General features: G+C 39.2%; 2 protein-coding genes across 6 annotated transcripts; both read right to left on the reverse strand.

Moving 5' to 3' along the window:
* Positions 1–6,106: 6,106 nt before the first annotated feature.
* Positions 6,107–15,151, reverse strand: Gcg (glucagon). 3 transcript variants are annotated; one of them, NM_012707.3, is made up of 6 exons: positions 15,072–15,151; positions 12,018–12,122; positions 10,105–10,266; positions 8,399–8,536; positions 7,285–7,428; positions 6,107–6,558 (listed from the first exon to the last, which is right to left on the reverse strand). In NM_012707.3, the coding sequence occupies exons 2-6, from the start codon at positions 12,107–12,109 to the stop codon at positions 6,552–6,554; spliced, it is 543 nt and encodes a 180-aa protein (NP_036839.2). In that variant the 5' UTR covers positions 12,110–12,122; positions 15,072–15,151; the 3' UTR covers positions 6,107–6,551. The 3 variants fall into 3 exon arrangements, with proteins under 3 accessions (NP_036839.2, XP_063139195.1, XP_063139196.1); XM_063283125.1 differs by having other exon boundaries at positions 6,110–6,558; positions 12,018–15,089; XM_063283126.1 differs by lacking the exon at positions 6,107–6,558 and having other exon boundaries at positions 7,007–7,428; positions 12,018–15,089.
* A 15,864-nt stretch (positions 15,152–31,015) lies between these two features.
* On the reverse strand, positions 31,016–99,889 carry Fap (fibroblast activation protein, alpha). Of its 3 annotated transcripts, none has more exons than XM_039104225.2 (26): positions 99,697–99,889; positions 99,286–99,370; positions 83,330–83,428; positions 82,355–82,449; positions 81,403–81,477; positions 79,954–80,006; positions 76,330–76,402; positions 75,498–75,618; positions 74,287–74,441; positions 72,013–72,116; positions 70,003–70,138; positions 67,007–67,051; positions 62,991–63,095; positions 62,822–62,892; positions 59,721–59,774; positions 57,902–58,026; positions 54,018–54,065; positions 48,906–49,004; positions 48,377–48,446; positions 47,418–47,612; positions 42,531–42,585; positions 34,996–35,095; positions 33,765–33,829; positions 33,192–33,264; positions 32,766–32,897; positions 31,235–31,360 (listed from the first exon to the last, which is right to left on the reverse strand). In XM_039104225.2, the coding sequence occupies exons 1-25, from the start codon at positions 99,700–99,702 to the stop codon at positions 32,800–32,802; spliced, it is 2,205 nt and encodes a 734-aa protein (XP_038960153.1). In that variant the 5' UTR covers positions 99,703–99,889; the 3' UTR covers positions 31,235–31,360; positions 32,766–32,799.
* Positions 99,890–117,746: the final 17,857 nt, after the last annotated feature.

A 117,746-nucleotide genomic window follows, 5' to 3' on the forward strand; every position in this document is an offset into this window, starting at 1 on the left:
TTATTTTGCATGTGATTGTGAGTGAGTGTGTGTGTGTGTGTGTGTGTGTGTACATACAACAGCACTCGTGTGGAAATCAGAGGACAGCTATTCAGAGTCAGTTCTCTCCTTCCACCGCTTGTATCCTTGTATAAGGACTTCTTCCTTGTAGAAAGTCCACAAGTGTCTTTGCAATAGTGTTTGTATGTTAAAAAAAATTCTATTTCTTTATTTTGGCTTCAAATGTCTTTATGTATAAAATGTCTCTTTTAATAGCTGGTTCAGTTTTTTTTATTCAGTTGGGTGGCATTAGCCTTCAGTTTGGTTCATTTTAATCAGTGGGAAACCGCTATATTTGGGAATGATGTCTCCCTCCTTAATCTGGTTTTAAACACAGTAGACACTCATTCATCCTCGATTCCCTACTCACAAACCCACCTTCTCTCTGAAGTATGTTTGTAGGCTGAAAAGCGATACCCGCACCACTTCCACGGCCATTTACAGGCATGGTAAATGGTGCAATTTTTGAGTCATCCAACAGAGTTCCCTAGGCTGAGTTCAAAGAATAAAGCGCTTGCCACATTGGTTTTGTTGTTTCATTGCTCCTGTCTCTGTTCATGTCTGTGCTCAGGCACAGGGCTCAGGTGCTACTGCCTGTGTTCCTAAGTGCAACAAGTGACCGCGTTTGCGAGCTCATGAAATGACCGCTAATCGTTTGAAAAGCACCAGGCTAGAAAGCATCGTTCCATAATGGAAGTTATGAACAGTGAAGTCCCGATATTCAGGATCAAGAAACTGTCGTTTTTTTTCTTGGTAAGGGCTGGCTGCCTTGCAGATTTCGAAAGCTGATGCGACATGGGAGATGCTGAGAATGGAGGTAAAGGAAGCACGCTCCACTATCAAGAGGCTGCAGAAGATTTTTTTTTTAAATACCTGCTAAGAGCTGTTCAGGAAAAGGGTTATGTGAAAGAGCGGGTTTCAGTGGTGACAGAGCTGGCTTGTTTCCCTAGGAAATTGGCAAACAAACTTGTACAAGGAAAATGGTTTTTTAGTTGACAAAATGCTATCAGAGATTGGCGAGAAATTAAGTCTGCAGTCCTGACAGGAATGGTAGCTCGGTATTTATGGTGTCTTCGTGGAGCACAGCTACCACATAGAATGATAATTGACTGTGTTCTCTGTATCCTTTGGTTTCCTTTCTACCTGGAGGTTATTATTTTTAATATCTATTTTATGTTCTCCCCACATGCTAAATTGTCTCCTTGTTTGTGGTACTTTTCCCACTGATTCTTTTGTTGTTTTGCCAGATACACGGATACATTCTTAAGTAGATGTATTTTCACTCTACTCTCTTTTTATTGTGTACTTTCTCTTGTTAAGCTATGTTTCCTAACACCTCTAAAACAACATTAAATCGCAGTCAAAATAACAAGTATCTCTCCTTTGTGACTCTGTGGGGGATTCTTCCTGCTAAGTGGGAACTGTAAGCTGAAGTATATATAATGTTTAAAAGTATCTGTTGATTATTCTTCCATGGGGGGTATGAGTTTAATATTGCCCATTGACTTTTATTACTGGTGGAGATACCATTGTGATTTTCTTGAATCTATTAACATGATGAATTATGTTAAAGGAGTTTAAAATGTAAAGCCAGTTTTACTTTGATAGCATGATTTTTCCCTGGTCATCACACACTATTTTAATATCCAGTTAGATTTTCTTCTTACTGTTTTAGTTGCACTAGTGTTCATAAATCAAGTTCATTTAGATTTAAGCAACATTTGATTGCAGACAAGATAAAATGCTTGGTGGAGAGGTTTTATTTTTATTAATGAACTCTAGATCGCTTCTCTGTATTTGGGTTAATATTGAGAAATTATATTTTCCTATAAAGATTATTTTTCACTCTATACTTTTAAATACTTTTAAATGGAGCTGGAAATGTAGCTCCTGGGTTCTATCTAAGGCATATCATAAATCAGGCAAGCTAGCCCATACCTGTAATCATATATGTGTGTATATGTATATGTATATATATATATATATTGTTAGATATATAATCAACCTGGAGAGAGAGGTAGCAGCGGGATCCAAAGTTATGTCTATGTAGGAAATTCAAGGCCAGTTTGAGTTTCAGGAGATTCCACATCAAAAACATTTACTAACTACTTGGGACTGGGGATGTAACTTTGTAGAAAAAAAATTGCCTAGAATTCGTGAAGTTTTGAAGTTATTTAAGCACTTCATTATCTGGGTAAGATTGCATTGGCCTGCAACCCCAGCACTTTTGGTGAGAGACAAAAGGAACAGAAGACCAAGGACATCCTCAGCTACATAGAGTTTGAGGCTAGCCTGGGGTACATGAGAACCTATATCTTAAAACAAGAGCCAAGTTATATAATATAGTTGTCCAAGTAAGTTCAAACTTTGGGAAAATTATTTTCCTTGATAATTATTTCCCAATTGTTATTCTTCATTTGGCATTTGACCTTTCTCCTAAAAAAAAAAGTAAGGAAGGTGGGACAGCCTCTGGATGGCCTTTCCTTCAGTCTCTGCTCCACTCTGTCCTGTATTTTCTTTAGACAGGAGCAATTCTGGGTTAAAATTTTGAGAAGGGTGGGTGGCCCCATTCCCCAACTGGCCCCACTTGGGGATCCATCCCTTATGCAGACACCAAACCCAGACACTATTGCTGATGCCAAGAAGTGTTTGCTGACAGGAGCCTGAGATAGCTGTCTCCTGAGAGGCTCTGCCAGAGTATGACAAATACAGATGTGGATGCTCGCAATCAACCATGGGACTGAGCACAGGGTCCCCAATGGAGGAGTTAGAGAAAGGACGGAAGGAGCTGAAGGGGTTTGGAACCCCATAGGAAGAACAATAATATCAACCAGCCAGACCCCCCCAGAACTCCCAGGGACTAGACCAACCACCAAAGAGTACACATGTAGAGACTCATGGCTTCAGCTGCATATATAGCAGAGGATGGCATTGTCTGGCATCAGTGGGAGGGGAGGCCTTTGGTTCTGTGAAAGCTTTATGTCCCAGTGTAGGGGAATGCCAGGGCAGGGAGGCAGGAGTGCATGGGTGGGTGAGTGGGGGAGCACCCTCATAGAAGCAGGAGTAGGGGAATTAGGTTAGGGGGTTTTCTTAGGGGAAACCAGGAAGAGGGATAACATTTGAAATGTAAATAAATAAAAATACCAATAAAAGAATTAAAAAAGAGGAAGGCTGTAGTCAGGTGGATAGTCTGACATACTTTCCATTCAAAGGAGTAACCGAGTTAAGTATGGGGTGCATTTGTTTTGTGTCTCATTGCTTTAATTTTGTCTTTATTAAAACATCTATCTTAGCTTTCATTTCTTTTTAGTTTAGTTTTTTTCTTTAGCTTTTTGAAATTTGTTCTTGATATATTTGTTTCAAGAGCTAATATCTACTTTAGTGTGCAGGCACAAAGGCTTTTAAGAGATGCTAATTTCTGGCCTTCATTGCACCTGATGTCCCCAGAGAGCCCAGTGCAGCGGCTGAGACCCTCTTCTGTTTCACTGTTTTGGGGCCACTGTTACGGGTGTTCTTGCAGATCAAGCAGCTTTTCCCATCAGAATTCATAGTTCAGCCTAAACCTGCAAAATCTTACTGGTTGCATTGCTCATTTCTTCTGCTTCTTTCCTTTCCTTTCCTTTCCTTTCTTTTCTTTTCCTTTCTTTTCTTTTCTTTTCTTTATAATAGAGAAAATATTTTATTTTTTTATATTGGACATATTTCTTTATTTATGTTTCAAATGTAATTCCCTTTCCCGGTTTCCTGTCCATAAGCACCCCCCATCCTCTCCCCCTCCCCCATAAGGCTGTTCTCCCCCATCCACTCCCCATTACCGCTCCCCCTACCACAATCCCCTGCACCAGGGGTCCAACCTTGGCAGGACCAAGGGCTTCCCCTTCCACTGGTGCCCCAATAATGCCATCCTCTGCTACATATGCAGTTGGAGCCCTGAGTTAGTCCATGTACAGTCTTTCGGTAATGGTTTAGTCTTCTGTTTCTTATGTTTTCTTCATCTTAGACCACAAAGTGTAGGGTCTCTGACTGTGGCATTGCAGGCATTTTCTCCCAGAATCTGCACATGATCTGCTTTATAGATGTGAACAATGTACAATTACATACATAAATATTAATAAGGGTCTAAATTTCCATTACAAATCACAGTAACATTGTAAAGTGCCCTCCTTATCCTTTTCTTCCTTCATTTCTCACTTGTCTGAAGCTGAGATCACAACCTCCATGTTATTTTATACATACACACAACGACTTATTGATTCCTTTTTCATTGTACTTTAATTTGCCCCGGATCATAAGGGTAGATTCATATTAGCTGTGTTTGATCTCTTTCAGCTTTTTGAGCTTGACTCCTGTGGACCTTCAAACTGTTTCCTTCTTCACTCTAGCCATTCAATGTAACCTACCCACCGCCGCACACCCCTTTTTTGTATGAGTGTATTCTGTCACTCTGAAGGAATTGACCCAACTAGAAAATACACAAAGGTGCTGTCCCGTGTTTGACATTATAAATCACACACACACACACACACACACACACCACACCACACACACACCACACCACACACACACACCACACCACACACACACCACACCACACACACACACACACACACACACCACACACACACACACACACACCACACCACACACACACCACACCACACACACACACCACACACACACACACACCACACCACACACACACCACACCACACACACACACCACACCACACACACACCACACCACACACACACACACACACACACACACACACACCACACATGTATTTTCACGTGGAGCCTATTAAGTCACCTACAGGTCCATAGGTGTACAAGTGAATAATTTGTGTCAAAGAAAACAAGGTGAATTGTCTTGAATGGCTTTAGCTAGAATTGTGGGGAATATCATTCGTTCTCCTTACCAGTTGAATGTCTTCATCAACACACACATGTGTATTAACATATAAGAAGGAAAAATGAGAGAAATCCAACGTTGAGAAAAATGGTTTTCTGTGTAGCCTGTGAGCATCCCACTGTGAGATGCTTTGGAGGACAAGGGGGGATTTTGGTTTGGGGGAAGCCAACAGACAAAGGCAGTGTCCTGCACCGAGCACTTCCTTGACAACTGTCTCAGGATCCTATGATCCTTGAGGCCTCATTGTAAAGCACATACAGAGAATTGGAAGACGGAGGTCTAGAACGCTTAGATTGCTCTAATCTTTTTCACATGAGAAACTTACATCCAATGGAGTTAACTTGCTCCTTGGGATCCTTCTGCTGGTTCCAACCCACTTAAATATCTGTAGTCTTAAAGTTTCTAAGTCAGGGGAAGTTGTCCACTACCTATCATCAGACGATTGTGGTTTAGAGATTTATTTTTTACCCCAAATTCACAGCTGCAGATAAGTTATACAAGTAAATTACTAAATTACAAACTTTGGGATCTTATTAGAGGGCAAATCTACCTCACTGCAGCACCATGGAGATGGAGAAATAGAGGGTGCCATGGCGTTACACAGCAGAGGGAAATCTCAGGCATTGCCAACCAGCATCAGGCACAGTCAAGACATCGGCCATCGCAGAACTGGGTGAGTAGGATTGGGGTATTGTGGGAAAACTCAAATGTCTGCTGTATCAGTAACTGAGTGAATGAATAAAGCAGAAGCAAATGCATAGATGTCTGAATATACAAGGAGGGTGTGTGAGCTCAAGCAATTATGTATTGAGCTGTGGTGTGTGTGTGTGTGTGTGTGTGTGTGTGTGTGTGTGTGGGCATAATATTGAACTGAGAGGCCCCTGACTTTTAAAAGTGGATGAGGCTGTTTGGCCCCAGGAGAGAATTGTCTTTTGAGTCTAATGCTGCCTGATGACATTTTTTTTTTACCAAGACAAAACATAAATAAATATTTGACATGACCAACTGATTGTTCAGCGTTAGCTCAACATGGTAGAGTACTGCACGGCCATCCAAAGCATGGAGCTGTTTCCTAATATTAGGTTTGAGATATGGCCACCAGCTGAGAAAGAATGAGCTTCTGGAAGAACGGACTAATAAAGAGAAAGGAGACCATAATAACAAAGGATGAGATATTTATTTAAATCTATTCTTGATACATTGAAAGCTGAGCGCATTTATGACAAAGGGTTCAAGGAAGAAGTTCTCTTTCCAGGTTCACCACTACGGTTACCAGGTTACCATGTCTTCTGTTGTTGTAATCCAGGTGTCGTGACTGCGATAATTTACAATTTATACCACAGAAAAGTAATCTCAGGGCGGTAACTTCAAAACGAGGAGACAATTTGAGAATCCAGCATTTTCATACTGTAAAGTTGTTACTTTATCAACACCCTGGAAAAACTTTATTCCATTTACAACCTTTGGGTTACACAACGCTAAAGGGAAATGTATTCGTCCGCATGCAAAGCAGTATAGCTTCAGGATATAGCTCTCAAATGTACATCCCAAGTGACTGGCAGGAGATGTTGTGAAGATGGTTGTGAATGGTGAAATATTCCTATTTCCTATGAGGACAAAAGCAGGAATTGTTCAGAATAATTATGGTAACCAGGTGATATAACTAATTTATCCAGAAGACATTTCAATGTCATTTAATAAACATTGTTTATCCATCTCTTTATCAGTAAATTTCTCAGCCTTTTTACTTGAATTAATTTTCATTTAAGGATGATATATTAAAAATCTTTCAAAAACGTGTATTTGTAAAAAAATTATAAAAATAAGATTTATCAATAAAGTACATTTCCACTTGAATTTTTATTCTTGTGCCTTTCTCTTTTTTGTTTTTGCTTTGTTTTGTTGTTTTTTCTCTTTTAGTGCTGGAGAGTGGGTCAGAGACCCTACATAAGCTAGGAAACCACTATACCACTAAGTTACATCCGGGCACACTGCTCTGCTTTTTAATTGAGTAAATAATGCCACATACAATGACATTTTAATGGGTGTGTTAAAATTACAGCAATTTTAATGTGATATTAATGTGTAATGACTTATTTCTTCTCCATATTTCATCCATACCAATTTTGCTGGTGCTTGATCTATCACAGGCATCGCTTAGAGAGTAACTAAGTGGATAGAAATTTTCATAGAAAAGTTATATACGATTGCATACTCTTAAGTAATGGGACACCCATTACATCAGTCATCCACACACAGGAGCAGCTAATCGCTGTATAACCTACATTTATGAAAGTTTTACTAGATTTCAAAATCAACTAAAAAACCCTTACTTGTCAGTGATCTTGGTTTGAATCAGCCAGTTGATGAAGTCTCTGGTGGCAAGGTTATCGAGAATCGTGTTCATCTCATCAGAGAAGGATCCATCAGCATGTCTGCGCCCAAGTTCCTCAGCTATGGCGACTTCTTCCGGGAAGCTAAGCAAAGAAGGCTTGGAGTCAGTGTTTATCTTAAATAAATTCGTGTGAACTGCTGAGCCTTGGTGATATGTGTGGGAGTGGTAGAGAATAAAAATTTGGGGGCTTCACTAAAAGCCCTCATACAAGCCCACCAAGGTGGAGACCATTAAATGCTAGAAGGTTTGTGTCTCTCTCTACCCTGAAACGAAAGTCACGTAGGTTCGCCTTTTTGAGTAACCCATGGTACCTTATTATTTAAACTATTAGTTTTTCTGAAATTCAACACAAGTACATCATGCTCTGGAAAGACAGTAGCAGCCTTGCAAAACTCAGCAGTAAGGGATTTAAAATCTCAGCTGCCCCCCCCCCCACTCATTCACCACAGTGTAATTCCTGGTATTTGTTACACACTATAGATACCCATGAAGTCACTCCATTGGTTTTGCAGGCATAATGGGTAGCGCTTACAAATCAGCTACAGACTGTAGAGCTCCATCAAGATGCATCACTGGGTTTGTAGGTTTGATGGGTAGCGCGTACACGTCAGTTACCCGTACTAGTTCTCCCTCATTTCAGTCTACTCAGCAAGCATGTTTTAACTCCACTTAAAAATCAGAGCTGAACATAAATTTTCTCCTACTTCAGTTCAAATGCAAATCAAAATGGTCACAAGAAAATGAGATGGTTCAGGAGTGGTGTGTGATTAAGGCTAAGCCAGCAACTAAGAAACTTGTTCTCCCTTTTCACCTTGATCATTGTATGGCTAACTTTGTGGTGGCTGAGTACATGGTTGGTTGTGGAAAATGTCATTACATGTTTGAATTTTATTAACACATGAATACAAGTTGACTGCATATGCAACTTCAAGTCAGACTATGACCATTTCATTAAATATTAAGTTTTTAGTATAGCATTTCCATAGGATAGTCTTTTTTTCTTTGTAATTTCTCATCTAGGAAAATCATCAGATATTAAACCAGAGACTTACTCTCGCCTTCCTCGGCCTTTCACCAGCCAAGCAATGAATTCCTTTGCTGCCTGGCCCTCCAAGTAAGAACTCACATCACTGGTAAAGGTCCCTTCAGCATGCCTCTCAAATTCATCATGACGTTTGGCAATGTTGTTCCTGAAAGAAATGTGGGAGTTGTGTTGAATGAAGCTTCATCTCTTTGTTAATGTGTTTCTCCCTGACAAGCGTGAAGACCTCAGGCTCAGGACTGAACGGCAAGAGCGCTAAAAAGTTTGGGAGGTGAGAGTGCTTATAAAGTTATTTTGAGTTCCGTTAATGATCTGGCTTGAAACTTTGTGGAGAGAGGCTAATGCCATTTTAAAAGAGACTAAACCATTCTTTCCTTTTCCAGGGGCCATTTCCACCTGGGCTTCCTCCTGCTGTGGTCGTTAAAGCTTCATTTAGGCTTTATCTCAGGACAGGAAAGCTGTCTGGCTCTGCCATGTTTCTCACAGTCAGAGTAGGTACTTGTTATGAATGAACGTCTGCTCAGAGTCAGTTAACTGATTTGAGGGAAAGCGAAGGACCGCCTTGAATTATTATGAGAAGAACCGCATGATAACGGGTTAAAGAAAGTAAATGCTCTAGCAGTAGAGAAGCAAAGTGGGCTCTTATCAGCTGTAAGCGTGTGGAAGAGCTCAGGCAACAGAACAAGTAGCCTGCAGAGTCCCACGCTGTACATTGCCATTTTGGAAGGTTCATCTTAAACAGACATCAAATAGCTGAGTTATGGGTCGGTCGCCTAGTGTTAGTTTGCCCAGATTGTATGATATCCACTCCAGAAAATCAGAACAATTGTTGTCAAGTCTATAAATTTGTGTTTTCACACAATTCGGGTGCCTTACCTATAAATCACTATCAGGGACGCTGTCAATCCTCAGGTCTGCTCTGACCACTTCTTTGCTGCTGTACTCTTCACTCCAAGGATATGTGTGCATCCTGTCTACTCTTCTCATCCCCTCTTCCTCCTCTTTTCGTTCCACCCAGACACATCTATGTCCTTTTCCTGATTTTTAGATTTCTTCAGCTATTTGGTATGCATAACTCCCTTTCCCATGTGGGCTATCCTCCAAAGAAATTGTGAAATTCCACCATCTCTGTGAAACTCTTGTGGATAATTTCCTCCAGTAGCCTAGAAGTAGCAAAGCCCCCAACACTCCTCAAACAAAATCCAACATTAAAATGTATGCCTTATGATGGGTTTGTGTTCCTGTTTGCCGCCTTCTTTCTTTATGCTCTGCAACTAGTTGGGCTGTGATTTTTAAATGCATTTCTTGAATTTTCTTTTACAAGAGGATGGGTGCATCTGTTTTTCATACTTTACTAATGGTTAACACAGCTAAGGTATAATCCTCATGGGTTCACAGTCATTGACTTGAACCCCCTCAATGGCATGTTGCGAATTTGCTCTAACTTTTGGTAAGAATTACACTCTAGAGCTAACAGGTCTCCAAAACTCAGTTTCCAGTTTAAAAAAATTACTAAGAATACTGCTGCTTAAAATATAAGAAAGTCTTTGTCACAGCAGTGTGTGGATGAGGAATTTGGTAGAGCTGAGACAAAGGTAGCATGCACAACCTCACGAACACCCAAAATGAATAAGCCTGTTTGGTGAGCATGATAACCTAGGAGAGTCAGGAGAATTTCTTAATGTGCATTTGTGTACAACAACTTCAGACTCCTACCGGTTCCTCTTGGTGTTCATCAACCACTGCACAAAATCTTGAGCACGGCGGGAGTCCAGGTATTTGCTGTAGTCACTGGTGAATGTGCCCTGTGAATGGCGTTTGTCTTCGTTTATCTGATTAGGGTCTTCAAGTGGTTCTGTCTGGGAAGCTGGGAATGATCTGTGAGAGGCAGTAATTAAGTAGCATAAGTACAACTGTAGGAGCAGGTACTCAAAGGGTAAATACTCCAGGAGTATACGCTTTATAATTAAGCTTATTGAGAAGATTCTTCACTACAAAATAGAAGGTCCCGTGCAGTAGTGAGATTGCCCTGCATTGGTTCTCAACCTTTCTATGCTGTGACCCTTAAATATTGTTCCTCATGACCCCCAACCATAATGCTATTTCATTGCTACTTCATAACTGTAATTTTGCTTCTGTCATGAATCATAATATTAACATCTGATATATGACCTCTCAGGGGTCATGACCCACAGGTTGAGAACCAATGCTTAGAAGGACCTGACCTGCTTGTTGGACCAGCTTTAGTGTATTGGAAGATATTCGTTCTGAAATTTAGCAACAGGTTTCTCAAATGTTTTCTGAAACATTATGAAAGAAATCTTTTCAAGTAATTAATCTACTCATGATTATGCTAATATGACAGAGGAGAGAGTGACTTGAATATTTTAAAACTTTAAGAAGCCCAAATCTCTTGTTTGGGCAGCAGATATATGCCCCCAAATTTGTCTTGCACATACTAATGTAAAAAAAAAACTCAATTACTTAGCTATACAGTAGCTAAAGACTGGAGAAAGGGACAAAAAACACCATCTGCTAATTTGAAAATTCCTGGTGGATATTCCTATGTAACTGGTTGGCATGATAAACATACAGGGATATCAATGTAATAACCACAAATGGTATACTATTTTACTTGTCAAATTAAAATTATTAAGGATTAGAGAGGGTAAAATGTTTCTCTGCTGCTCATGGGAAGAGAGATGAACTCCCACAGCTTTTCAGAAGGGCAAATCAGGAAGGTTTTTGTACTAATTCTGGTTTAAACTCACTCACTCCCTTTGACACAATAATGTCATTGCTGGAAATCTATCCCAGAAAATATTAAGAAATGTGACACAAAATGCATATGGACAAACCTCCTATGTAGCACTCTTCCTGGGTACATTTTAAGACTTCTTTAAATGCCCAGTAGGAGAGGAATATGGAAATAAATATTATATATGATGTGAAAAACATGTAGCTCTTACGAACCAGATATGTAATGAGTGTCATAATAAAAGAGAAAGTTGACAATATAACTTCAAGAGAAAAACATATTTCACGGCAATAGAAGCTCAGAGATATTTGTATTATAGTTTATACAGATAGTGAGGAGGGCCTAGGAGGGAAGCGAGGGGCAAACTGATACAATGCTATTTCAATTAAACACTTAACTTAAAAATCTTTAGAACCCAGGAAAGTAAGATACGAGTTTTACATATTTTGAATTGTTTCCTTTCGACAGTAGATATGTGAACACTTAAAAATGTTGCATACATTTTAAAATTTTGCATCTTAAAAATATATGATTTTTGTAATTCGCAAAGAATATTGACAATTACTTTTAAAGGCATAAAAAGGAACTGGAGTTGAAGTAGTTAAAAGAGTGTACGAAAGATTAGCATCTGAAGAATCCAAAGGACAGTAGTCTCCCATTGACATGCTTCTAAGCCTAGCCACCCCATTGTTGGTGCACATGTACCCTGATTCATAGCCCAGAACAGCCCACATTTATCTTTGCTGTGTCTTCAGTAGTTCAGTCTGTTCAGGGAAGGTATCCCTCCAAACCACTGGGCCCCCACTCACCAATCACGCTTCTCACAGATCTCACTCTAACCACAGGGACAGGCTGCTCTACTGTTTAGTACCTGGCGTTCTCCTCCGTGTCTTGAGGGGCATGCTGCCAGCTGCCTTGTACCAGCATTACAAACAATCCAGCCACGATGTAAACGGTCTTCATTTTTTTATTCTGCCTGTTGGAACACAGAGTGGGGGGTAGGGGGATGATGGGGAAGCAGGCAGTCCAAATGAGCTCAATTTTGATTAAGTTAATATTATACATAGACAAAAGCCATCCTGTCTATTTTATCCTGCTTGTGGCTCCAATGTCACGTTAAATTCAAATAGAATATATGCCCCCTCTCGATGAATTTTGATAGGGAAAAATAACACAAAGGATCTGTTCTACTATTAGGCTTTTCATTAGTGTGGGACACTTCTGTTAATGTTTAGAAGGCTCATTTCCAGACTTGAAATAAACGTGTCCACAATAAGCATTTGAAATACCCTCTGTAGATGATATGTTGCATATGGTTAACCTGAGTGGCATCTTATCCATAACACCACCCCTTCACTATCAGTCTGGCTTTCAATTAATCGTCCTTCACTTCCAAGCATTTACATTATACTGCATTTCAACCATCTTAAAGCCGCCTCGGGCTACAACTTGGCATACCAGCTGTCGGTTCAGATGTATTATTCATTTATATTTTAAATAGTGTAACTTGGTCTAGACTTTGTAATTATAAAGCGGCCAACAGATTTGAGGTATTTTAGGGTGCTTTGACCTGTTCTAAATTAAAGGGAAAAAAAATCATTTTAAAGACAAGCAATTTGCAATAAGAACTAATGCTCCTGGCAACTTGAACAATCGCAACTAAGAAATTAAAGATTAGTATCCTAGGGAAAATTAGTGCTTGCTTTTGAAGCCCCACAGTCCCTTGGTTGTCTGGTAATTATACTCAGTTTAGGAAATGATATTTCCTATTAATGACACTGTAGCATACACCTGGTTTCTTGTCTGTCAAAAACGGACACCCTGTGAAACCAAAAGATACCAGGGGTGTGGTGATGAAGATGTAGGTCTGCATGGATGTGGGCCACGATGTCTCTACAGAATGAATTGAAACCTTGAGTCCACAGTGTGTCACAGGTTTCTCGCTGCAACCTTCCAACTCTCATGGGAATTTCAGCCCACGTTTCATTATGTTTCGCCATAAATAAACTAAATGAGTATTTTTAGCAAGTGGCATTTGGTTTGGAATAAGGATTTTACAAATATTATCCTTTTAAAACATCAATCTTTTCTTTAACATCTCAGCCATATTTACTATCTGTCTTTGGCAGGAAGATAGAGGCTATCCTACCTGGAGTGGTAGTTTTCTGAAATAATAAATACTTATTGATGAACTGGCCAACCAGACAAAACAGCATAATAGAAATTATGCTTTCATCCTTCTTGATGGTCAACACTGAATGGCTGCTTTGACATGCCTTTGATTGTACCTTCCAATGGTGATATGTTATAATATTGAAGAGTCATAGCAAGCACTTCTGTGTTATTGGAAAGCCTCTTGCAAAAGACTGAACAATGCCAACTCGGTCCTAAATGAACTCCTCAGCCCAAAGTCCCTGAAGGTTCAGTGATGGCCTGCTCATGTTTAGAAAGGGCAGACTTTGAACAGACAGCACTCTGAGAACATACGCCTTCTAATGCAACCTCCTGATACAACTCACTTTCCTTTATCCACTTTTTGGAAGTTAAGAGACTTCTGAGAAATAAAATAATTCATCCATTGCTTTAATATTATTGTTGAGAATTAAATATTTTAGCATCAACAGTGTATCTAGTAAGGATTTTACAGTTATTTCTCCCCTGTCTTTGCTAGTGTAAAAAAGGAGAATGGTATTTTTGAAAAACAAAACAAAACAAAAAATACCACAATTTTCCAATCAAAATTAAAAGGAGACTGTAGTCAAAGTATTACTCTGTTTGGAAAGTCTTAGAAAAAGAATCTTAGATTTAGGAAAGAAGAGATGACTTTATTTTCCTAAGATGCATTGGTGTTATAGGGCACATAAACACTCTGTACTTCCTTATCTCCTTTAATAAGGAGTCCGTAGAGCAGTGGTTCTCAACCTTCCTAATGCCGTGTCGCTCTAATACAGTCCCACAGGCTGTGGTGACCCCAACCATAAATTATTTCCACTGCTGCTTCACAACTGTAACTTTGCTACTGTTATGAGTCATAATGTAAATGTCTAACATGCAACACTATGAGGGGGTCGTTTGTACGCCAGAGGGGTCATGACCCACAGATTAAGAAATAACTGCCCTAGAATTTACCGAAACACTATGCTTGATGGCGGATGCCATTGCTGGCATTTGTGAATTGGAGCTTTTTCTCTGTGAAGTTAATAGTTACTTCAGAATACCTAACTGATCTTTCTAAAGAGATATGCAAAAAATCATTCCAGATGAAGCTATTTTGGTTTTCTTTCCAACCATTAGTGCTCGATATATGGTAAATAACCGTTAGTTTATAACTCATAGGAAGATATTGCCAGTTATTGGTGATGTTTATTTTCTGCTCCAAAGATGCTGGCTTTAACTTACAGAGGGTTCATATATCGGCCTTGATTCTTGGAGAATCTATTAGAAGTCTGGATATTTAAAAGATGATATTGAACATCCTCTTTTATAAAACAAGAGCTTTAAGGAGAAGCTTTTAATTCACAAAGAAAAACTGCCCTTACAGTCCTGGTAATGGACACATTTTCTTGTGAAATTAAAAAGCCCCTTCTGTTCAAAGTAGCACACACATCTTTCAAGTCAAAGCAGAAATACTTATTGTTCAGAGTATTTACTTATTTGAACATACTGTTCACATTGTAACAAATGCACTGGTCTAAATCTTTGTTTTCCTTTCTTTTTATAAGCACACCATACTAGTTCTCAAGTAATTTGCGAATTCATTACAGTAAAGTAGGTATAAATCTGATCAATAACGCTTTGCCCTCAACTGTGTTCTTCATAGTCCTATCAATAAAGAGATGAAAACAACATTTTAATCCATAGTTCTCACATATACTTCACTGTCCAATGTCCTCCAGACATCCCCACCCCACAGTGTGCCTCTTACCTTGTGGGACTGAGCTGAGAGGAGGTGTAGACAGGTGGAGCTCCTTTGGGAACTTTGAGTGTGTTCTGCGCCCAAGCTCTGCCCTTCTGCACCAGGGTGCTGTGCTTTTATATAGTCTCCAGGCTGTTTAGCCTTGCAGATATTACGCTGACAATATAAATTTCTCATCTGTAAATAATGGGGTTTTGTTCAAATGATTTCACTCGCCCACTCTGCTCATCTGCTCCTCACGCTGATACCGGGGTGAGACCTCAGAGGCCCGGAAACTTTTTATTTACTCTTGTGCCTTTCTGTTTGGGAATGGAAAGGGTAGTTTGGAAATACACCCTTCAATCTCAGTCAGGCGTGAAAAACTACTTCAGCTCTCTGAAGTGAATTTTGACGTCAAATGAGCCTAGAGGAGTCATTTGAGGGTCTTGTCCCTTGATGTGCTATTTGGCCATCCTGAGTTCCTGAATAACTGATGGACCATTCATCTAGGCAAACAAATCGCTCACCCAGTGCACACATATCAATAACCCACTCATCTACTTTGTATGGAATGAATTTGTACTCTCTTTGTGGGGAGATTTTAAATGTCAATTAAAATGTAATGTGCACTATGTTAATGAGACACAGAAGGCAAAATGAGAATACCCAACGTCACTGATGCTGATAGCAAAGGGTCTATTATTTCTTTTTCATCTTTCGAAATGTTTTAAATCTAATTTCACTGAGAAGGGGTGTGACATTAGAATACAAAGAAAGACATGGGAGGCAAACTATTGGTCTGAGATGCATGCTGTTACTTTCTGTAACTTCCAGCACGTATATAGGTCCTTACTAATTATAGTATGTAGCAGATACAATTCTGGCCATTTCAACAGAAGGAAATAAAATTGGGAAATAACCAGGATGTGTGAACAGACAGCAAGAAACTCCGGGGATCATAAGTAGATTTTTCTTCCCTGCTATCATCAATAGGCTATGAGACCGTGGCCAAGCCACACAGTCTTTGGGACTCTGTTGCTGATTTGTGAGAAGCATTGATTTGTGTAAACATTTGTTTAAAATGAAACTCATATTCTATATGACAAGATCACCACAGCATTTCCCAGCTAAATCTGGGTGTCCAAGTGTATCAACTCCATGGTATAATTGATAACTTTTATGGGAATAGCCCATTGAAACAACTGGAGGAGTACTCTGAATGAATTTACTTCTTCAGAATGTGCATTGAACTAACTGGTGGACATGGAGCTTCATTAAGAAATAGGAACCACTTTCCCTGTCAGTTGGGAGACCTTACTGAGGGTTTTCGCGTTAGTTGTCATTGATGATATAAAGCCCTGGTACCTAGAGTTAGCTCCAGGGATCAGCTTCCATGAGGTCCTATTAAAAATGGAACATCTCATGGCTCAGGTCTGGTTTATGGAATCAGAATGTGCATTTTATCACGGCCCCCAGGAAGTTTCTTAGCAGATTAGGCTGAAGTCACAGCTGTATAAATTATCTAATTCACTTTCTCATTGGTGCTGCTGGTGTCTTGATCTCAGGGCAGCTCTTGGCAGATCCAGCAGATGGGGTGAAAGAGCAGAGAAAGGTGTCCAGCTCCATCCAGCTCTGGCAGAACTAACTCAATTGCACCGATTGTGCTTCAATGTGTAGAGTGGCTTAGCGCAGAGCTCGATTGCTCTTTATGACTGCGACCGTGTGTCAGCCACACCTTTACTAAATGTTTTGTCAAGTTCCATTCTTCCTGTTGTCCATTTTCCCTCTCCTCTCATCTCTCATTTTTCCCCTCCCTCTCTCTTCTTCCTTTTCTTAGACTACCAGTTTGTGAAGCATCCCTAAGTAGAGGGTCCTGCAGTTGATGTTTACGATGACTAAAAGCCGTAAACATAGCACCAGAGTCTTGCTAGAACTTTCTCTCTGTATCTCTTGTCTCCTCCTTACTTGGCTTCTGCTATGTTAGAAGTAACCATCCCATTTTTTTTCCAGTAAATTGTTCTATAACTCTACCTCCACTCTCCTAACTCTGGTTCTTAGAGGAAAGGGCACCATGAAGATGAGCCTTATAATAATCCAGAAGCATTCTGTAAAGTTCCCTTCTCTTGCTCCACATACCAGGAGGGGCAAATAGACTTCTTAATAGGCATTGTGTTAGGAGGTGATATGGGTGCTCAGATAAGCATTAAATTCAGTTTGAGTGTATTGATTCAATGGGAACTTTAGCACTGGCCTCTACTTGGCCTTCCTTCCCATCAATGCAGTTGTTCAATTATTTATAATGTGAGGGAGGGACAGTGGTAGGCAGGTATGTATAAGATTAAAATTAAAAGGTTTGACTGGAAGCAGAAGAGTTGTGTGTTTTGCAGTCATGTTGTCTAGAATTCTTCTATTGGAGAAAGCATGGAGGACCTTGGTTGTCAGTCATATTATATAACGGTAGATATAATTTACCTTCCTAAAAGGTTGAATTTACTGACCCATAATAAAGTAATGATTATATTATGAAATATAGTAAAATATTTTTACCCTAGTGTTTAAGGTAAAAGAAAGAACAGAATCAGCAAAATTTTATTGTTCTTTCTGAGGCTTACAATAAAGGACACCTTCTCTGTGTTTTCTACCTACACAGCTACGGAGGCCCACAAGCCTAGAAAGCCCAATGCTTGCTTTAATCCTTCTGTCTTACTGCCTTGAAATTCTTACTAACGAGGCTCCACATATTTTTGTTGTTGTTGCTTTTTTTAAAAGGCTCCACACTTTGATTTGCAAAGATTAGGTAGCTGGTCCTGAGGAGGACTTCACATTGGCCAGATGTCATGTAGGGTGTGAGGTTGGTGTACATTGATTTCTGAGGATAATGAGTCTGAAATGTCTGGGAATGATTATACTGCATTTTGACAGCAAGTGAACAGGAGGGAGGGTTATAATGTATTGTTCAAAGAATGCAATATGTCTAATCCCTTTTGAAACGTTTATAAAGTGATCAAAGCCCTGGCCCCCCAAAATTAAAATACCACTTGAATTTAATTACACAACTAATTCTCGATATATTTGTAATGATGTATGAAAGTTCTGTGGCAATGATTTGCATAATCACAACTTGTTAGCAATAATCTGAGGGAGCCATCCATACAGCACTGTTTACACACAAAGCAGCAATCTTTATTTATCAATATAGAAAGACTTCAAGATAGGTTGTTAACTGAAAAAAAGCATTGAATAACCATATATCAGACTACTCTTTGTGTTAGAAGGAGAATAAATACACATTTACTCACAGTTCCATCAACATAGGAAGAACACATAAGCCACTGACAAAAGTAAGCTCTAGGACACAGCATGGAGCCCTGTCGTAGTCAATGGTAAGGTATAGAGACGTCGCCTCAACACATATCTTGTTTTATTTTCTGACTGTTTGGTCAGAAACTATTATACCAAGCAACAACAAATTTCAACTTAAAAGTTGAATAGTGCAACCACCTTATGAAAAGAAGGGTTTGTAGTAAATGTTCAAAGAAGTTTTATTTATCTTAGTTATGGGTGAAATACCATTGACTAGAGAAACAACTGATAAATCATAACATAGAAATTATACATATAATTGAATACTAGTCAAAAACAAGGCACCAAGACTTGAAACCCACAGTGATGCAGATGAATGATACAAAAAATGTGCATCTTAAAAGAAGCTGGACACACGAGAGTAAGTGCCATCCTGTATAGATCCAGATGTGCAACTTCAAAGACAGAGGAAACTGAGACTTTAACATGGGCCCAAATTGTGGCTTTTTCTTGGTTGAGGCCAGAAGAAATTGCCTTGGGTAGAATTTTCTGATAAGAAAAAAAAAAGCCTTTACTGCAATAATTGTCAGAAGAGCCAACCCAAAATAAATGATATTTACATACCTAAAAACATATGTATATATGTATGTATATATATGTATATATGCATATATATACTTTATATATAATATAAAGGTGTGTGAGGGTTAAGTGGAGGCATAGAGAGCATCACAGGCAATGCTGGTAGTGTCCAGATCACTGATGTCTTATGTGGATCTGTTTACAGAACATGGCATATGTATGACATTTTCCATGCCAAACAGTGAAGAGGAAACTATGATAGACACTTGTGAGGGCTGACATATTAGTAACAATTCACAAATTGTTTTGGAAATTAAGAGTGTGCCGCCTCAGTGACTGAGTAGAAAGGAGGTAAAATATGTGAAGTCCAGGTATAGGATAGCAAAGAGCCCCCTGTGGGTGAGAATACCCTTCTCCATAAGAAGGTTTTGTCAAAAGACTGAAAAAGAAAAAGAAAACAAAACCTAATGTGTGATGTTTGAGGGAAATGCTTATGTCAATTGGCTTTTTTTTTTTTTTTGGCTTTGAAGATTAAAGAAAAGCTAGAATGAGGGTCATATGAAAACAGTGAAAAATTTTAAATCAGTTCATAGAATGTAACGATCAGATGTCTTTCATGTCTTCATGGGCGACTCGGTGGGATGCAGGGAAGGCAAAGGAAGAGCTTCCGGGGGTTTGTAAGTGAGCCAGAGGGTGTGAGAAATACCCTTCATGAGAGATATTTAAGAATCAGTTCGTGACCATCCATCTGGAAAGATTTGGAGGATGCACGTGGAGGAGGGGAAGCTCGCTAATAAGATGGATGGATAGTTTTCTTGCCCTGAGGCTCTGAGCCCCTGTAGACAACTTACTTAGGAGTCTATACAAGGGACCGTGTGGCATCATGGCTTAACAGTCGTTGATTTTATCTTTTGTAAGATCCCTTGTATAATGAGATGTTTAAAATTGTTCTAAGTTTCAGTTGTTATTTTTATTCTTAAAGCGAACAAAAAAGAGAAAGAAAACAAAATCACATTTGTACAAAAGAATCTTATCTCATAATGTATAAGCAGAATATATATTTATGTGTATAAATACATATATATCATTGAATACATGTGCTATGCTACTATTTTTTGCATATTGTAGCTATAAAAAGCCAAACCATATGCCATTACATTTATTCAACCTCTTGCTCATCTGGAAAGATTTTTTTTTCCCTTCAAGCTTCTAAGAGGCTTTAATGTGAACCAATTAAAACATTGTCGTTTTCAAAGTCTTCTCAGAAAGGAAGTAACTTTAGCCATTAGAAAATGTAGCATTTGAGATCTGGATACTAAAAATACGGAGATGTAATGAAGTCATCCACACTGTTGTCTATTCATCCCGCTTTGTGATCAGCTTTGCCCCCGCCTGGGACTGGCTCAGCGTCGCCAAGTCACATGTAATCAGATGGATTGTGAAGAGAGACCCAGCTTTCTGGTGCCACTGGAGTGATAAAATTATGGAAGATGTTGTGTAAAGCCACGCAGCCTATTGCCTGGTTTTAAATAGAACCCTGTTTATTTTAGTTCAATTTATCCTTTAGAGTTTTTTTTTTTTATTTCGAACCCAGAGAATGATTTTTGTATGTTTTCACTCTGTAATGAACTACCGAAGTCATTTGTTCTGTGGTCAAGGCATATCTGTGGCTGAAGTTCTCCAGTCTTAGCCATCTCCTACTGGAAGGGCCCTTGAGAGGTCCCATCTTGGCTGCTGTGATGCAGGGAACAGCTAGACTTACCTCTCACGCCATTCAGTAAGATTCCCTTTCCATTTTAATCAAAATATTTTCCTGTTGCTGGATCACAATAGAATATGAGTTGCTGGCTTTCCCCGAAGTCGAAGAGAAACTCTTGCTTTATCTCATCTCTCTGGTCTGTAGACGTCCACATCCTTTAAGCCAGTCAATAAGAAATCAATGACTTTGACCGTTGCAATTCTTTCTGGATCCCTTTGTCATAGCTTCTAGGCATAAAGCATGACAGGACAAAACACTACATGCTCCACTGATTATCTGAATGTATGGTTTGACATCAATGGTCCTCAGAAGTGTATCATATGAGACAGTTGACATTGATGAAAATGATTAAGGAAAAATGATAAATTCAAAAGTACGTTTGCGTGAACATCGTGGTGCAAAATATAATATCCATTTTAGTGGCTAGCCCATAATACCAAGACAGAAGATTCATTGAATTTATTTTTGCTTTTCACTTGACACTCAAATGTAGGCCAGGTACTTTAAAGGCAATAGTTTGAATGGAATGGAAGATGTTTTTGTTGATTAAGGCCAGGATTTTCTTTCATGAATGAGAAGCAAGTCCCTGAGAACAGAAAGCTGTCATTTATTCTACGCAGCCTTTAAGCCCCTTAGCATCCAATCTAGGTCTAAATCCACTCATAGATGTCAGATAGCCAAGTGCAAGATCTCAAAACATTAAACGATGACATCACATGTTTCTGGGTAGAGTTAGAGACTACTTCAGACTCAATGCTGCCTTCAGAATATTGCCATCTCTCCAAGAAGTAAACTCAAACTCATCTGCAATCTTCCTCATTTCTCCTTTTCCTAGCCCTTGACAACTGTCAGTCTATATTTATATGTTAGATTATGCTTCACCTTTCACACTACTGGAACCACTCCCATGTAGCCTATAATAACTGACATCTTTTGCTTATCATAATACCTTTAGAGTTCACCCACATGGCAGCAGGAAATAGTAGTCCGTTTTTATATGGCTGAATAATACAGCAGGGCATGTATACTCCGGTGTTTTGGTTGTTTGTTTCTCATTTGATAGGGATATTTGGATTGTTTCTACTTTTAAACTACTGTGAACAATGCCATTTTCAATGTTCATGGACAAGATATGGTGTGGATAGATCTTTATTTTGTGCAAATAACTAGGAGCAGAATTTTTAGATTATGTGATTATTCAATGTTCATCTTTCTGAGAAACTTCTAAATCCTTTCCCAAGGGACAATGAAGGCTTCATTTATAGGTGCCTGAGTCACAGGTTTAGTATATGACTTGATTGCGATGTTTTGTTTTGCCTTCAGCAACTAAAGATATCACAGAAGGCATTGGAAGCACTTAGGACTAGAAATCCAACTTCCAGGGTCTAGACTGAAGACAGGAACAGTCAGGGGTAGGATGAGAATTACTCATTGGAAAAGTAATCAGGGGGCTGGCAGACCCTCACACAGGAATTTGAGAAGTGAGTTTCTAAAGGCTTCAATGCTTAGGTAATCCAACTGCACATAGGGTTTAAAACATTGTCCTGGGATGAAAAAAATTGGCAATAATATTACAAGTTTCTTCTTTGCTTCAAAGAGAGGTATGTTTAGAGTAAGTAAAACTTAACTCATAACTTTTTCTCTTATTATAAAGGAAATTGATCTTTTGGTGGTGGTCATGGATTTTTTCCTGGTAAGAAGAATAAATCAAAATAGTTATCCCCAAACCATTAGCGTGCCTACTATTCAGGAGATGTCTAGAATGTCCTTTCTTCTACAGAAAACACTCTGCTGTACTGTTTAAAGAGATGACATGGAAGTTTTTGTGGATTACTCTTACTCTTAGGTAAAATTTGCATAACAACACTACCCCTTTAAAGTCACTAGAACAGTGGCCAGTGGTGTTTACTACTCTAACCAACACTTCTGCTGTCTGCCCACTTACATCATTCCAAACTAAAGGCTCATGTTCAGTAAGCAGCTTTTCATTTCCTTCCCTCCAACTCTTTGACAGCTACCAAACTGAATTCTGTCCTTTTGGGTTTACCTATTCTGGGCATTTCTGTGTGAGCGAAATATAAAATAAGCTTTCAATGGACTTCTTTCATTTAATATGTATAACTATTCATATTGTGATATGTGAAAGCTTTATGCTCAAATAGTATTCTCTCTATACAAACACACACACACTCATGTAAATACATGTAATTTATACATATATATCATATATATGTACACATATACATTTACATCAGTCCACTCAGCCTTTCACCATTGATTTGATAGATATTTGGGCTGTTTTCCATTGGTTATTATGGAAATCACTTCTGTACCCATAACCAGGGGGTACTTAATTGGGGTTTTTGATTCGTATTTTCTAACAGACAAGTTTATTGAGGAGAAATGTTCAGTTAAGGCCTTTGCCTATTTAAAAATTATGTTCATTTTTTTGTTATTGAAATGCAACAATTTTCATGTATGTTCATATATACATACGTAGATATAGCTATAAAATGCATGACTATATAAAATTACACAAACACATATACCTGTATATAATATTCAATGTTATACTCGTTCACCATACTTTCATAGTTTCTATGACTTTGCATATTTTTTGGAGAATTCGACACAAAGCTGATGTGAGAATTGTTTTTGCTTGGAATTTTTGTTATACCTCATAAAAATTTGAAAAATTCACAATTATTTTTAAAAATAATCCACACAAAGGTATCTAAAGACATCAAGGATCTTATAGAAGAAATTCATACTGCGTTTCTCCTAGGACTTGGCTTTTTCACTTAAGAAGATTATGTAAATAACATCTTATGGTTCTTGATATTATAACTTGCAAAAGCAAATGATAAATGTTGAAGGTACTTTGGCAATCTGTAGGTACACATGGCTTTTGTTACAACAAAAATTGATAACTGTAAAGAAACAAAAAAGTCAGACCTAACCTTGAAGACATTTTCCAGGAACTCTTGTGAAGTTTTATCTTTGCTTTCTAAAAATGTAGTCTGAAGAACTGAAGCTCCAAATGTACACACTCAGTCTTCCTTCTGCCTGTAGCCTGTTCTTTGTTCAGTCAGAGCGTGGTTTGCATGATATACCCCATGCCAATTTGGGGGCCATGATATCATGAACATGTCCCCCAGCCTTTCCCCCACCCATGTTTCCATGGTTGTAGTGTATGAGTTGGCAGGAGAACAGGCATGGGAATGTGTGTGATGCAAGAGTGACATTTGTTAGAAGATATCAGGAAGGACACTATGGAATGACGAAGAGATGGCAGGATCATTGGAAAGTTGATATCATTTTGAGTCTAAGCATGAGTGGGGTTTGCATAGGGAATAGCTCTGCCTGTTTACATACACAGTTTTGCTGTGGCCAGAAACAAGCTATAGACCCTGAAGTACTTATTACAGAGCAGTGTAAAGCTACATTAGCAGATCAACCTATCTATGTTTACTGAGCACTCAATAGACACTCCATTGACTATGCTTAAATTCTAATAATGACTGAAAAAGAGATTACTACACACTCTGTACTTGTTTAGGCACTAGATTCTCTTAATTTTATATGTTTGTGGGGAACTTCATGCATAATCACTGCACCTGAGCCACCTGTCCCTCTCCTTGTCAAACTCCTCCATGTATGGGACTAATGACAGTAACATGTAACTTGAAGGGCTGTGCACTTCTACAATATCTAACAAGGGGCACAGATAATCACATGACAATATGGGACTAGTCAGGAGTCCATGGCCCCATAGGTGATGAGCCCATAATCACACATAATTTACTTTTTAAATATCATAAAAACATATATTTTTACTTCAGATCTGCAGTTTCATATCAGACTGATGGGCATAGAGCTTCAGCTATAGTTTTACATCCACTATTACTTAGCGTAGAAACTGATATCTGTGTATCATTTATAACCCACCCTTCTGGTTTCTCTCTTTGAAACTGGGTAGGTCTGGGAACATCAGACCCTTATTTTCGTTCAGCAGCTGTGGGAGACAGCAGTTCTCATACCCTTAGATGCTACCACTAGCTCACCAACCTCCCAACTTTATTTTGCAGGGTCCTCACTGTAATTGACCATCCTTGGTCACTGGGTAACTTAACTCATTCTGATTACCTAGATGACCTTGAAGATTACTTTAACAGAGAACTTTATGCCCAGTTGTCTAAGAGTTTATCTAATAAAATTTCAACTAGCATTTAAATATGTTTCAGCAGGAAGATGTGGGTGGTGATGATGATGATGGTGGTGGTGGTGATGGTGATGATGATGGTGGTGATGGTGATGGTGATGATGGTGGTAATGGTGAGCACAACCCATTGAAAATATTTTTCTCTCAATGCTGCCTAAGGTGGGGGAACTACTTCCACATTGGTATTCCTTGGGAATCTATGATTGGTAGCTAATGAAGCATTTCCCAGCACATCCCCAAAATAGAGAATTAGTGAGACCCATTAGCATCCCATCTGATTTGAAAGCCATGAATCTGTCCTTATGGCGTAGAGATGGAGGGAATAACAGTCTTAGGAAGAGAGGAGCTCTAGCCTAAACAGAAGACCTAGAACACAGTTAATTGGACTCTAACAATTTTCAGGAGGATAAGCTACCTTCATCTGCCTCAGTGGGATCTCAGAAAGTCCAGTTAACTAGGGTTGAATCACCAATGACAAAAAAATAACCCACAACGTACAGCTTCTGGAAGACACATTCCACTGAGTTGCTTCTCATGACTTCACATTATCATCAGAATTTAAAAGAGAGAACCAATTAAATTTTTAGGAGGCAAACTTGAGATCTATCAAAGGGCCATGGCAGTGTGTTATAATATAAACTAAGACTTTAGTACTTGAACTATGTTTATTGAACAAGTTATGTTTTTAAAATTAGTGTTAGTTAAAAGGTAAAGATTCCTACATCCTGAAGAGAAACTGGAGAAGAGCAGTAATTTTAAATGAGCGCTGTGGGGTTCCTCAATAGCCCTTCAGATAGTTATCTGACGTCTTACAGTCTGAACACTTTGTGCCAAGTGTCCTCAGTGTGTGGTGTCCCCTTGGTGATTCATCAAGAAGCAGCAGCATCTAAGTTGGGACAATGCAGTAGGCTGTTTCTATTTCCTAATCCAAATTATTTTTGTTTAAAAGACTGATGTCTTTTTTTTTTAATCTCTGAATAAGATTCACCCCCTCCTTAACCCTGTTCTGCTCTGGGCCACAGATGTCCCAGGAATTTTCTTCTCTACTCTTCTTTGAGGGCAGCAACAAAGTTCTGTTACATGCTAGGAAGCCTAAACTATGTCCTCTGGGAAGGTCTTAAAAAGACATTCTAATTTTGTGGGTCCCCTTAGCCACGGATGTGGGTAATCACTGAGCAAGTATCCATTGAGGTTTCCTTCTTCATTTTAGGTGCAGTAGAGAGATGAAATAACAGATGAAGCTCCAGGTATTGGAAGGGAAAAAATAACGCACACATAAGCAAGATAATTTCTGATATTTCTAAGTGCTGTCAAGAAAGCAAAAGTATGAAATGTGGCTGAAAGGCTCTGACTGGCAAAAGCAACATTAAATTTTGTGAACAGAGACATCCTCTCAAAGGCAGCGACATCTTAGCTGAGACCTAGATGAGGATACAGCCGAAGGGTAAGTGGGTAAGACAGACCCTGGATTCTACAGCAGAAATATGAATATGGTTGAGGAATGAAACCAAAGTGGGCCTCTGCAGCGTGTCATAGCTCACACCAGAAGTGCCTCTGCAGCGTGTCATAGCTCACACCGGAAGTGCCTCTGCAGTGTGTCATAGCTCACACCGGAAGTGCCTCTGCAGTGTGTCATAGCTCACACCGGAAGTGCCTCTGCAGTGTGTCATAGCTCAGACCGGAAGTGCCTCTGCAGTGTGTCATAGCTCAGACCGGAAGTGCAGGTAAGGCCTCCACCTGCATGTTGCTCTGATAGTTGGTGTTCCTCAAAGGTGATTATCAAACACCAGACCTGAGAGGAGGAATCAAACGTTAGGCTTTTCAGACAGATAGTTGCTAAGATGTAAAAGTGAATCACTTATCCTGGATAAGTACCAAGGCAGTTGAGCCTTCTTGGAAACTTATATCCTTAATGCTAGTCATTCTTAAATGGCCATTGTTCTAGAAGTATTTAGAGAACTTTGTACAAACAAGCAAGGCATCTAACCTGAATTAAATTCACTGAGGTGACAAAAAAAAAAAAAGCCCAACTTCAGACTCAATTAATTTCTTAACAGTTCATTTTTTAAAACAATGAAAGGTGTTTTTATGTATTAAATAAACACCTCCAAAACACTTTCTTCCTACGAGCTAGACACCATTAGTTCTACAAATAGTAAATATTTTACACTTACAATCAGCTCCATGGAATGGAACATATGATTATGTGTATTTCCCTTGTAAGGAATCAGAGAGGAGGTAGGAAAATTAATGAATCAATGCAAAACGTTGCTTTAATTTTCTAAAGTGAGTAAGAGAGCAGTAATATTTTCTGTGGGTACCAAAGGCTGTGCGTATTGAAAAATCAGTATTTAGTTATAATTTCTTTTAAAAGTTTTATTAGCTCTTTTAACAGTTCCATACAATGTATTTAAATACTCACTTCCTAATGTTGGAAAAGTAACTTATTGTAAATGTGACGTAAGACATTTATAACACATTCAAAGTCTATTTGAAAGGATTGTTCAATATCAACCTAAATCCTATTTGAGTGGATTTAAAAAAAAGTACCAATCAGCTTCAAGCTCTGTTACATGTTTCATTAAGACATACATTTCCAAAGTTTACTTTCTAGTGCAGTGAGAAACATCCCTGTTCCCAGCAATTAATGACTGGCGCAGACGACTCCGTCTTAGCAGGTCAATGAACAGTAATTATCGAAGAAGTAGGCTGGTCTGTCAGGCCATTGCTGAGACCTCGGCCTGACTGTGCCTCTCTCCTTCACAGAACACAGACTTTCCATAACCACAGAGCAAAGGATGCCATGCCATCACAGCAAATATTTGTTAAAACACAGGGTATAATAGCAGGCTCTTAAAGAAAGTACTCAGTAACTGAGCATTCATTAGAAGCGAACGACAGGAGATCATACCGCTCCAGCTTGCCAAAGACATTACCTGTGTGTCAAAAGAAGTGTTTGCCACCAGCATGCTGAGATTGCATGCCAATGATTTGAGCAGGTGGTCATTAGGGGCTTTTTCTGCAAGCCAAATCATTTTCTCCCTGAATAGCTTGGTGAGGTCCAGGCCCTAATTTCTCTCTGAACTAAAATTACCCCACTACAAATAGCTAAGGTTCCTGTCCATTATGCCGAGGGAGGAAGGGTAGCAACAGAGCTTTCTCAAACTGGGAGGGACTTACTGCACTCACAGTCTTTTAGCCTGCCTTATTGGATAAACTCAGAGAATCTGCTTTATTGATCCAATTTGAAATCTCTGTTAGGTACCTTCTTCCTTCCTTACAAACAGCATAATTGAAAGCATTGTTTTGGTAGACTCTTCTAAGAAGACCACATAATCACCGTTTAAATTAGTCCTAATTCATTTTACATTTGCTTATTTTACTTCCCCAGAACTAATTTTTTTTAACAATTAGAACATCTGAATTTTAATTACGTTACCATCAAGAAGCTCATTAAAGTCACTTAATTGGCAACATTTCCAAAAAAACCTTAGCTGGGTTTAATATATTTTAAAGAGTTACTGTCAAAGTATAATTTCACCATTACAAACAGCTTGGCAAAAACATTTGCATAAAGATCTGTCAGCTTCTGAAAAAAATGCTTAAATGTTGGGAGAATCAGATTCGTTAAGTCGCCTTTCCTGAAACAGCCTACACATGGGGAGATTGTCACACACATTCATCCTTATAACCCCTGAAGTACACACTCCATGCCAACACAGGGAGTCAGTAAATGTTCCCTGGAGGAAATAAGTAACACACTTTGTACTCTGAGGTAGAGATATATAAAAAGTCAAAATACCAGGAGAAGTTCCTTATTCGTCTGAAGCTTAACCAAATTTCTCATGGGTCTGCTTCTGTTTCCCCACTCTCTCTAAGGAATATTAGATTATCATTTAAAACTTTGAAAGTTTTCTAAGTAGTTCTGTGGCTAGTACCACAGGGGGGAAAATCTCTTGGTTGTGATAGGTGTATATTTTGTATACGCAGCTTGTAACATTAGAACTTCCTTTCCTAATACATCCAAGAGTAAAATGTAGAAAATAGAAATATTACATGATAGTTTTTAGAATAAAAGAGATAGAGAGTTCTAGAGGCATCCTTTTCATTTGGTATTTTAACCTAAAACAGCCCCCCTTAGTCCTTTACTGCCATTCTCCTTTTCCAAGCCCAAAGAAGAATCTGGTAAAGCAGAAGAAAATGTGAACACTAAAGAATTTCTAGGGAAACCGCTGCTGTTCCCTCCTTCATGTATCGCAATGTCTGGTACACAGCCAGATTCTACAAATGTCTGTCGAATGAACCTGTTAATGAGTGAACATACATAGTGAAGCCCTGAGGAGGTCCTGGATGTTTCTATCCAGGGGCTCCAGCTTGGCTCTATCAAGGGCAATGTAGAGAACCTCAATCCCCCGTGAGTATAGAGATGTGCACTCAATTAACGGTTGATGAGCTCTCTCTGTTAGTATGTTATAGGACTCGGACTGTGCAGGCCACTCTAGGATAGACTGCTCACTCCTGCTCTCTGTGGTGATATAACTAGCCTGTATGGACCACAACTCCACGGTGCTGGTGTGGTTCAAGCGCTATATCTTAATTGCATTTAATTTTTATTTATTTAAGATAGCCACCAATGGTTAGTGGCCACAGTAGACTTCCACAGTGTATAGAGATGTGGAGAAATATGCTATGTTGGAAGAAATTCAGATCTTATGGAGGCTGGTGACTGGAGAAAGGCTTGGGAAAAGATTTATGAGAAAGATTGTTCAAGGCTCCATGTATCAGGCTGTTGAGTTTAAAGATTCACTGGTACGTGGAGAGACTCCCTGGGGATTTCAAAGTAGGGAAACAGCCTGAATAGATTTGTCTTTTGGCAATCCTGTGAGGACAGAAGCATAGGTCTGAGGCTCCAAGTCACTTTCTATCTATTAATATAGAAATAGCTTGGGTAAGACCACAAAAGTGTGCAGTTTGTTGATGTAACAAGATTTCCGAGAGTCATCTTGTTTGCAATTCTTAGAGTACCACTAGGAAATACCTAACTGAAATTGAGGGGGGCAGCATTCTCTGTGGCTCGGGACACCGGTCACTTAGTGAAGGGAGAGAAGGCCGTCTGGATTTGTAAAGGTGCCTTCCAGCTTCCCTGCTTCCCAGCAGCTCTGTCACTGTGGGAGGAGAGGCTATGTGGCCAGAGTGAGAAGCATGATTCAAAACAGGGTAGTAGAAAGGATTGAGAAGTATTTGGGGGAAAAAATCTAAAAAAAAAAAAAAAAAAACCCTGTGATCTATGAACTATACAACCATCTATTCCTTGCTTTGATTGGTTCTTCCAGATGTAGAAATGAGAGGAGGCTTTCAGACATGGCACCTTGTAATCAGAAAGAAAGAGTTAAGTTTGGGGAGAGGAGAGAGAACACAGGAAAGTCTGGTGCTGGGAAACATACCTTCTAGACATCATCTTGGTGGATCCTTTCAAAGTCATTCCTGTGTATCTTCTGGTGTCCTGGTGTGGCTTAAAAAATTTCTGTGGAAATCACATAGTTGGCAAACTGCCCAAAGTTTCTAATCAATGCTGGACATTGTAGCTTTCTAGTCTTCGAAATGAAGACTAGATGGATTGTAAAACTCCAGGGAGACCTTACAGATGTGAAGTTTCCACCTTCAGATACTGTTGTCCGTTTTATCTTTGTTAGTTTAATTTAATAATTTGCGAATCTGAGGCAGAGTTTATTACTAATTCTACAGAGATTGAAAGTGATCACTTCCAGATTTAATATATTTCTTAAAAGGAACCCAAATTCAAAAGTTTGGCTTTATCCTCATCTAACACATTTGGATATGCTGGAGAGATCTTTGGAATTAAAGTTAATAAGCATTTCTTGAAAGTACAGCAGAAAGTGCAGACATCTCAGACTTGATTCACTGTGTGACCTGAACTGTACCTTTCTATACACAGTGCTATTAGTCGCCGTATTTGGGGTTCTCACTACAGAATCCAACACTGTATTCTACTCTGTGACCATGTATTATGCAGGTCTTTTTCCTATTGGGAGCATATCTCACAATATGACGCAGAGCCTGAAATTAGTGCACACGAACAACACACCATAACCACCTGAGCATATGACTTTATTTCTGTCCCAAATGAACAGGTGACAAATCATTGAGTCCAAAGCGAAAGGCACGGTCCCCCTTTTTTCTCCTTTCATGGAGCATGAGAAAATGTAAACAATACCCAGCCTAAACTTCGGAGCCCTCCTAAATTACTAGCGGCCTTTACAATATTCATGGTCCAAGTCATCCACATGAAGCCTTCACACTGTGCTACGTGCTAATACTTGCATTGGATCAGTCTGACAGAGAAAAGCACTGCTTGAGGAAGTGGGTCATGTGAGTGTATAAGTGGTTCTGGGAGCGCCCAGATGATATGCCATGGTTCTGGTCAGAGTACCACTGCAAAACAAAGGAAAAAACATGTTTAATTCCTAGAGCCAAGGGGGGATGAGATAGGGAGGGTTATGTCCAGGAAACCAGAAAAGGAAATAACATTTGAAATGTAAATAAAAAATATCCAATTAAAAAAGAAATACAGAAAAACAACAACAACCACCACAGAAACCATCTAGCGTTGGCTTTCCTGTGCTCTAAAATCAGGCTAAGTTTCCTAATGTTTTTGGAAGATTGTTTTAAGAACCCTTGAATAAAATTGTTTTCTGTGAACATTTGGAGTAGGCAAAAGTAGAGTTCTTATTAACATCCAGTACTGTTTTGTATTCCTTAACTGCAGGTTTTATATTCTAAAGGATGAGCTGTTCTAATGGACAGGAGTCTAGAGATTAGAATCAAGAGACTTAGGTCCGAGGACTGGTGCATTAGGTCTGTTACTTTGGTTCTTGGGCACTTGGGTTTTTCATTTGAAAAGTAGAAGCATTATATTCAATTTTCCCTAGGACCATGGTAGCTCAAAAATTCCACAAGGTTTTTGGCCTGTAAATCTAATTCTCTGTTTCAGAAAAGCCCATCATGTAGTATACCATATGTAACCATAAATACATTTTATAGGACTTCAAAACATGTAAATGAAAAAAAGAGAGGGGAATAACATAACTTTGAACTTTATTGTTGGAATCTGAGAGATTCCAGTAAGATTATTGTCTTCATGGCATAAGTGTGCAAGGGTCATGATGTAATGCTATACATTTACAGAGCTGAATTTCTCTTAGGAAGTCAGAATAAACAAAGGCCACAGAAAAGGTCATCTCACTCCTTGTAAATTGCATTTTAAAAATCCAAACTTTACTTGAAGATGAGAGACTCCCTTCCTAAAGTCCTGTCCTATCCAAGTAATTAAAAGAAGAAAATATATTCGCTGAAGCGAGGAGAACATGGTTACCAATGACTGTCCCCACTGTTGGTCTTACTGCCTCCTCTAATCTCATTTTGCATTCTTCTTGCTATCTGGAACACATGTGCCACACATGGAGCGTACACAGAGGAACTGACTCTCTAACTCTGAACGGACCTGCAGGAACTCAGGCAGTCACTGAGATTTTAGGAACATTCTACAATTGTTTCTTCCTGAATAGACTGAAACTGTTAGCTGATCTGAGCCTCCGAGGCTGTAGGAACTCTGAACATGTGCCTACATGGTTGCCCCAGGACTGCAGAACTATCAGATATTTGGGGTGTTTAATCCTGTAAACTATCTTATTCTATACAAAGCCTATACGTGGGGCCCTTGAGGGGCTCCAGAAAAAAGTCCACGATTCATTTAGTAATACTCCGCTCTTTCTATTCTCTAGTCATGTTTTCAGGTGTACACACACACACACACACACACACACACACACACACACACCCTTTCCTTTAGCTTGGTAGTCAAAGGCCACGAACTAGAGTAAAGCAGGATCATGTACCATCGCCTGGAAATCCACTTGTGCGTTAACCAAAGCTTTAGCAATCTGTGCTGAGTTCTGAAAGTGCACATTATCTGCAACAAAGAGAGAGAGAGAGAGAAAGAGAGAGAGAGAGAAAGAGAGAGTTAAAGTGCCGCTAAATACCAGAAAGCCTAGAGTGACAATGCCCTGCCTGAAAATGAACACCAACAGTTATGCAGTCATGCATTTGACATTGTCAGCAGTGAGCGATCGCGCTCAGATATGGAAGTGTCCCTGACTCTTAGGTACTGACCCTGAGCACAGGCATGGGAGGATGCTTAATGTTTCTTAAACAAAGTGATGCTGGCTCAGTATTTTTATGTGTAAGAGCCTTGCTTAAACCTCACCATCTGCTGTTCCGTGGATGAGAAGATAGTCTACATTTCTGAAATATTCTGCTCTTGCCATCACAGTTGAATTCTGGAAAAGGAGAAAAATTAACATTTTAGTTGCTGCAAGTTCTAATAGAAAACTAGCTAAATCATTGTGCAATGGACTTCGCACCAATACTGAAATTATGTATTGCTTTGGTTGATAAATATTTAAGAGTCAGAGCAACACATTTTCATCGGCATTTGCATTACTCCCATCTGATTCTTACTTTGAGAAGCTGAAAGTTTATGTGTCATATGTTACATATGAGTGAGACCTTAGGCATAAATGATACCCACTCAAGCTGTGTAGGCGTTGGGGGTGGGGAGGAGAGATGAGAAAAGGGAGGTTAGGGGAGAGGAGATAGGAGAGAGAATAGAATCCCCAAAGAGTAAACTCTCTTTCTAGTGATGCTTTCCAGTTAACAAAAGATCATAATTTTTGCCTGGGGATCCAGAACTGAATTTGCAAACTCTGAATCACTGTTTTAAAATTACTTAACACGTTCGAAATAAATTAGTGACCTAGATACCATGGGAAATGCTTACTTTATAGTGTTCAAGATTATCATCCTTTGTTGGGAGGCCCATGAATCTCTCCGTGTAGATAGAGGCTGGAAAAAGACACAGGAACATGCTATTTCCACTTTATACATGTCATTTCACGATTACATAACTCCTGCATTGGTAAGCCTCCTCTGGTTCTCCCGGGTGGAGACTCTGAGGTACACTCCTGTTTTAACGGATGCCATGGTTGGTCTCAATGACGGTGTCACTTCTGCAGCTCACCTCAGTGAGGTTCCAGAAACAATGCGGAAACATTATGGAAACATGCGTATCTAAGCACTTCCTTTCACAGGCTGCTTCTAAGCTCTTTCCACTTGCTCTCCTTGGGGGATGTGGAGATGGGAACGGCCTCATTATATCTGAAAATAAACTGCAAAATCCACCTCCTCTGGTCTCTTCACTAGTATTTTGCTTCATCTGGGATGAAAAACATGTCTCCCAGATTTACTTGTCTCAACATCACACACACATATTCAAACACACAGCAATCACATACCTTTCTGAATAAAGATTCTCTGTAAGGTATGAATGTCTCATTGTCATTCCAGTGTGGAAAAGAAAAAATAGCAAAAGGCATATATATGCACAATTATTAGAAACAGATAAGCATTCTACATTGGGGTTAATCATGGAAACAGGCACACGCAGGAATGGATTATCTCCCAATTTATATATAATATAATTCTCTCTCTCTCTCTCTCTCTCTCTCTCTCTCTCTCTCTCACTCACACACACACACATATATATATATAGACATATATAGACATATATATACATATATATATATACATATTCCCTCTGCTTTGTGAATAAAGGTGCTGTCTCCCACAGTGCAGAATAAAGGTATAAAGATGTATTCCTTGGCCCTGGCTTGACTTTGCAAAAGAAATGCTCAAAAGTAACCACTGTTGGAGTTACATGCCTTCAAACACAGAGTTGGCTCTGGTGTTAAAATTATTTTTTTCCATAAGAGATCAAAGTTTGTTGGAGAAAATATATAGGATCTGTGAAGAGTCCTTTTTCTTTTTAACCACTGAAAGTTAAAGCACGATAATAATGAGTTACATGAGCAACCTCATTTATAGATTTTATATTTTCCCCAGTGATGCTGGGGTGAACTTTACTGCATAGTTGGTTTTCTTAGCAACCTCAAATATAAAGTAATTATGTGCTAAATGTTTTCATGGGCAGCATTTATGAAATATTTCCATACCGTAGTATTCCCAGCTGGAGACTGGAGCCACTGCTATACCACATTTGAAAAGGCCAGTTCCGGACGCAAGGGCTAGGGATGAAACATAACCTCCGTAGGACTGTGGAGACATTGTTATTGGTGAGCCTCAGATGCATGGTCAAAGGCATCTCTGTATTTTTAAAGTTAGTCTACACACAATAAGATGGCGGGGAGCTGAAATCACTTGTAGAATAGGTTAAACGCCCACCAGTTACATCAGCAGCAAACTACTATAATAACTTTATTTCTGATAAATCAGAAAGCAATTCATGGCCTGATCAAAGCCTGAAAAGAGTAGGCAATGTTCGAGAGATACTTATAATTATCAAAACTCTTTTTTTTTCTTTTGGATCTTTCTAGCTAGGTCTTTATTAAAAAACAAAACAAAAAACCAAACCAACCAACCAACCAAGATTCTACTTGAAAGAGATGCACAGAAAGGAGGAGTTGTTTCCAGAATGTAAATGTAAGATGCTTTCTAGCATTCACGAAAGTCCTGTGAGGTAAACTTTGAAGCTACTGTTTTACCTATTTTATGAGTATGACATGGCTGGAGTTGTAGGCTATGTCATTACACAAACCATTTTGAGGGATTCTGACATGCCTGGGGTTGTGTGCTATGGAGGATATGGGCAGTTTTGAGAAATCCTGACATAGCAGCCCAAAAGAAAGAAAATTGGTGTCTTTAAGGAGGAACAGGAGGCAGTGCAAGGAAGAAGACGGTAAAGGAGAGAAGCAGAGAAACACAAGCAGGTCCATTGTTAAAACTCATGAAATACAGGAGTGGAAGCCCAGCTAAGAATTCTGTTGCATTTTGCGCTTAAGTGAAGAATCCTCTAAGTAGTTTATGGTTTGATTTTTCCATCTCTGGGGAATTTTATTGAGGGTCTTTGGCTGCAAACCACAGAATAAAATAGGCTGCTCCGATTATACTGTGGCCTCCTTATATTTGGAGGAGAATTAAACTAGGTTTTAATAAGGGAAAATAGATTTTAAGAGCAGAAGGCACATTTGGGTTCAAAAATCATTTTGGTAAGTGAAATTGTCTATGTGGTTTCAAATTCACTTATGAAAATAATTTGCTTTAATTAGTAGGAAGGACAGCAAGAACTGCTCCTGGATGGCAAGGTTTCCCTTCCTCTTTAGTTTCATTTTCAAATGAGAGCAGAGTAAACCTAAGACCTTCGTCGTTCAAGGTTTTGTGGGAAATGAGTGTTTACTAAAAAATAACACTTGGTGTGCCCTCTGCTTTCCATGTTTCAGAACAGAGAATACATGATATGACATTGTAGTCCCTAGTACACAGTGAAATCTTCTCAAACATCCGTGTTCAAAACCTTACACATTATTAATGTGTGCCAACTCAGGGATTAAGTTACAGCACCTTGCTCAAATATGTATATTTTTTTCTGTTTTCAGATAGAATGCAAATATTGTCTACTAATAGCAAATTCATTCTGCATCCGTAGCACAGCACGAAGTTCGACTTTAAATCCCCAGGCATCTTGGAAAAGCTATTTCTATTGTAGAAATAAAGAGGGGTAGAAAAGAACCCGTTTTGACTTTTTCTGCTCTCTCATGAGTGGGGATCCTCAGTGGAGTGGGAGGTTGCTGTAAGAAAAGTGCCCACAGAGCAGATTGGCCAGGAGAATTCTAGAATGGTGTCCTTTGCACTTAGATGCCTTGCCATTTTGTTGACATGAAGGATGCCTTTAGAATCATCCCTGGAAGGGCACAGAATTTTAAAACAGGGGTATGGATGCTCATACATATCGGGGCATTTTACCTACCAATGGTAACACTAACTAGCCAACACTTTTATGGCTGAGGACTGTTGTTCCACACTGTGTGCCTTGTTCATCCAGCCCCCACCCCTAGCCCCTTCTATGCATGCTTTTGGTTTCTTTTGTCTTCTTTTGTCTCCCACATGTTCTCAGAACCGTGGAAACATGATCTGGCCTCAGGACATTTGCACCGGCAGTGACTTTCCATCTGGACAACTCTTCGCCCTAAAAGCAGCTGGCCTCGTGCCTCACACCTCATGCCTCTTCTTCAAGTCTTAACTCACTTCCAGACAGCCTCTCTAGCCTTCTAGTTTCAAACCATTCACTTACACCCAGCTCTCCACTTCCCTCCTTTCTTGTTTTACTTTGCATTTCTGAATATCCCTTGCCATCTCTCAACATTTTGTATTGTACTCATTTATCTTCCTCTCCCACTATTCTCCAACTTCTTGAGTACAGAGTTTTGTTTGTTTTGCATATGGATCTATTCCCAACACTGAAAATATGGCCTGATATGCAGGAGGGATAAAAATACATATTTACTGAATACATAATTCCACTGTTATCTCCTGTAATTCCCACAGTGACCAGGGAAAGAAATCGCTGATGCATTTTTATAAAGGAGAAGCTGAATCTCACACAGTAGCTGTAGAATCAATAAAAACCGGAGGTAGGGCTCAAACCCAGAAGGCCTGCCTTAGCAACCCATGACATTTCCTGTTTCCCCCACACCAGGGCAACTTCTCTTGGCAGAAGTAATATAGTTTAGCATGGTCCCTCATTAGAAGTGTACTCTTTCTACATTTACATCGTTCTCACATAGCAATTCAAATCGCTTATAATTAGTCACTGCAAGAGAAAGGAACTAAGATTAAATAATGAGCTGATGCTTATTCAACACCACCTGGCTGGGTCTTCACTAACAAAGCGAAGCGAAGCCTGCAAATGTAGTTTCTTTTTCTAATAGTTTACGCAAACCTCTCCCTGTTCCTGAACAGTAAGAATAATTGCCTTAATTTTTCATTGCACTCAAGATTTTAACACATGTCATAGGCTCTCTTGAGCAGTGGTGCGCATTTAAACCTCTTCCTGGCCTTCTGTCCCACATACCAATAGCCTTTCTCTAGAGTAAAAACCCAAAGCGGCTCTAAGTATTGGCAAATGGCCCAAAGGCAAAACCAACCCCAATTGGAAAGCATTATAGTGAACGGGCATTTCTTAAACGCCATGATGGAGACATAACAGATATTTTGCAGTTGATTAAAATGAGGGCTATAAATCTTTGGTCATGTGACCCACATAATGAAAAGTAGTGCCAACAATGCTCCTTTCTTCTTTTAAAAAAATCTGTATCTGGAAAGAAAATGTAGGATTTGAAATTTATTGACAAACCAATTGTAGACAGCATTTGTTGGATTGGACATGACCTATTTAGCAGGCTATACAAATGCTTAATATTATCCAGGAAAGGAGACAACTTCCTTTCTAATGTGAAAATTAACAGCTGAGAATCTGTTATGATCAATTCTTAACGTCTTCCTCTTTCATATCTCCAGTTTCCAATAGGTTCTGACTTACTAGTTTTTAAGGGAACCATAAGACAATGGACTCTTCCAAATGCCTGTTCCTCTGGCTAATTGCAGTGCAGAAATTTGCAATTTGTCCTTAGTACTAATGTTCTAGCCTTGCTTTCTATTCCCAGACCACCTTCTATCCTATGACATTATCTTTCTAAGACACCAACACAGGTGGCTTTATTAAAGTCAACAGCTCTTCCCATTGACAGAGTCACAAAACTACTATTAATATGCATTTGTGGGAAAAGAAGGAATAAATAATTGTAGAATAAAATACTCGTGCTAAACAAAAAAATTTTAAAAGTTTCTTTCTTAGTCTTCCATGGGGCCAAAAATAAACTATTCTAAGTAAACATCTATTTCCCAAACTGTTAGAGCATAGAATATTTTCCTGAAAAAAAGAAATTCTCCTGGTACGAGTGAGACAAATTTTGGGAGAACACAAAGGTACAGGATTAAATTCAGTCTAAGCAATATCAGAGATGCTTGACATGGCTGCATGGTTGCTGAATATCTGAAGGAAAAAATGCTGTTAAGAAAGATACAATCCATTCTCTTGAAGAACCTCAATACTTGTGGAAGAAGCAGATGGCTGTTCCTTTAAGAAGAGTACAGACTTAAAGCAACACTATGATTCTTGTATTGGGCTGGATCTTCAGGAACAAGTGGTTTTCCATTTTAGAGGGTCAGGGTGAGCAATGGAGGAAGTACATGGAAGCGTTGCTAGGAAGTTTATGCTGTCATAGGAACAGCAAAACACAACTGTAGTTTGGCTATTCATCAGATCTGGGAGAAACAGGATTGAAAAGGTGACAGGAGCAAGGTTGCCCAGGACCTGGGACACAAGGAGACATAGTCACTATTTATTATATTGTGATCACCATGGAGTATGGAAAAATAACACATTAAAAATGGTGGTGCTTCACAGCAATAATGAAGCGTACATAGGTCCATGCTAGGTCCTTTGCATAAATGTTATGTTTGTTTGCTTGGTGTTTTTGCGGGCCTCTTAACAGTGGGCATTGGGGTGTCTCTGACTCTTTACTTATTCTTGGGACTCTCTTCCTTTTACTTGATTACTTTGTCCAGTCTTGATAGGAAGGTTTGTGCCTAGTCTTATTGTATCTTTGTATTTTGTTACTGAATGTTCTGTTGAATATATATATATATATATATATATGACTGAAAAACCAAAAAAGCAAGTCAAAAAATACTTTAGAATGACAACATTTTAAACAACATTGGAGTTGTTGAGGCTTTCCCAAAGTCAGTTAAAAAGCAATTAAAATAACTTAATTGGAAACTACCCAACCTAAGCTCATAGACCAAAAGCATCAGCAATTTCTAGATTTGATCAGAAATGCCAATTCTGAGCCTTAGTAGACACTGTTGTAGTAAGGATCTGGAAGCTGTATTTTAATAAACTTTTTGGGTTAGGCATACACCTAACATTTGAGAAGTCCTGGTTTAAGGACTCATGAAGAAGCTCAAATTAAGCAATGTCATCTGGGATAGTAATAGCTACTTAGCAATTTGAAGTGGAAAAAGAGTTCACTGATCAACAGAATCTCAGAGAGAGGTCTAAAGATAAGAAGCAACTCTTCTAAGCTTTCTAATTTGGATGACTCAGTGCATGATGAGATCTTAAGAGATGATGAAGACTTGTTTAGACCATGATAAGGTTAGTTTGGAGTAAATTAAGAATGATGCCCATGGAAGTTGTGTCCTGAAGGAGAGACGACAGATACGCAACTGAAACATAAAATTTAGAAAAAAAATGGGCTGCAAGTGGCCAAATTCTGCAACCAGATCATGCTTGAAACCCCAGAGTTTGCTCCAATGACCTACAGAATATTGATGGGTGAAGGCTACACTCAGAGGCATACTAACATTTAAAAGACAATCACAATGGCACAGAATACAAAAAGCTACACACACTTTCCTTCGTGTGGCCCGCTAGGTCCTTGTTATCAGATGACTTACTTCTCCAGGCATCTCCAAATTTTGCATACACTTGACCAACTCCCACATGCGTCTTTACTTTATCAAGACCAGAAGAAATGTGATCTTCACACTCTGGATTATCTATTTACTAAGCTATTATTGTCCATCAAAGATGTTGACTCATATCTGATGCCTCTATTAGCTCTCCCAGCCACAATTAACCATGTTTCTTCCTGATGTTGTGCACAAGTATATCTCTTCAGAAATCATTGTTTTTCTACATTCTTCCCCTAAATGAAAGTCAAATCTTGGGCTGTTTCACCCTTTTATCCATGAAGAACCTAGCATGAGGGCTGGGGATATGATTTGTCAAGGTAGAACTCTATCATGCAAAACTGGGGAAAGTAGTGTATGTTTGTCGTCCCACCACTTGGAAGGTAGATTCAGGAAGATTAGGAGTTCCAGGTCATTCTCAGATATATTGGTAGTTGAAAGGTAATCTGGAATGCATGAGATTATGTCAGAAAAAAATTGCTTAACATGGACCTAGTTGAGATATAATGATAATTTATGAGGATGAAGAAATGGATATCAGAGACCAGATGTATGCGTTAACAAGAGTGGAATGTCCCAAGCTGGAAGGACCAATATACAGAGGAACATAGCATTGTGGCTTAAACACCTTGTTTCGTCCAACCTTCTTGGGTCTACTCAGGCATGGACTGAATTGGCAAGCCACTCATTGCTTTCTTCTTTAAAATGTGCTCTTACAAGCATGCTTCATGGTCATGGCCATGCGAGAGAGTCAGCAGTGCAGGGAATATAAAATACGATTTCTTTTGATGGCATTTACACAATCAGATATGGTAAGCGGCTCTTATTGGAGGACTCTGGGTTGTTATAAATGTACTTCTGGGTGATGAGTAGGTTTTCAGGTCAGCCCATGTAGAGGATTCTCTACCAAAGTAATACCTAACCGTGTTCCGTAAGTGAAATGGAAAGTTTTAGTTATGCTTACTCAGAGCCTCAAGAAAAAAATAATAAAATGCTAATGATTATATGTGATTTGCTTAAAATGAAACTCTGTCAAAGATCTACTTTAGGAATTTCACAACAGTGGATAGTACAAAAGGTCTTATCTGAAATATTTCCCTATAAAATATTCTGCTGAATCCCACCCTGCTGAGATATTTAACATTTGATAGTTTTGAGAAGCAGCAAATGGCTTGAAAGAACAACTTTCTCCAAATTCCTCAGAGCCCTTCATCTGGTCAGTGAGCTGGGAGTTGAGCTGGATTCTGCAGATTTCCTTTCAGTGCTGGGTTTTATCCCCTCCATCGTGTGCAGGCCTCGCTCACAGAGGGTAGCCAAGACAATAACCAAGCAAAACCGGATGCAAATTGACTTGCACATGTACACATTCAGACCAAAAAGTGAAGCACGGAGGCTTCTTTAAGGGGCAACAATAATAATTCATGATGGGCGGATGTAATTAATTATCATAATTCATGATGGGCAAACTAACTCTCCCCAATATTTCTCTAGAGTGACTAATGACTTCATTGCCTATAGTGAATAACTTCTGCCACTCATTTCTGAGTTTATTGTTAATAAACCCTGACAGGTGGGGGAGTGTCATGTCCATGACCAACAGGTAGGGAGCCAAATAATGCTTCCTTTCAAATTATACTCAACTCACATTGGGTCTCCAGGGATACTTTGGTTTTCCCCAAAAACAAAAACGCCTAACAGCTCTGTTAGGTTCACACTGCTCCAGATAAATAGTAAGCAACTTTCATACCAAAAGTTCCTATCATGTCAACCCTTAGCTCAGATTTTTATGGAAATGAAATACAAAACATAAAATAAATATTAAATCCAAAATCAGAGAGGTAAGCAAGCCTTTGAAGGGCATAGTGTGTTTCAATACGCTATACTTTAGTATTAAAAACCAAGTGAAATGTGTCAATTATGGATTCATTTGCTACACAAAGAAGAAAATTAAATCAGGAAAAAAAGGAACAAACACTTAAAACCACCACTTCAAAGCTGATATTATCCAAATTGACTGTTTCTATTGACAGATTAAATTATGTTGCAACATTGACATTTCGTGAAAAAAAAAAAAAAAACCCTTCTGAGCGAACACTTTTCGAAAATGAGGATTGCCGAACTGAGTAACAGGCAGAGAACACATAAAACAACTCACCCATCCCCATATGGCTATTCTTCCTTCATCAATGAAACCCATTTCTATGAATTTTCTGAAGTGAAAGAAACAAATTTTTAGAATTTTAATTGTGTACACATGACATTTACTTCATTACACAAGCATATTTAATCCAAAGCTTTAATAGAAACGCTTCATCTCTTTGTTTAGACAAATGCATAATAAGGCTGGATTTACAAACAGCTAAAATAATAGTGTCGTGTTTTCTGCAGAGGATAAAAGGCTCATCTTAGACTCCACTCTTCATCCTTAGTGATCCCAGTGTCCTCAGGCCCAGTGTTTGAATCTTGTCAGTTAGCAAAGCCTGTCCCCAGATTACCTCGTTAGAATACAGTGGCATCACTACTAGTACCAAATTTCTAAATCCTTGGGCCTTGGAAAGGGTTTTTGTTTCACTGCCCATTCAATTTTTATTAAATTTGTATCACTTTATTTGCATAGTTGTTGATAACCATCATTTTGATTCTAGGTCCTATTCAATGAAAAATCTATTCTTGCTGTTCATAAATAGGAGCCCCCCTCCCCAATTTACTATGGTATGAACAACTAACTATATCTACATGTATCCTTTTAAAAAAATGTTGAAACGATTTGCTCAGCTCCATCACATTTCTAAAACGTTTTCAAAACAATTTATTTCTTTAGGAATAACAGACTATAATAAAAACAACCTTTAAGACTCCCGGGAAGCTTCCAAAGCAATGTTTGCCGTTCGTTTATACCTCAATTCTCTAGTATTCTAGAGAAAATGAGACTCACTGGGAGAGTGGGTTAAGAGCCCCAAGAAAACTTTATAGGGATCAGAAGCAAGAAAGAAGGGGTGACTGAGTGAGTGGGCCCTGGAGAACACCACATTAGGGAGATGGAAGGGAGGGACCCAGGGAGGCGTGGCCCCCAAAACACATTGGTGTGGCCTCTGCTTTCTGTTTATGCCTTTCTTGTCAGTTTTCTGGAAGTAGAACATGCGTGTCTCTTTTGTTAGTGGAATAATGGAATTTCTTCTTTTCTTTTGTTGTTCTGGGAATTGAACCCAGGTCCTTAGGTTTACTATACTAATGCTCTACCTCTGAGCCCTTTTTGCCAGCTCTGTAGAATTACTTAAAGGGATTTTATAGCAACCATTTCGCTCATTGCATCGACTCAGCATGCACGTTTCTGACGCATTGAGGAGTTGGGCAAATGCCCGGGACAAACAGATGGGAAGAGGCCCCGTTAGTCACAGCTTACCCGACACGAATTCTGAAGGACACTGAGTGTACAGGGAAGAAACGGAGTAGCAAATGGAAAATTGCTACCTGTGTGGAAGCAGATCAAGGGAAAGCGAGCAAACGTGCCGAGAACGTGGCCCTTCGGCCATTCTCCCACACATTTCAAAATCAAAATGGGAGACGAGGAGGTTCGCTTTCTTGTTAAAAGATAGTCTCACTACTGGTGTTGGAAGACAGTTCTGAGCCATAAAATCGGTCATGATTTTATGATCTCCTAGAAGCTAACAATCATACTGCCTTACATCTGGGGCACAAAGCAAATAACAGGTGATGCACAGAAACAGGAAATTCTTATCGGCTCCCTGGCTAGGTTTATTCTGAAAGGATGACATTTGCAGGAAATGATAGTTTAGTGGTTAACATGGAAACGACACATTAACACTTAACGTGGCAGGACTAGGTTAAAGGTTAGCTAGATAAAACAAGCCTTCTGAGATCAACAAGGCTCTATAAACTTCATCCTCAAAATCTGGAAAGCTTCCTGGAAGGTGAGTTATCAGAAACTACTGATAATATGGTTTAATCAACACAGTAAAGTAATACGTGAAAAAGGTATTTTTTTTTTTAAATATCAGAGGTTAAACTGAACTTCATATATCCTTCCCATTTTAAAACAAATGACTCTGGGTTAAGATCATCTTGAATCCTACTAACTGATTACGCTATTTGAGTTTTCTTTTTGACACTATTAAGAATGATAATATATATTTTTTCTCTTAAAATTTTTCATCATTAACCCTTAAATCACATAAAATTAAGACTTCGGGACTATATAAAATGCTGACTATACTCCAAATGAGTGGAGCTGATAATCTCTGAAAATTTGTGATTGTCTAAAATGTGGCATTTTCCAAGAAGCCTGAAGAAACCGTGTTCCCGTTCCTCCAGCGCTTGTGAACTTGCTACCATCTGTTCCTTATGAGATTCTCATGCACGGGCGGGCTATAAGGTGATATTGGTCTCCTATTCCTCTGTTTTCCACTTGGTTTGCATTTATTAGCTTGGCTTGACCAGTACTTACTGCTGTTTCAAACTCACACACACAGTTTTCTGTTGACACATAGAAAATCACCTATATAAAAAATTTTAAGAGATTCAGGGAAAACAATTTCATTTCTGGGTTGATTCGAGAGTGACAGTCTTCAGGTTAGGTGTTTGCTATCTGATTCCTAAAAGGTCAAGTTGGGAGACAGGGAGTTGAATCATTCTCGATATCATCCTATTTTTTTTCCTTTTTAGCCTTTCCTTTCGGGAAGAGCTGGATCCTTAGGTCTCTTTTACATGTCCATGTAACAGAGATTTCAAACAAAGCTAGGGCCAGCCGAGGGACTCTGCACCGTCGCATGTGTTGCTTGAATGGGCCTTGCAGCCACTCTGTGACCTTTGCTCTACAAGAGGCATGTTAAAAATCCCATCTAACAGTAATGCCTCCCCTTAAAGCACCCTTAGATTTTAAATGCATGGAAAACAAGGGCTGCCAGTTTGCACTGCTTTGTACGGAATGTAATATGGTGACACACAATGAAACGTGGCATGCACTGTTAAGTGGCTGAGCACGTGGGTATGCTTGCCCTACATCAGGAAAGCATTCTCCAGATAACATACTAGAAAATAAAGGTTCAGGGAAAGTAATGGCCACCAGTTATTACCTCTGTTACATCTGCAAGCAAGTACCAAAGACAAGTTAGTGTTACTGCAAAATTGATACAAGATAGGATTTAAGGCCAGAAATAACAATTTTCGTTAAGGTCCTTACATGGGCTTCAGATCTATACTTTTACTTCATTCAACAGAGTAAATTAAGAATTCATTATTTGTGATGGTAAATCAGTGGTTTAAATGGCATGACATAGTTTATTGTTAGTAGGCTGTATAATTATGATTGTTTTAAGCCAAAGATAAAACAAACTGCCCTATAGTTCTATCAACCTTAGAAGACATTTAAAGACATGATTTATAATTTTTTATCTACAAGCTCTTGCAACATCTTTGGTTTATATTTCCTTGGTGTTTTTATAGTTTAAGTATGAACAGACAAGACCCAAGTTGTACCTCTAGCAAAACACCCAAAGACTTAAAGCTGCAAGGCTGACGAATGTGTTCTACTCTTCACTGGACACATCAAAGTCCAGAAAAACTAAGCAGAGAATTTAGCTCAGTAGGTTAAGTGGTTGCTTAACACTTACAAGGTCCTAGACTTGCCTTCTAACACAGCCGAAACAAAAACAAAAACAGAATACAAAATCCTCTGTTGCCCCAGTGGAGTTCATCTTAAATCATTTCTTCACTGGACAAAATTCTTCCAAATAAATTGATAGCAAAAATATCAAGTCTGGATCAGCAAAGATCACGTAGCCTCCGAGAAGTGAGGGATTAATTATAAGTTTCGATGTTGCATAACAATGTAGTCATTAATTTATTGTCTTTTATTAAAATTCACTGCTCCACTTGAACACATTGTGTCTGTGGGTAAGTGGCCACTCACTAAATGAAATAAACATCAGAGTGTATGAGTCATGACTGCCTTTCTAGTCCTAAAATCAGTTACATATGAATCTAAATGTTTCTGCTTTGACTAGAGTCAGAAATATAATAAACAATATCCCTTACACATGCTGTCTGGACCTTTTCCATATGTGTTAAATTAAATCTCTTTTGTATATGTTGATCAGTATTGCTAAGATCAATGACACTGAGGGGGATAAGAGATATTGTACTAAGTTTTATTTAAAATTGATCTTTGTTGCCTTTAGCTGTTACATGTGCAAAATCATCTATAGTTACAATGCAACCAGTCAGCAAGCCTTTAGCATTCAGACTGGTAAACTCGGATTCACTGGCTTCACCTCCTCACTCTATAGGAATAGGAGTCTGGGGCAACCGTGTATACTGTCCCTAGTGCAGTAGAGTTTTATTGACAACATTGTTTTAGATCCCAACAAGATGATGGGTCCGTTAACTCTGGTTAGAAATATAGCTGGGAAAAAAAAAAGAAATTAGATCTGCCTTCCTTCTAAATGTTTTCAGAATATTTCATCCATTATATGAAAGCAGGATCCTTTTGACAAAAGGAACATAGGCATCTGTTCTTATGGTAGCATGGTAAAATATGACAGCAAGATTATTCACAAATCAACTTCCAGCACCTAGGACATGCCGTGCCGAAGACAACCTGAACCAATTCTGAAGAGGAAGACTGACAATTGACTACATTAAGCTATTCGATTTATTGAAGGCCATCACTAAAGTTACATAATCATTTTTCTTTTCGTTTTTCAATTGTGGGCCATGGTAATCAATAAAAGTTCGGTTGTAAAGTCTTGGCTCTACCAAACATTTTTCTTCACCATTATCAGCCCCTTTCCATGAACAACTTTCCCAATATTTGACCCAAAAGATCCCTTTAAAACTAATAATAATTTTCTACCAAGTCAGTGAGTCAGAGCAAAAAAAGAATGAAGTCATTAGGGACAGTAAACATGACTGAAAGTAGGGCTCGGTGGCAGGATACACCCACCATATTCAGGGGCACCTGTAGGATCTAAGGTAGTGATGCCACACTTGTTGTGTGTGGACAGTTTATTGAAAAGGTGCTCACCTGACAGCTGTGAGCTGGTCCTCAACTTCATACACACCCAGCTTTCGATACACGGCATGCAGGAATTTGTCACCTTGGAAAGCAGTGCCCCGGCCATCTACCAAGGCAACGACTATCCCCTCCTTACTTGCAAGATAAGTTATCCAATTAACAGAGAATACAGACTTTACACTCTGGCTGCAGGGACCACCATACCTAAAGGAAAATAAAAATTAATTAATTTAAAAATAAAAAATTGATTATTTAAAAAAAATAAAATCCATTTTTCTCAGCAGCCTAGCATGGATTTCAACAGTTCCCAGTCCCACTATGTGATAAAAATTTCAATATCAATAACATTAGAACTGGTTCTAAATCAAGAAGAGACCAGGCTTTTCCCAGAGGTTTGCTACAAGGAAGTTGTTTTGGGACACAGCCTCTCCTATTCCCCAAAACGGATACATCTAGGGTTGGCATTTCAAGGAATATGTGTGGGTTTTTCGTCATTTCTGCCACCTGCCACTTGCTAAAAGCAGACATAAGATATACTAAAAAAAATGCATGGTGTTTTAAGCAAATTGTGTGTAGGTCAGCCCTGATTTTGGGTGTGATTCCACTAAATGTATTCCATTCCTTTATTTCGTTTCTAACTCAATTACATAAGATGTTAAGATGATTTACACTATTTTTTTTTGGCTGCAATCTCTCTATCTCAAAGGTATTCTGACACATTCGGCAATTTGCCATCCCAAGGAAATTCAGCACAGCAAACGCAGGCAAGTCCATCTCAAATCTCAAAACTTCCTTGATCTATTTTAAATAGCCATATTTTATTTACTCTGATTAGTTGGGGGAATATATAAAAACAGCATCAATAGGAACTGTTACCAAGGAGAATGGTTCATTCTATTTCATAAATGTGTGTTCCATCCAACATATTTTCAGTAAATAGCTTTTACACTACACAAAATATTACATACACTTGAATTAGCAGAGGGTACTTCTTTGATCTGTCAAACTGAGGAGGAAGAATCATCTTGTACCAGAAAGCTTTGAAAACAGAAAAAGGGAAAATAATTACTCCATCACATGCATGTTATTTTCTTTAACACTGTGCACTACAAAAGCAACCCAGGAAATCATTAAGGACTAAGAACGTATTTTCAACAGACCCTATTACCTCGTTCAGGTCTAATTTGCAAATGACTATAAATCCTCAAAATACTTGCTTGCTCTACAAGCATCTATTCTAAAATTAAAATTAGATAATCTCTCTTTTTTTTTAAAAAATGTCAATGTAGAGAGGGAGCTATGGAAAAGTAGACGTTCAACTGTATTTATAATCACAGTAAAATGTTTAACAAAACTGAATATTGTCAGGGAAAGGTTATTTTAAATGAGAGCTTACATCATATGGCTTGGACTATGACGTTAACTCAGTAATTTGTTTTAGGCAAGCCAAGTGTTCACCTTCACATCTGTAAGTGAGACGTTTTTAGAATATCTTACTCATTCCACCGTCTTCAAGCTTCTTAATTTCCACTGCAGGCAGCTGGATGTTTCTCAGAGCGTTCTCCAGTTCTTTGTTCTCTTCTAATACTTGTATTTCTTTGTAAAAAAAAAAAAGAATATAATGTTCATCTTCAGTTCATACTAATAAATAAATAATTTTACATAAATAATTTCTTTCATGAAATTCCTTTGGCTTGTACGGGTGACAACGATGTGACTGAATAAGGGTCTGTTATGGTCCTTCTCAGTGGCAGTCATGATGCGGCCAGCAGTAGAGATGCCGGAGTGTGAGGACTTCACATCTGACCAGTGTCCTCATAGCCCCTAACACCTTTAGCATTTTAAGCTACAATGCTTATTTGACCATCTTGTCCCCTATCTGACTGCAGTTTTTCATTTTGAAGCCATGAGGCTGAATAGGTGACATTTCTTTAAGAGTTGAGCAAAAGGGAGAAATTCAGCCTCTGGATAATTGACCCCTCTCAGGGAAAGGGTAACACAACTGCAAGCCTAAGTGTTTCAGGATGAGGAGTTAAATATTGCTTCTGAGATTTTTATATTCGTATCTTGACCTTTCCTTGTTATATCGGATTAACCTAGACACACAGTATTGTGCCTCGTGTCTGAAAAAAAAATCTAAAAGCTGCTGTTCACAGTAAGGAGTGGTGGCTCCTGCCTAAAATTCCGGTCCTTGGAGATTGAGAAGGAAGGAACTTCGCAAGTTCAAGACCAGCTTGCTTTACATTGTGAACTCAAGATTAGCCCAGTTGAAAGTCTAAGACCCTCCCTCAGAACAAAACAAAAGCTACTCTTGATACGGAGCTCAGCGATATTTCACACTTTCAATGTTTCAAACTGAATAAATCAGTTGATCCACTGAGTGTTATAGATTGGCAATACATGTAAATGGGTTTATATTAAGAAAGCTCTTTGAAATAAGTTTTAATTTGATACTAACATCTTCATGAAAAAAATTAGTCTTTCATACAATATGTAGAGTTAGATCTTTTTTTTTTCTGTGAAAGGGAGAAGTAGATGACTTGTGAGATATGGTAATTGCTACAAAATAAATCCTGAAGATTTTGTTTACATTCATCTCTTTGAAAAGCGGTCACTGAAGACAGTGAACTGGAGACTTATAACTACTCTGTTTGCCAAACCACTTCCCAGAGAGCTCTGTTTTCATATGCTCATGGCATTTTGCTCCAAAATGTGTTATATTTAATCTTAGCACACGTAGGAAAGCTTTGGATATGATTTATACAAAAGACATAATAAGTTTCACGTTAGCTTTGGGTAACCCATCAGAAAAGAAATACGCGTGACACACTACACGTTAGGACTCACAAAAATCAAACGCACACATCTAAGTGAAATCTAGCTACTGCCTGCCCTCGTGTGGAGTCTGTATGTGGCGTTCCCTCAGAAATGAATCCTGTCAGAGGTCAGAATGTAGAGCGTGGTAATGGACCCATGATTGATATTCTTGTTACCTGACCACATAAACTGGAAATGGAAGGTGTTATCATGTTGTACGATTTTTAACTTTATGGCTATTCTCTTGCTAATTAATGAACCTTCAAGTTTTATGACTGAACGAAGTACCAGGCTTGCTTGAAAAACCTAATCAATGCCTCTGTAGTTCTGTTCTCCGGAAGAGAGAGCACAAAGTTGCCCTACTTCTTAAAGTACAAGTAGAACTTCCTAGAGCTATGGTAAGAGAGGTGGCAACTGGACTTTTCTGTGGAGCTGTGCTTTAGAAGTTGTCATGTTGTAAGGGGTGATATGGTTCACCATATACTTTCTTCCCTTTGCTAATCTTTCTAGTCTCACTGCTCCCCTACTGAGGGTCTGGTAAAAGATATGAAGCACATAGTCCATATGTTCATACATACCTTATTATGACAAATCTCAACTGAACTTTAAAAGTTATTGGTCTTATATTCAGTTTTTGTTTAAGTCCTACTAAAGTGATGTATTTCATATTAATTAAATTTTGTAAAGAATCTGTGGTGAAACTGATAAGTGAGGTCATACGGTTGCTTAGTTTAATGAGGACCTGTAATGCCCAAAGCAACTGAGCTTCAGACGGGCCCTCAATATTAAGTGCCAACTCTTCTGGGTTTCCATAGTATCTGGTTCAAGCATAATCCACTGCTTTCAAATGATTCTCTTCTTTGCATGGAAATGAAACATACTGTTTTCTTTAGGGCTTTCGAACTTTCATGAAACCACCATTGTCTCCTCATCCTTTCCCACCATAGGAGATTAATCTCTTCATGTATTTCTGAACCCTATCTCCTCCCACCTTTCAGGGACTTTCTTATTCTATCTCTTGGGGCTTGGACAGTACAGGATATGTATATAGCCAGACTAGTCTTCATCTTCTGATGCCCTTTTTCTACTTCTCAGTGTTGGTATTGCAGATGTGTGTTATGTTCTACACCTAGCATTCTGCAATCTTGTTCAGCCTCATAATTTCTTCAGTCAACGTTCAACAAATATGTATCGTCTTACAGAACAGTATCTATTCCCAGCTAGTAGCCAACCTTTCTTCTCTCTTCACAGACAAATGCACTAGAAGTACTGGTGGCTTTGTCAAAACAAACAAACTCCCATTAATTTCCTACGCAGGTCCTACCTTGCTTTAATCTTGTCGCCTCCACCCCTGTCTTCTAGAACCTGCTCTAAAAAGTGCTCACTTTTTAAATTTACCATCTCATTCACTTCTAAGGCCATTGATACCAAGTTGTCCATAAGTTAACAGCATCTTGATGGTAATCTTCAGTACAACTGCTATTTTGACATTCAGATCCCCAAACCGGGTCACTGTAGGCCAACGAGTTCCATCCAAATATCCTATCAGTATGTTAAACAAATGTCACCATCTCCTCAAAGTTCTGTTCTCTACAGTGAGTACTTTGTGAGTAAAAGCAACCATTTCAGTCCACCAACCAAGCCAGTCATCTGAATAGTATCAATTTCTTTCCTATCCAAGAATCTCAGGTTTGAAGAATGCCATTAGGATACATTTCTTACCTGACATAACCCAGATAGGGGCTTTCCCTGTGTGCCTTTCTGTTTCCTGTATATCCTGTATTTCCTTTCTCTTAGCACTGAATTTCATTTTCTCATTGTTGCCTGCTCATACATTTGCATCACCCAGTAATCTCTAATCTCTTCAAGGGTAGGAATAAATACCCAATCTGGTCTCCATCGTTTTAGAGAAATAGTACTACAATGGATGGCCTAATTTAGTAAATGCTCAAAAAAATATTTGCTGAGTGAAGATTGGTGACAGCAAATGAAAAGGACAGTGGGTTTAAAAACAACTTAAAAGAAACATAATGCACAGCATTTGATATAAAATAACTAGATAAAGTTAGATCTTTATCAAGAGTATAGATTGCCAAGCACAATTTAAAATCTACCTGATTGGAAGACCTAAGAATTTATATTTGTGGTAAGCATATGGTATGGTTTAAATATGAATGTTTCCCATTAGGCTCCTGTGTTTGGGTGCTTGCTTTCCAGTTGCTGGCACTGTTTTTGGAAGGTTCTAGAACCTTTAGGAGGTAGAGGCTTTCAAGAAGTAAGTTACTGAGAGACTGATCTACTTTGTCTCATTCTTGTATTATTTCTCTTCCCTGACTGCAGGCAAACCCCTGCCATTGTGCCTTCCAACCACAAAGACCCAGATACCCTCAAGCTGCCTTCTTCCCAGAGATTTGATTGGAAGAATGAGAAAAATATCAAATGCAGTGTAAACGAATACTGTTTCATTAGACAAGTTGGTGGATCTGTTCTCTAAAGGAATTTGAGTCATTTCTTGAATTAGAAAATATAAAAATATATATGATGTACACGGAGAGTGGTGTAATAAAACTTCAAAAGCATTAAAAAGATTAGTATCTGCCTGGAATATAATAAGAACATCAAGAAAAAAATTCTAGGATATAGAAATTCATGTTATGGGGGAAAGGAAGTTGAGTTATATTTCAGAGTGGTGATAAAATGAACTTTAAATATCTATGGAGATTCTATTAAAACAGAAATTCAGGACTTGAAAGTAGTGTTGCTTTGAAATGTCCTCTCAGTGTTGAATATGTCTTATGAACAAACTTAACCTATTTTTCAGGGCACTTCCTATTAGAATCAAGGTTAAAACAACTTCAAAATGAAACTAAATCCACTGTCCTACTTCAGAATCCTGGCCCTAGACAGAGTCTGTGGCCTTTTCTTCATGACTTCATTTTCACCTACTCTGGATCCATTAAACTGACACAAAACTAATCCCCAAGTAGTGTCCCGATGTGTTAGCCAACTGTCCAGGGACAGCTGTAGACCTCAGTGCTGAAGGCAGGAAGCATTCCCTTAACCCACACCACTCCTGTTCTCCAGCAACTCCAATCTGCTTGTGTTGTTTAATGGCCAATCAGAGGATAATGCGGAACCAGCAGGAAAAACACAAGAAAATTAAATACTCGGATTACTCTGATCAGAGCAAAAATGGCCATCTTTGAAGTGTAAACCATTTTAGGCACTGTTGCAAATTCAAGGTAGAGGCGAGCTATGAAGACAACAGTCAAAAGTGGAACAAGGTATCCGGAAATTCCAGGGCGTTCATACATGGCAACAATGTGATACAGTTGTCAATGCAAAACAAACAAAAGAGCTGGAATGATAATCACCCTCTGCTCCCAACCGAATCCAAGAGGTAAGAAGCCATGTCTAGAATTTTTTGCCAGTGTGGGGTGATAAAAAGAAAAAAAATAAACCCTCCTCCTAGAAAAGCAGGAATTCTTTTTTGAGGAGAAAGAAGATGTACGGATATGCTTTCATTCTGATTCTAATCTTCTCTGGTTTTAGAAAGCCAGGGGGGATGAAAGACTCGATCTCTATGGTGTGATTTCTGTTATGTCATGGCCCCACTGCCAAGAAGTACTTGTGGTTGGGTTTAAAGCAAACAATATCTCAAACTGAGGAATAATGAACTTTATGACAACAACATGGTATCGAGGATTCACCTCGTCAAGGGTGGCTAACTAACCTGCCCTCTGAAAGGGCTCATGATAGAGAACTCAGAGTATTCTAGATGCAAGAGAGTACCTTGGTCTGTGCGGCCATCATGGAGGGTGGAAATCGGGAGGCCAGGGCCTGTGGGCAGAACAGAAACAAGAAAGTGACTACGGTTAGGAATAACAGTTCACTGTCAGCCAGGACTGTGTGTAGTATCTATGACTCATGCCAAAAAACACATCTTTTAACTCTTTGCTGTCCTTATGTACTATTGTTTTTTTTTGTTTTTGTTTTTGTTTTTGTTTTGTTTTGTTTTGTTTTGTTTTGTTTTACCTTAGAGAAGCAGGCCTTTTAAGTTCCATTTAAACCACACATATCAGGTCAAAGCCCAATGAAAGAACAGAAGTGCGAGAAGCCTTACCTGCACCGTAGCTTTTCCAGGAGTGAACCTTCATGGTTAGAACCTAATTAGCCATGCACAAAGGCCTCAGAAGCTGCAGGCTGCCTTCTAGGAAGTTCTCACACTCACTGGACAAGTTCTAGCTGTATGTTTATTTTTAAGTAACCTTCACCAGTACCTAGATTGTGTCTCATTTGTCGAATGTTCGGTTTGTTTTGGTGGATAAAAGCTAACATCTTTTATCCAATGACATGCTCAGATAAATTTTTATCTAAGGCTTCCTTTTCCAATACACTATTTTAAGTCATGTTTCGGGGGTTAGTAAGTTATGGTAGGAGGAAGGTGGTACTGAGATGTTACTTGAGGGATTAAAGAAGGAAGGATGGGGTCATGAGGGCTGGTGGGGTGTAGGGTTTGTCACAGAGATTCTAGCTAAGAAGCTAGAGAGTCTGAAGAATTGTCACAGTGGGGCAACAGATAGGATTTTATCCTCCAGCATGGAGCACAGTGCTGTCTGTTACTACATCAACCTCCACAGACTTGAGGACTTGGGACGTAAACTGTCGGCAGCTACCACCACCTTTTGTAATGAGTGATTGATAAATTAGTCCTCAAGATGGCTGCTCTCTATCCAGAAGGGCACTGCCTACAATGTATCACAACGTTCAGAAACTGGCTGTTTTGATGAGGTGTCCATAGATAAACAAATGCCATTACTCGTCTAAAATACAGAATAATCTAATACCCAGACTACTTTTAAAGAGTACATTGACCAAGGGACTCAGTGCAGTAAAAGGCAACATGTATAGAGGTTGGGATAGATGCTTTTGCCATTCCTAATATTTTCTTCTACCTCCAGGGAGCCCTGCAAGAATTGTGCCATTGGACCCAAATAAAGCAGAAGAAGGACTTCTCAGCGTTCTAAGGAGAACTGCTTATGAATGGGGCTTTCTGGCTTGCTCCTGGCAGCCTTCTCCCTGTGGAAAACATTCTTCTGATTTATTCCTTAGAGCTTTAAGTGCCAAGCCCCATGGGCAAATCCTGCAAGTATAAGGGTACCCACGTTTGTAAAAACGTCCTTGTGGGCTGCAATGTTGGAAGGCACACAACTTCCCTTCACCACATTTTCCAACTAGCCTTTATAAATAATAAAGCTAATATTTTTATTTCCTGCCTTACTTCTTATTATGACCTGGGGATAGAAGAAAGTGATCCTTCTTTGGCTTTCTCAGAAACCAGCAGCCCGTCTGGGACACTTGAGAGTGTTTAGAGACTGCAAGTGAAAAGCTTTTCCTCAGAGTCAATGTTTCCTCAAAGTTTTCAAAAGGGGCACACATGCATTTCACATTTGGGGCCAGAATCTAAGGAGACAAGGCTGTTTAAGTCTCTAGGCTTTAATCTATTAACATCCACCATATGGGCTTTCATAGGTAAATGTTCTTAGTAGTGGAAACCTGCATCTCTTCTTATCTTAAATTAAGAAACAAAGTAACGACAGAGTGCCCATGACACAGCAGGATGAGGACATGGCCCTAGAGATGCAGCATCGGTCCCTAAAATTCTCATTTCTGTACTGTTTTTGTTCTATCTGTGTTACGGATATGATTTTTACCTGCATTCTTGTCTTCCAGGGCTCAACAGTCCTTTGGAGAGTTTGAAAGTTACATAACGAGGCGTTACTCTTACCCCTAAAGGGAAAGATTTCAAGGTTTTTCCTATGATGGCGGAGTGACTCATTTTACTGGAGCTTCAAAAACACCAGACGATGTGATGCTTCCCACACAGTGTATTTTTTGCTAAATGGGAAATTACCATACTGCCGAGGAAGGGTGAGTGGTAGAAAAGTCAGGCGATTCCAGTTCTAGAAAGGACTCTCCCACCAACTTTTGATGAGGGCTTAGTCTTTGGTTCCTTATCTATACTTCAGGGAACATTTAGCCTCAAGTAGACACTAGAGCGAGGCGATATGAAATGTGTTAGCATGCTTTTCCAGAGAGCTATAGCATTACTCAAACATAGAGTATGTAGCAGTAGAAATGCATGTATGTTAATGTGACCCTAGTGCCTTTATCAGCCAATGGAACAGCAAGAAACAACTATCTTGGTAGAGCTTTTAGATGCCAGCAATTCTTTCGAAGCTTCGCAATGCCTCTGTGTACTCTATTAGACACTCTTCTTACAGTCACAAATAGAATGACTAAAAAGAACAGCCCCGCCCAGCCTTCCAGGGGAGAGAAAGAGATAAACAGATGCCTAGGCATCCTTAGTTCAAGGATGCTGTATGCCTGACATGTAAGCTTTTGATACATGTTACGTAAATATAGAGTTTGGGTTGGGAAATGTTGCATATAACTTGGGAGGGACATTTAATGTTTACCTTTAAATGCCATAACCACAGTCAGCACATATGGCCACGAACAACAATCTCATGACATTTCAAAGATTTCACTGACCAAACATTTTACGAAAGTGTTGTTTCAAACTGACATCTTATGCCATATTGATGGGAGCATTCGGGTTAAAATGCTTATTCATGTCTACACAGTCAAATGAGTTGTGGCCGTAGTTCTAGAGACGGGTTGCTGGACTAAGGGAAGTGATATCATGATGGCCTTAATCTTTGTTCATGTCATGGGAAACCCACAGGAGGCCTCTGCATCTGAGTAGAGAGGTCAAAGGATGAACGGCTCCATTGTTGTCTAAGTCACCTACCTGAGCCAGAGTCGTTGATATCAGAAATAGGAGGGTGGTGCACACTTTGTTAAATTTCCTGCCCAGTATGCTACCCATACTCTAACTGGGGCTAACTAGGGTGAGAAGGCAATAATTATAGAACTGGAGATTCTACTGACCCCCCAGGTGTCACTGATTTCATTGGTTTGTAGCCTTATTTTAACCTGTATTCCTCATTATTTATTCAAGATAACGTGTGCACGAAATGAACTAATCTGCATAGCAGATCATTTGTGAATAAAACCACGGTCTAAACAACCAGAAAATTCTTACTGGGTCGTGCCACCGTGGTTCCTTTGTTAATATTTGAATGAGTTACTCAAAATATCTTCCGATTTTTAAGGAAGGATTGGATGACAAAGATTTGTTTTTTGCGTTCATTGAAACTAGGTTTGGATGAATAATCTGTCTTCATTGCATAGACTTCAGGTCTCTGGCCATGGCTCTTGATGTTTTCCCCACGAATAAGGTCAAAGCAGAACAACAACGTTTTCAGAGAGAACAATTCTGTTTTGATATCTCTCCTTCTGTGCTAATCTGGTAGATAGTGTCTGTATGTAACACCTCAGTGATGCGGACTAGAGACAGACAGCTCTGCTGCAGCCCTAGCTCTCGCCTAACAGAGGCATACACCTTAGCTGATCACTCAGTTTCCTCAAATGCAAAAGAGAGACTAACACCTTCCTATTCTTTTCCTTCCACAAGTCTTGGGCATTCAATAAGACTCTTATATATAACAAGTTCCCAGAAAAGGAAAAGACTGTAAGTAATTTGATGGAGTGACAAGGCTGATGACAGAGGCAACGGGGATGGCCATGCTTACGTCAGGTCCATCACCTACCGTAGCAGATGAGTGCATAGTATTTGGCTTTGTAGCTGAAACTTGCTGTGTAATATTGGCACCTTTCTTTCCTTAGATGGCAAGTAACACACTTCTTACTCGGAGGAGAGTTTCCAATGCTAATTCTAGAGGGGAATGAAAATAAAGCTAAGCTGAAATTTTGAGATTGTATTTATCAAAATGTACTACTCCATGTAAAGTGACTAATTTACATATTGACATCAAACCCACTCTATTTTTTCTGTTGCCAATATCATTTAAAGTAGAGGGGAATCACAGTGTTTTGATGTAGCTTGATGTTTGATCCATTTTTGCCTGAATAGGCACAAGCTTTGAGGGAGAAGCCCTCTGTGGTTTTCCTGAAATGGGAGAGCTATAGAACACTTGCAATGGGAGTGAGGTAGTCCGTGTTTTTATATCCATTAAATGCTTCTAAAATAGTTAGAGATCTCTCTGTGTCTCTCTCTGTCTCTGTCTCTGTCTCCATCCCTCCCTCCCTCCCTCCCCCCTTCTCTTTTTCTCTCCTTCCCCTACTCCAAGTCAAAACATACAAGACACTCTAGCAGAAGAATCCCTCTTCTTCTCTATATCTGGAAAAAGGACTTTAGTAATGAGCAAATTGGAAATAAGAAGATGCATTCTGCATTTTCCATTCTTTCAACAGGGCACATGGGCTTTTGGGAGCTCCGTCTAGGGAGGTTGCCTCCTCTGTCTCATTTAGGTCAAGCTACACTCCTCTACTCACATGAGCAGAACCCTCTGTGTGGCCCTGGAATGGAGTGATGAGTTTTAATAAATAATAGGCTTCTGTATATCTCATCCCACACTGCACCAGATTCCCCTTTTGGAAATACTGGATGGTACTCTGCCAAGGGTCAGGCTGTGTCAGAGCCCATTCTGGCTGCCAGGGTGAGTTTTCCCACCTCCAAAGTCTTCCTCTTATAGCTTCCTGAGATAGCCTTGAGCATGACACAGGGACTCTAGAGCTATTGTTGTCTGCAGAGGAGGATCCCCAATGGAAAGGTAAGTGTGTATCAGGGTGTGAACTGAGGACTGTAAATAAGAGGATATTTTTTCTTTCTTCTTACAGATTACATGTGGGAATTTTTGTGTGATTTTTGGAAATGTGAAGAAGAGAGTTAACAGTAATGGTTCAGAGAACAACATACCCATGTTCAAATCTCAGCCCCAATATTATATTGGCATATTAAAAGGAAATGCAATTACAGTGCAGGTCAGTTAAGATGCTATTTGGTTTACAGCAGAGCATGAACAATGTTAACCACAGTCTTTATTTCTATGTAGAGAGAACAGTCTTTTGGTTATTATTTCACTCATCAGCAGGACAGTTGGATTGAACATTGATAACTAATAGAGGGATGCAAGTGTCTATAGCAAAGTGAGCCCTAGTGGAAGCTCACTGCAAGAGTAAAAACAGTGTGAAGTCCTCACTACAAGAGTAAAAGCAGTGTGGCACAGCCACTGCTCAGTAAGTGCGTGTTAATAAATAAATAAGAGCCCTGAATTAACTCTGAACTTTTCAAGTATCTATAATTATGTAAAATTATTATTTATATCACTATAAAGAATTTCCTTTATTACTCTTTTCAGAATAAGTTGGCTCATATTCTGGGTGCATATGATTTTATGCTGATTTTGTATATGTCATTTTCTGAATTATTTACTCTCACTGACAAGTGGATTTTATGACATTTCACACTTCAAGTAACATTCTACATCTACCAAGGGTTATGATTCAACTTTAGTCATCTATCTCTTTGTTTATCTACCAATACTATTTTGAAATGGTCTGGATTACCTGTAGATGTTTCTTCTTCCAGGGTAACCTTCAAATTCATTGCTAGAATAAAACCTGAAATTAATTTACAAAATATTAATTATTGATTATCAAATTACAAAAGTATCATCACTAATATTAATAAGTAACATGGATAAAAACATATATTTCAAGAAACTATTAATACTTGTGTAGAAGAACTACTACTGTCTATAATTGTGTTGGGGCATTTACTATAAATTACAGATCATGAGAGAAAGGCAAAAGTGAGATCAGTACTGATTTTGTGATTAACGTATCCTTTTCCGATTCATTGAGTAAGAACCATGAAAACTGACTTATTTATTTATTTTATTTTTTTTTTTATTAACTTGAGTATTTCTTATATACATTTCGAGTGTTATTCCCTTTCCCGGTATCCGGGCAAACATCCCCCTCCCCCCTCCCCTTCCTTATGGTTGTTCCCCTCCCAACCCTCCCCCCATTGCCGCCCTCCCCCCAACAGTCTAGTTCACTGGGGGTTCAGTCTTAGCAGGACCCAGGGCTTCCCCTTCCACTGGTGCTCTTACTAGGATATTCATTGCTACCTATGGGGTCAGAGTCCAGGGTCAGTCCATGTATAGTCTTTAGGTAGTGGCTTAGTCTCTGGAAGCTCTGGTTGCTTGGCATTGTTGTACTTTTGGGGTCTCGAGCCCCTTCAAGCTCTTCCAATTCTTTCTCTGATTCCTTCAATAGGGGACCTATTCTCAGTTCAGTGGTTTGCTGCTGGCATTCGCCTCTGTATTTGCTGTATTCTGGCTGTGTCTCTCAGGAGCGATCTACATCCGGCTCCTGTCGGTCTGCACTTCTTTGCTTCATCCATCTTGTCTAATTGGGTGGCTGTATATGTATGGGCCACATGTGGGGCAGGCTCTGAATGGGTGTTCCTTCAGGCTCTGTTTTAATCTTTGCCTCTCCCTTCCCTGCCAAGGGTATTCTTTTTCCTCATTTAAAGAAGGAGTGAAGCATTCACATTTTGATCATCTGTCTTGAGTTTCGTTTGTTCTAGGGATCTAGGGTAATTCAAGCATTTGGGCTAATAGCCACTTATCAATGAGTGCATACCATGTATGTCTTTCTGTGATTGGGTTAGCTCACTCAGGATGATATTTTCCAGTTCCAACCATTTGCCTACGAATTTCATAAACTCGTTGTTTTTGATAGCTGAGTAATATTCCATTGTGTAGATGTACCACATTTTCTGTATCCATTCCTCTGTTGAAGGGCATCTGGGTTCTTTCCATTTTCTGGCTATTATAAATAAGGCTGCGATGAACATAGTGGAGCACGTGTCTCTTTTATATGTTGAGGCATCTTTTGGGTATATGCCCAAGAGAGGTATAGCTGGATCCTCAGGCAGTTCAATGTCCAATTTTCTGAGGAACCTCCAGACTGATTTCCAGAATGGTTTTACCAGTCTGCAATCCCACCAACAATGGAGGAGTGTTCCTCTTTCTCCACATCCTCGCCAGCATCTGCTGTCACCTGAGTTTTTGATCTTAGCCAATCGCACTGGTGTGAGGTGAAATCTCAGGGTTGTTTTGATTTGCATTTCCCTTATGACTAAAGATGTTGAACATTTCTTTAGGTGTTTCTCAGCCATTCGGCATTCCTCAGCTGTGAATTCTTTGTTTAGCTCTGAACCCCATTTTTTAATAGGGTTATTTGTTTCCCTGCGGTCTAACTTCTTGAGTTCTTTGTATATTTTGGATATAAGGCCTCTATCTGTTGTAGGATTGGTAAAGATCTTTTCCCAATCTGTTGGTTGCCGTTTTGTCCTAACCACAGTGTCCTTTGCCTTACAGAAGCTTTGCAGTTTTATGAGATCCCATTTGTCGATTCTTGATCTTAGAGCATAAGCCATTGGTGGAAAACTGACTTATTTAAACTAATATTACACTTTTCCTTTTCCACTATGACTGCTTACTGGCTTCTCAGAATTATGTTGTTTGTTTATGACTGAGAACACATTTTGATTGTATTCTACATGCCCAGTAGTAGATAAACTTGGCATACTAGGAAACTCATCTGAGCTCGATGAGCTGAACGTGTCATAGGCCATGTTAATCCACCGAGCTGCAGAACAAACCACAGGAGAGCAACCTTGCTACCTGACTGCCAGGTGCGTGCTCCTTTCTGTCTTAATATGCTATGAAGTGGAAAATCCAGTTTGGTGACATAACTTTCATTCCTCTGTGAATTTATCTGAATATCTCAAAGTAGCTGTCTTTATTTTCTCTCTCTCTCTCCTTCAAGAAGAGCATAATAGAGTGTGAAAAGTTTAGAGTAAACAAGGTTTGTTTTAATTCTCAGGAGGGCTTAGCTGTCCAGGTGTCCTCAGTGTCATAAACAAGTTTCTTATAAAGGAGACAACACAATGCAATGCATTTCTGGTATGAAATTCATATTCAAAACCCGAGTGTATCTGTTTTATTTATGTCTGTACTAATGTCACAGGACTCCAGTCTTCACTGTCTCTTGCCTTTCCCACATCCTTTCAAATAGTGTGTGAATTAACTGCTCAGTCTTTTCCTCCAATGGCCCCTTGTAGCATTCCCAGGCTGTCAAAGCTCCCAGCACTGCCTCCCCTTTCAACACTGCAGCCTGGTCCACTTTCCCACCTCTCTCTTCTCCCTCACATATGATAATAATTATTCTATTACATCTTTCCTAAACATCTACCCTTGCCTTTCATCCACTTAAAAAATAGGAACGGAGCCCCTCCCATGTCAACCTTGGTCCTGAGGACGCACAAGAAAGGTGGCGTAGTCTTTTCTTTCTAGTCTACAGTTTACTGTCATCATCATGCTCATGGAGCTCAAGCCTCAGTCACCCACCCCTGAGAATTTTTAGATTTTTCATAAAAGTCCCTAATAAAAAAATTCTTTCAGAAAGGAAATCTTGCTGTTGAGTGACTAAAGAATACATGCTCTTCATGAAATCATAGCTCTTTGAACGTAACCAAAGAACAACAGAATGTTCCCTCTTTTGGCTGGGTAGACAGTACAGTGCATTATTTGTACATCCATCGGTGGGTGCCAATTAAAACCTAAATGGTACATCGTGCTGCATGCGGTACTTACAGTGAATCCTGTGTTACTCGGAATATATATATGGCCTCCCACTTGCCACTTGTAATTTGAATAGCATTTTCCTATAAAAAGACAAACATTATGTTGTGCGAAGCTGAGCGTCACTTGAGCAACCTCAAGTGAATGATCTTTGAGGAGAGAAATCTTGGAAGGAACTTACCACAGTGTCTTTGATGTAGTGAATATGTTTGTAACCATCCTTGTCGCTAAATATTTTGTAGTATGAAGCGGCATCCTGGCTAAAAGCTGGTGTGGAAACAAAGAACTGAAAGAAATGAACAGAGGTTATATCTAAAGGACAAACTGAATGAAAGCCACAGGTATTTTTGCAAGTCACATATGATGCTTGGAGACTCATGGTGAGTCTCCTCTCCTATCACCTGTCACCGACTCCTGAAATTCCAGGTTTTCAAAGGATGGCTGTTCCAGTGACTCTAATAGGAGCTCACAGGTGCCGACTGGTGTTTGCTATCTCACACCTCTACCCTATCAACCCTGGAGACCAAGCTTTACCACATCTAATTTAATAAATTTCTGCCCTAAGGTAATATGGTTTGGAATTGAGTTCCAGGACTAATAAACAAATGTTGACATTTAATCAAACCAAACTTTAAAATGGGGCATTTGATCAAAGTATAATTCTTTTTAAAAAAATAATTTATTAATTATTATTTTTTTATGCACTGGTCTTTTGCCTGTATGTACGTCTGGGTGAGGTGGTCAGGTCCCCTGGAACTGGAGTTACAGACAGTTGTAGACCACCATGTGTATGGTGGGGATTAAACCCAGTTCTCTAAAAGAGCAGCCAGTTCTTTGAACCACTGAGTCATCCCTCCAGCCCCAGAAGCATGTTAGATTTTTGAATTGTCTAACGCTAAGTTCCTAATGGCAACAGCTTAATAAAGACATTTGAACGATTCAAATATGATGGTCTGGAAGCCACAGATTTTGGTAGCATGCTTGAGAGGAACAGTGAGGCACGGTTAGGGAGTAGGGTGATCTTAGCTCTGAGCTCAGGAAACAGAAAGGCCTTGTAACCTCAGTTTGAGGAATTCGGTACTCTCTGCTGGGAACCATCTAATTACATTCAACTACCAGTCACTCCAGTGTCCTGGAACAGAACTAGTGGCAACTCAATATCCTAACTAGCAGACAACTGAAATTCTGAAAATGCCTCATACCAAATTTTCATCCATATTGTAATTTGTCTCCATTGTAAAAACACACACACACACACACACACACACACACACACACCACACACACACACACACACACACACACACACACACACACACACACACACACACACACACACAAAGACTTGCTCTACCTTTATGGCTATTCTTACAGGTTGTCCTCTGATGAAATGATGACACCTTCCTGAGGAAAATCTCATGAGAGTAGAGCTCCTTTATATCATGCAGGAGTAACTTAAAACCAGGTCTCTCTATCTGGTTTACGTCCCATGGAACAGTAGGCCAATCTGTTCTGTTATTTCACAACTGAAGCAAACAATAAACACCCACCCCCACCAGTATTTTCTAGCTACAAACATTGTTCCTTTTAATATCTTTTCTGAGATCAATTTTTGAGCAAACAGGTTGTAGGGAGAATTGCTATAGAATTATTTAATGATCAAATCTGAGCGTGATCTAAAGCTGGAAATTTTTTTGATAAAAATTTTTTCTCTTATGTTGTGATCATGTGTTGTTAAAATGCAATGTATCTCTTATATTTTTACTGGGCAACTAATTTTTCTCCAAATTTATTTCCACCTGGATGGAAAATTTAAAGATGTAATTGTGATAAAAATGGAAGGTGTGGTCCTACTAGATTAGCGTTAACTCTAGATCCAAGGACCACAGTTCTAATAAAAGAAAAGACAAAAGGCAGCATGGAGAGACATAGGAAAGGATTCTATATCCTGGACACTGCCTGATCCACGAATAATCTTTGCTCAAGAATATGAATGTGTGTGTGTGTGTGTGTGTGTGTGTTAATACATTGTAACAGAGTGGGAAATTGAGTGAGGTGAGACTGCTGTGTGTCCATCACCATCGCTCGTCATAGGAGCTACTCCAGATGACTTGGCATCTTCAGACTGGGTATTTGGTAGATGCACTGCACTAGTGTGGGCCTTTGTCAAAGCTGCTTCTTCATTTCAGAAAGGTTTGCTCTCAAGCAAGGTATAGCAGCCTTACCACAAGAACCCTCTTTACTCCCTCATACTGTGTACTGTGAAAAACAATTAGTTCTGCATGATTTAGTCACTCAATGGAACCCAGGCCACAGACCATTTTAATGTAATACAGTGAAGAGTTATTCCTCGCTTCTTCTCTTCACTGTCGTCTGTGCGCAGACCCCTTTCTCTCTTTCTCTGTCCCTCCCCTACCTCCTCTTTCCCCATGGTGTCTTCTCTGGCCTTGGTCCTTGGGGCCAGTAAACTCACCCACCTGAGAGCAGCTTCCCAATAAGCCTGCCTTTAACAACAACAACAACAACAACAACAACAGTAGCAGCAACAACAACAGTTATTCCTCGCATACCTAAGTGAATTAATTAAAGGACTTCTAAAAAGATAGTATTCCGAGTAAAGCTTACAATTTAATCTACACTGAAACTAAAAAATTAACAGGACAGACTGTTCTGTTTTAAGCTACTAGGGCCAGGCGAACAGGAAGGATCTTTGTGCTGGCCAAAGGCTGTTATCTCCTTCCCTTTCTCCGCGCACATGGAAGACAGTTGCTGCCAATGAGCAGGTAACTTAGGTCAGGTAAAGAGGGTGTGAAATATTTCCGTGATGGTGTTGTCAGAGCTGGGGCCATAATGCATTCTGAGTTAAGTGCTCCTTGCAGCAAGTCACACCTGGACACTAGATAAGACATTCAGCTGCAGTGACCTCAGTTGGAACAGGGCCCTGCCCTGGCTTCCTTATCACGCTTAGATTTTTCTGATAAATTGCTTATCTCCGAGTGAAGTGCAAAGCCATTTAAAATAATCTCACCTAGGAAGCAAGGTTACTTCTCACAGTTTTTGATTTTTACCATCCTCACTAAATGTCAAAAGATGGTTCCTGACCTGAGCTAATGATTAGACAGAAGCACAGGCTTTCAGACTCCGACCCATAAAACTCATGTTCTGTTTTTAATCAAAGGTTTTAGCGCAGGCCAAGGAGGTCCGCAGCATTGCTCAAACAGCTGATGAGCGTTTTGCTATAACTGTAGTCTAAGCATTATGACTTCAGAGCTGATTTCTAAACGTAAAGAACTAAAATTTGGGTTCTTTTGGTTTGTATATTATTCACCGGAAAATATTTCCAGTTTATTTCTTGTGTCTTTTGCAGTTTAAACATCTTGGATGTATTCTAAGGAAACCACTTTAAAAAAACAAAAACAAACTACCATTTAATATATACTATTATGACCAGCTTTTTAAATTTGTCTAAAGACCCAAAAACTAAACAAGGACTGGGAATGTAGCTTATGATACTTGTCTAGCATGTGTGGCCTTTGTTGATCCCAAGAACTACACACATGCGTGTGCATGCACATGCACGCACCCACACAATTACCTGAATGGGTTTATTAATCATATACATAAGTCTATGTTTTCTCGAGCTAATTTCATTGCCATTAGTCAGGAGAGCTGTCTAATAAAGCAGGTACCTTCAGAGGATGAGGAATGATTCCCAGAAGTTTTCACTACGAAGTATACATTATATTCTTTTTTCTAAGATTTAGAAGTTTCGTTACTAAATACATCTCCAAAGATTAAAATTAATACCCATGTGTCCCTTTTGTACAGTGTGTCTAAATCTCAGCCCAGCAGCCACCCTGATGCAAATGCTTGCTTGATGTACTTTGAGACATGTGGTATTTTCCGGACAACGTTCACTTATTCTCAAACTTCTCTTGTAATAATCAATACAGGAGACAAGATAAAATTGGTTCCCTTAAACAATATCATTTTTATAGGAAACGAACCTCATATATCACTAAATAACTCCAATTAAAGATTCCAGACACAATTAATCACAAATCATAATGTGGTTTGTATTCATTTCCCTGTTTGATACCTAGGCACGGCACGCAAGGTGGAATGCACACACTGAAAGTCAGTTCACTGAATATGCTGGGTGCCATTAAAATAAACGAAAAGATAGAAAAATCATACTCCACCAGCCCATCCTGTTCTGCTTTCTTCAATATGCTCCTGGTTCTACAAACAAAGAAAGACCACGTTAAAGCACAAAAAGGACAGTTTTTCAAATGTATAATTTGGACGTTTCGAACAGTTAATCTGCCTGATCATAGTGTCGTACGACTCGGCCTCCAGTTCAGGAGACCTTGTTGAAGGTATTTAGAGCAGTGTACTGAGTCTATACGGACAAGTCGGTGGTAAACGTAATCCCAGAATTTTTTCTTCCTTAGCTGTTCCATGTGGCTGGTCTCAGAATTATCACAAACATGTGGAAATTCAGCCCGAATGAAGCCCGTGATGCGATACAGAGAAGACGGGATTCCATAGTGAATCCATAGTGAAGTTGAGGTTGTGTTCTTTTTTTTTTTTTTTCCAAATTGGGTTTAGCTAGATTTGTATATTTAGGTTTTAGTAAGATTCAGAGGTATCACTTCTTACATAAATATTTAGAAATTATAAAATGTAAATAGCACTTTTTTTTTCTAGACAAAGAACATTCTGAGTTGACTTAATAGGTATAGACTACTGTAACTGTAGTGAGCACAGTGGACAGAAAGAAAAAAAAAGACCACAGGGAATTTGGAAGAGAGAAAGCATCAGCAAGATCTTGGAGAAACCTCGATGCCATCCGGGAATTTTGAATATCTGTGAGTAAATGCCATGAAGGGCTTCACTTACCTAATATAGAAAATGTAATTGTAAGCATGAGAGACAATGTGAATTTGGTCATGGGTAAGGCAGAAAGAGGCCAATTCCTGTTTTTAGGAAATGCTAATAAAGACTCAGATCAAGGACACAGAGATAGATATTAAACATTTGGATCAACAGAAATAATCTAGAGAATTTTTGACAAAAAGTTCTGGAAACCTCTGCTAGGAATAAAGACCTCCCAGAGGGAGTAAAGTGGATATTTATGAAAGAAACAGTATCTATACTTTGGGAAAGGATTGTCTCTCAGAGGCTGAACCATGTTTCCCAGCTTCTCTTACAATGGGCCATAGTCATTTGGTAAGGTCTAGAAACAGTCTGTGAACTGAAAGAGAAGCAAGCCATTTGTAGCCTTCCCCATAGAAATATCTCAAGCAGACCCCTCCCCCTATTCTTCCAGCTCCAGTTGAATGTTAATGACTTAGAACCACACATTAAGATAACAGAAATGCCATCGGCCTAGGTTTCTGAACTGCATTATGGAGCAGAAGACCCACTCCACACTATACATCATTTTCTTGGACTTGCTATTGGTCGGATAAATGAACCATGAATCCCATAAATTTCTTAATAAATCTCACCAATATTTTTATAGAATAAATAACTTCGCAAGCTTCTCTACCTCTCATTTCTGGCAACATGAATAAAACATTGATTGATCACCTCAAGCATTGCTGGTTTTCAAAACACAAACACATTAGTCGTAAGTATGGCTGTTGGAAAATTGTAAGTAAATTCAGCCAAAATATTCTAAATGCAGTTACTTATCTAGCTATACTGGTCATTTCCCAGGGACCTCTATTCCTCACTGTGAGGACATTTTATATTTTCTTTACTTTTAGGTTACATTGTCTCAGATTTTGATGAATTAGAATTTCAGATTGCAAATGAATCAATTTTTTATTTGTCTGTGTTCATAGTTTTCAAGTTAATGATGTTAAAGCTGAGTTCATGATGTTAGATTCCAGGGTGTTGAAGATATATCCAACTAGAACCAGCCAATCAGATCAGTGAGTTCTAATTAACTAGCTTAATTGGGATCAAGTTTTTTCACTGCTACTACTTCAAACTTACCTTTTGGCTTTGTTATAAACACATAAGTAAAATAAACTTGGTGTCCTGCAAATTGTCTTACGTTTACTTAAGACTTTTTCTGACAGGGTAATGACCTAATAGCATTTTTAGCCTGGGAAATGCAGCCTAATATGGCCCTGATAACTTTTCAAGCAGAATAAAACATTCTCCTTATAAAATAAAATCTTCTGAATATTAGATGGAATTTAATGACTTACTTTGGTTAATCTGGACTCTAGTTTCATAAAATAAGTTAACTCTATGTTTGTTTGTTTGTTTGTTTTGTTTTGTTTTTCCGGAGCTGGGGACCAAACCCAGGGCCTTGAGCTTGCTAGGCAAGTGCTCTACCACTGAGCTAAATCCCCAACCCCCCTCTATGTTTGTTTTAATAAAAATATTTTTTCATAATTAGAATTCTCTCAAAATGTACTCAGCAATATTTCCTATTTATAGAAACCACTTTTAATAAAAAATTAGTATCTAAAATGAGTACTTAAAGGCAGGCATATTTCAATGACTCAGACTGGTGCAGTACCTTCTGACTCATTAGTTTTAGCAGATTATGTTTGAATTTGAGCAGTAAAAACAATGGAAGCTTGATGGTAAATTTGCATCTTATTTTAAGCTCTCAATCTTCAGTCTGTACAGTAGGGAGTGCTCTCCACCGATAACCTAGACAGCAGCACAAAGTGCAGAGCCACAAATGGTCCACGCCCTCTTCTCAAGCACCTACCTTTGATTTAAAAATAGGGACTACTTCACTTACTCTTGCACTTTTTCCAATTTTGACAATTTTGTCTAATTTTCATTTCTTCTCCAATTTTGTGTGAAACATCTATTTCCATAATAAGCCCATTCATTTGAGGTTTTATCTTCGTTGTTTCACTTCTGTTGACTAACTACCCCGAGGGTCTCCAATGGCTGGATCACCATTCTAACATCACATTGGCTCACTTTGTGTCTCTCCCTACTCAAAGTAAAAGCCACTCAGGAAAACAACTGCTGCACTCTGTTTAATAAGAGTGGTGGAACCGCTGTGAACATGCGGCCCATTGTTTTACATGGCAGTTCAGTTTGGTTCAATGCACCAGATCCCGCTTAGCAAAGCAAACTGTTACCCAGGAATGAGAGGCTCCTGTCGTATTTCCATTGTCAGAAATACTTGCCAGTAGCTTTAACACACCTACCTTTGGACAATCCCACGCATGCCAGTCTTCTCTGAAATCACATATAGACAAGACTGAGACATTCTGCACTCTCTTTAGCCACTGCAAACATACTCGTTCGTTGGTCACCCATGTGAGCCAGGTGAAATAGTAGTCACTGGCAACAAGACCAAAACAGACAGTTTCAGCCGTCCGCCATCACCACATTTAAGTAATATCGCCATCTAAAGTTTCTAAAAGACAGCTGTTATTATAGGATGTGTAGTTAGTAGACAAGAAAGGCAAGCTTTCTCTGAGAATGGTATTTAAATAGATCTGCTGGCTAAGATAAATAAGAGGTCATACACCTAAGAAGATTATCCATACTTGAACTTTCTCCCCATTTTTGGAAACTGAGGTTAGGATGTAAGGGCAAAGTTAGGTATCTGTCTAAGAGGGATGAAAGTGTTCCATTTTCTACGATGTTAGCATCATCCCATTTTTAAACTTTGTGCTTGGCGTAAAGCAGCCAAACGTAGTGAGAAGTTCACCTTTGTTTCCAGGTGGGTTCATGTGGAAGCTAAGTTCTATGGTCAAGTGTTGAAATTGTATTAATAATCAAATTATCCAAAAAAGTTTTGATGGTTTTTAATAACATACTTAAGTGTCAACGGGTAGCATGACTATACTTGTCTGTGAATGAAATTCATAGCCCAAATTACAGAACTTCGTAATTTTCCATAGAGCTAGAAGGAACTTAGGATACAAATCCTGATCTCATGACATCCTATCACAGTACCCACCCTCAGTGAAATTATTTAGCTATGTAGGCCTTTGTTTCTGTATCAATTTGAAATAGTAATGTACTGGTGTGAATATGTAAAGATGATCTGAGTGGGCTTAGCATGTCCCTCGACTCAAGTGCTTTTTCTATTACTTGGCACCTAAAGAAAATAATATTTAAAAAATGCATATTCAAGGTTCCATAACTAGACTGTTGTGGGCAATCATTTGTCATCCGTCTAATCGGCCTTGATATGGCGGGAGGAGAAGCGTCAAGACCTCTGTGCTAAGCAGGTGAGGCTCTTGGAACACTTCAGTTTCACCAAAAGTCAAACAGAACGACACAGAGGACTGACTCGGGTCTGAAAGGTTGGTATAATCAAGGGTAACCAGAAAGGCATATCCGAGTCGTACTAGGAAGAGAGAACACTAATCCTAGCACTGAGGAGACAGAGGCAAGCAATCGCTTCAAGTTTGAGACAAGCTTAGTGTCCTAGAGCAAGTTCCAGGGCAGCCAAGGTTCTGTTACACAGAGAAACCTGTCTCAAACCCAAACCCAAAACAAAACAAAATAAAACAAAACCCAGAAAGGAAGAAAAAGGAATTGATTTTTGATTGTGTGTATATGCATTGGTTTGAGTATAGGCTTATACACATGAGCCCAGTGCTAGCAAAGGGAAGAAGAGGACATCAGGCCTCCTGGAGCTGCCCTATGTGAGTGGTTGGAAGGAAACTCCAGTCTTCTGCAAGATCACTACAGTTCTAAAGACTGAGGCATCTCTCTATCCCAAATACTTTTTTCTATCAGTAAATACTTTCTTGACTTACAGTTCTGAATCTAGATAATCCAAACAGAGTATTTCAAAGTCAGGCAATGCTAATGTCTGTGAAGAGTTCCTTGTCTGATTTATTATATCCCAGGATGCACATAGATCCATAAATTCTGGCTTGAGGGAAACTAGACCAGAATTTAGAGGACTCATGCTGAAGACGTGCCAATCTTCACTTTGATCCCAAGTTGATATTTCTACCTCCAAGGAAAACCCCGGAAGTCACCATGGTCATCTTTAAATGAGTCTTTAAATGCATAACAGAGTATATTAAAAACTAGTTCAAGAAACTTAACTGTGAAGTTTAATTTGCATGTTAGTTTTCTGCTTTATGGCATGTGTCTCTTCAACTCACTAGAAATAATGTCTAAACTATGAAATAGAAAGTTCAACATGTTAAAATTCGGTTAAACACGTGAGAGGGATCTGGATCACTGACCTCGAGGCTATCATCTCTGGAACTGGTACTTCTATAGGACCCACATGGTGTGGGTAGATAGTGTCAACAATAAAGACACGAACAATGGGATTCTTAGCTCCGGCCTGCCAAGAAAATGGAAATTTACAAGCTGATACAATCTTACTGACCATCAATGTTTTAAAGACACTTTAGCACTCGAGGCATATTTTAATAAGTGAGGAAAGCTCAATAAATAACAGTTGAAGATGTTCTGCAAAGTGGCCAGGGGCTTCATTCCTGTTTTACTTGCAAGGCAATTACCAATGTTGTATCAACCAGAGTCGAACGTGTTTCACGTGTCTAATGAGAGACTTGATTTATAGGAGAAATTATCGGGGATGTGAAAGTCTATGTCTACAACCCATACTCTATCCTGATTTTCGAGACAGGTGTTTCATTACTAGTTAAAAAGAGAATAACCAATATACCCGTGTGCTCTGAAGGGTAGGGAGATCGGTTTGAAAGAGAAGAAAAGAGAAGAACTAAATGAAATGCACTGATTGAATGACCAGATTGCTTCTCCTCCCTAAACCACTCAGTCCATTTCCATTGCTTCCATCCCAAAGAATGGGGAGTCTCACTACCAAATAAGGTGTCCATGGGCTTTTACATTTTTCTTCTTAGTTTGCTTTTCTTGTGCTACTGAATACCTAAATTTTACATGACAGCATGCCTCATGCCTAGACACTGTCTTTGAACTGATGTTATTTTACTTCAGAACAAATCTTGCAGTTAAAATGTGAATCCACAGCATTTGAGAGCATAGTGCTCAGTGACTTAACTTTTCATTCAACTAAAGCAGTGCCTCTCAATCTCCCGAAGGCCATGACCCTTTATTACAGTTCCCCGTGTAGTGGTGACCCCTATCCATAAAATTATTTTTGTTGCTACTTCAAAACTGTAATTTTGTTGTGATTCTAATGAAAACATCTGTGTTTTCCAAACGTTTTAGGCAGCCCCTGTGAAAGGATCCTTTGTCCACCCATCCCCCCAAAGGGGTGGAGACCCATAGGTTGAGAGTTACTGATCTAAAGTCATTCTAGAGTCTTTTTTGGCTCTTTGGAATTTTCTCATTTCTGCATCCAGTGCTAGAGGTTTTAGTGTCCCCAGTCTGTAAAGAAACATGAAGACTTAGGAACACACTTAGATAAGTGGGAGTTGCTTCTCAGTTCTGAGTGTCCTCATCTTCCTGCTCACACTGAGTCTTCAGAACACTCAGTTCTTTTAATTTTGGATTCCAAGTATCAGACTTTTCACTTCTAAGCACCTCCAACTTTCCATTTTTCTACCCCGTCCTTGAGGGGACTTATATCTCAACATTTATTTCCTAGCTCTTTCCTTTTCTTAAGTGACTTTTAACATAAACATTATATTTCTACTTCTCTATTTCTCTCTTTGGGGTGTCTTTGGCTTGTTTCGAAAGCCAAGTTTGCAAATGCCACATCCATCCTATCTTATATAGGGACCTGCTGGAGTCATTCATGACTAGGGCTTGGAAAATAAAAGCACGAAGAGCTATGTATATTTTAAAAATTCTAAAAGATACCCACTACTTTTACAAGAGGTAAATTCCTTTCCAGACTCTCCTCATTCTTGCCTTTGTCTATATTTAAAATAGGTCACAATGCTTTCTCCCTGTCACTCAGCCTTTCTCCCATACACCTAGGTCCCTCTTCTCTAGCCTTGGAACTGAGTAAAAAATATGTATCATATTGACTTTAATTAATTGCTTTAAGGAAGAAATGGAGGCTCAAAAACTTCACTTACCTGTCCACAAGAGATCTTAACATGTGTCTGTCTGACACTACCTGACAAAGACATCAAATTCAATATTTGAATTTCCCTTTCTGGTTTGCATTTACAGGAGAATTCAAGAGAGAATTGTGAAACAGAACTTTTACCCTGAATTTGGAACATAGAATATATATATATATATATATATATATATATATATATATATATATATATATAAATTAAAACTAAGTTAAGCTTGTTTTTCCTCCATGATCTGGACCATATGCTTTTTGCAAAGATACTGCAGTAGATCTTGCAAAGATTACTTCTTCCAGCATACCCAGATGTCCAAAGCAACAGATGTCCACATAAACAATAGAGCACAGCACAGTGTTTGCTGTATGACACACAAGGACAAGAAGCTTTTCCAAAAGTGTTGATCCCACCTCTATTTGTGGTAATGATTGCTCATTTTGACATCAGGGGGATGAAGGCCTCTCTTAAAAGCGTCTTGCATACCTTCGGGTATGGAATATTTATAGTTCTAGGATACTGTCCATCGCCATAATACGAGTAGGCAATAATTGGTATGTCCGAATCATTAAATTCTACATATGCCAAATATTTTCCATCTGGGGACCACCAAAGGGCATATTTTGTAGCAAGCATTTCCTCTGAAAAATAAGAATTCATGTATTATTTATAATCATTGCTTATTCTTGAAAGTCATTGTTAATACTTCTAAACAAATATTTATTAACTTAAATCATGTTTTTAATGTGCTCGTAACATACACCATACATTGTTTATTAAAAAAAAATACTGTGAATTAAGAGGAACAGTTTAAATTTCATTCTATATCAGATGTCAATTAGTCCTGTTAGTAATTGCTGTTAACCAGAAATGTAACATTTAAAATAAATAATAAACACATTGGTAATAATTATTTTCCCCTTAGACCGATCTAAAAGATAAGCTAAAGTAGCCCAAAGAGACTGTACTATAGACATAGGTAGACAAAGCAGACTGGTAAGTAGACAGTACCTGAAGTAGAAAGAGAAGGCTGTGATTTTTACTGGCAAGTGATATTACCAACAGAGTTTGAGTTGCATTCCTAAGAAATTGTGTGTGTGTGTGTGTGTGTGTGTGTGTGTGTGTATGTGTGTATGTGTTCACATGTGTGCATGTGTGTGTATGTGTGTGTGTGTGTAAAATACATACACACACATATCTTTTTAAAGAAGTGGACTGGAGGAATAGAGACTAGACAACCTCTTAAAGTCTAATTAAGTCCTGTGTCCTACATGATCTAGAATAAGGATTAAATTCAAGAGGCTATCGATATAAAAAAAAACTGAGAACATTTTCTTGCAAAATAATGAAGTTGTTTAGCTTTGGTGGGGGAGGGAAGATGTCTTTCTTAAGCAAAAAAAAAAAAAAACAACACTGGATAATGCATTAACTCAGTGGCTAAGGACCATGTACTTCTTGGAATATGAATCTCCACTTTATAGTAACATTCATGAATATAGATTCTACTGGTCTCTCACAAGGCTTTATTCTTTAAGATCAGCCCCTTTCTATCTATAACCTATTAATATAACCTATTTTCAGAAGGACAACCAGCTCATTAAAAAGGATTCCATTCAACTAATTTTTTTACTGCATATGTGAAATCATTTTCAGTTAGAAACCTAATATGTCAGCAGTGGAAAAGAAATATAGCTTACCTTCATAAACCCAGTCTGGAATTCCATTAAATATTCTATTTTCTCTTCCAGTGTAAGTTATTTGAAAAGGTGGATCTCCTGGTCTTTGTTTTAAATAAATATTGTTTTGATAGACATATGCCTAGAAATGATAGAAAATTACTCAATAAGGGAAATTTTCCTAATGAATACAGTAACAATGTATATTTAATTATTTACCTACTATCTTTTTAAGGACTGGTAATTCAGATGCAAAAGGATTCACAACTAAAACAATTTAATAGGTTAAAAATTTACATAATTTACATTAACATTAATTATGATTTAAAAATCTGCATCAAGTAAGAAGTAAATTCTATTACAATATAGCTATTTTATTATTCAATAAGTAATTGTGCATATTGACAGGTAGTCAAATAAACCCCTGAATATTAATAGCTAGCCAGATCTAATCTTTATTTAGAGTCCTTAAATAAGAGCTTGGACAAAATTTCATGTTGTCTGAAGCTAGTCTGGGAAACTTGTGAAAACCATATTTTTCCTGAGTTTTCTGGCACAACGCATTCTGGCTGAGTATAAGGATAAAGTTTTTGACTGCGATATTTAAAGAAGTCTATCCATGAGCTTGAGATTTTGCGGAATTCTCAAACGGGTTTCAATTTATCCAAACTCTTCCCGTTTTTAGCCACTGAAATAGTCATAATGTCTCTCTCTCTCTCTCTCTCTCTCTCTCTCTCTCTCTCTCTCTCTCTCTCTCTCTCTCCTTTTAGGCAGGGAAATTTAACAAAGGCCAAAATCAAATGGCTCCTCTTTGATTTAAATGATTAAACACTTCTATAATCTAAACACTTACTAATTTACTCCCAACGGGAGACCAGCACAGATACTGAATTGGACGAGGGAGCTCGTATCCTCTTACAAATTCCCTAGAAAGAAAGAAAGGAAAGAAAGAAATATGTAAAACCACAACAACTTTTGGTGTTCAATATAAAAAACAACTCATAAACAGAATAAGCAAACAAGCTATTAAAATTTAGGACAACCTCATGAGATACCCTCACTTCTCCAAGTTCAAAAGAGGCGTACACGGGAGTAAGGCACTGAGGCACAGTGCATGGCTGCCATCCACTCTTTGGTGGTTTAAGTCACCTGACTTCTCTGTTTTCAGACCTTCCCAGTGAGATAAATGGGTAGCAAGCACACCGACAGTCTGGGTCATCTGGAAGTTGTCTACTAGAGTGCCCCACTGTCTCATAGGAGACAACCATGAGACACAGAGAGATGAGAATGGCTTAAAAATTGCATTGCTGGTTCTTGGGCAGACCCCAAATGAAGCTCAAGTCATTTAACCCCTGGGACTGTAAAATTTGCACACAGCAGACGAAGATGGTCGCTGACGTGCCTTCCAGCTCCGAGTTTCTATAATTGTGCTCCAGTTTAATATGTGCTCTTCCACATTCTCATTCACAACCCCCATCTCTGTGAATGCATATGAATTTCAAATTTTTGAAAATAAGATGCCATTTGACAATCTCCCCAGGGATCTGACTTGAAATCAGAAAAGGAAAGGAACATCTGATCTCAAGCTAAACTGAAAAACAGATCGCATACTGGGCAGTGTGCCTTAAGCTTGCAAAGTTCTCCACCCATGGGGAAATTTCAGATATTCTATTGGTCAAAAATCTCACTTTGATGTTTACAGTCTCACTGTGAGCTTCAGCCAGGGGAATTGCATTGTGGAGTTCTTGCAGCTTTTCAAGGAGAACATATCGAATGTTTATGTACTAAAGAACCATACGTTGCCAGGCTGAAAGGTTGACTGCTTGAAAATCGTCTCAGCAGTCTTATCAATACTGTTTTTGTGGAACAGTAAAGCAATATCTACTCCTAAGACCAATTAGAAGATATTTTGAAAAGACCCCGTTCGTTTCCACTAACAGCCACTGTCCTAGGTTTGTGTCTGTACGACCTTGCTTGCTCCCTCACACTTGGGAAGACCTGAAATATCTTTATTGAATTTATTATGTCACATAGAACAATACCTAGCAATGAGGGAAAAAATGATCAGAAAGGGCTTTCAGAGGAAGGGCATTATGGATCGGCATTGCAGCAAGAATCCTGGCAGCCAGAGGGCAATACATGAGCACCGGGCACATCAAGGCAAGGGTAAAATGGATACATAAGGATTGTCATAAAGGTAATGAGGCAGAAGACATTCTTTACCTGGTTTACAATTCTGTATCAAGTTAATGTCCTAAAGCTTCTTTTGACTGACACTGTAATGCTGCCTAAGTTTTCTGCATGGAGTACAATTAAGCTATGCAACGTCACAAACAATGACAGTCTACAAATTCAACTGCGTGTCTCTTTATGACTGGAAAGCCATTGAGCTGTCACTTTTAGGTTTTATGAGTAGTCACTAATGCCATAAAAGATGGAGAAATGGATGTATTATAAAAACTGTCATCTATAATTCCCACCGTGATTAAAACCAGAACTAGCTTCATTACTTTGTGTAAGACTTTTCTTTTTTTTAACAATTTTTTCATACAATATACTTTGATCATACTTTTCCCTGGATTCTTTCGACCTCTTTATGCACTCAATTTAATGCTTGATGTTCTCTCTTCTCTCTCTCTCTCTCTCTCTCTCTCTCTCTCACACACACACACACACACACACACACACACACAAAGCACAAAATGAAAATAAGAATTAACAAATAAGACAAAAACTATGGAATTCATTTTGTGTTGATCAACTATTCTTGGGCGTAGGACCTGCCCTTGGGTGTGACTGAAACTGATAAACCCCAGTGACACTCTACTGGAGAAAAGCGACTTCTTCTGTGTGGGGGTATCAGTTGCAAATAGCTTTTTGGTTAGAGATCTTTAATAATCTTCAGTGGCAGACAAGTAGTAGGACATTTAATCAAAACTTGACTTTCAACCAAGTTGTCATCTCCAACTAAAATGATATTGTTTTACCTAGATGAAAATATCTGGAAATTAAATAGTTACGTGTGTGGGGGGGGGGGGGAAGCAAGAGACGCACACATAAATTTACATACAACAGCATCAAACAGTGGTTTGACTAGGTTTTGAAGCCATTGTTAAGAAAGTAATAATTGTTATTCGTATTGGGAATATTTTTTACTTGGGTTTTTCTCAATTTGGTGGACTTCAACATCAAGAATTTTTAAATGGTAAGAAAAAAAAAAAAAGCAGGACATGATTAAAGCCCGAACCAAACTGTTCTGTAAGACTCCAGTTCCCATCTTGGCAGACTGAAGGGCTCTTAGGAGCAGGCTTGGTTCCTGCAGCTCATTTGCATATTTCTATATATGCTTTCTGCAGGCTAGAGAGCTCTGTGAATACTTCTTGCCTAATGGTGGCATTGCAACAGAAAAGAGACTCCAGATCCATTCGATCAACCGAGACTATGTTTTTTTTTTGTTTTTTTTTGTTTCTGTTTTTTTTTTTAAAGCAGGTCTTGTTTCTTCCCTGAACATTTTAAAATAAGGACATGACCAAAAAAAAATTGTCCTTTGCTTGACAAAAGGGGCAGTAGACCAGAAGAGGCTTTTAAATACCTCTGCAAGCCATGTAATTATTCTTACTTTTTATATAACAGCCAAGAGGGTATCGTAGTAAGATGAGTAGCTGCACTAATCCATTTCCTCAATTAACCAAAGGGAGTTTTCTAAAGTACCAATCCGATCACATCACTTCCTATAAAATCTTTTTGGGATTTCCTTTTGTCATGAAGAATAGGGCTAAAGTCGGTTTAATGGTTGCCTAGTCAGTGGTTGTTGCCCCGTTTTCAGTTCCCAACTCCTCTTTTAAGTTATCTGTCCTCTCTAGGAGGCAGCTCCCCTCTAATCAGCTGAACTGAAATATTTGCCAGTTGTTTTCAACACTTTGTGTTCCCTGCCTGGAAGCCATTGCGTACTCTTCCTTCAATCTTCCTATATACTCATTTTTTTTTCCCTTTTAACTGTCAACTAGTTCATGAAATTGAAAATTACATAATGCCAATTATCCCTTCTTTAATTAAGAGTTACTTAACACTTTAATCATTAAAGAGAACATTTTGTCAATTTTACAAACCGTCAGCTTTAAACCAGTGAGTGACGTATGTGTCTGTTGCGGTCCCTCCTTCCTCCTGTGTATTTCTAATGCGGCGCGTTCCCTCCTTAAAATAGTCGCATTCTCATGCATCTTGAAAAGTCTGTTTGCTACGTGTGTTTATTTCCATAAACAGCACATCTATATTTTTCTACTTGAAATTAGAAAGCTTAAAGATCTCTTTTTATATAAAATGCATAATAGATGAATAACAGGTGACTGTCCTGTTCTGTGCACTGACACATATTTCAAATTGCATAGTACCAGTAGCTAGATCATGTAGCCTTAAACCAGAATCAGAGCCAGAAGTCTTAGAGGTAAGCTACATTAGTGCAAAGGTGGTGTTTTACCCATTCTGAAGGTCGTAGATGTAGTATGTCGCTGTGTATGAATATCGCCAGAGCTGTTAGGAAGAAGGGGCAAGACAGAGGACAAAGCTTTAAAAGATCATTCATAATCATATGCAACGATAGATCCTCACTGGGCTCTAGGGCAGAGGTGTTTCAGTGCAAATCAGGGTCTCCTGTATGTCTACTGTGTAGTTTTGTGCTGTTTGTCCAGGTCCCAAAGGGCACCTCAGCGTTATCTAAAGTTCACCCCATTAAAAAACATACCCAAAGTCATTTCATAGCATAAAAGGCTCATCTCTGACACACTTCGTCCTTAGAATGATGCTCTAGATTGAGGAGCACCCCTGTGAGGTTCATAGCCTCCAGGGTCTGCAGAAATCTTTGGAAAGGATACTACTTTTGGAAATTGGTCAGTGTGAATTTCACCCGACAGCCTGTCCCAAAATGCCTTCCTTTCTCTGGCCACATGTATATAAATCGTAGAACTTGGAAAATGAATAGGAATATTTATCTTAATAATCCTCCTGAACAAAGCCATCTTTTATCTCCCTTGAGTGCGTTCTGCGTTCAGTGAATAATGTGAGCATTGTTTTGGAGTCTGTTTCTTAAAGGGCTCTCCATCCCTTGATATGCTCCACTAGGCTGACATGCATATGTCTGAGGACCTGGGCTACTAGAGAAGAAGCCCCTGACTGAGCATCCTGGCAGTGGTCAGAATGACTTTACCGTCTGAATAGGAAGGAAAGACTACTAGGAAACTTCATCTCAGAGAGATCTGAAAAGTGTAGCTAAAAGTTTCCTGATCTCAGAAGAGCTATAAGAATTTTAATAACAAGTCACTCTGTGCTTTTGTCACACACGGAAGTAGAAGTGAAATAATTGTCAATTATCTACCATTTATTCATAAGTGTCAGTCACTTATGAAAGGATTGGACTTTCAAATACTCAGTCGAGCCCTCTTGGTATATTGACCATATACACCTGTTTGATTACACAACTTATATGCTATACGTGGATTCTTTTGTTTGAAATATCAGTATAGTTTGGGGGCCTAAACTGAGCAAGAATTAAGCAATGTGTTATAGTGTCAAAGAGTTTTCAAAACGCCAGCATAATTCTTCTGTTTGTGATGCATATTGGTATCCCAAAATAAAATTTCTTTACCTTAGGAAAAAAAAGTATTTTCTGCTACTCGAGAATAACCAGATATTCAGACTAAAAAAAAAGTATGTTAAATTATTGTGTGTGTTTCAGCTAAGCTTTATGTGTTTAATTGAATTTTCTTTACATATTTAGAGACAGGCATGCACTCCCACTGGAAGGAGCCTCCTCTCCTAGCTTAATTTAAAATTTCTTACAGAAACTTAAATTTTAATATACTGATCTGTATATTAATGGGAGAAATAATTACACAAATATATGTATTTATCAAAATTAAATAGTCAATACCTTTGAATAATCACTTTCAAGATATATAAACTGCCGATCAGGTGACAGGCCATAGTCTGTAGCATTCACACTTTTCTGAAATATGAAGACATTGATTAGAACACAGGAAAAAATATCCCATCATGACTTTCTCACTCTATGGCAACATCGTATCACTGATAGGCTCACAGACATTTTTCAGTGGGATTTCAAAAACTAGGTGCCCTACCTAGTGCATAGGAGGGAAATAGACACCGTGGGAGGATAGAATAAAAATTTAAAAAAAACAATTTCAGAAGCATATAATATTAAATCTCGAAGATGACTGACAGAGCAAATTAAAAAGTTATAAAAGTGATTCAGTATAACACTGCAAAAACATGAAGGGAGGGGTGATGGAATCAAAGAGAGCGTAATTGGTTAGAGACTACAGGGCTGTCCTTTAAGCTCAGTTGGAAAGATTAGTAGGCCTTTGAGGGTAGAGATATAGGAGGCTTGCAAACCCAGGAGAAGAGAACAGCATGAACCAAACATCACAGTTACTCTTTATTGAACATTTATTCCATGTTAAGGAATGCCCTAAGCACTTTACGATGTTATTTGATTTACTTTTTATGTTAACCTAAAAAATCTAATTGGTCTCACTTTGTAGTAGAAGAAACCGAGGCAAAACAAGCTAGGGTTATTACATTACCCAAAGTTTCACAATAATGACAGGAGTTGAATCTCAGTTCACTTGACTCTAGGTCCCTAATGTATATCTGATATCATATATTTACAAAGAGGAGAAAAGATGTTATGGGGTAGAGCAGACAAAGAGGACAGTGGTCCTGCATGTTTAGAAGAAGGCACTGGGGATGGAGGTGGGAAGATGGGTTGTATCCAGATCACCACTATGACTTTGAATGTGGTGTTGGGTCAGTGGGGGTGTTTGTAAAGGTTTCTGAGGGAGCCGGACGGTGCTGATACATACCATGGTGCTATTACTCAAAATGATATAGGATTCTCTTGTTTCAATATTATAAAAGACTATGTTATCATCCTCAGATTGATGAAGATATTCTTGCTCTTTAAACACAAAAGAAAGCAGAAGATAAAGTGATTGCCCTTGAAGATGATATTCACAACAAAAGAACCCCCTCTGCTCCTCAGATGCACCCTGTGTTTCTCCCTGTCCAACACAGAGAAGTGGGTGATGGGAAGGAAGGCCATGTGCTCCTTCTGAATCTCATAAATATGGTACATTTGTTAGAACAGCCCTGTTCTAACTGACTCAGGGTGCTCATAAACAACATCTTATTTTCTCTGAGCTACAGAGGGGCCAAACTAGTTCAAAATGGTGAGTTTTCTTTTACGATAATGAAAATAAATGTATTTGCCCTTTGTTTTGATTTAGCACAACAAATACTTCGCATAAATTTTCTTTTTATAAAAAGAGAAAAATGGCAATACTGTATCTTGGCAAATGACCCTTTATATACACAAGTATGTCATCTACTTAACCTCACCATTTCTTTGACCACGCTCTAATTACAAGAACTATGGATATCAATTCTGTAACCCTTAAAGGTATTTTTGTCAGGAGGGAACTGTCTTGTCATTTGATTGTTAAGAATAATGATGGACGCTCCAACTGGGTAAAATTCTCTTGATTTCCCCTAGATGAGGACCTGCTTCTCACTCCCAAGAGCAATGTCATTCACTGACAACATTCCCACACAGAACTCCTAACTTCTGCTTTCCTGCTAAGATTCAAGGTAGCATCCTAACAATTGTGCAAGCCCAGAATGAACAGTACTATAAAAAGTTTCCATGAATAATCCTAATAATCCATCTCTTTGTTCATTTCAATTGGTGAGCAGCAGCTCCAGCTATTATAAAAGAGCCTTTGCACTGACAAGAAAAGAATATATATTTAACAAACTCCCAGAAGAAATGATCCATTTACCTGAAATCCAGTTTGGAAAATATGTTTTATAGGAGAATGTTCCATTTAAAATATCCTTCAGGGTAAGAGATCTTCCTGTGTTGCCTTCAGGGCTGTAAACTTAAGGGGGAGGAAGAAACATACAATTAGCAACAAGGTTAATCACCCAACTAAATTCTAAACTTTTTCTTTATCTGCTCATCCTCAGGTAAGGGAAGGCTCTCAGCCATGGCGAAGTGCCTGTTTAACTCCTGAATAGACGCTGGGTTTGCTGACAGTCATGGGCGAGTTGGGAGTGGGGAGGGTACGTGGGGGGATTGTGTAGAGGAAGGTGAAGACTGTAAAACTGCTGGGACACTATCTTCCAGCAGTAAAATGAACCGGTCAAGGACTTCTAGGACAGGAGGCAAAGTTCCAACAGCTTCAGACCTTACATAAGTGACTCTCTCAGCCAGGCTGAGATGCTGCCCTGAGATTCCCAAACCCTTCTCTATCCTTGACCACATTTCCTCACTTGCAAAGTTTGGCTTAGTATTCTAATCAGTTTTCAAGGATACATTTTAGAATCCCACTTGATTCGAATGAGATCAGCCAGAATTCTTATCCTCTGAAATTTTAAGAAGGGCCGTAGCTAATTCAGACAACTTTCTTAGTCCCGATACACACTTTTACAAAAAGAACCCGGAAAGGAGTACCACATTACCTATCATAAAATTTTATGTAGATTCGTGGACAGGTTAACCTTCTGTAGCTCAGGAACCACGTGTAAATTTCTTCTACCTGTGAACCCCTCTAAGCAGTTATATGTTTTAGCATGGCTTTATTTCCTTCTGACAAGCTCATTAGAGAGCCTTAATGCAGCCAGACTAAGCCAGATGGGCAATAAGGCAATGCCCTCTCAATGTCCCTTCATGGACCTGTTTCTATCCTCCCTACCTCCCACCTCCTTCTTCTCCAGGCCAGTGGTTAGAACCTCAAAGTTACAAGAAAGCCCAATACCTCAAAATAGCATTTATGAGTCTGGCATTTACCCAGGTGAAAATAAAACTGTTAAAGATGAGAACCATAATATTATCCTTCTGCTAACAGTCTTGCATAGCTTGCCATGACTCTCATTATAAAGATAAAATTCTAAACATGGACTACAGGTTCTGGCAGGTCTAGGACAGCCTCTCCCACCAGTTTTTCCTGCTCTTCCCTCGTGGCTTTCTTGACCCCCAGACAAGCTTGGCTTTATTTCTAGCCTGTAAACACCTGCATTAGTTACTTTTCTGTTGCTGTGGTAGACTGCCCTGACCAAGTCAATTTAAGGAAGACACGTTTTATGATTCCAAAGGGAGGAGAGCCCGTTTTAGCGGGAAGGGGGTATCAACAAGTAACAGGATGGCAACAGGACCAGGTAGTTGAGACCTCACACTTTTAAATGAAAGCATAAAGAAGAGAGAGCAAACTAAATGTCACAGGAGTCTTTAATTGCAAAGCCCGCCCCCAGTGACACACTTCCTCCAGCATGGCTGCACCATCTAAACCACCTCAAACAGTGCCACCTATTGGGGAACATATGTTCAAATGCAGGGGGCTATGGGGAACTTTTCTCCTTTAAACCACCGCAACATCCCTGTCTGTTTAGAGGGCTTCTGTGCCTCTTTCTACCCTCCTTCTTTGCCCTATGATTTCCATTTAGGCTTCCATGTTTAATTGTATTCTTTTACTTCTTAGAAGTCCTCCCTGACCCTCTCCTTCAAGTCAGGTTATATTGTCACAATTACAAAGCATATGCTATTTTATTTTAGCGAGGCTGTCTCTGAAATTATAAGTGCATTTGGGTGACTTTTATTAGTGACTTTATAACTCCTATACAACTCAAAACATTGCCATAAACCTGAAGACCCTACCTTATTTCATTTGCTACCGTATCTTTGGTGTCTAGCATATGCAGACATTTCATAAGCACTTATTGAATGAATATGTATATGAAAGGAAGGATGCATAGAGGCATGTATGTATGAGTGGGTATGTATTCTTCCACTACTTTCCTATATTACTTTGGTGAGCCTCCTAAGCCCTACCTTGCTCACATAAAAATAAGGGATCTGACTAGAAGACACTGACGACCCCATTCGTCCATACTAGATCACACTTGGAAACGTGAGGCTCACGTTTTACTGAACTTGAAGCACTGCTCATTCATACCCTGCAGTCACAACCAAGTGACGTGAACAGGAACAGCCTAGGCTACATTAACGTATTCCCAGATTCCCACAGGTGTACATATAATCCACACATTTGATGTGACCATGGGTTTGACTGCTGCTGTGGTTTAAAAGAAAACAAAGTTCCCTACAAGGCTCAAGTATTTGCATACTTGGTCCTCAGCATCTGGTACTGCTGGGGAGATTTCAAAACACTTAGGATGTGGACCCTGGTGGAAGAAAGTCCTTTATTAGCACGGCATAAAGATTTATAGCCTCACCTTGCTCCCAATTCTCTGTCTATCCGTCTCTCTCTCTCTCTCTCTGTTTCTCTCTCTCTTTCTCTGTATCGTGTGTGTGTGTGTGTGTGTGTGTGTGTGTGTGTGTGTGCGCACATGCACACACATGAACACCAGAAGTTGATGCTGGTGTTTTCCTTTATCTTTTGTCTCATTTACTGAGAAAAGGTTTTACAGAGAACCTGAGATTGCAGCTTTGGCTGTCAAGTCCCCGGCATCCTTCTACCTCTACTCTACAACACTGAGGTTGCAAATGCTTGCTACCAGTGTCCAGCCTTGATGTGGGTGCTAGGAATCCAAACTTTGCTCCTCAATTTTATAAAAAATAAAGCTTACCCACTGAGCCATCTAGGCAGTCCTTCCAAACATTATTTAGCTCAATGTTTCCCAAGTGATTTGATCCCTAGAGCGGTTTGTTTGTGCAATTGTTGAAGGTGAGCTAAACCGCAGTTCTCTCCATGCAGAGCTAACTGAGGCTATGTGCACAGAGTCAAAGTGCACTTTACTTCTAGCATAACAAAACCCATCAGTTACTCTTGGACTGCTCCTTAACTAGTGTGTCACAGTTAGGATTCTAAGAAAACTAGGACCAATACTGCACCTATGGCCAATTGTCCAAAGGATTTTTAAAACCCAGACATTTTCTCTTTCATATCATTATTGATCACCTGGTGTTTATTGGATTTCTCAGGAATATGCCCAGGATTTGCTATTCTCTTTTGAAATCTCGAAGTTAAATGATACAGAAAGGTTGTGCTTGATAGATATGACTTCCTAGTTAGTCACACACACACACACACACACACACACACACACACACACACACATATATATATATATATATATATATATATATATATATATATATAGAGAGAGAGAGAGAGAGAGAGAGAGAGAGAGAGAGGCACATAGTAGTTGTAAATGCCAACAATCTATTTAGAGAACTTGGCTTATGTCATATGATGACTCAAAATATCAGTGAAGTGTCTAGATAGCATTAATCATATTACTAATTGCCATAAGGAAAACAGTATTTAACTCCAGCAAGCATGATGCAGATGCACAACATATATGTGTGCAGATACAGGATAAGGCTCATGGCACAGACTGGGGTGGTAAGGTCATCCGTAACCTCTTGTTTCCTTTGTAGGCTAAGAGTATGTGGAGTATAGATGTTAAGGTTAGGCTGGGCCCAGTTACGTCCATCCCCGGTGGAAGAGGGAGAATTTGAATTGGGTGTTCTGCTCCATGTGGGATTTTCTTTACCTCAGTGGTTATCACATCTCTACTCTAGGAGGTTGAATCAAATTGCATTGGAGTGGAAATAAAACAACAAAGATGGCGAGCGTAGCACCGGGGCATGAACTCTCCACTAGCATTTGTCACCTAGTCCATCCTTGGTACTGCAAAAGTGTCACTGGAATTGGGCTAATTCACTACTTCATTATTGGAGATGTGTATTTTTCATGTCTGGTTATGAGTTCCATAAGGCATAAGACTGCAACTACGAACCCAGAACTAGGCTTGGTTTTTCTTTCTAATATGCGCCCTTCTTCTACAAAAAGCAGAGACACACACAAGAAATATCTTTGGATCATAAAAAATAAAACAAACAAACAAAAACACCCAAAACCTAAGTTTATCTGTGTTACCTTGTTTTTGATCAGTCTCCCTCAAAAACAAACCCATCCATATTGTAATATATATACACATACATATGCATACACATACACATATACAAATCTTTCACTTTCGTGTCGCTTTATTTAAATATTTGCCCTAATTGGTCTTGGAGTCATCTGAAATGCTACTTAAAAGATAGACATCTATTCCAGGTGGCACTATTCTATAATCCTAGCCACTCTGAGGGAACAGAAAGTTCAAGACCTATACAGTCTACTGAATGTGTTCACAGTCAGCCTAGACAGCTTAGTGAGAGAGACACTGTATCAAAATAAAAAGTGAAATGGAGAGGGTCATGGATAGAACTCAGAGACAGAACACTAGTCTGGTATGGACAGGGTATGGGGTTCATTCTTCAGTACTGAAACAGACAAAGGAAACAAGTTTCTAAAGCCCAGCATGGCCACTTCTGCCTGTCATCTTGGCACTAGGAAGGCCCAGGCAGGGAAATTTTTATGACTTTGTGACTAGCCCAGGCTACAAAGTAAGTTCCAGGCCAGCTTGGGTTACGGTGTGGAACCCTGTCTCAAATAAATAAGTAAGTAAATAAATAAATAAATAAATAAATAAATAATAAATATTAAAAATAAGGAAGACACAAACATTTAAAGCAGACCAACACAATTTTCTTTAAAAAAAGATTCTTAATTTATCTCAAATTCAAACTCACTGAAACAGAGCCTCTGTCTGAGGTCTGGTAGTTGGTAACGTTTTCAATGCTTCTGCGTACTTCTTACTTGCTTCACTAAGTCTGCTTTGTTCAATGTCTCCCTGCGTACATCATCAGAGCTGCTTCCTAACTACTGGGAGTTGATAAGGCCGTGTAGCAATCTGAGTGGTATGGAGAATAGTTTCTACCAGACAAAATAGTGACCATAGCTCTCAGGAAAAGTGGATGATCTCTTTCAACATGCATGTCCCTATGCATTGATTCTGTGCATTGTCCACAGTGGGATTTCCCTCAGACATAAACCACTTTACAGATCCCTGAAGAGAGAAGAAAAGGCAAGCTCAGCATTCTGCTTCAGATTAAATGGAAGATCACAGAGAAAACACCCTGGTGTGTGTGTGTGTGTGTGTGTGTGTGTGTGTGTGTGTGTGTGAAACAGTGTAAAAATGTATATGAAAATAAACATACTAAGCAAGGTTGATCACTGCTGCATTAAAACATTTAATTATTCAAATGATTGGATGAATAAATGGATTGTATAATCATTTTCCAGACAGTGACTGACCCTGGAATACAATGGTTGGAAGATTTTAGAATGGAGGCTTTGCATTTGTTGCTCTGAACTCTGTTGGCTTCAAAGAAATAGAGTGCAATGTCAAAGTGTGTCTGTCTGCTCTACACCACTGACACTTGCCCATTTAACACTTCATCCTTGTCTGCGCCGTAAACTCCATTTGGCCCATCTTCAGTGTGGTTACTCATACAGCATTTAAATGCCCTAATTAGCCATGCGTTAATTATTTGAATTTTCAACATATTAAGCGAAGCTGAAAGTTAGCTCAATTATGTATCTAAGAAATTACGAATCACGAAATGATTCAGAAGCAAGTAATGAGCCGCTGTCGCCCTAGTTCTTTCTGAAAACTTTGTGTCTTTATGAGGCTGTGTCTGCCATTTAATTGACTAATCCTAAAAGATTGAGAGTGTTTATCAGAGTAGAAACATCCAAGCTCTATGATCCCATTTGTCAGGAAACATGTGGAGGAGTGGGCCATATTCAGTAGGCACACAATGACAAACAGATCTTTCTGTGCTCATTTTCATGAATGAGTTGGGATTCACAAGGCCACTCAACGAAGACCAAATAGCCCCAGAGCACTGTTCCCATCCTCTAGTCAGCTTGGTGAAGAGCCTGTTTAAATGGGGGCTCTAAGCATCACACAGGTCATGAATATTCCTGGAGTAGGTCCAAAGGAGTACGTCCAGGAAATCACTGAGTGAAAATCCTACTTACAGTTATTTAAAATCAAATATGAGTCAAGACCGACAACGTCGAAAAGGGGTCTGAAGCAATTTTCTGTCAGGAACAGGATACGTTACAACTTACTAAGCTTTTTACAAGTTGCAAGCATTCTCACACACATGCATGTTAAGTCTTCATGCGCTCCTCTGAGATGTACACTGTTGTGAACACTATTTGCAAGCTAGGAATGGAAAACTAGAGAGGTCAACTAACATGCTTAACGCATTGTGAACTTGGACCGTCTGATTACAGAGCCTGAGTACTTTACCATTAGAATTTAACCTGAAAGCACACTTGTGGTAAAACAATAACAAGTATAAAAACTAGAACAAGAACCAAATAACACACAAGACAAAGAATAGTTAGGCTCCAAAGCATAGATGAAAAGAAAAGGATCAAGTCTGAACTGTCTGTGACCAAAGAGCTTTCTAGGTTAGAGCACTTCTTGACTGGTTAAAGAGGGGAGTAGCTCTTCATCTCAGAAGGGAGCACTTATACCAAATAACAAGCCATTCAAAGGAAGCATCAAGCTTTCTCATGGTCAACTTTTTAAAAGTATGGTCAGCATAAAGTCTTAGCAGGCATGCAAGAGCCTTGTGGAGATTCATAAACACAAACAGATCCTTGTCCATTTTTAAGTGTCAGTCTCCCGTGGTGGCACATCTTCTTCTAACTCCTGTCTGAAATTGGGATGTAGCTTCTTTATTGCTACATCATGACCTGAGGAAGAGTTACATTCAGAAATCATTTCATTCTTTGACGATCATACACATTTTGGAGAACCCACCTCTAGGACCACTACCAAACTTAAACCCCACTCCTATATACTCCAGTCCTGACTGGGCAGCTTCTTAACATCTTCACTTAACATCGAGCTGGGAGTATAGCTCAATGGTAGAGTGGTTTACACATGTCCACACAGATATAGATGGAGAGAGAGGGAGGGAGAAGGAGAAGAGAAGGAGGAAATAGGAAAAGAAGGAGAAGGAAAGAAAGAATACATAAAATGGAATAACTCCCATGCTCCTTATCCAGGTTCTGCACCATAAGTGGTACTGTGTGCCCTCTACAAAGCCTCCGTTGAAATGACTGGGAGTGACCCTTGACCGTCCCTTTTTCCTCAGTCATTGTTTAGCAGTCAGGCCTGAAAAGTCCAACTGCTATGGCTCCCTCTGCCCTCCTGCATCTCCTCAGTGGATCGTTTGTGCTCCTGCTATTTCCTTGTTGGGACTTCCTTGTGGTTTTGAGTCTCAGTTTTCTAATGATGGATTATGTTGAGCACCACCCACCCGAGTATTAGGCACTTGCTAATTTTCTCTGTACATCCCCAGACAGACTTTCAGTCGCCTAGTGGGAGTTGCTAAAAGTCCTTATAGACCAGGAACACAGCTTGTTTGTTGGGTACGCTCTTCATAAATATTTCTTCCCGTTTTGTGAACAGCCTTTTTCACTATTGTGATGTTATTCTTGGCAACTTAAATGTGTTAACTTTCAACTTACCTGTTTTGTCTTTTGAGGTTGTATTATTGGTCATAGCTTAGAAATTATCACTCTGCTCAAGGTCCTAGGATTTTCCCTGAGTTTTGAGAGTTCGAATAATTTGATCTTTTAGTTGGGTCTTTGGACCACGTTGAATTAGTGTTTTGCAGGGTGTAAGGGCAGGATCTATTCTTTTCCACATCAACTTCCAATTGTTCCAAATGAAGTTTCTGTTAGTATTTGTCCCACCTGATTTGTCAGGGAAGCTATAAAATTAACCATTTTTGCTTGTGTGTGTGTGTGTGTGTGTGTGTGTGTGTGAGAGAGAGAGAGAGAGAGAGAGAGAGAGAGAGAAACAGAGAGAGAGAAACAGAGAGAGAGAGACAGAGACAGAGACAGACAGAGAGAGACAGAGAGACAGAGACAGAGACAGAGACAGAGACAGAGAGAAATGGGGGGTGTTATCATGATGCATTTGTAGTGGTCAGAAACTTTTGAGACTCAGCTCTGGAATTCTACCATTTCTGGTCTGTTCTGCAGCAAGATTATCTGGCCAGTGAGCTGTCAGATGATTCTCTGTCTCCTTGCAGATGTCCTGGGAGTACAGATACATACCACTGCATCCAGTTTCTTTTGTGAGATCCTTCATCAGGATATCAACTGTGGGTTGCCAGGCTTCAGGGTAAGAGCTTCTACCCACTGAGCTGTCTTCCAGCATAAAGCTTTACTCCTGTACTGTGCTATTCTGTACATTCATGCACTGTCTTTTGTACTAGTTACATGATGTCTTTATTGCAGTTTTCTATAATTATTTCTGTTATATGAAGTACAAGTCCCTGTGGTCTATTTTTCAGTAATGTTCAGCTATTTTGTGGGTTTGAGGATCAATTTATCAATTTCTGTTAAAATTATGTAGAATATAAATATCGATTTCGGACCCTCACCCTAGCTACCTGGAAGTCAGTCTTCCACTAGCAGCCTTCAGATGAAGATGTAGAACTCTAAGCTCCTCCTGCACCATGCCTGCCTGGATGCTGCCATGCTCCCACCCTGATGATACTGGACTAAACCTCTGAACCTGTAAGCCAGCCCCAACTAAATATTGTCTTTTATAAGACTTGCATTGGTCATGGTGTCTGTTCACAGCAATAAAACCCTAACTAAGGAAAAACAAATAAATATCGATTTCAATCCATAGACATATTTAGAGATTTTGCCATGTAAAAATATTGTTTTCTAATTATTGAACTTGGGATACTTCCCTATTTATTTGTATTGTCTTTCCAGAATTTACATGAATAGTGTATATACTATGGGTTAATCATAGTTGTCAAATTTAATTGGATCTGGAATGAACTAAGGGTGGGCCTCTGAGCATATCTGTGATGGTATTTTTGAAGGATTAACTGAGAAGGGAAATCTTTCTCCTAGAATAGCCACCGTCACCTTTGAGAATAGCCACATATAAAGAAGGAAAGGTAGTACTCCCTTTTGCCTGCCCACCTACTTTCCTTGCATGTGAGTGCATCTACTCTTTTGCTGCCATTGCCATCACCATTGTTACTGTCATTGAACCCAACCTTTTCCATTTCCAGCATTGTCTGGAAACTAGCAGTTCTATAAGAATTCAATTGGGAATGCTCAAACATCCAGCCATGTCAACTCAGCAGTTTTCAAATTCTCAGCTTCTCCCACATGCAGAGAGCTATGGCTAAATTCTCAAGACTATGTCATAAGAGCCAACCAAAAAATTCCCTTCATTAATATATCTTCCTGTATTGATTCTGTTGTTGTTTTCTTGTTCTGTGTTTTGAGAGTGGGTCTCCTATATGGCTGGCCTGGAATTGGCTAAGCAGACTAGGATAGCCTGAAACACAGCTATTCTTCTGCCTCTGTATCTCCGGTGCTTTGATTGTAGGTGTATGCCCTGCTGTCTTGCACAATTAATTTTTGTTAAAATAGTCACGATATTCTACATTCCTTTATCTATACTCATGATAATGTGGCTTTTTGTTCTTTAATTTTTCAGTTAAGAAAGCTTATTTTATTCACTTAAAAAAGTTGAAAACGACCTTATATTCTTGGGAGAAATCCCATGGTTCTGATGCATAATCTTTTAAAATATCACTGAATTTGGTTTACTATCATAATTTGTTGAGAATTTTAGGATTTATAGTCAAAAAGTATATCAAACTACATTTCTTTAGTCTTATCTTTTGTTTTGCTTGAATACCAGACAACACTGGCCTTGAGAATTTAGTATGAACTGGGATATCTCTCTCTCTCTCTCTCTCTCTCTCTCTCTCTCTCTCTCTCTCTCTCCCTCTCTCCCTCTCTCTCTCTCTCACCTGGGCTTAGTAGTTTTAACATAATCTCTTTTTCTTTAGAGTTTTGAGACAAGGTCACAGCTTACAGCACAGGTCTGTGCTGTTGAACTTCAGACTCCTTACTTGGACCCTCTAGCCCAAGTCCTGGGTTTGCACACACATGACAACACTTGTGTTGTCAGTGAACTCAGTTTATTTAAGCATGATTATAGTATCATTCCAATTTCCTATTTATTTTTGGGAGAGTGAGTTTTAATGTCTAAAATCGTCGGAGAAACTTGTTTCATCTAACTTGACTGGATGTTTGCTTTGTTTGGTTTTGGCCACATGAGTGCTTTGATCTTTTCCTTTAAAAAGTACCCAGTGCACTAACTTCTCTGCCAAATATAAAACATGGTTTGCATAAAATCCATTCAGATCTTAATGCTATTCTTCTAATTATTATAGACATAAAGGTCAATAAAGGTTGTAAGTTGCTCTATTTTGCTACATCATTTCAATCAATTCAGTAGGATATAAAAATAAGCAATATGCTCTTCTCTTTGAGTATTATGAATGGTAAGGAAAGGGGAGATTTTGTATTTGATTGGTCGATCTATAAAGAGATCATTTCATTTTGTACTGACTGTTGATTTAATTTCCACTATACTTAAGTTGTACCTACTGTGTTGATTTCTATTATACTCAAATCCCAGTTGGACTTTGTGTGGCTTTAAAAAGTAAATCTGGCTTGCTTATTCATGTCCTCAACTTGAATGTTAGAGCTTGATTAGTCTTCTCAAGGTATGTCTGGCTAGATGTCCCTGTGGACAGTGTACCAGAATTTTCTTTGGAAATCTGAGACAGATAAACTTCTTTGGATTTCATAATTATCTAAAACTTTGACTAATTTTATAAAATTATTGAGAATGTGGCAATGTTCAAAGGGAGTTTGTTAAGATTCATTTTCTGTTTTAGAGTAACAAATAGATTTGCAACTTTGATTTACAGACATTCCACTCAGAAATTCTCTTATGCCCGTGATCTTTCTGGTTCTTCCCGTTAACCTTTCAGAACTCCCCATTTCTTTTTCAAAGTAAGAGCAAATGAATACGCTTTAAGAGTTTGTTTCACAGATATAAATATTAGTACTGAGCACATCTTGAAAACATTCACATATTTCAAAATGGATGCATTATACCAAATTGATTTTTACAAAAATAATTGCTGAGTGATGTTATAGTTATAATAATAATGATGAGGATGATGCTGTCTAAATACAGCATTGACATTTTTCTTTTTAAATCTGTTTTCTATTTAAATTATTTAGGAATTCAAAACCTTTTGAAGTATATTATAGAAGTTATGAGTAACTATTATTAATGTATAATGCATGTTAATAGTGAAACTTTATTTTTTGCTAATTCATTGAAATAGCTCTGGAATCATATTTCTTTCTGGTTTCACGAGCTTTCTAAAAACATTCCTGAGTCAAGGACTTTGTACTTTATTTCCTCTGTAATAAGGGCTCATCATGAGTTTTTATCCTTTTGTTCTTAAATTGTCTGTTCATACATCATCTCGAAGAAGGTGTTATCGATCATGAGTGGGCTTTTGTCCCCTAAAAAGTGCCAATGTGAAGGCTAGTGAAATGACTCAGCCATAAAGGTGCTTGCATCAAAGTCTGATGACCTGAGTTCTATCACAGGACCCACATAGTCAAAGAAGGAAGGAAGATCTAAAAGTTGCACTTGGAGCTCCACACAGTTCTCTCTCTCTCTCTCTCTCTCTCTCTCTCTCTCTCTCTCTCTCTTCCTATCCCTCCCTCTCTCTCTCTCTGTCTCACACACACACACACTCACACATGCACACACAAACGAATGAATAAACAATAAAAAATAAAACATATAAACATGTGATACAATTTTTGAAAAGTTCCATGTTGAAGGGCAACCCCAATGTGGTTGTATCTAGAAACAGGTCCTTTAAGGATGTAATTAAAGTTACATGACATCACAGTGGCAGAGCTCTAATCCAGGAGGATCGGTGTCATCATAAGAAGAGGAAGAAATACTAGAGACAAACCTACATAAGGGAAAGGTCCAGCAAGGACACAGTGGCCTGCAAGCCAAAGGAATCTGCAGAAAGAAACAAGCTGACACTTTGGTCTTAGATCCAAACCTCAGAACTGTGAGAAAATAAAGTTCTGCTCAAGTTGTTCTGTCGGCCAGAGCAGACAACATTTAGTACTTATTTAGAAATAAGAAGCTGCTGTGACAAATACTTAAGCATTTGTAAAGAAGCCTGAGTCTTCAAATATTTTATGTGAAATCTGACTTTAAAATTGACATCCAATATAGGTTCCAATAAAACACATTAAAACAAACTGACAGCAATAGCCAACTGAGGAAGAGGATACAAAGGCAGGAAAGAGAATGTCTGGGTGGTTCAAGGATATAGCAGCAGGATCTGCATTTCCTCAGGAACCACCAGAGTCACACTCCAAGACTCTGTGATTCTCCACACCGTGCTTCCCCTCATTCAGCATCACACCCCCAATTCCCCTTATCTTTCTGCATTCTTTTTTTCATTTTAGCAGGCACGCACACACGCACACACACACACACGTTTCTAAAACATGTATGACTTTAGGTCAAGCAGGCCGAGTATAGAAGCAGGATAATACTCAGGAATAACAGTTACTACAACCAGAACTAAGGAGAAAATGTTTAAAAGAATTAATATACCAACCAGAAAAGTCTGTGAATCATCTTTATCACATATAGATGCCCATATTAGGAGAGAGAAAGAGAGAGTTGTAGACGCAATTTCTTTTGAGTATCTACCATGTATTATAAATTTTGAAATAAGTTAAAAACGTCATAGTTGGGAAAGTCAGATGATTCCGCAAGTGAAGGTGATGCCCAACAAGCCTGACAGCCTGAGTTACCCCTGGGGCAGGAGAGAGTCAACCCCACAGGATGCCCTCTGACCTCCATACAAACATGCCCACATACATACACACAGACACACATGTCAAATAAACATGTGTGCGAAATTACAGCTAACATTTATTGAGTGCTTGAGTATCACTGCATAGGGTAATGTACTATAAAAGAAAAAAACAGAGAAGAAAAGGGTGATATTCATAAATGTAAATCATGACTTAAAGAAGGCTAGAGAGAATTTTTAAAATTCGAAGGCCTTTGCAGCTTTCTAGTTCTGGTTTTAGTGTTTTTTTTTTTTTATCGTCTTTGTAAATCTCTTGAAGCAAAAAAGGCTGAATGATTGGCATCAGGGTAGATGCAGGGAAACTGAGGGATACTATGCGGACTTTTTACCTGATTCCATCTTCAAACTGGAATAAGAGAGATGCTAAGGAAGAAAATCCTCAAGAGAGAATGGAGACCGGAAAAGGAAGGGAGTCAGGTGAAGGGGCGGGAGCCAAGGACCACATGGAACCGCAGGGTAGAAAGGCGAGCTTGTCTTCTGTTTGGATTCACATTAGAACAACATATTTCAGGAGTTTCAGAAAGAGCTGTAGCACATTTGTTTTTAATATGTAAGTGAGCCGAACAGGGAATTCTCATTCACTACTACATTCTACTTATCCCCAAGGTCTGCTCTGTCCCCCAAAGCTTCTTTAAGGCGAGGGCTGACTCTTTGTGGACTTCCACCCTAGAAGGAAAAGGCCCCTAATGCCCCAACGCTATGCATTTCACTTGTACTTGCGGAGAGCGACAGAAACTTTTCTCTGGAATGATGGCGGTGGCCATGTGTTTTAGGGTGGGCAGAGTGATGAATTATTCCTTGTTTTCCTGTCTGGGGGAAACTGAGACTACTGAACTTTGTAACTTCAACATCGGCGAGTGAGAGGAGGAGGTTTTAAGTGATAGAATGGATGGGTATTTCTTGAGTTCTGTTATGTTGGCATGCAGCTCCTGGAATAGGAACCAAGGGTACAGGAGACAAGCATACGGTGGTAGCGTTTCTGACAAAATGGTGTAGGGGTCTACCTAGCTTTTGCTTCTCCCCTCTGTTCCCTTCCTAATTTTTTCTGACTTCCCACCTCAGACTCTCCCCGTGGGAGAAATGTGAGCAAAGGTGGGCCTGAATCCCAGCCTGGACATGGTGAAGGCATGGGCGTGAGAAGAAAGAATGGAAGTCATAGGAGGAGGTCGCCAGACCCCAGCCCCACTGGGAAAGTGAGGAGACATTAGTCTCGCTCAAACACTGTTCAGGTGACAGTAAGGATCATTCGTAAGGATGAAAGGACAGTGACTTCACAGACCGAAAAGTAGTCCTAAGCAATGTTTACTCCTGCAGCAGCAGCAAATGAATGCGAAAATTTCATCTCGAGGCTAATTTGATTATTTCACAATAACAGGAAATTACTTAGAGAATTATCTTTTCCATTGAAAATAGAAATCTGTGTTATAAAAAAACACAGGACTTTTATGTTATATATAGTTTATAACATATTTTTGAGTATGCTATTCATAAAAAACTTGGAAAGAAGATAAAGATTGGGATTATATGTAATTACACAAATGTCTATATCTATAAATGTAAGTATAGACCCAAATATCTATCCTTATATGCTATTTGCAACGAATAAATATGCTTCCCATTGGAAATATGATTCCAAGTCCAAAGGGCAACGCTTGTGGACAGAAAAGACCATCCCAACAAAATGCATGTACTTTGATTCCAAAAACTGTTAATTTTTGAGGGAGCAGAATATTCATTTCAAGCTCTGGTGAGTGTCTGCAAAAGCCAGAGGCTAACTTTTACTAGACTGAATTAAAGGGGTCAGAGGCCTGGTCAGGTACTCAGAAGCTCCAGGTTAAAGGGACTGTGTCCTCTAAGACGTTGAAGTGACAGTCTACCTTAATAATTTTGAAAAAAATGGAAATAGAAGTATACATCTCGACAGCCCAGGGAAAAATCTTGTGCTTCAGGATATGAAGATGCTGAAAACTAAAAGTGCTGACCCAAGGACACTGCCTTCATCGGGTTATTATGTCCTTCCAAATCTGTGAAAGGACCATGGATGTTTTGAACTCTTCAACTATTGGTATGATGTATATGTTAATTTTAAAAAGCAACAGAGAACGTGGGATTGGTGTGTTCTCTGGCTCCGGCTGAGCCATTACCCCCTTCCTTGTTCAGTGTGTGTTCATTTTTAGCCACAGATGTTTCCCAATCCTGATCAACTTTGAACATCCTATGGTACAGGCTCTGTCTCTGTTCCACTGTATCTCTGCTTTAGAAGCTCAAGTTGTTGTTCATCAGAATTTTCAGAATAACAGGGCCTTCGTGTGTCACCACTTGATAATATTAAAATTAAAACTAGTTTCAAAATCAGTGCATAACAGCTTCAGGTCCCGGTCAAGTGACATTGTTGACAGCCTAAGCCTTTACAAAATAAAAAATAAATAAAAAATAAAACAAACAAACAAACAAAAAACCTGACCAATTTAATCTGATAATGCTTGCTTAACTGTAACAAGCCTCCTAATTTAATAGTTAATTGCTACTGTATATAGAGCAAGAATTTTACTTTTCCTATATGGCTATTCCTGACATTTCTATTCTGAACATCTTCCTTAAATTTTTTGGAAGCACTATTTAGTGATTTCAAAGCCTCCATAGGTTCTTTTTTTAACTTTTCTATTCTTACTCATTATTTTTACTTGCTACCAGGCAAATCTAGTAATAGAAAACAATGCTAGTTAAAAATACAGTCTCGAAAGGCCTATCAAAGCTTGTCTCCTACGTATATTTTGGGGGGTGGTGGGAGGGGTGCAGAATAGCTCTCAGGTTTTTCTATTGCTGAAATAACTGTAAATCTCTTCCTACCCTTAAATCTCCAGTATTTCTGGTCTTGCACACAACATAACTGTGAACTTATATGTCTTCTTAGAAATAACAGGCTTAGTCTGGAAAATAGGCACTTAGGAAATGTTCACTCATTTGAGTTCACACATTGGTACATTTTCCAGGCTACGCTAGGCAGACCGAGTGAATCAGGAAATTTCTTACCTCTTGAGGGACGTAAGACAATGCATATCACCACTAGAGCAAGCGCAACCAAAGTAGTGACTCCAAAGACAGTTTTCAGCCATGTCTACATAGAGTAAAGAAAACGAGGTTTGGGCTTAGTTCCTACTAAGAAATGGTAAGATTTTTGTCTAACCCTAGATCCTCCTTCTCCTTCCCCATAAAGCTTTTGATTGTGTTCCACTGATCTGGCGGTAATCGCTGGAGCCTTTCCAGCTCGCTAAGACAAATGTTTCTACAGTATATTTAGAGCCATTTTCTAATCCTAACACATACCAGGAAGCGATACTCAACACACAAATCCCCACCTTCTCTGAAGAATAGAAAACTCTGACAATACTCAGCCCGGTCGGCCTCTACTCTGTGGTTGTCCCCGAGACGGCACGCACTAACCTTCATTTTTCCAGATGTTTTTGAAAGTTAGCTGATTCTCACTGCACAGCGTGGGTCACCGCATCTGTGAAAACCGTTGAAAAGAAGGAAGTCTGTCTTCCAGTTGGAAACTGAAGTCAGGACATGAGTTGCTCCCCCCCCCCCACACCCCTTTCCACGGACTTTTGACTACCGTGCCAAATTTCGAAAGATTTCTGTAAAATTAGAAACAGATTTTGGGGGCGTTCTTGGCCTTTAAGTGAACTATGAGTGGCTGGAGGGAGGCTTTATAGCTCTCTCATCCTTGTAAATTCTACACCAACATCTGCTTAAGTTGTCATACAGGGGCTGTTTCATTTCAGTTTTTTTTTTTTTTTGTTCAGGTTTATGTTTAATTTTCTCCTCAAAAATCACTGGAGTCACTTTGGTAACAGTCTTTTTACACTCCTCTCATTAGCAGCTGAAAGGAGGAATTTCAAATGAAGAAACTTTCTAATGGTGCGTTATACATATCGTATTTTTGGGAAGGGAAGAACAGTGGAGCCGAATCCGGCTTCCGAGAGGTACACGGTGACTGCACACTTTTCTCCTGGGAGCCTATGAGGTGCTGCAGGCAGAACTGTTTTTCTTCCAGCACAATTTCTTTGTCCATATAGCACCATATGCACTTTCAGTAAATACAGAAGTTTAAAAATTCAACTGTCTAAACCCACGGCTGCTTTCCTTTAAAGAAACGAAGCGCCATCTGTTGAAATGTAGTATGGGTTAGGTGTGTTTGCACAGGCTAGAAAGAGAGAAAGATCAGTGGGAATAATTTACCAGCAGACCTTTGGAAGAATGGAAATGGCTTTACAAGAGTGATATTTTTGCTTTGCTCTCAGAATATCTTCTGAGAAAGGAGAACATTTAGTAATTATAAAGACCTTAAAATAAATTTTAAAAAGGCAAGTGAAAAGAGAAGTCATGTGTACTTCATTTTGGCTAAGTCCACATTTTCCAAAGTGATCGGTCATCTTGGCAGATCAGTAAAATGACTGATTGAATTCACAACACACACACACACACACACACACACACACACACACACACACACGCAACCAAATTTTTAGGACCTTCTCCTGGTCCAGAGCGATTCACTAGGACAGATTCTTGGTTTCTACATGGATACAGTTGCTAGAACATGCTGTCTCCAGTTTTTCCATTGCTGGATTTCTTCAGAAGTTTGTAATATCTTTTACCTGACTATGCTAAGCTTCATGCTCGACTTTCATAAATTGTTTATGAAAACTAATGAGGAAGCATCACTGTTCTGTGTTGCCGTTTGCTTTAGCTGACTGGTCTGGCTGCTCCAGGAAACTCCACCACAAACCAGCACAGTGGCTTGGGAACTTCCTCCCAGCCGTTCTCCAGACAGCTGTCTCTGAACTCCAGCCTTAGGAAAGTTCTGGGGAGCAAAGTGAGTCATTAGTATGTATTGGCAGAGAAACTACTCACAGCCCACTGCAGCTCTGGGAAGAGATCCACTCCCCTGGTGGTTAATGAGCTCTCGCTTTACAAATGCTTTGAAGCAGTCACCAGAAGTCACAGGTGTTCTGTGCGCTTACCGACATCTCCGACATCTCCCTGTGCCTTGATTGTGAGGCCTCAATCTGAAAGCCATCAGCTGGGTCCCAGGTGAACTCCCCTTAAGAGAATCTTCTCAAGTTTGTTGCTGTCTTTGCAACATCCACGTAGTACTTTCTCAGAAGTTCTGTCCAGCTCGCCAACCCACCCCCACCTTCCCCCCAATGAACAAGTACTTTGTAGTTAGTGATTCCCAAGACCTCCTTTTCTGGACAGAAACTAAATGCAATAAATGATTAGGGTATAATTAAAATGCATGCTGCTAGCTTTAGCAATTAATCACTGTCATGTGACTGGGATGGGTACTACTTAGGACTCTAGAGATGCATGGAGGAGTTCTCAGAAACTCATCGGACAGGCTTTATGGAGATATTGGGGCATCTTAAGAAGCAACATAAAATTGAAAGTGTTAGTACATGGGGAAATTATAAGGATGAATGCACATTTTTATTTTTGTTTGTATTTTCTTTAGGAAGCTGGTTGAATCTAACTATAACATCTGGGACATTTTTAGCTGTTGTGAACTGTTTTAAGGAGGGCAGGTCCGGGTATAGAAAAAAGATGGTCTCTCGCATATAATTTCATGTTAGGAATATATATCTTGTAACAGAGTTACAGATGGGCTTCTGATCTAGCTTATATCCATGCAAAGGTGTTCAGAATATGTGGACATTTAACCATCAATAGCTTTACCTTTTTTTTCCTCTTTTTTAGGGGTCAAAATAAAAATACTTTTAGCAAGGTTATTGTTCTTGTTTTCCCACTAAGAATATATATCTATCTCTATATCTATCTATAGAGATAGATATATATCTCCTTATACACACACACATATATATACATATATATATATATGTATGTATCAGAGGTATCACAGTTATTATCCAGTCAGTTCTTGTTGATATTTTTGGGAAGACGACAAGATAATCAGGAGAGGGTCTGTTTACTCAGTGAGCACGTTCTCCTAAAAGCATGGAAAGTGCATCCATTTCTTTCCTGTTTTGGAGCTCCTGGTGAGTATTTCAAGCTGGACACCTGTTTGGAAGGAGCACCCTGATTGGTTGAGATATTTTGTATGGCCGTGTGAGAGGGACTAGCTGATACACATGATGCATTCATATTACCCTAAAATGAAAGCATACCATTTGTCAGCATGAAGAACTTTCCTCATAAAGTGAATCTGGGTATATTGAAATTATACAGAAACAGACAGAATGACATTGATCTGTGAGAAGTTAAAGGCATAGTAGTATAATACAGGCTATGATCCACCTCTTTCCCAACAGGAGATGTGTAAAGCTTAGTTTGGAATATGGTGACATTCTGGTAAGCATGTCGGGTAAATGGGCAATACTGTAGCTCAAGGCTATGAACAGAACTTGCTAGAGTTATTACTAACAGACAGTGGTTGTTTTTCAGAAACGACTCTGTTGTAGTTTGGAGCTGGAATGGACTCTAGAGACTCACATTGAAGGGTTAGTCCCTAGCTGCTGGAACTGAGGGGACGTGTGGGACACGTTAGAAACTTTAGCTGAACTGAAGAAGCTTTGTCACTAAGAATATATCCTTGGAGGAGACATACAGGACCCCTGGCTCATTCGTCTCCTTTTGCTTCCCAGACACCATAAAGTGAGCACATTTGCAGTGCCATCCTTTTGACAAAATGATTTGCCCACCACAGACTGAAAAACAATGGCATCAGCAGATCACAGGCTGAAACTGTGAATCAAAATAGACCTTTCCTCCTTGAAGCCACTTATGTCCATTGATGGTAATGAAGAAACAGGATGAACAGAGATAGGCATGTTTTCCCTGAAAACACATTTAGTTACAATTCTATAGAGCGCAGAGAAAAAGAATCATTCTAAGAACATAACTAGAGATGATACTTTTTTTTTTTTACCTAGGGCTGGGAACAAAGGGTTAAGTTACTAAAACTGTGATGTCCTTTTAATGAATCATTTATGAGAATCATAAGCCTATTCTAGAAACCTGAATTGTATGCACTTTTGATTGCAAATTCATTCCTAAAAAGCCTGAAAGCTAGAGAGCTGTTGCTTGGTAAGCATGCTTAGCCAGGATCTCAAAGTCTCTTGGCTTGATCCTCAATAGAGAATGAACAAGCCTAAGGGTTCCTAAAGACTTGATGTCCACATCTTCAGTTATAATGACCGTTTCTTCCCTATTCTAAACACAGTACTTAATATATGATTTCATTTTACCTCTGTCCAAATTCATTTACTATTTAGAAAACAGAATGCAGATTAAAATTAAGTCACCCAGGATTCAAACAGTGCATAGTTGGAAAAAATTACATTGATTCTTTCTGGTAATTACTTAAGTTGCTTCTAACTTAATAGTGATTAATTACATTAATGAACACCCTACTGCTTTTCTACTGGGACACTCCTTGGGAGTGTCGCAGCACTATTAAAACTTAAACCTATCTAACCCTTACATTCTTGGTTTGCATCATCACTGTGCATTTCTCAAAAGAACACAATCTCACTCTACAAAGACCATGGCCACAGGATTAAGTTGGACAGAGTTTTGTTAGAAACAGAGCCTAGTAATCAGAGGGATACATATTTTCTGGGGGCTATGTGATTTCTCTTCAAATATGTGAGTAATGTAAGGAATTTGTCAGATTATCATCAAAGAGATTTCTCAGATCCAAGCAAGAATGTGTCCTGACATCTTGAGAGCATATAATAGCTGTCACATAGTTATAGATCTGGAAGGGGTGGTGTGATATGGTGTCGATGAGAGAGGATATCGCTTAAACTACTTTAAAAATCTAATCTAATTTCTAAAATTATGATTTTGATGTAAGGAAGAATATGAAGAAACATGTCTCTCAGATTATAATTGGTACCCACCACCTTCATAAATGTCATAATTAAATGCCAGTGGTTCATTATCCTGTCACAAATAGGATGAGTTCTGGAAGCAGAGTTATCTATCAAATTAGAATTAGAAAGAAAATAAACTATTTCCTTCTATGCAATGGACACAAAGACTCAGAAGATAATGCTACAATTAAGTTTATGCTGTATTTTATTTTTATTTTTATTTTTCGGTTTGGAACTCACAGCATAGCCCAGGCTAGCCTTAACAACTGATCCTTCCAACTCTGCTTCCTGAAGGAGCCAGAATTCACCATGACTGTCTTCATTATAAGCACTTTACAATTACCATCTTTGTTCATCCTCAGAACTAACTGCCTCTTCTGTCCCTTCCTTTCAGTTGAGAAAAGAGATACATGGGAAACCTAAGCACCTTCACAAAGCCACACAGTCTTTGAGTGGTGTAGATAGAACACAAACTCAAGTACTCTGTGATGCAGTGTGGCGAACCCACGCTAAGGTTCTGGCTGGAGAGTATTTGAGGTGCAGGACTGGCTTGTGTAATGAAGACCGGAACTTGGATATGAATGAAACGGAAGGAAGGCTTTGCATGAACTGGTACACTGGACCTTTACATTGAAAAGTACATGTCCTGATGTAAACAAACTGGGAAGAGAGCCTTCTCCTACGTGAACAGCAGTAGGTTTCAGCTAAGAAGTAAGTCCTTGCTGACAAGGGTATACTCAGAAGATATGAGTAAGAGACAAGATATTGCCAACAATTGGAGGCAGAGGGGAGCTGTCTTGAGTCACATTGCAAATCCTTTATAAATGAGTGGGAGAAATGGGAGTCCAGACTGACCAACTGAGCATGTGCATTGGTATTTTTTTCCTTTAGAGTATAATACGAGAAAAATGGCTAGATCAAGCAGCAGTGAAGAAAGCAAAAAAAGCATCATGGGACAATTGTATAGAGGATAAACCCTCTATCAGAGACACAGTTAAAAAGGAACTGCTTTGCTTGGAAGATATTGGGGGAACCAGAACTTACCTGATATTTACAACAGAGGGTAGGCAGGTGAGATGGAACAGAGAAGACTAATTGGTCACAAATATATGGACATTTTGCTTTGTTTGCATAGGAATCTATGACCAGGCACTACTGTCAGAACCAAAGTAGATTTAAATGATTTCAAGGTGTTACCAAGGGAGTATCAAGGCACCGGCACACCAAACCGAAGCCATCCTTGGTTTAATCATTTCATCTGTACCCTTAGATCTGTCATCCCTGTAGAAAGGTAGTTTGTCCTTATTTTCATATCTACTCTAAACCAAGATTTAATGATATATGTATATATCATTAAAACTCTAAAGCATGAAAAAAATGAATACAGCAAAACTGAGTAAGTAGGGAAAAACATCCAAAGGAGAGACCAATAGCAAAGAGAATCCTGGTAATTGAAGCAGACATTTATTTAAACTATTTTTTATGAAACATTATTGAATCTCCTCAGTTCTATTAATCCCTTCATCACCATCATGTATATGTGAGGCTATGAGAAAATATACCTAAAAGAAGAATATAAAAGATCTTCATTGCTGCTTTATAACTGTAAAGTTGATACTCTCGTGAATTGTCATATAAATATTGGATATGCAGGATATCTGATATATGACCCCCAAGGAGGCCATGACCCAGAGGTTGAAAATCACTGTTCTACAAACTTGTGTCCAAATGATTTTCTGTGGTAGATTTTTCCTAACAGATAGTAGAGTAGGAAAGATGAATGACATAAAATAAAAACTTACAGAGTTTAAGGACTAAAAGTCAAAAGAGAAAAAAAAAATCAATTGGTCCTGTCCTGATCTTGAATTATAAGCAAATAAGTTTCAATTCTAGTAGGCTCCAGGAAAGAACCAGAGAGACAGGGATGTAAAATCTATGGATAAGGACACAGCAAATGTGCTAGAGCCCTTCCTCCAGTGTTCTCTTTCTAATGTTGCCATATCGTTCATTTAAAACCAACCGATCTTACTGGTTGTAACAACTTGCTTTTAGCCCTAGAAAAGAAGGCGAAGCAGAAAGATTACCTAGTTCCAGGCCAGAGGAAGATACATAGCACAATTATATTTAAAACACTAAACAAACAAATATAGCCCTCCCAAAAACCCCACTGATAATGATGACAATGGTGAAGATGAAAATAATTGAATAAATAACTAAAGCTAAATAAAATGTAATGTGGTGTAATGGACCCATGGGTGTGTGTGTGTGTGTGTGTGTGTGTGTGTGTGTGTGTGTGCAAATACTACTATAGCTTAGTAGTAGTGTGGTTTCCTCATATTCCCAAGGCCCTAAGTTCAATGCTCAGTACTGCAAAAATAAATAAATATATAGCTAAATAAGGAAATAAAAATAAAACTGACTTTTTTTAAAACCTTCTACTTTTTCCTTACTCTTTCTAGCCTCTAGGGAGCTCACCATATTCCAACACCATGTAGCATTGTTCTCACTGGCTTTATTACTTCTTGGCTCTATCCGCCATGCAACTCTATTAGTCAGATGTTTATTTTACCCACATACCCAGGGCTTAGGGACAACAATTGCTTTAAAATATGCATTTATTAAATACTCATGGCCAAATAAATGAGGGAGGGCAGAGAGACTGAGCTCTGCCTGTGCTCAGAGTGGATCCTGCTTTGATGACACTACAGGGGATGCTTTCTGGCCTCGTTAGTAAACGGGTCAAGTTTGTTTCTGGGATGCAATCCGATATCAACCATTGTTATCCCACAATGGACGTGTAATCCTGTGCTACTGCACCGGGGTGTCTTTCTACACGGGTGGTAGGGTTTAGATTATAAGTAGAGCATTAGTAAGAGGAGACTTTACTGCAGTTAATTGTGCTTTGTTCCCTGAGAACCGAGGAAAGCTTACCGGCTATTTATCGGAAGTATCTCTTTTATGGATTAGTAAACTGAGACTTAACCAAACTCTGTGTCGCCTTCCTATGACATTTTGATCAGTGAAATTTCAAAACTGTGCACAGACTAACCAACGAAACTGTGGTTCTAGCAACTAGGACCTTTAAAGTCGTGCGGTCTTACTAGGATATCATTTAATCATAAAAACAGCTGTTTGGTTGAACTTCAGAAGTGGTTGAAGTCTGGAAAATCATTGTGGATGAGTTTTAATGGGTGATTTACCTTGATTGAGAGGATGGGCTGGCAGCATGAGGCACATCAGAGCTCCTTAGAGCCTCTGGGGCCATCGGGACCCAATGGATGTGGAGGGGTTGGATTTTCCTCGGTTCCACTCAACTCTCATACAGCTACCGCACTTCCTTTCCTCGTTGCTCCTTTTCCATCCCGGTAAAAGCTCTTGGTGTGGTCTCAGTTATGAGATGGGACAAAGAACCAAGAGACAAAGAAAGGAAAAACGAGAGGCTGGGATCTCCACGGGTGGCACTGCTCTGGGATTGGTTTTTGCTATACTATGCTGGGACAGGCACTAGTAGGTAACAGATAACACCAAGCTTCAAGATAAAGAAAATCTTTATATCTCCACCCTCTGCCCTCAACTCAGCCCCGTGAAAGGGTTGTCTGCCAGTCCAAGGCTTTCAGGAAACCAGTAGTGAGGGGAAAATTCTGGGAAGCGAAGTCAAAGAGCCACAATTAATAACACTGTAATATAGATTGTCTGAAAAGGTCGAGCTCTTCCAGGGAAGAAAAATAGGTGAGGACTGTGTTAGAGGTTGCAGCACTAACGTTAACAAATAAATCTGGTGCAAACTGTGGAACTGACCTGCATCTCCACCCCAGCTGATAGGCTCCGAAGAACAGGGCATACCGTTCTTAGTGGATGTCCTGCCTTTTATATAGTGTATCTGTTGCTTTCCTTGCTGCTGTCACCAAATGCTTGACAGAAAGGGCACTTAGTAGACAAATGGTTTATTTTGTCTAATGACTCACAAGGGAATACAGTTCTCCATAGACTGAAGGAACAGTGGCCAGAGCAGGAAGTAAGTGAGCACCTTGAGTCTCTCTTCAGAAGCGGGTGAGAGAGGACTGCCAGCGGTCATGTGACTTTCTCGGGTTTATTGTTGTTGTTGCTGTTGTTGTCGTTGTTGTTGTTGTTGTTGTTGTTGTTGTTGTCGTTGTTGTTGTCGTTGTAAGCTTTTAAGCAGTCTGTACCCGAACCCATGGGATGGTGCTGCCTACATTTGTTCGCCTCTTTAGTTAAAGCTCTCAGGATGTACTTTCAGAAACACAACCCCAGGCTGGCACGCTCACCTTGCTAGGTGATGCCAAACCTGTCAAGTTAAGTGAAGAGTAACAATCACACGATTCTGTTAATGACCAATTAGTCTGGTGATAATTGTCTCACACTTCAGCCCAATGATGGAACTGACTGTATTGAACATTCTATCTCTTCCATTGTTATTTTTGGTCCTTAAGTGGGTTTGTGTGTAGAAAAAGAACAGTGATAAAAGTAAAGGGACATAAAGAGAAAGGGTCAGAAGGAGCTGTGGTCTTACCTACCTGTGGAGAAGTTTACTTACAAGATACAGAAATCAGAGGAAGCCTGGCCCTTTCTTCCTACAATTCCACACCGCAGAGAGAGATAGTATTCTTTCATAAGCAGAGTTCATTATACATAGACCCTAAGCCGGAGTGAGGCAAGCAGGGTTTGTTTGATTATTGAACGGGGCTGGGGCATTGCTCTCAGCTCTCTGTGGAGAAGTGAAGGAGAGACGGTGGCACAGAGCAAAATTCTAGATTGTCATACATCTTAAAGAGGTTTCACTCAGCCAGACCAGGATCTCAGGAGCTGGGATGTTCCTTCACAGTTGTCAAAAATGGAGTGAAAAAAATCAGACTTGTGATCCCCATCAGTCATCTTCTACTTGGCTTCAAGCCACCTGCAAAAGGGCATGATGCTACTTGAGGCATTTGACACAGCCTAGGGCAGAGGCTATAGGTGGCAGCTGTGAACAGTCAGGCTCAGGTATTGAACCTGGCCCTGAAGAGTTTCCTTTGCATCGGGGTCACCATCCTAGCAAAAACACGAGACTGGGAAATTTAGGAGCAATACGAATCTATTTCTCAGAGTCCTAGAGGCCCCTAAGTCCAAGATCGAGTCACCTGCTTTGGGGCGGCTCCTTCTTTGTGTAGCATCCGACGGCAGAAGGCAGAAGGGCAGAAAGTTCTACTTAGAGTCTCCCAAGCTGTTCACAGGGTGATGAATCCCATCTGTGCAGGCAGAGCGCTCGCAGTTTCGTATGGCCCCATCTCCGTACATATGTATTAGGCTTCAGATCACAACATGAATTTGGGGGTAAGACATGCTTAAACCACAGGAGACTCACGCCATCTATTACAAACCATTATTTAGTGTGTGTGTGTGTGTGTGTGTGTGTGTGTGTGTGTGTGTGTGTGTGTGTACAACCGGAATGGAGGAAAGCTAAAAGGAAGAGAAAAATGAAAGACTTTGGAGTTAAATAACCTTCGAGGAGTGAATTGGGAACTTCCCATTTAAGCCAAACTCTGGCTATATTTTTCTTTTAAAAAAGTGGTGTCTAGAACTGCAGCATCCATTGCGTGGTCATCAGGCACACATGGCTGATCGCTTGCAGTACAGTCTTCTGGAAAATACGGATCGGCTTTTGAAAACTCGCAAAAAATAAAACAAGACACATTGTCTTCATAATTTTCATCTTAATAGTATGGCTAGAGAGTTCAATAAACAAGTTTTGTGAATATTTTTTGTCTCTTTAACTTTAAAATGTGGCTATCGGATAATTATAAACTTGGTCTAGAGAGTTTCTTTGCCTCCTTCTCCTCCTCCTTCTGCCTCTTCTTCCTCCTTTCTCTTCCTCCTCCTTCTTCGTCTTTTGCCTCCTCTTCTTCCTTCTCTTACTCCGTCCTTGTCCTTCTCCTCTTCATCCTCTGCCTTCTCTTCCCTTTTCTCCCCATCTCCAATCTCTCTTTTTCTCAGCATAAGGGATCAACGCCAGGATCTCATGAATACTAAGCAGGTGTCCTACCACCAAGCTATATCCTTATGCCCTCACCCCCAAACCCAAAAGTCTTCACACTACCATTATCTCAAACAACAGTTTAATGAACTTTAATATATATCAAATGTATATTTATAAATTATCTATCTATCTATCTATCTATCTATCTATCTATCTATCTATCTATCTATCTTTTAGAGATATCCAGGAACTTTTCTTCTGGAGTATCCAAATGTTAGCCTCAAACTCTTTCCTTGGCTGTTGAGAGACTGCATCAGTCAGCTTCCGCTGCCATAACAAAACAGGACACATTGGGTAGTCCATGCGATAGGAATGTATCCTCCAGCACATAGTTCTGGGGGATTCTAAGTCAAAGAACAAGGCAAGACTGTGATTATTTACCAGTGAGGGATTTCTACCTCACTGCCTGCTGCCTTTCTGCTTTCTGCTCCATGTCAGGAAGCTGTAGCTCATTTCCTCCCATTGCTAAATTGTAGGTGAGCACAGGAAGCAGCCACCATCCACTGGCGACTCCTCCAGGAGAGCAGCGTTCTTCCGAAGCCAATGGCTTGACCTCATTGACAACTTAAGACAGACTCTGACTCACTTTAAACCTTTCTCTTGAGACAAGAGAAGCCTATGAACCGTAAGCCAGGCATCAGTGTGCCTGGGGTAGGAAGCAGCCATCGCTCATTGAACCAGTTCTCGGGAGCAATGAAATAGTGATTCCATATGCCAGCAATGCAAGGGCTTGTGGCAGCAGATGACAGCCAAACAGAGCCATGAGTCACATTTAGGGCAAAAATAAGGTAATGCAAATAAATTGCTTGTATTTGTTTCTGTTGCCAACTGTGCTGCACTTTTGTATTTATTTCATATATTGCCATCAATTTCGTGCCAGCAGTATTTTTCTTAGCTAGTGATTTTATTACAGAAGCATCCAGAACCACTTTTTCCTTCCACTCCCACTGCCAATGACCAAGTCCAGATTTCTGTTACCTCAGCCAGGATGATTGCTTCCAACTCCTTTCTTAAGCTTTTTCTTTCCAAGTCCACTCCCCCCACCCCACCACCACCCTGCTTCAATCTATGATTTAGCCTGTTAACTCCTTGTAGGTCATCTTTTCCAAAACATGTCATTTTCTTTTCCTAAAACATGTCATTTCCTTGCTTAAGAAACTAGAATGACATCATATTGTCCAGACAGTATGGCAAGCCCAGACACAGTGTGGCACTCCATCAAATGCAGACACAGCATGGCATTCCAATAGACGTGTAAAATATGTTAGTCTTTCTTCTTCTGTCTTTCCCATTTAGAACACACTTCCTACCATAATCCACTCTTGAAACTGTATTAAATTAATATAAATGGAACGCTTAATGTATATGGTATTACTTAAATTGTTTACTCCTTCTAATCCAGAAGCATTTCTCAAGCTTTTGGCGGATTGCTGGTTTTTCTGAACTCTGACATCTGTACTTAGGATCACTCTCTCTTGTATGCCCATTTTCTGTCTGATACTTTCTCATTAGTGAACTCTTGACCAACTTGCCTCAAGGTCACAGACACTGGCTCATACCTCAAGTCAGAAAAGGAAATTCATATTTATTAATTACTTCCTCTGTGCTACTTACTGTATAGCGTGTTTAGCACTTATTATTCAGAGTTCCCTGTATCTCTTTTTCGATGCGTGTGATGTCTGCATCATTCCCATATTGCCCTGCCTGGCAGCCCTGACGACCGAAGCCAAATGCCACCAACACAAATAGTCGGAAGCAGATTTAGTGCTGTTTGAGACAATGCTGGGATTGCCACAAGTCAGCTCTTTCACTGCAAGTCAGTTGCATCACCCTCGTCTAAACACCCTCCCCGCAATCCCTTGTCAGCAACCCTCCCCTTTCTCTAGCTACTTCTAAGTGGTCCTATTTTATGTAAGACATTTTAGCCATTTTTTTAAACCATTCCCAATAAAGGCACAACAGAGCTCATTTTGATTGAAAACTACACCCATGGAAGAGTTCTTTAGGGCAGAGACTCTGCCTTCCCTTTGAGATGCTTTCCCCATTTCCTAAGGGCTTCGTTTTCTAGGCCACACGCATTTTCTCATTTGATCCTCTCACTAATTCACTTCTCAGCAGCTAGCAATAAACATTTACTGGGTGTTTGCAACAGGGCTGCCCTGGGTGTGCTGTCTGTTATCTGATTACGCCTGAACTATAAACATTATTACTCTTCTTCTCGTTTTACAGACTTGGGAATGAAAGTAAGTAATTACATCAGAAAACTTGAAGAATAATCGAAAGTGTCCTAATTAAAAACAGAGGCAGCTTGATCCCAGGGCCAAACACTGGATGTTGCTATCCTTATTGAGAGAGGGAAGTTGAGATCCATGAAGTCACAAGACCTACTCTGCTCATGGAATTTGCTTTGCTGGGGATCCTTGCCCTCTCCACAAGAACAGGCCATTGGGCTCCTACCTGAATGGCCATACCTTGTCACACAGGTTAACACCGCAGCAATGCATTGGATGGTCCGTCCTTTTTGAATCCTTGATTTTTATTTTCCTTGATTCTCTGTATTCTGGTATCAACACATCTCCCATCAAAATACCATCTTTCTTTATGTTCCATTTTCTCTAAGCTGATCCACACTGGTAAACTAGCCGGATAGCATCTAACTGTTCTCTCTGCATCTATATCACCCCTTCCTACTAGTTCATCAGAGCAGCTGCAGAGAAAATCAATTCCGTCCACTCCCCTGATGAAAATCCCTAGTGGCTTCTGATTACTTTTGACTTAAATGCAACCCTACACAGTAGTCACGAGGGTCTCCTGTGGCTAACCCTTCACTCCAGCACCATAGCTGCAGCCGTATTTCATAGATGACCTGCTTAACCACTCTGGTCTATTCATTCCGTTCTTTGACTAGAGCACATTTTCTCCACTTGGGACTGAGCTCATGTTGTTGATTTCACCCGAGATACCCCCTTTCTCTCTTTTAAGGCAATCATCTGGCTTTGCAGAGCACCCTGAAAATGTCACCTCCATTTAGTCTTTTTTTTTTTTAAGCTTCCTTTCTTTCAACCTATATTTGTTTTCTGCATAACATTTGAATTATTTTGTGGCCAGTGAATCCAGTGGAGACTGGATGTATGTGTGTGACACATAGCGAATTGATGAATGGATGAAATGAATATGTGTTGGAGGCAGAAAGCAAAATGCATAAAAGATCCAGAAAGCAGGTTTAAGGTTAATATGTAAGGGATGTTCTCCAGCGTGTAAGGGTTAAGAACATGATGTCTGAGGAAAGCTAGTAGGAAGGAGGGAAAATCAGCATAGGTGTTCACCAGAGTTGGTTTCTTAGAGCAGTGAAAAATCCACTGTTTGGGGTTTAATTCGATAGAAACAGAGAGTTACGCTGGACAATAGTAAAAACAGCCAGGCATCCGGGAACAGATGTGGTGTGCTTGTATACCAATTTGAAATTAATATTAGTATTAAAATCTAAAGTGTAGTAGGAGCTATGCATCGTGGCTCTGGCTTAAATTTGTAGACACTTAGTAGGCTTAGCATTGAGAATTTTTTTTTCCGGAGCTGAGGACCGAACCCAGGGCCTTGCGCTTGCTAGGCAAGCGCTCTACCACTGAGCTAAATCCTCAACCCCAGCAATGAGAATTTAAGACAGTCTATGCTACAGAGTGAGTTTAAGGAGAGCCCGGGCAACTTAGTGAAATTCTGTATCAAAATAAAAATACAAGACAATGGGGGATATAGATCAGAGGTTGCCTATAACATATTGCCTAGGTTTAAGGCCCAATATTGCATAAAAAAGAAAAAGATATAGAAGAAATTACACCTTTTAATACCACTGCTCTCTCTCCAAACATTTGAAATACCTGAGAGATGACACAGGTAGTAGGACAGATAGTGGGAGACACATTTTTGTGTCTGTCAGTAGTCGAGCAAACATCTGTAGATGCACTGTCATTTTTGAAGATAGGAAAAAGTCATTTTTTCAGCTGAACTAGAAGATTAAATAGTGGTAAACTGCTCTTGATATTTAGCACCAAAGATAGCATCTCTAACGATCAATATTCTTATCTGTATGTTGCTGTCAATCTGTCTATATCAGCTATCCATCTCTTCATATATATACCTGCCTGCATATCTATCATCTAGCAAGCATTGCGTGTCCTCTCATTGGAGATATCACAAACCTTGTGGGCTGCACGATGTAGCAAAAACTAGATTATGGAACTCCCCATCCACAAACATGGATTCAGAGGCTATCTTAAAAAATAACTTTATTTTTTAACTATTGTTTTACCATCGGTTTAAGTTTGGTCATAAGATTCTAAATAGTTTAATTCCAACAAATGGGCATAATTTATAGAAGAAAAACTTTCACTTTTAAAACTCGGCCCATCTTGGCTAAGTAAACTCTCCATAGAAGATTTCTAGGCCAAAAACTAGAATTCTATCTTGATTCTTTATAAGATAGTATGTTCTTATTTTCTTTATGGTCTTAACAGGAACATTAATACTTATTGGAAAAATAAAAGAAAAATCCTTAACTAATTTGCATATTGCAATGAGGGCAGAGCTTTGCAGTTAAGCTATATTCAGGAAATGTGGATGGCCTATACATTAATCATATTTTTAGAAGCCAATACCCTCTGTATTTTTATAGCCCTTCAGCAGCATAGTTTTAACTCACAGGAGCAGTGAAGAGGTGACAGGCCTGATAAAGTAAAATTTGTTGTCGGTTCAGTCACTGAACATTTGATGATGTTTTTTATTAAGTAAATAAAACTATCTAGTTATAAGGTACATTCTATCTACTCTCTAAATCATTTGGGCAGTTAATCGGTCAGATGTGTTGAGTCATTTCCTATGTGAAATGTAAAGTGTTCACTTAAGAGTAATTGGCTATTTGAAACCTATAACTTCTTCCAAATGAAGTCTCTTACTTTATTAGTTATGGTTGTCACAGTCCAAACTAAACCTAGACGGGGAAACGGCACACTAATTTAAACAGGTAACATTTAAAAATAAAGCTGACCTCTGGACGGGATTGGAAGAATAGCTAATAATACTAATAGGTAAAGAGAGCCAAATGACGTATAAACTTCAGACAGGAGAATGATTACCGCTCTGATAGAACACATGAGACCAAGGTTCAGACGTTTTGGGAGAAGGTAGTGAGAGCCACTAAATAATGAGGACGCCCTGAAGTTGCTGGGGTTTCATGGGAGGTGCCCTGTACAGTACTAGGAGAAATGTCACAGCAGATACCTCACCAGAAGCACTGAACACAGCAACCGCTTAAGTGGGTGCCAGGAGAGCTGCCTACTGCCACGCACTGCCAGTGGTAGGCGCCATCAGAGCAGTGGATGCTGGAGTTTCCTATAGTGCAAACCCCCAGGAATCAAGAAGCAAAACTCATTCTGCAGTGACTTTCAACACTAGCTTCTGCAAGCCAATAGTAATTAAAGGGCCAGGATGTGTTTTCAGAGGGTTCCAAAGGTTGTGTTTGGAGACAGAGGGGCAATGCACTGGTTGCCTTTTGGGATAGCCTGATACTGTAATGTGACTATTCACAAACTTTCTCTCCTTCCCAAGCCCCACTTCTAACTCAGAAAAGCTACTTATGGTTTGATCATCTATAAAGCTCAAGAGAATGAACAGGTAGAGGCAAATGTATGCACTTGGAATCCCTAGAAAGGAGCCGGGAAGAAGGGGTCGGTCGGGGAAATAAAAATAACACCAGTTCATTTGATGAAGATAATTTCAAAGAATTTTGAGAAAAAAATAGAGCCCATGGAACAGAGAATGTCTCTTTTTGAAAGAAAAAAAGAGAGGAATTAAAAGATTTGTGTAAAGTGTAGTCATCTTTCTGTGCACACCAAAAGTAAATATTTAAGTGAGTTTTTAATTAACTTGTCTGTTGATATTGAGTTCTTCCAAATGTAATCACATGTGGGGAGAGACTCAACATCATTGAATCAACCAGGGCCAAACTGATCAGTAGCATTAATTCCCCCCTCCCGTGTGTGTGTACATGCATGTGTGTGTGTGCATGTATGCATGCATGTGTGCCTGTTTGGTTGGTTTGGAGTTTTTTGTTTGTTTTTTTGTGGTTTCTTATTTGTTTTGTTTTTATTTTTCTTTGAGAGATATCCCTGGCCGACTTTAATTTACTTTGAGATGATCTTCGTGCCTGTGATTACATCCATCTTCTGAAAGCATTTTGGCATGCACAAATATAACATAAACCAGCCTAGTATCCTGCATGTGTTTACTAAATAGTTGTTTCTACATTTGCTATTTCTGAATCACAGTTCTCCACAGTAGTCTGAGCTTCTGAGGAGCCGTTGATGAATTCGTGGAAGAGGATTTAAAAGTCTTTACTGATTTCCTCAGGCCTCCCTTCCAGCTTCCAGATCTTTATAGAGAGTCTAGTAGTGGATGGCAGCAGAGTTAATCTTAGCTTCTGCCGGATTTCTACCTTAAGATCTATCCTTCATTCATTTTGACATTTGCATTTTTGCTTCCCAAATGCACTGGGAAATGCCTTCTTTGTTCAGCCTTCCTCTCCCTCTTCACTTATGTGTTCATCCTCCTCCATTTCCCAAGACACCTCTTTCCTTCTGTGCTTAAAATATTTTGTTGCTTCCTGACTAATTTCTCAGTGTGAAAGTGACTCAAGTTTGGGACACATTGTTAAAACTTTCCACCTCTCTCTTCCTCTTTCATACAAAGCCCTTCAAAGGGGATTGTTCTCAGGGTACTCTTTAAACAGGAGAGGTGTGGTCAAAACAGAGACCTACAGGTTCCACTCAGAGAATCCTGACCTGTTTCATCAGAAGTCCACATCACCATTAGTTTTTTCCCCCTCAACTACTTATAGAAGAGTTGAATCTCATTAATAGTTGGTTTAATGTATAGGTATTTGCATAGGTAAATAAAGTCTAGAAATATTCCTTCATAAAACACTTTTATCCACCCATTACTAACTCTGATAAATCTACCACCTATCAAATCTTCAAAGCAGACTACCTTCAAATGCTCCTATCTTGAATGTGTTCAGACTATCTTTTGCTTCTTACATTAATTAATTCCTACAGTTAGTTAGCAACATTGATTACTGACATTTCTACCCTCAAACATGCTAACAACTTTGAGGACATTGGGGAACATCTCCAACAGCCCAAACCCTAAAATGGTTCTTTTTCCTCCATCTCTCTTTAGTATAAACTTTCTTACTGCATTATTAATCTGATATGTATTGATTCTTAAATACTGAAAACCATGAAGAAAATATCCTTACCTATTCTTTATTCTTTGTGTTTAAAAATGCAACTCACTAAGTAGAAATACCTTACTTTTATCTAATTCATTAAGTATATTTGTTGACTGGACACAGGATTAATTAGTGTGTATGTGTGTGTGTGTCCAGAAACATATAAATATAATCTGTTAAATCTGTAAAATGTTGCTTGTATGGGTATATATTCGGGACTGACCATTTTGTATTGGATTCTTGGTCCTGGCTTGGATTCTGGGTCTAGTTCTGGAAGTTG

The sequence above is a fragment of the Rattus norvegicus genome, chromosome 3 (assembly GCF_036323735.1).
Source record: "Rattus norvegicus strain BN/NHsdMcwi chromosome 3, GRCr8, whole genome shotgun sequence".
In the NCBI taxonomy this organism is placed as follows: Eukaryota; Metazoa; Chordata; class Mammalia; order Rodentia; family Muridae; genus Rattus; species Rattus norvegicus.

Coding starts and splice junctions, on each gene's coding strand:
- Gcg (XM_063283125.1), bottom strand. CDS start 12,211: ATGTATAATATTAACTTAATCAAAATTGAGCTCATTTGGACTGCCTGC. Junction 10,267..12,017: donor GACACGGAGGAGAACGCCAG/GTACTAAACAGT, acceptor TGCCTCTCACAG/ATCATTCCCAGCTTCCCAGA. Junction 7,429..8,398: donor AAAGGCCGAGGAAGGCGAGA/GTAAGTCTCTGG, acceptor TTCTTTGCTTAG/CTTCCCGGAAGAAGTCGCCA.
- Fap (XM_039104225.2), bottom strand. Junction 62,893..62,990: donor ACTACATCAAAGACACTGTG/GTAAGTTCCTTC, acceptor GTCTTTTTATAG/GAAAATGCTATTCAAATTAC. Junction 35,096..42,530: donor GAATAGCCATATGGGGATGG/GTGAGTTGTTTT, acceptor ATGTCTCCACAG/TCCTACGGAGGTTATGTTTC.